This window comes from Strigops habroptila, chromosome 1, assembly GCF_004027225.2.
Source record: "Strigops habroptila isolate Jane chromosome 1, bStrHab1.2.pri, whole genome shotgun sequence".
Classification (NCBI taxonomy): domain Eukaryota; kingdom Metazoa; phylum Chordata; class Aves; order Psittaciformes; family Psittacidae; genus Strigops; species Strigops habroptila.
In genome coordinates, this window is record NC_044277.2 from 21411155 (window position 1) to 21537547 (window position 126393).

The 126393-nt window shown below is 39.8% G+C and overlaps 3 protein-coding genes, 1 long non-coding RNA gene and 1 other non-coding gene across 10 annotated transcripts; 1 reads left to right on the forward strand and 4 right to left on the reverse strand.

The window, feature by feature from the left end:
* Nucleotides 1–13637: 13637 nt before the first annotated feature.
* On the reverse strand, nucleotides 13638–14996 carry LOC115605841. The gene is made up of 2 exons (XR_003990743.1): nucleotides 14794–14996; nucleotides 13638–13822 (listed from the first exon to the last, which is right to left on the reverse strand). It is a non-coding gene; the product is annotated as an uncharacterized LOC115605841 (long non-coding RNA).
* On the forward strand, nucleotides 14718–72459 carry RNF19A (ring finger protein 19A, RBR E3 ubiquitin protein ligase). Of its 2 annotated transcripts, XM_030480861.1 has the most exons (12): nucleotides 14763–14869; nucleotides 17773–17925; nucleotides 37966–38049; nucleotides 50930–51684; nucleotides 56973–57181; nucleotides 59155–59299; nucleotides 59767–59929; nucleotides 64947–65061; nucleotides 67131–67292; nucleotides 68073–68286; nucleotides 69680–69823; nucleotides 70196–72459. In XM_030480861.1, exons 4-12 carry the CDS (start codon nucleotides 51068–51070, stop codon nucleotides 70884–70886), a joined length of 2460 nt encoding a protein of 819 aa, XP_030336721.1. In that variant the 5' UTR covers nucleotides 14763–14869; nucleotides 17773–17925; nucleotides 37966–38049; nucleotides 50930–51067; the 3' UTR covers nucleotides 70887–72459. The 2 variants fall into 2 exon arrangements, with proteins under 2 accessions (XP_030336730.1, XP_030336721.1); XM_030480870.1 differs by lacking the exon at nucleotides 37966–38049 and having other exon boundaries at nucleotides 14718–14869.
* Nucleotides 72460–80245: 7786 nt separating this feature from the next.
* Nucleotides 80246–117665, reverse strand: SPAG1 (sperm associated antigen 1). 3 transcript variants are annotated; one of them, XM_030480890.1, is made up of 19 exons: nucleotides 117572–117659; nucleotides 116035–116176; nucleotides 115340–115499; nucleotides 114858–114980; nucleotides 111191–111258; nucleotides 110681–110799; nucleotides 110065–110170; nucleotides 106450–106580; nucleotides 105702–105808; nucleotides 103307–103466; nucleotides 98651–99079; nucleotides 98171–98270; nucleotides 94880–95032; nucleotides 91539–91714; nucleotides 88163–88304; nucleotides 87179–87305; nucleotides 83993–84157; nucleotides 81658–82032; nucleotides 80246–81504 (listed from the first exon to the last, which is right to left on the reverse strand). In XM_030480890.1, exons 2-19 carry the CDS (start codon nucleotides 116172–116174, stop codon nucleotides 81373–81375), a joined length of 2913 nt encoding a protein of 970 aa, XP_030336750.1. In that variant the 5' UTR covers nucleotides 116175–116176; nucleotides 117572–117659; the 3' UTR covers nucleotides 80246–81372. The 3 variants fall into 3 exon arrangements, with proteins under 3 accessions (XP_030336750.1, XP_030336767.1, XP_030336758.1); XM_030480907.1 differs by lacking the exon at nucleotides 110681–110799 and having other exon boundaries at nucleotides 117572–117665; XM_030480898.1 differs by lacking the exons at nucleotides 110681–110799; nucleotides 114858–114980; nucleotides 115340–115499; nucleotides 116035–116176; nucleotides 117572–117659 and having other exon boundaries at nucleotides 111191–111631.
* Nucleotides 91316–91498, reverse strand: LOC115600745. The gene has a single exon (XR_003989134.1). It is a non-coding gene; the product is annotated as a U2 spliceosomal RNA (small nuclear RNA).
* Nucleotides 117666–118509: 844 nt separating the features above from the next.
* Nucleotides 118510–123056, reverse strand: POLR2K (RNA polymerase II subunit K). 3 transcript variants are annotated; one of them, XM_030504383.1, is made up of 5 exons: nucleotides 122902–122943; nucleotides 122515–122626; nucleotides 120535–120598; nucleotides 119659–119751; nucleotides 118510–119228 (listed from the first exon to the last, which is right to left on the reverse strand). In XM_030504383.1, exons 3-5 carry the CDS (start codon nucleotides 120593–120595, stop codon nucleotides 119206–119208), a joined length of 177 nt encoding a protein of 58 aa, XP_030360243.1. In that variant the 5' UTR covers nucleotides 120596–120598; nucleotides 122515–122626; nucleotides 122902–122943; the 3' UTR covers nucleotides 118510–119205. The 3 variants fall into 3 exon arrangements, with proteins under 3 accessions (XP_030360243.1, XP_030360225.1, XP_030360234.1); XM_030504365.1 differs by lacking the exon at nucleotides 122515–122626 and having other exon boundaries at nucleotides 122902–123056; XM_030504374.2 differs by lacking the exon at nucleotides 122515–122626 and having other exon boundaries at nucleotides 122627–122943.
* Nucleotides 123057–126393: the final 3337 nt, after the last annotated feature.

Here is a 126393-nt window from a genome sequence, read left to right on the forward strand (position 1 = left end):
ACTTCAGTGCTTTTGGATGTCTGGATTATGATGCACCATTTATGAACACACGACAGACTCTGTCTTTAATCTAACCACACGTTTTTATTGGCTTAAAGAAAGAAACTTGTACTGAGCGCAGAACATCTCATAGAAAGATGAAGAAACTCTTGTATAGAGGAAAGTTTGCAAGGTTCTTACTCATTTTTGGCTAATTATGGTCATTTCCACATAAAATTACCCAAATTGCTCTTGCAATCAATGTAATTGTGCTAAGTTGTTTAAAAATCAGCCTCATTAGATTTTGCCTGGTAAAATGTACTGTTTTTCAAAACCTAAATTTTTACCTTACGTTAGCTGCCAACGTGCCTTTAAAAGCAAATAGGTTTTCTTCTGTCTTCCTCCTCCCTTTCTTGTGTGCCGGTGTGAGTTTTTTTACATTCATTACAGCTTAGCAATAGGCAGAAAATTGTCTATGCCTCCTGTAAAAAGCTATTATATGTGTCTGCAAGTTATTGTATAGTTCACTTTCATTTACAAAACTGTAAAATGTCTAGTCTTTATGGCTATGTAATTAAAAGAGTATTTCAAAATGTGAATATTGAATGTTTAGGCCCTGTCTGACCCCCACATCTCTGCCTGGCTATCCACCTTGCTGCTTTCATTTACTTTCCAGCAAGTTCCCTTTCTCTACACAGTCATTTACAAAGAGAAACTATAACTTGACTGTGGCTAGCACTGCTTCATAGGACCTGCCATTCTGTTAGCAAGTATTTGGGCTGGCATCATTAGTATATGATGCTCAGAACTAGCAAAAAGTGGGGCTTGTGCTCCGGGGAGAGAAGGGCACTAGGGTGAGAGGGAAGAGCAGCGCTGTGGAGCTGCCTGAGATGAGGCTGAGGCTGGCCACATCTCTGCTCCAGCGGCGCATCAGAAAGACATTGCCCCTTCAGTGGTACGTTTAACCTCACTGGCACCCTCTGCGGTGGGAGAGCCAGCTCTGTATCAGCTCAGCAGCCCCGAGTTACACCGGGAGGTGATAATTGTTGAAAGAGTAGCAGTAAGTGCCACGCTGAGTGTGAACATCCACTGATATGTCTCCACAATCTTCTGTCTGAAGGATACTTTTTCGCATCATGTTTTCTTTTGGAATAAAACCTATTTGCTCATCAGTAGTAGCCACTTGAGAGTCTCTTCTCTGTTTTCTTTTAGCTAAAATAAATTTCTTGTAGCTCTAAGAACATGCCAAGATCAGGATTTGACCTAGAGAGGAAGGCATGAAACAGGAGAGGAAGACAGGTACAGAGAGAATATAGTTAAATATGACCTTGAATTTAGTATGGGGCACTGGCTGAGTCACATTGAAAGGGATTGTAGCACGAAAGGAGCTCTCCCCAGCTTCAGAGCTCAGAGGTGAGTGGGGTCTCAGGAGGCTGAGCCCCAGGCAGCCCCTTGGTGGGCTGTGTGTGGAGCCAGGCTGAATCCCTCCACTCTTAAGCCTGCAGTGAGGTCCCATGGGTGCGAAGGCAGGATTTGATCCACAACTTCTGAAAACAAAAAAAGTAAATGGCAAGCCTAAGCACAGCTACAACTGATTTTTCTCTTATCTGAAAATGTTACTTTCAATGCCGCCCTTTGATTGTATAAGAGGTGTTAAACTGAAAGAGAGTAGATTTAGAGGAGTTATTAGGAATAAATTCTTCACTATGAGGGTGGTGAGGCTCTGGCACAGGTTGCCCAGAGAAGCTGTGGCTGCCCCATCCCTCGCAGTATTCGAGGCCAGGTTGGACGGGGCCTTGAGCAACCTGGTCCAGTGGAAGGTGTCCCTGCCCATGGCAGGGGGTTGGAACTAGATGATCTTTAAGGTCCCTTCCAACCCAAACCATTCCATGATTCTACATTGATCATCTGTAACAGCTGCATTGTAAAATATCTCAGTCATGGTTTTAAGCAACCCAGAAAGGAAAAAAAAGTTCTTTAAATGAAGATACATGTATTCTTGTGACATTTCCATACAATTGCAATTTTCAAGGGAGTCCAACACTCATTACTATACAGGCTGTCCTTTAGAGGCCAAACCTGACCTTTAGTCAGAGAAAATTCCCATTTAGCTGCGCTTATTCATACAGCCTACAATTTTGTTTGAATTCTGCACCGACTGAGAAAATTTTAAACTAGACTGGGGAAGTAATTAGATTAAGAGTAGGGCTATTAAAAAGTCTCGTATTGGCAGAGAAATGGCCCTGCCTCAGGAGCTAAGGATCTTATTGTACATGTAGTTTCCAGGAATCTAGGTTTAGAGGAAAAGTGCTTTATAACAGTGTATTGCAACTGTAGGGAAGAAGATGAGGTTAAAGAATGGCCCCAGAGAGGCTAATCAAACTTGGACTTAATAAGCCCACTCAAATATCCTGCTTTTCTGTATGGTAGATCACAGGTCAACAAAAAGACTGTCTTGCAAACTCTGTCTCCCCTGCTTTCAGGGTTGTGGAGATCTTTTTTTTCTCCAGTACACATTCACATAATACTCCTGGGGCAGCCATATTCATTACTTCTGTGGAATACCGTTTTTCCCCTGCTTTTATTAGAAGCTAGCAGCTGGAAAAGATGAGGAGCCAGCAACATGTGATCAGAAGAGTCTGTGGGGACCGCCAAGCAGCTCTCCATAGATCGCAGTTGGAAATTTCTAGACAGGTTGAAAAGAATTGGTCTCACTCTTCCTCTGTAGTTGTGCTAGGAAGGATATTTAGTAGAGTATTATATGGGTTAAGTTATGATTTTTCTGAATTTTTCTATTAATAATCTAAAGTCAGGCGCAAAGAGCAGGCAAATGAAAGGTCACAGCATGCAGTATTTCCAAAGCTGTGTTGAAGTCTTGGCCTTTTGGATAAGATGTTAGTAAGCACAATTATTAATTTGAAAAACAAAAAGGGACAGGAAAAACCTGCAAAACACCAAGGGAAAATAATCTCATTAAATTGGAAGGGACATAAGAGTTGGGGAAGTGACCAAGCTTCAGTGAACTGGGGGTGCATGGCAAGGCTGTGCTCTGTCAAACTCTGACCAAGCCAGTTGGAACAGCTCCCTGTATTTCCCAAGGGAAAGTAAATGCCATCAATGCTCTCCTCCAAGCCTATTTGTGTGTATGAAAGAAGGGAAGGAAAGAGTCTTCTTTCCATACAGCTATCTTCAAAATGTCTTTCATTTACCTGGCTCTAAAGAACGGCACTAGGATTAGAAATATACCAATGATCAGTTTTATTTATCGATCAACCCCCCTCTCCTCCCCAGTGTATATTCTAATGTGGAGAGATCCTTGAGCAATAGGGATGAAGGAACTTGGAAATGGAAAATGTCCAGAAGGTACATCTAGGTGCTTTTGTTTAGCAACGGGAGCCAGTTTGGATGCCTAAAGATATGCCTAACTCCTGTTAAAACATTACATATGGTTTTCTTGTTGCCCTGCTACTTCATTCCATACATGAATTATTGTGAATATTTCTTTGACAGTTGGTGTAGAAGTACCATATACTCTGCTAGTGTCCATTTCAGTTTCAGGAAACATAATATTTAGATATTATGGATTATTTTTCTTGCAATTAAACTGGCTCAACGAGTTTAATTGCTCAACTTGTTTAACCTGTCAACTTGCTCAACTCCATCTGTGGTTTAGAATTCCTCTGTTTTCTCCAAAACAGCTCATACTTCAGTGAAGTTCCACTTGCCCTTAATCTCTCCTTTTCTATAGACAACAATCTATTTACTCTAAGCATTTTGCTTAAATTGATATCTCAACTGAATGCAACATTTTGTCATCTTCTTCAGAATTCTGCACTACTACTGAGATGGCCAGAATTGACAGCTTCACTTCTTTTGTTATCTGTATGTGTCTGTGTGTAAAACAGAACAGTGTATCTTGCAACAAAAATATATATTCAAATTACAGGTTTACTGGCATCATGTCTTCATACTGTGCAAAAATAATCTCCAGCATGCTATATTCAGTGTTTCTATTTATGCATCCTGTATTTTGCTTAGCAGTAAGGACTAAAAGCAAGCAGGCCACCATGTGTTATGAGGATGTTAACACTCTCCTCTCTGAGCTCATCCTAACCTATCAGTATTGAGGGTGATTCTTGCTTTTAGCAATATGTTTAGAATTATTCTCTTCTGGCTTCTGTGAGGGGAACATGGGCTTGGACTCAGAAATGCAACGAGGCTCAAGAGCAGATGCTCCAGAGTAGTGTTCTGTCTCCTGTTTTTATACCACTTATTCCCTTGAAGCCCCAGCTGTAACTGAAGGGAGTTGTGGAAAACCTCCTACTGTCAGTTTATTTGCTGCTGAACAGCCTACCACTTCTCCTCAAGGCTGGCTAACAGCTACACAGGCAGAGCCAATGCCTGCGAGCTGTTGGGTCTGGGTGCCTGTGCCAGCTGCATCACACATGCCAGCCCCTTCCCTCTCTCCAGCAGGAGACACAAATGTTCTTCTGGGGAGCCCTATCTCCTTTGGTAAGCTGTATAGCTCAGCCTGGACTTTTCAGCAAAAAGGGACTCTGAAAGGGTAAAAATGACAGTTCAGTATGGTGTAAAGTACCTGTGATCTCATGCTTTCTCCTTCTATTCATTCTAACCCCCCACCCCCCCACCCCCCCCCCCCCCCCGTTAGTCCTGATATGCTTTAATCCCAAACAGGGCACTCTCAATGGCTTTTACTTGGCTATAGTGTCCCTTACATGTCTCTGGTATTGCACAAGCACTAAATCAAGGTTTCATGTGCAATAAAGAGGAATAAAAGCCACCAACTGCCCTGCTCACATCTTTACATCGCAAAAAAAAAGAAATCCTTGAAGAGCCCTCACTGCCTCCCTCCAGTTGCCTGTTGTGATCTGGCTGACAGAATCCTCCAGCTGTGGAAAAATTGGTTTAAGGGTCTCAGAAATGGGATAAGAGTTTATTTGCAAATTAAACTATGTAAGCTATCATCACTGACTAATTACAGCACTTTGCTTTTTAAGTACGAGCATTTATTATACCAAATAACTCTGCAAGAATCACTATCTAGATTTTTAGTAGTGCTGTGGAGGAAGGAAGAAAGGAACATTTGATATCTTTTCTGTCATTTGACTAATTTGAGGACAGAATTCATCTTACCTAACCATAACTGTTCAAATGGTAAGCATGAATCTAAGATCATAATCTGTGCTTTCTCTATGCTGAAAGAAGTAAGACAGACGGAGCCAGAAGGTGATTCATAGACAACTAGTTTACATGAGGGTATAGTATGTCATGGGAAAATGGCATGCCTTCCATATATGATAAAATGTTTATATTAACCTACGACTTCAGTGTCAGAATATAAACTGTTTAAGTATCTCCAGCCTTCAGAACAGCATGGTACATCCTGCATATCCTAATTTCAGGTGCTCAGGCTCCAAGTGTTTTTTCTTACCATGGTAAGTAAAATAATAAATAAATAAAATTAAAACCACCAGTCTTCATGTATTCCTATTACCAGATAATAGGGACACAGTTTGTGAGTTTGAGATTTTTTTCCTGTTTTGTCAACAAAACTAAAATAAACAAGCATCCCTCCATGCTTTGACAACTACCTTAAACTCACTTTTGGGGTGGGGAGGTGTTTCACTGCTGTAAATTGCAACCTAGTGAAATCCTAATGGTGACACTGGACTCTAAATTCTAGCAGCATACAGAAAGAAACTGCAAACTGGGAAGCGATCACATCAGAGCAATAGGAAGTTGCAAAGCAATGAAAAGATTCAGTCCCAAAAAATGTAAAAACTTGCAAAAAGGAAAAACAAAACAAAAAAAACAAAAACCAAAAAGAAAACAGGAAATGGCAAAGAACCTAAAGATTTCATAAAAATAAGTTTATTGTCATTTCTTAGGCAGTGATGTTGTTTTTTCGTGTAACCAAGCTGTATTGCTTGTATTGTTGTCACGAGGCAGGTAGGGAATCAGAAGCAGGAGTGTGTCACGAAATCTCTGCTGTTAAGCTGTAATTCAACACTATAAACAGGATTTACATTGATGGCATTGGAGTATCTGTCATTATGACTAAAGTAATTGCTTCATCAAGACCTGTCTCTAGCAATGGACAATATTAAAGGCTTCAGAGGAACTGCTCTACTATGAAGACTGAATGCACATGTGGAGGCGCGAATTCTTCCCAGGTTGGTGGTTAGTAGATTGCATCATTTGCTTATAGTCTTCTTCATCCCTGCAGTTACATGAATTTCTTATAAATCATAAACTCACCCAGCCTTTTGTAAATGCCAGCTAAGTATCTGGGTATAATACTGAATTCCAGTCACCAATATTCTACATTGCATGGCTTAAAACACATACTTCTGGCATTACAGAAAGACCTCCAATGAGCAGAGATGTGTATTTCCAGTTACTGTTCCAGGAGATAATTTTGTACCAAATCTCATAATCTTTGCTTTGTTCTAACTCAGCATTCCCTATTGAAGTGAGGGAGAAAACAATAATGCAGCAATGGCAAGACTAGGATCTCAAGATCTCAACTGACTCAGTTACTTCAGCATTAATGCTGCAACAGCACAGACCACTTCTCAGCCTGGACGACTGGTGAGCTGTTGTTCATCATTGGGCTCTGTGCTCTGTGGTTGCATGGCTGGCTGAACCCATGTAAGGTTAGCCCAAATGCATCTTCATCCCCTGCATTATAGATAAGCCCACAACAACGTCCAAGAGCCTGCTTGCTGAGCAATATGGCTGCCCTTTTGCGGCTTCAAATAGAAACCTGGACTATCTCAGTGGTTAAACTTAATTGAAACTTGAAACAAAACAAAAAATTGAACAAGTTTCAGTGTCGAGTGTCAGTTCTAACCCTTTAGGGGTAAATGTGGTGCAGGAACACCCTCCAGAAAGCAATGAGTAGCACTGCAGACCTTCCAGGAAGCAACGAGTAGCACTGCAGTCTCCAGAGAGGACCGACTTCTGCAGGTCTTATGGTAGACTGCATGTGCAGTGAGTATAGGATTAGGAATGGTATCTGAAGGAGAAAATGATCTCCCAGAAGGCAGGTGAAACCCTAACCCTTCCTTCTCATCGTCCAGACTTTGTGACTCATTACCCTTGGGTGAGAGGAAATCTCCGTCCGTATTTCTTGGCCAGAACTAGTGTGGGGGGTGAAGAAGGGCAGAGTGAGTGAAGTCTGAGGTGTCATATTTAGCTGATCTAATGCAAAAATAGAAAGGAATCAAGGGGAAAGAAACCCTGTGAACACAAGCCAAGGGGGAAAAAAAAAAAAAAAGGAAGCAACACCAACACAAAGAGCACTTTCTGCAGGACTGGAGGCAGACACAGTCCTCAAAGAACCCAAATCCACTGATTCCTGCCTTGATTACTTTGGGACAGTAGGCAAATTCTAGCATGAAAGAAAGAGGCTAACTCCAGACACCTGGTTCTAGAAATTAACAACTGCAGCCTAAAACATATGTTAAATATGTTTTACATCAATTCACTTTTCTTTTTGAGGAGGACAGGCAAAGTCGGCACACTAACCAAGAGCTGTATCACCCATTTGTAGCATGGCAGAGGCGAAGCTAGGTGGAGGGCCAGCTCCTGGGGACCTTGTTAGACAGCAGGGAGAAGAAAACACACCATGGCATTTTCCTCACTTTGCCGTGAAGGCAATTGCACACTAAGTGTGCAAACTGCACAATATGTTTTCTAGTCCTATAGTTTTGAGCATGATAAGTAGACTGAACTGAACAAGACTTTGTGGTTCAGAGGATTATCCCATAGCTGATCCAGGAGGTTGTTAGCATGGAAGCTGTTATGGATAAAGACCTACTGCCCACTCTCAACAATGCACAGCTCATCTTCTCCCAGATACCATGGTCTGTAGCAAATCTGAGATATGCCCAGGAATGTTCTGCCAACTATGTAGTTATGTGGCTAATGGATAACAAAAGAAGTAGACCTTCTCAATGAACCCAGTAGGATTCACTTCTTGTCTTTCATGGGTCCAGAACCCATGTGTTCTTTTGCTGAGCAAAGGTGGCTGGTTCATCCCTGTGCAGACAAGAAACTGAGCTGTCAAAGGCTTCAAGAATGCAAAGAGGAGCTAGAAAGTAGACAAAAGTACTTCAAATTCTGTAACAAATACTAGTAGGTTTAAAAAAGCTATTTTAAATACCCTTTTATCCATGAAGTAAGTTGGTCTTTAAGCTTGCTTAAAGTTGGTCTTTTAGCTTGCTTAAGCTAAAAGAAAGGACTCCTGTGGCCTTCTCACCCCTCACAAGCCCTCTCAGTCTGCAGGCTGATTGCTATGGACCTAGAAGGAAGAAGCCTGTGGGAAGTGGTCTCTTCATCTCTCTCCAGGCCTGGAGCTCACAGTGGCAGCCATCGAAGTCTCAGAGCAAGCACTTCGTGGACCCTCTGCCAGCTCAGCTTCTTTCCTTGCACACATAGGAGAAAAGATTCCCATGAGGGCTGGATCTGCAGCTGATGGGAATGCTGCTAGAGATAGCTCTGTTGCCACTCCTTTGCTGTGATGTTCTTCAGGCCTCACTGGAACATGGCTCTTGAAGACACCTCTACCCTCAGGGCCAGCACTGCAGCCTTGTGTATGGATGTGGGGACTTGGCTCAACCCTTCGCAGGCTACATCCTGAGAGTGTTATTCGGAGCTAACAGCCCACGTATTTGGAAGAGGTGTCAGGAAGTGGGGCTCAGCCCTAGACAATGCACACTCTGTGAGCACCAGCTTAGACTGCAGGATGAAGAAGCTTGGTATACAAAGCTAACTATTGTATACTAAAGCTATCTCTAGCAAATGTTAGGGGCATTATGTCAGTGGCCTTCACTGATATTTCTCCTTCTCTGTAGCATGGTCTAAGTGGTGACTAGACTGAAAACCTTTGGCTGCTTCAGATACTTCCCTTGCATGTGGAAAAGACATTTGAGACCAGCAGTTATCTTCCAGTCATGTTGCATCATGGCCAAACTAGGCATGTTCTGGTATGCTGCCTACCATGAATCAAAACTATTTAGAACTCTCTGTCAGAGATTTAACTATGTACCGTTCCTGGGTAATCTCACATTGGCATGCACAATTCATTTGCTGGTGCTAGGGAGGACGAGGCTACCTCAGAGTGTCCTGCTCATGTCCTCTGCTCTTGGGCAGCAGCCGGGGCTGCAGGATGCTTTATTGCAAGCAGGAATTGCCAGACAACCTGGTAGAGCTGTGTTTGCAGCTCCCCATGCAGAGCAGGCGACTCTCCCCCAGAATGGCCCATCTGCCCTGGTGAGGCCAGGAAGGGTGATGCAGTTCTGGAAAGCTCTCCCTGTACAGAGGTCCTGTGTCCTACTGCTGCTTGTCTGTTGGCTCTCACAGCCATTGTATCAGAACCACATACCCTCTAAGCTGGGACTAAAGGCAACCACTCCTCACTGACCCCCACCCCTATTCTTTTCCACCACCAATGTGGCTGCACACATCAATGCTCCTGCCAGAGCTCTGCTTGTGTCAGCTCCTCTTGAAGTCAGCAATGGTCAAAGCCATGGGGAGTCTCTCCACTAAGGATGTGATGGGACCCTGAGGGCACCCACAGCCCTGACTGTCCCTGCCCAGGGATCCCACTTCAGCCCCCTGCAGCCATCAGCCCCTGCCCCAGTGATGCTGCAGCAGGGCCACAGCACTGCCCTGCTGGTCCATGGGTCCCACTGAGCCAGGCCCAACTGTGGGCTCACATCCCGCCCTGGCCTTAGCCTGTCCACAGGGAGGTGCCTGATGCCCAGGACTGAGGCTGCCCCCCTGCCTTCCAGCTGCCTGGCTTAGGGCAGTGTGCCACCATGAAAATATGGAGGCAAAGACAAACCTTTGAGACACTGTTTGTGACTGAAAGGACAGCTAAGTCTGAGAATATATTAGCTCCTCAGGGAAAGGGCAAGTCAAGATGTTCTCTGGCTCTGCCAAAGATGGATTCTAGATGCTACCTGAAGGACCCTCTGACTGAGCTGCGACCAACTTTAGAAAAAGTATAGGCCTTTCCTGAGCAGGGTTATTTCCACCATGACTTTAATCTCTTCATATCTATTGATGCTGATGAAGAAGTTATTTAGGAAACCCTCAAGCACTTTTACCTTTACGCAATGTTTCCCCCTAACCCACTGTTTTCACACTTAGAACACCAAAAACATTCTTGCTCAAGCTTTCCAGAAACAGTTTCACCTTTGGGCAGAGACTAAGCACACAAACTCTCAACCCAGAAAACCAGAAGTTTAAGGCTGTTCTGAGTAACAGAGGAGGAAAGCCCAGGGGACTAGAATGGAAAGAGTGTTGTGCAACATAAGTGATAGTCTGCTGCTTTTCACAGTATAACTAACTCTTACTTAATTTTCATTTCTTTTTCTAACAAATAAAGCTACTTCAGGATACAGATAGGGATAGCAACTGACCTTTAAAAAGGGCTGTCTCAAAAAAGATATTTAGGTATCACACGTGCATCTTGCAGCTCCTCACAGTTAGGCATCTGACTTCCAGAATAGTTTCCAGAGTTTAAATATTACATCCAGGAGTGGGGTTTTAGGTGTTAGAGAAATGTTAAGCTCATAAACCAGTCTCTTAGAGCCTTTTGGAGCCTTTCAAGTTAGGTGACAACTGATATGTGTTTAGGAGCAACTTCTTGTATTCAGGCATCCAGATTTCTCTAATTATTTCTATTCTCTCTGTTTGGGGCTGGAAATAAACCTATTTAATTGATTTAAACAGATTTCTTTCTTGCAGTAAACATGTTCTGGAGCCTGTAGTTGTAGAGATCCTAAATTTTCTACCCTTGCTTTTTCTTTATTGACCATGGCAGAAACTGATTGCATCAGATGATGTAACTCTAAGATATCTGAGATGTTTGAAATGGCTATGGAAGCCTTCATCTTTAATGTTTTATGACATGCTGATACTTTGGAAAGTTCTCAGCCTGCACATTGTTTACTGGTATCTTGCCACTTTGTAACTTGGATCAGTGAGGTTGCATCTAAATCAGATAGTTCTATTTGACTCTGATCTATTATCCTAGGCTTGTCATCATGGTACCCCTCTATTTAAATATACTTTCATTTTATCTTCAGGTCAGCAGTGCTTTTTGAGAAAATCCTAATCTAGATTTCTTACAAAGTATGTATTTTTTAATCTACTGTGCTCAATACAATTGATGACAATCAGTGTATGGCAAATAATCTTTCACAGAGGGTAAACAGAAGCCTGACAGAATTCAACACTTGTTACTGTCCATGCAATTTGTATCTTAGCTATACTAATATGTAACAAGACGTTTATCAGTTATGTACTGGTATTTATCAGTATTGCCATTTTTTGCATGCCTGGTCTAAAGATATGTTTTTCTGTTAATGGATATTGCAGATATTTTAGTTTATCAAAGGCTTTTCTCCTTTCTTCTTTAGTTGCAAGTCAAAATGCATTTTCATATTACATTTTCTCCAGTAGCAAAATTGATCTAGACAGTTCTTTTCCTTCCCTATGCCACTTGTTCCTGCTGCCACATCAATCTTCTGCTATGCTTTTTGTGCAAATGCAGCCATCTGTGGGGCAACACTGTAAGACAGATCGCTAAAATCAGGGGTGCTAAAAATAAACTCTCCAGGAAAAAAGAAAACAAATTGGCAAGACAGTTGAGCTGGAAAATGTAGGAGGGTGGTGAATCCCCAAACAAAGGGAGTTCTTCAGAACAAGATGAAAGAAAGGTCAGGGACACAAATGTGTGTGTCAAAAGGGGAAAGGTTGAGGAAGCCTCTTTTTCCCTTAAAAATTATGGACTCGAGACCAGATGATGGCAGAGGCTGCAGGAAATACACAATTATCTATAGAAAAAAGACTTTGTCTTTGCCAATTTTATGTGGAAGATGATGCTTGAATATTCAGATAAAGATTTCTAAGAGAGACTCAGATGTGGGATCAGAGACATGGAAACATCTACCCATCATATTTGATACTCTTCCAAAATAAGTTTAAAGAAAATACCATAAACACACGAAATTCTGGCCCAAGGCACTGGATTTTACAATACCTTTTCATATGAGATAGCAGTGTTTCATATGTAAGTACTGAAACTATAAGAGGCCAGCACTCTATATGAGCAGATATTGAGAGAAGGATATACCAAATTAAGATAAGTTGTCCATATCATACCCTTTCACCACCCTCTACCACTGAGAGAAAAAGCACTTTTTTTTTCTCAGTCCTGTCTGCTCACCTCTCTTGATGCTGATATGGTTTTTGCCCTTCTACGTTTGACCATGTGTTGTGCGCACTTATGTCTCCTTAGAACACACCACATGCGTTGCTTGGAGGGCAGTATTTTTGTATTCTGAGACAATATTTTGTACTTTTGTGCCAGCAGCTGAATTAAATACCAGAACGTTTTAATCCTAGATGTTCTCCAGAAAGTGTTTTGGAAAGACAGGCTTGTTTGCTTTCATAAATCTTGTATGCTTCACAAAATGCAGTGTGCATGAGGTATTTTCCTCTTTGTTAAAGGGTTTGAGCAGCCCCAACTTTTCCTTAATACCTCTTTGTCATCCTGTTCTAGGATAATAAGCAAGCAAGCAAACGTATCTTCTCTAAATATCATAACAAACCACTGTCAGTTTTTGTGTACGGCTTTGTGCAGAAAATATTCTCTTTCCTCCCTGTGCTTTCTGTGTTTTGTTAATTGACTATTTTGAATGCTTCTGATGAAAAGCACCTACTTGGCTGCAGGCTCTCTGCTGCAGAGCTCTCAGGAGGGTGGCTGCTTGAGGGTTTGCTTTGTACCTCATCAGCCTCAAGGAGAAACCATCTGATCACCACTGTGTCTGCTCAATCTCCCAGCGCAGAATTTTAAAACACCTGGGCTTCTAGCATTAGCCAAGAGACTTTAGGATATTTGTGCTGATTTGCTGAATCCCTTTGGACATTTAGAAAGTAATACATTGCTGCATTGCTTTGCATTCCTTGTTGCTGGTTTTTGTTTTATTGGTAGTTGCACATTTGAATTGGTAAAAAGGTTTGCTGTTCCTGCTCCAGTCAAAATGTTCACTGTCCCATCATGCTGTTCTACACACTAATCTTCCTGTTCCCCTCTTCATCTTCTTTCCATCATTTACTTCCACTCTTGCCTCTCCTTTTTCTCCCCTCATTTTATAAACTTCAGTTCTCTAATTCCATTTCTTTGTACCAAATCTCATATGTAAGAAAGTGGCCAAGACGTCACCCTGCGCAAACAGTATATTCTTCTGCATATCTTATCCATCTGAATACAATGGCACCACTTACACGCCTTGAATTACATGTACGTGTTTGCAGTACTGGAGCCTAAGTAACTTACCTAGCTACTGCCTTTTAGCATAAGGGAACTGCTGTGGTTTGTACACAACATACCAAAATTCCAGTATAATCTCATTGCTGTTACCCTCATTTTCCACTTCCCCACCCTGTTTGCTGTAATTGCCTATTCTGTCATTTCAGATTAAGTATCTCACCATGGAATGACTTGTATTCACTCTTAATTTGATGTACTGGAAGTAGTCCTATTGACTTAAATGGAACTATGCACACAAATAAAGGTAGGTATACATGTAAGCCTTTAACAGACTGTACACTGCAAATCGCACAGGAAAAGCAAGGTACATTTTATTCATTTTACAATATTTGCACACGGTAAATGCAGGCTGAGTAATCAATAACTTTTTCCAGAGTGAGCTTTCAGGTTTCATACCAGCTTAGCGGAGGCACCATAGGATAAACTCCAGTTCCAGAGAATTCAGGGATGACATGAGACAGTATGAATGATTAACTAAAGAAAGGGGAAAAAACCCCACATTATTTAAAACCAAGGTGATGTTTTTGTATGCAACTAGCTCTTACAACATGCCAGAGAACAGGCAAGAGGGGTCCGGAGCTGGCCCAGAAGCAGAGGTCAGGAGCAGACTGTGGGAGGGGGCAGCAGCTAAGACAGCTAAGCAGCTAAGGGTTGCGGACACAGGGAATCCCGCTCGAAGGTCGGTAGTAAAAGCAGACGGAAAACCGAGCGCTAGGGTCGGGTGAGCTACACAGCGCGGGGCAGACTGGGACCACAGCGGGGGACCGGCGCCCGGGGGGCCCCCGGGGCTGGCTGCAGCTCACCACGGGGCGCAGGGACATGCCACGGCAGGGAAGTTGGGGGCTGCTGGGCAAAATCCATTCCAAATGTCAAAGAGGGGGGTGAAAAAAGATTTGCCTGCATTTTGTAGCACGGAATCAGCGCGTTGCCGTTTCGGCGAGTGAATCAGCGTCATAACCTTATTGACACGCCTCGATAGGTCACTCCTCGCGGTGCACTTTCACATTTTAACCGGAACGGAGCCCGCGGAACAGTAAATAATTACTCTGCGTTGCCGCTGCTCTTGGCAGCGCTGCGGAGTCCGCGCGCACCGGCCCAGCGACCTGAGCACCACCGGGGAGAGGGGAGCGGACACCGCACGCCCGGGCCGGGCCGGGCCGGGCCGGGCCGGGTCAGACCGAGCCGAGGCGCGGCGGGGAGCTGCGGCAGGGGAAGGCGCCGCCGGCCCCCGCGCCCCGAGGGGAGCGCCCCGCCCTCAACGGCCGCAGGGAGAGGGCGAGGAGGCGGCACCGCCGTGCGCGTGAGCTCAGCGCGTCGCGGAAACCAACCACCCGGGCACCGCCTCCCCGCCGCGGGCAGAGCCGGCCCCGCCCCGCCCGGCCCCGCCCCGCCCGCGCAGCACCGCCCCCTCCGCTCCTCACACACACAGACACACACACACTCACATACACACAGGAGCTTCCTGCGCGGGGCCCGGCCCGGGCGGGAGGAACGGCGCCGCTTCCTCCCGCCGACTCGCAGGTACCGGGGGTGGGCCCGCGGCGGGGCAGCGGGTGCGGAGGGGCCCGGCAGTGGCGCGGGGCGTCCCCCGCCTCGGGCCTCCGCCGGCGGCCGGCAGCCGCCGCCCTGAGCGTGGCGGAGGGTGAGGGGTGGAGCGGAGCCTTTGAGCCGGAGCCGCCTCTGGGCGGGGGCCCGAGCTCGGGTGGGAGAGGGCGCGGGTGGATCTCCTCCGCGTCCGGGGGAGCCGCGGCCCAGGGGTGTCCCGAGGCCCGAGGGGAAGCCGGCGGCGTCCGCCGCTGCTCCTCACATTGCTGGAGGGTGAAGTCATCGCGCCCATTGTCTCCCCTCGGCTCCCCCCGGGCGGAGCGAGGGGGCCGTCCCGCCCCGAGCCGTGGCGGAGGAGGGGGGCACGGCCGGCCCGGGTGGGGCTGGCGTAGCGGGGGAGCCGACGGGTGGGTTTCGTGTGGCCTCGGCGCGGCGGGTGGGGGTGTGCGGGGAGGAGCTGCCGCCCGCCCGGGTGGGCCGCGGCGCCGCGGGGGGCCCTTCGCCGGGCGCCTCGCTCCCGCTGCCCGACAGCGGCCCTGGGGACTCTCGCACTTGAACTTGCAGGGCACGGGGAGAGCAGTGCTCGCCACTCCCGGGCCTTCGGCGCAGAACGGGGCAGGGTTCGCACACTCGCCTCCCAGAGTTTCTAGTTATCTCTCTCTGCTGTGCCGTCCACCCCAGGTCTGGTGAATCGGGGGAGTGGAGGCGTTTCGAGTGGCCGGGGGTATCGCATCTCGGCTGTAAAGGCGCTGGGGACACAAGCAGTTGCGGTAGCCAGTGTCTTGCCGAGTGTTTTCCTTGCCCAGGTCCTTCTGCAGAGCTGGGAGTTTTCCACCTAGCAGTGTACTATTGCAGGCGCATCTTGGAAGGATGGGGAAAAAAGGGTAACAAACAGTTTGAAATCCAGCGTGAGTGTACGTGAGCTGAGGAGGTGACGGTTGGCAAAGGGGAGGCGTCCCTCTGCCTTTCCCCTCCTGCTCCAGTGCTCTCTGACAGAAAGAAATGGGGCTTTGCCAAAGAGAAAGTAGTGAAGCAGAGTTATGGGGATGTGCCAAAGGGACAGCAGTTAGAATGCAGTTATTGCTGAGCACAGAAATCAAAATTTGAAGCCTTCATGCCCTTGTGGTTGCTTACTGGAAATGTGCCTGTGTTTCCCCGTGAGGAGCACAACAAATCTTGTTTCTGTTAAAATACCGTAGTTGGCATTGGTACTGATTAGTGTTTTATCTCAATTGCCATCAAGGACAGCGTTATTTATAAAAAGCAAAGGGCAGTTTGGAAGACGTGTCTTGCACTGTAGACAAAACTACTGATAATTTTTAAAAATATTTTTTTTTCCTTCAAAGTTGTGGGCTGTGGGGTTTTTTTTTTTCTTCTTTTTGTCAGCCAAAGAACCACACTTCAGTATCTGCTGAAATGTTATTTACTAAGTTTATTGGAAAAGAAGGTTTTCAGCTTAATATCCAGGTTAAATTGAAGTATAAATTCTGAATTGCCTAGCTAACAGAATTCACTTGCATGCTTAGAAATGATGGCAGTGTAACATTACCGAAGTTTCCAAAATCTTGCCATTATTTAACTGTAAACGTTTAAATGCTTACACTTAAAGCTTTCAGAGAGCTGAGAGAGCACTTTTTTTTTAATTGCATGTGTACGAGACCTATTTGGGTCAGAAAACGAAAACGAAAGTTTCACTTTTGCATAATGGCAATAATACAACTCTTAAAAATGAGTCCACTAAAAGGCTTCCATATGCATAACTCTGTATGCATATTTCTTGAAGTGTGCCAGAGTTTCGACTGTGTTTTACACAATTCAGCATTTATAAAGTGCTGAATTCTAGCTGTTATGTTGTCAGCTGTTTTTGAGTTTGAGGGCATCAGATCATCGTTTCTGAAAGAGGGAGTTGAAATGTGTATGTGTGGTTTTCTTCTCTTCCCTTTAAATCTATCAGACAAATGACACATTTCTTACGTAGAGCAATCATCAGATTTTGATTAATTATGCTTGCTGAGGCTCAGGAGGAAGGAAGATGCTTGACAGATGTATTTGTTTACCTTTGTAGTGTGTACAAATCCTGGTCTCTCTATTAGTAAATGAATCATTAACACTCCCTCAGCTATGGGATTCACAGCCAGCATTAATATATGCATTAGGAAAACTCGGTTTATGTGAATATTATCAACGTGTGAAAGAACACAAGCCCTTGAATTCTTTTGGCAGTTGGGTAGAGCCTTTTGTGGTGGAAAATGTGTATACTTTTTTTTGCTATTATTAATTACCAGCATTTAGCTGCTACTCTGCCTGACAAAAACTTCAGACTGATTTTGCTCAGTGGGCAGGGGATTCTTCCTAACCAGTCCAGGTTTTGGTTTTTCCTGTTTGCTTGGGCTTTTTTGATCCTTATTTAGTCATGCTACAGTATTTCTCACAAAGTTCCTCCCCCACCCCCCTTTCCAGGGGAACAAAGTAGGATGCCTAAATCTTCTCACAAGACTTCTGAATCCCAGTTTGGAAGTGCTAAGAAAGATTTTTGAACACTGAAATACAACTATACTCATTGTGAGGACAGTTTATTCTGGCCCATAGTCAGACATCGTAATTAGTGTTGTGATTTGTTTTCTGAGTTGTATGTAAACACCACATACGAGCCTAGTAGAATAAATTGTACCACCTGACTAAACCGAGTTGATGGATACATGTTTAGGCTCTACTCTTCTTAGAGTGATTTCTGCCTTGTAGGTGAGTTGCAAGTCAGTCTGGTTCCTTCTTAAGATGAGAGAAGATTCTTTGAAGGACTAGTAAAAATATTAATTCTAACGCTGGCTTATCCATAAAGAAGTTGATTTCAGATTTTTCTCTTTTTGTGTTTGTTTTAGCTCTAAGTTTCCGTTGTCCCTTCCGTGTTAACTGATGGAAGATGTGTAGCTGCATTGGTGGCATTGGTGTCCGAAACACAGCTTGAAGATACTGAGAATGGTGTTGGATCTTACATTGCTAAAAGCACCCGGAGGTAGACTTCCACCAAGAAGGTAAATTGTTACATTGAGCTTTAGAGAACTGGTTGCTGTTAGTAGTATTGCAGTGTATGATCCCCCCCACCATAGGAAGAATATGGAAGAGGGTGTATTAGTACCTCAAAAACATTTATTTTTTAATTTAATGTTCCTAATTTTTTTCCACAAGTGAAAGTTTTATCAGTGATTTAGTCTGTTAGTTCATTTCTAGTAGTTTGTGTTTTAAATCTTCAGTGAAATAATATTTAACGAAAAATTAAAACCTTTTTGTGTTGTGTATAGATTAGTTTTCAGCTATTGTGTGCTCTGCTTTAGCTCAAATAAAAATCCAAATAACTGTGAGTTTTAACTAAAGAGTAGAATTCAGAGTAGAATTTCAGTCTTCCCTTTGAAGGTTACTTCAGAAGATTTCTTCAGGCACTCTTTTTAAATTTTATTTCTTAGTGCTTTGTGATAAGTTATTGTATAAGTAGGTGTTTGGTCTATTGCTGATACTTATGGATTGATGGGTTTCTTCCAAACTTCTGTTAACTAATGTTCACCTCATTATCTCAGATTTTCTTGTAAGTTTATTCTTTAGTTGATGAGAAGAGTCTTTGTGAAGAGACTTCGCTCCTCTGAGTCATAAGGCAGCTTAGTCTTCATTCTTCAGTGATCTCTGCTTGTTTCATGTACATTTCTGGCACTTCTCAGGCACTGCAGAACTGTGCTTTACCTTGGTTTTGATTGCTGGTCCTTCTCTGGTGTGGATTGCTTGTTTTTCTTTCAGTGTGGGTACTCAAGGATCCAAAATAAAGCAGTGGATGTCTAAAAAGAGCTGTGAATGTTATGTGGGACTGGAATATTACAGGGCTGTACTAGAAATTTTCTTCCTATTGTGAATGTGGCTTATACCAGCTTTGGATAGTCTTTTGAGTTCTTCAGAGTAGAATTCAGAGAAGGAAAAAAAGTCATGAGATGTCATTTGTGATGTCACCCTTAGGTCTTTTCACATTAAGGTAGGTTAGAAGGGCCTTGGCTGTGTTTTGCTTCACTTTCATAGAAGTTGTCTCATACTTAACCCTACCTATAGGTTTATCCATGAAATAAGAAAAAGTAGGAGTACTTCAATTTTAGGTTACTTTTTTTTTTTTCCCCAGTGGAAAGCTTGCTGTCGGCTTTTCCACTCTTTAACTGTGGGTTGAAGTCAGTTACCTGCTGGGTGACTTACTAGCATCTTGTTGGACGGGTAGTCAGAACACTGCAGCTGTAATTGCCGTTTACAAGACAAGCAGCTGTAGATTTTCCTTTTTTTTTCTTTTCTAAAGGGTGAGTTTCCAACAGGTTCACTTCACATCTAGATACATTGCACCAATCTGGAAAACTGATATAAGGGTTGCTTTAACTTAAAGCAACTTAGCAAAGAGACCTAATGAAATGAGCTTAAATAAAAGTTACATATACACAGGTGTTTCCTCAGGCATTAAAACTTCCTCTCTTTAGAGGCCAGCATATCCCCTAATGATGTCTTCAGCAAGACATTTGAAGGGCATCTTGCAGAAATAAATGTTTATACCAATTCAGTTTGGTATAGTCACTTGTTTTTGCTTCCTAAGTAGAACACAACTCTTGTTAATGCAAGTATCCTGTTATTGTTCAGCACAAACTGTCATTGTGGGACTGTGTCAGTTCTGTTTCCATTTATAGTTAAGACAAATTACTGTTAAACATTTTTCCATAGGTCCTTTAGCTACTCCCGTAAGGCAGATTAGAGCTCATATTCTAAATTGGAGCCCCTGGCTGTCCCGTTCAGTTGTTCCATTTAGTGAATGAAGAACTGCTTCAGCAAAAAAACTAACTCTGGGGAAGCTGTCTGCAGTAAGAATCATGTTGCTTTGTTCTCATTGTGTTTCACTGATGCTGCATATCCTTAATAAATGAAAGTATCACTTTTAAGTTCCTCAGTTAATGATCAGGTTTTTCACATAAAACCAAACTCCGCAAGCCACAGAGTTAAGCTCTATTTTTATCTGAAAATGCTTAATCTGTAAGACAGTTCCAGCTATACCGTTTAGTGCCCTGTGTTAGATTTCTGGTGAGACAATTACCTTACCTCATCTATATTTTCAAGAAATGGTTTGTAGGGAGTGTGAAGTGGTTCTGCACCTTGGGAGATCTGCTGAACAGCAGATGTTCAGGTGGGACTGAAGATTATAGTTGAGGCATGAAAATTTTGCAATGCTGCCTGGCTAGTGTTTTAGATATGATGACATCACAGCAGTAGTGTTGCTACAGCTTGGTTTTGTTTTTAAATATTTATATAAAATAGCCTTGTTAACTGTCTGCTCTTAGGCAAATAAGAGCCTGCCTTGGCACCATAATGGTTGCATTCCAGAGGAAAAGACTACCGGTGGTGCCATGCCTACATGCGTCATGTTTCCTTTGCTGAAAGTACATGGTGCACAGAACTTGCAGTATGTTTCAGTGAAACTGGACAAGGGGAGGGATGTTCTGGCAGATCTAGTGCGGTATCAATCTGCAGAAGAAACATTTACACCTATTTTAGGAAATAAAAGGCTTTATTCTGTGAATTAGATAGTTGATGAATGCTTTGGGCTTTTTATGACCTGAAAATTGAGGGCCATATGCTCAGTCTATATTTGGTGCTGCAGCTCTTCCTTGTATCAAGCTCTAATTGTACCTTGACAGTATATGTTCTAGTAAGTATTAACTGAACATCTGTAAGGGAATAAATAGTGGCTGTAGTGAGACCACCCAACTGGTAAAGGTGGAGCTTGCTGAGAAACTTTCTTAAGGTCAGCCATGGGGAAGTATCTTACTTCCGGTCTGCCTTTCATATTTTCATAATAAGCATGCTATATTACGTTGATCAATGCAAAGAAATGTGACTGTCAAATGAACTGTGTTCAAGGTTAAGACTTTATTTTTAGACTGTGTACTGGAAAAATAACTTTTATCAAAGATTTCTCCTCTGTGTGTCCTGATGGAGGTGTTCTGACTTTGTGTTCCTCTACCTTAAGTTAAATATAAACAGAATAAAGCCTTTAAAATTTTTTTTTTTTCCTGAATTAAAGACCTTGCTTCAGTTTCCCAAGAAGAGCAGTTGCCTTCTCAGTTTCATTGTACCTGTGAAGCTGTATCTGATACTTACTTTTTGATTGACTTTGCATTTTCAAAAAAAAGAGTCAAGCTTTCCTTTATATGACACAGCTAAAAATACATCTTGGGAGACCAGAAGCCCTTTTACTCAGGGTCAGAGATGGAGGTATCAAACTTCTAGGTCCTTTTTAAGCAAAGGGATTTTCACTGCTTATTGCCTGTGAAGCCAGGCTGTTGCTTTCCTGAAGTGTAGGATTCTGCAGTCGGTGCAGGTTTATCTGTGGGGCAACATAAAGAAGAAATCTGCAAAGAGCTGTTGTGCTCACTGTGGTGTTTGTTTGTTTGTTTGTTTTGTTTGTTTTTAATTTTGCATCACCATAGTTTTAAGCCATCTCCATTTAGATTGAAGAATTTTTGAACTCGTGACCAGAAGTATTTTCCTTGAGTTCCTGCCTAACTAGTTACCTTTTTCCTCCTTTCTTCTGCTTCCTCTTCCTATTTGCTGTTGCTTTTCACTTTTTACCCCTTTACGTGGCAGTTTGCTTTTGTTCAGACTTTGTCTTTGGTAGTGGTGTGTAGCTGCAGAAGAGTAGACTTTGCCTTCTGTGACGTGACACCGGGCAGAAACTCAACCAGGGTAAGAATAGAAGAGAGCCCTGTAAGCTCAACACAGGACTCCCGAGTCTTTCCGTTATTAACAATTAAAGATGATTCCAAGATGAATTAGGTAATGGAGTAACTAACTAATGAAAAGCGAACAAGGATAAACAAAGAGAAAGATCCTGATTATTAGGATTACATGCTACCTGCCTGTCTGAAAAAGGCAGAATAAGCTCTCCTGTTTTCAGTGTTAATTTAGTTAGTAGAGAAGGTATATCTGGCACATACTATACCTTATCTTTTGCTGTTGAATTGAAGCTTTGCAAGGAGGTGGTGTTTACTGGGGAATGGGTTAAGAAATAGAAGCATCCTGTTCAGTCCTGTGCAGCTTTTTCTCTGAAACAGTAAGCAGTGAAAATGGTTTCTTTCCACCTCCTACACCCTGCCCTAATCAATATAATATCGTGGCTGGATTTAGGACAAGAAGTGTTGTCTGAGTAGAATATGAAGACAGTGACATGGTTTTGTTTTCATTGTTGCTTTTTTTTCTGTTGTTTGAGGTGTGAAGTATTGCTGTATTTTTTTATTTAGGGCTTTATAATCATATCCTTCTTCTTATCTCAAAGGTCATACAATATTACCTTTCTGTTTTAAGGATAACAAATAATTTATAAGTCAGTTTCAACCTGAACTATGTCCCGCAAGCTGTGGGGATGTTTGCACTGTATGGATTTTAAAGGCGTTACATGGAAAATGGCATATGCACAATACATGTAGAGCCACAGTATGCTGCATTCATGGGACACATTCTTTTAAACCTTCTGTAAATTTGCCTTTGGTAATCTCTGGTTGAAAGTTTTAAAAAAAAAAAAAAAAAAAAAAAGTATTTTGATATGGTTGGTGTTCCTCCTGAAACACATGAAATGCACCTCTTCAGAGTATGCAGAAGAACAGTTTTATGGGCTAAAAGTCATTCAGTGCAAGAACAAATTAGAACTCTGAAATGAGGGAACTTCCAGTTGGCTGTAGAGTGAGCAAAAATACAACACTTCATGGAAAGCTTCGGTAGATGGATGCTTTCGTCTGTAAAAAAGCAGTGTAGGTACTGAAGCTCTCTGTAAAATGTAGTCCTTTTGAAGTTAGAACTATTCACCTTTGAAGTTCAGCTGAAATGTGTGCTTACTTTGTACAGTATTGCTGTAGACTAGTAGCAGAATATGTCTGGCTTTGCATTATTTGGTAAGGAAAATAAAACCTTGGTTTGATTTGATTCCCTTCAAAAAGGGAGGTTATTAGATGTACCTTCATTATCATATGACTGTCAGGTCATCAAAGGAGTTAACTGCAGTATGGCTCCGAGTAAATATTGTCTAACTGTGTACATACTTGCAGTAATTTTAACTTCTGTAATAGGCATTCTGCAAAATTGCATTGTGAAGGTGAAGAGCAGCTCAGGCTTTAATAGTGTGTAGAATACAAGAACTCTTTCTAGTGTAAAGACAAGGAAGATGTCTTCAGGATGCTGGTAGTTCAACTTTGTTTCTCAGAAACCATGATAGTGAGTGCACTAGAAATGCTAGAAACAGGTGGGTATGGCTTCAGCAGCAATTAGATGGCTTATTTGCCCTGGTTTTGTAATGTGAAGGATTGTACATGTCAATAAAGTGAAACTGATTCTGCCATTGCATGCAGTTTATTGTCGTTTTAAGGTTTCAGGTAAAATTCTCAAATGTTAAGAAATGCCAGAATTAAGGCTGAAAAAGCAACCATAGTTTGCTTACTTTTTGTGCCTGCTTTTATTAAGTTGTAGTCCTTAATTACACAGCTGTGGCTTTCTGGTTTCTTTTTCTTTCCTGCAGAAGCATTCTTTAGAATACATTTGCCCTGTCCACTGGGAAGTCCATCTAGGTTGGGCAGAAATAAACCTAGTCTCTAGGGCAATTTTTTCCTTTGAATAAGTTTGGAGATATAATGAAAATAAAGCAGAAAACTTAGAAGATTTTCTTCATGCCTGATGGAGCTATCTGAGTCCTGGCTATGTATTATCAGTGGTAGTTACTTGTTTGGGGGGGGTGGTGTGTGTGTGTGTGTGTACAGAATTGATACTGCAGGTGTCTTTGAACATATAATTTGCTATGTAATGTAGCCTGAAAGAAATTAAGTTCTTTGGTATCTTGGATCAGGCACCTGAGGTTGGTAAATAAATCCATCCTTAATCATATGCTTTAATATTGTGTCTGTTAATAGGGATAATACCCATGCTACTTCAGTGGGATGAATGTGGTATTTGACTATTTCAGCAGTATTAATCTAACATACCAGTGCTCTGCAGTGGCCCATGAGGAAATCAATTCCTGCTTTCAATGTAGCATTATATGCAGGTTTGTTTTTTATATATCTCTCTCTCTATAGATATGTTGGGGGTATTTATTAGATAGGGGGCATGATGAGTAAGAACAAATAAAATACTGAGTAGTGACCTGATTAAATGTGAACCTGTCAAATATTGTGTAGGGTGAAAGGGGTAAGAGCCATGCAGTTTAACTGTCATAATGTTCTTCAGCATTCATTTCCACACTCCAGGGCTCAATTCTGTTTACTTTATGAAGTTGCTTCTAATGTAGTTTGTGTGCTGTTTCCTAGCTGTTAAAAATAATAATTGCAATCATATCAGCAGGTTTAGAAGCTACTCGCTAGGCAGACTGCTGCTATTTGAGCTAGTGGTATCTAATAATACTCTTTCATGCTTTGTAGGGATCAACCCTAGACAGTATGATCCATGTGCTTATGCAGAGGGTTTTATGGATGTCTTTGGACTGTGGAGGATGAGCACTAGAGGAAGCCATGCTTTGACAGTACAAGCTGCTTTCGCTGCTTTTTTTATTTGTCGCTAGCAGCATACCTTTTACTTTCTGCATACTTCACAGTGTTTTATCCAAATCTTATTCATGTGTAGTCAGTTAGGATTTTTGTTAGGAAGTTATCTTAGCCAATCCAAACTCATATCCTTTTCAATACCTAATCTAATGTCTCTATCTTTCTTGTCATTTGGAGATGCTCCCTCTCTGTTCCCAGTTCAATTGCTCTTTTAGGGTCTCTCTTACCTTTCCTCTGTGCTTGTTAGCTCATTTTCTTCTAGTGTTGTGATCAGCTAGTCTATTCTCCTGCCTCACTGGGTTTTCCATGAAATACGTTGTGTCTTACTTGTGCTAGAGTTCCCACATTACTTCCCTGAACAGCTCCTGTCCCTCTCCTCACTCTGTGATCCGTATTTATTTTTTTTTTAATTTAAATTCTCTCTAGCACTCTGATGGAGTTCAGCCATCCTATTCCTGTTTTGGTGCAGACTTCAGTTGCCCTTCTGGCAGCCACCACTTCCACTGTTGTTAGAATTGCAGCATGGTTTGGGTTGAAAGAGATTTTTGGAACACAGCCCTTGCTCAAAGCAGGGCTACTCCTAGTCAGGTTGCTCAGGATTGTGTCTAAGCAAGTTTGGACTATATCCATTTTTATTTCTATTTACTTATTTCCCCCTGGCCCCTCCTCTCTCCATAAGTTGAATCCTGCTCCGCCCCCCCTGCCCTCCGCTGTTTGATTAGAGTATTTTCTACATTGCTGCTACTTTGTAGTGGGATCTTAGAAAGGATAAGTCAGTTTCCTAGCTTTATGTTCTGGTACTTTGACCCAGCATACTGTATGCCTGGAAGTGGGAGAACCTGTTTGATTCCAGGCTGGATCAAGTTTGGGAGAGATTTTTAGCAGATGAAATACATGCTTTTTGCTGAAAATCATTTATCTTCCTCTCCCATTCCCCAGAACTTGCAATATTTGCTATATTAGCCTTGCTTGGAAGGCTGATAAAATGTACATCCTAGATACATAGGCCAGAATTCAAATTCCAGCTTTGAAGTGTGCTTGTGCTAAACCTTTTCAGAGGAAATATGGAAAGTTTTTTATTTCTTATGTAAGATTTTCGTCATTAAAGTGTTGTGTTTAAGATGTGTGGGGTTTTATTTGTTATTGGCTTAAGTAGTTTGGTTGAAACAAGAGTGCTGAAGAAGATCGTAGTACACAACTTTCAGCCCAGTTTTCCTGAGAAGATTCTGAGCAGCTTTGGAAATAGTGGGAAGCGTCAGTCAGTCATAATGATAGAGTTGCTAGCCTTTCTTTTAACAAGAAATGATTGTCTTTTGAAATAAATGAATGACTTGACTGTAAAAATGAGGTGAGTCACAGTGAATTTAACTTCTTATTACTTTAGCTTTTGTTTTCAGTAGCATGGTTATATTTTCCAATTTGACTTAATCTGACTGTCTGCTTACATTCTCCTCCCCCATAACATCTGCTGTTTAACCATGAAGTGCTATATCCATCCTTGCTTTAAGCCTGCTGCTGCCTTTTGTAGGAGTGCTGCACTCTTTTGTGCTGCTGGTATCTGGCCTGTAGAGTAAGTTCTGGTAAATGATTGCCTTTTGAGAGTTAGTCCCACAGAATAGTGTAGGAAGCTACTTTGGAAGCTTAGGTGCTATCGTAAGGAGATTGTTAATTTAGCAAATAGCCACGGTGGTTTAAAATGTTAAACCTGTTACCACTTCCTATTTATTAATGTCTTCCTCTTGGAATTTACTCACCTGCAGCCATCAATATAATGAAATGAATGCCCCTATTTCCATTAATATGGAGATATAGCTTAAACCTATTTTATAGGCCCTTTAAACTGAACATCTGAAGAGTGCAAGGTGGCCCTGTTCTGAATTTCTGTGGCAGGCATGTTAACCCACAACAGAGACAGCATGCGCAACTACTCGTACTAATTTAAACCTTTTAGGCTAGTTCAGTAGGGCTTCATCTGTAGGACTCTCCAACTACGTAGTGAAGCTTCCTGAGCATATAGCCCCTGTATACCAGAGCATCTTGCTCTGGGCATTGGAGAAGGCTCATTCCCTTTAACATTCAACATTTTAAAATGCAGGAAAATAACTTCTTATCTATCTACATTCCTGTAGAACTTGTCTGCTATGTTTCTGTCCACATCAGGTTGCTTCGTGCGTTGTTGGAGGAAATTATATTAAAATATTAAACCCCTGTAAGTTGCCTGTCTGCACATTAATATAATTTTGTAAATGTATTTTTTTCCCCACTAAAGTATGTTTCTTAAAGTTATATATATCTTAATTAGTCTTAACTCCAGGTGTTACTGTAACTTAAGTGCTAACTGGCTTATACAATAAGTAAGTTTGAACTAAAACTGAGGGCATCTGGAAAACACCATAGTGTCTTATGGAATTCTGCAGTCAAGCTTAAAGGTTTTTGGTTTTGTTTATAACTGTCATATCCCTAGGTATTTTACTATTTAATTGTAGTGATGTTGAGGATTTTCTCCATGTATTTACAACTTGAAGTGGCATTGGTGTTTTCCTGGTACTGTGGTTGTTTAATTTTGTGCTCAGGGCCATAGAGCAGAGTGCTTGCTAGTACTGTGGAATAACTCTGCGGTTGCTTTCCTTTTGTAAAGTAGTAAGATAAATATTAAAGTGTATATTCCAGCAGGTAACTTAAATGTTTGAAAGATCTCCTGTGCTGACATAAAGTTGCTTTTTTTTAAGAAACTTAAATAGCTTTTCAATGAAATTATACACCTGCTTCCTCTAATGTATTTGTGTAACTATTTTCTTTGGAACTGTAAGAGGAAATAAAGGGTTTCAAATAAACAGCAAAGCTCCTGACTTCAAAGAACTTCCTTCAAAAGTGAAATAACTTCACTTTCCTTTCTTAAATGAGTAAAACCCAAACATACTTTACCTTGTTACATGTTTCATTAATGTGTATAAATCTAAAGGTATTTTCATCTTGGGTCTTCTATAGGAAAAGAATTATTAGTATAGGGCACCTTGAGTTAGGTTACATTAAAGATACGGTTTAGGGGTACACTTGGTAGTGTTAGGTTAATGGTTGGACTCAATGATCTTGAGGGTCTTTTCCAACCAAAATGGTTTTGTGAATTAATGTTGGAAAAGATTTACTGAATTTATTCTCATCTGTTGCCTATCTTTATTATGGTGATGTAAAAAGAAAAGTCCTCCTTGGAAATGAGCTCCCTGGATGAGAAGAGGCAATACAGATAATTTTTTCTGCAGTGAGGCTGCAGGGCAGTGTCTCTTCTTCTTCAATGACTCCTTACCTAGAGTATCCCAAAAATAGACTAGATAGCATCTGTTCTCATGCTCTGCTTAACCAGGACATTGCTTGAGGAATATAATTAAAACATAGTTTTTACTGGCAAAGGCTGCTTAATTAGGATGCCTGCAGATATTTGATCTTCAAATAAGCTTATATATACACACAGATCAAATGTTCAGAAGTGTTGAACACCCATTTCTTTTCATTGTTCTTACAATAACTACAGTACTAAATGCTTCTGAAATTCCGTCTTGGTTAGATTTCTTCTGCAAATCTGACCTGTAAGGGCCACTTTCCCCTGTCCCCTTAGGATGCTGAGTGTATGTGCTGTGTTTGTAAGTGTATGTTTAACATTTTCAAAAACTTGATGCTTTTTATTTTTGTTCTGGTCTATTATCCAAACTTTTTATTAAAGTGTGCTCCTTTAATCCTACGCTCTGTAATACAGCGCTTTCATCTCCTGGAAATAATGTAATTTTTAAGATTTCTATCAGTTCAGCTCTACTTCACAGCAGTTTTTTGGTAGATGGGAGAAACATTTTCTGAGTCTATGATGAGTGAAATATTTTATTCTTATTGACAAGCCAGACCAGTTGTAAATTACATACGAATACAAGGACTATGTTTTATATACCAAATACTGGCTCTAGCTCAGTAATTGGTCTGACTTCCTCTTGCTTTTAATCAGGGCATATTATTAAATAACATAAAAATTTTTAAATTATTGGGAAGGAATCCCTGTCACAGCAGATAAAAATGTACTTTGTTACATTAGAATCAAGTCACCTTTTTTTTTTTTCTAAGGAAGCTTTTCTTCATAAGCTTGGTATTGGTTAGAGTAGGTTAGTATGCTTACATTGTAATAAAGTACATTGCTTTCCATCCTGTGTTTGGTGTTTTGGGAAGGGTGTTTTTTAAGAAAACGTTTGTTAGAAAACTGAAATACTAATGTATATTTAGGTGGCCCTAAAATTTTAGCTTCAAGGCTATATGTTTGGTTTAACACTCTTAAGCTTTAAGTTAATAGTTAACTCTGAGTAAGCTCACATTCCTCGCCGAAAATGATATACTAATACTCTCTTTAAAAGGCAGAACTTTGAGTTACTGGAGCATCTGACATCCAAGGCATCAGTTTGAAAAATCTCCCCTCTTGCCAGCTGTGGTTGCAAACTAATTTATAGCTAATTAATATATCTGAGGCATTTAATGATGAAAAAAGGATTTAGAGTAAAAATAATTGTTTTGCATAATAGGGTTGCTATTACAATATTAGATATTTTTCTTTAATTCAGTGATCTTGATAAAAAGTGTGGCCTATTTTAGGTGTTATATGTAATCAGAGGGGAATATGCAAATAGCAGGGAGTTACTTCACCCTGTGCTGTATATGAAAACAAAGGGAATTCACTTCTGAGCCACCTGGTTTGACTGTACATTACCTGCTTAGGTATCTTAAGAAAATTTAGCAATATGCAGAGTATCAGAATACTCTTTTTCTCCTGTAGCTGATACAGTGATTGACAAGAAGTCAAATTTCCCTCTGCCTTTGTAACAAAACAAAACCAAATCCAAGTCCCTTCCCCAGTCCAGACAGGGAGAGGACAGAAGTTAGGCATTGGGCTGGGGAGACACAATGATTTCTGACCCCTGCAGGTGGCCAGTGAAAGCTTTGCAGTCTGGGATTAAATCACTGAATTGGATACCAGTGTCAGCTGAAAGACATCCAGCATGTTCCAGGGGGATTCTATTACAAGCTTAATAATGCTTCACAAAACCCATACCTGCTCAGGATGCAGTTCTGCTTGTTTTTTTCCCCCTTGTACACTAGTTGGATTATGGGGGAAAATTATTTTAGTCCAAAGTTGAAATTCAAGGGATTGGTGTGGTACCTAGTTGTGGTTATAACCTGATTCTGTTCCTCTGTATATGCAGTTAGTCATCTTAAAAGGTACTGTGACATCCTCAGTCAAATAATCCAGCTTTTGGCTGCCATTTTAATTTTTTGTGGAAAGACATTTTCCTGAGAAATTGGCTTTTTTTTTTTTCAATTTTATTTTATTTTTTACAGTTATTTTTTTGCTCCTCTTAAATAAGAAATAGGGCAATCTTGAAGTGGTGCTCAAGGATGACAGGATTTTGCACTTGCATGAGAAAGTGATTTCAGAACTTGAGGTTTATTTCAGTTGTTGGTGTCATCTTATTTCTTAATGAAGTTCATTGAAGGAAGTCTTAGTGGAATGCAAATGCTGTATCAACAGCTTATCTGTAAAACGAAGTCCCGGAGTTCAAAATAGAGCCCGTCGTGCAAAGCTGGAAGGAAAATGAAGGGTTCACTGTAATTCAGCACTCATGTTTATTTGGCAGCCCTCCCGTCTTTTCTTATCTTGGCTGCTATTCCATCAGGCAGTGCACTTATATATGGATCACTTAAGTCCCATTTATTCCACAGCCAGCTGAAAATGTGTCGCATCAGAAAGACTATGGAAGAAACCTGTGATATGCCATAATAAAGAAGAAGACCCAAATTTGTTTTCCTTCTCTGAACAACCCATAGTGACTGTCTGTTAAAACTGTGATTTTTAGATCAATTTGTTGAAGTTCCTGTCACTTTAAAAAAGAATGAATCTTATGTAAGACCAAAAAATTTCATGATGTTTCTTCTCAAGGTTTATTATTGCAGTCTGATTCATTTCCTGTTTTTCTGCTAATGCACTGACAAAAGCAGAAACAAATACCCTTCAATCCTTTGTAAATCTAGAAAATATGTAATTTACTGTATTGCAAGTGGCTGTGTGTAGCTGCAAATGATGCGGAGATTAATACAGTAGTTCCCTCTGTCAGTCTCTAGTCATGCACTTGCTTCCCTGGCTAACCCCGCTGTTCCAAGGTTTCGCATCTCTCTAGGTGACAATTCTGTTCAGGTGTGAGAAGGATGAGGACAAGAAGATGTGCAGTCAGATTAGTAGCAAATTAAGTACCGATTTAAAAGGAGTAATTTTTTTTGAGCTGTGTTTCATTAGGCTGTTGCGCTCATTGCCATAGACTTTCTTGGGGATTCACTGCATTGAGATTTGATACTTATATGGATGGCAATATAGAAAATGCTAGAACATACTGACAGGGAGATAAAATTTTTGGATTTGAAAGCAGTCTGACAGGTTAAGAGTTCATGTTTAGGGCATGAGCCCAATGGGAGATGTCTTTCACCTTTCATCTTCACTGTAGAGTCCTACATGCTCTGGAAACAGGATCCTGTACTTGTGCAACTTGTGCTCTTATGTTCTGGTGACCTTTGAGGGTAGTTGGGAATGTCAGTGATGAATGAAATAAAAGTGTGTTTTTTCTCATAGTTACTGATATCTAGAGTGATGCTAAAATTGTAACATTTTAATAGATTGTAAAATGTGTAGTGTTTGAGTAAAATATAGATATGCAATATATGTTAAAGGTGTATCAAAAGATTGCCTTACATAAAAGCTAAATCCTATCCCTTTCAAGTGAAGGCTGGAAAAAGATAAGCACTTCCAGTAGGATATATATATGATGCTATAGTTCATGCTGTAATTCACAAATTTCTGAATTAGGAGACAGTTGGAAGTTTGCAGTTTCTTCTACAAAACATAATCAAATGAAGTAATTGCTTAAATGACTTTTTAAAATTAAATTCGGGATTACAGTAGCATAGTATTTAAAGCCTTTTTGAATTTGTATTTCAGAATTAGTTTGAGTCATGGTATAGCAGGCTTGGTCTTGTATTTATTTCTCAGGGAAGGCTGCTTCACTTTGGAGAAGCAAAGGCAAGACCTTTAAGCTTTTAGGTTCTTTTTATAGTGAACTTTTATATGTGTAGATGGTTTTATTAGGTGCTTAACTATAAAAAATTTTATCTAAAAGTACTGACCTTTTTCTGTTATGGTTTATGAAGTTAGTATTGGAAATGTCATTAAGTTCTTTGAGATTGCTTTTGTCCTTTTTTTTTATCAAGTATTTGTCTTCCTTCTAGATCAGTGGGTCCTTCAAGGATGAGAAAGAATTTACTCTTGAATGACATCAAATATCTCCAGGCTACCATTACAGACCATGTATTTTGCTGAGCAAAGGAAAATTTAAGGGCTCTTTTTGCAGTGATGTCAGTCATATGGAGGGTATTGTACTGTAAAATGAGCAGTGGATAAAAGGGAGAAACAAAATCTTTTTCTAATGATGTAGTCGATGGATATTTGAGAGAGAGTGTGGGGATATGTATGAGGGAGGAAAAAACATGCTTTATTTGTGCTCCAAATGGTGGTGGGATTTATAAATTACTTTAAGGATAGCCATGGTGATGAGACTGAACTGGTGTGCTATATATTTTACAGTAGAGTCAAATGAGTGCGAGTTGTAAAGTTACTGTGGCTTAATGCTTAGTAACTTGGACATAGGAGGCTGACCGCTCGTGCGATCCCAGGCTGACTGTGAGATAAGGCACATTCTGTCTGCCATCAGGCTGTTCAGTGCGTTGTTTATGTGAGAGCTTGGGAAGTCACATTATCTGTCTGCCTCAACCTCCTACCTGTAAAATAAGAGCGATGCATCCTTTCTCTTTGTGCTTTGTGTTTAGAATTTACACTATATATGAAAAGAAACACACACATGCTAAGTGTATGATGTAGTGGAAATGGTCCTAGTAGGTGTAGGGCTTGCTGTCATCAAGTAAGCAACGTATTCATCAATACAATGTTTGGAACTGACAGTATCTTCTATAAATAAGATTGTTTAAGATTGTTTAATACTTCACATAATGAAACCAGGCATCCAGGTTTTTTATTACATTTCATTCAAAATGTAGTTGGTCTGAAGCATCTATATTTTGTGGCTCAGCTTGGATATTTAAACAAACAAAAGCCTCGCCAAATATTTTTTCTGAGAATGCAGAGAAAAGGTTTTCTTATTGCTTAAAAATATAATCCCTTGCAACTGTTCTGAGAAAGTTATAATATCTGTGTTTGGGAGAAGAGGTGGTTGTCTTTTTATTCTGTTTTCTTTTTTTATTTTTAATTTGCTCCTTAGAGAAGCCTTGTTTTGTGTTTATTCTTTCCTTGTGCAAACTTGGAAAGAATGGCAAATTTTTAGAAAATGGTTTTGAGTACTTTCTTTAAAGACTGGTTGGTGTGCACCTAAATTCCTGAACATTTCACATACAACTGGACTTTTTCAGCTATTGCAGCAATTGGTGAGATACTTAAATTTTGTCTCCCAGCTGCCAGGCATCGAGTCATTAAATAGAGACCCAAGTGAGACAGAGAAATGCTGCTTCTCCCAGGTCAAGAGGCTTAAAGTGGAAGATGCCTACCTCCAGTTCAGAGGAGGTAGGGGAAAAGGTAGTAGGTAGACGCAACAGAGGAGGGAGAAAGAAAAAGGATGTGTAGGCCATGAGGAAGAAAAGGTTGCATGCTGGGATAGAACAACTGTGAAGACTGATAATACTGAAACAGCTGCTTTTAATTTTTTTCAGATCAAATCTCCCTTCTTTTTATGATAGCTTTTCCTATTTGCCATTATTGTTCCCCTCCTGCCCTACATGTATTTCTGTAGCTTTCAAACTTGAGCAAAAGAAAATGATAGAAGAAGGGACTGCTCACAGGTGTTATCTTTAACTCCCGCTAAGTACTGGACAACACCAGGGCCAGCATAGTGTCATTGTGGATTTGGTTCCTAGGGATGGAGGATTGGGAAGGTTAAATGAAGCTTAGCCCTGGATAGCTCTCTAAGCTAACACCCCGGGTCTGCTGTTGCAGGTGCATGGATTTATTTCACAATTTCTTGTATTCCTCCACTGAGATGTATTCCACAGCCCCTAGTTTGAAAACCACTGCAGCAGATTGTAGTCTCCTTGAGGGAAGGCATGCTTCTAGGTTTGTTTTCCTCTTGAAAGGCCTTATGAAACCCATGGGCCAATATTAATCAAATCTGTAATGGGGATAAAAGTTTTAAAGAGAAGGTAATTCTAGCTAATGCTAGCTAACTCTTCTCATTTGGTATCTGCACATTACTAAATTCTACAAAATTTTAAGAGAAATTCTTATGCCGTATCATCAGAACAAAATATTGTTCACATTTAAATCATTATAGACAACAGCCACATTATTTGGATCATGTTTGGGTATAAACTTGGGGTAGGAAATGCTGGAATGAGGAGTCTATGGTAGCCTTAATTGTAGAGTGTTTATGTGGTGTTGGGCAAGGCCCTTATAGAGTAGTTTGGTGTTTGTTTTCCTGTATGCCCGTCTTTAGACATTCAGGTGTTGATCTGTAGGTACCTACTGCTGTCAGTGCTCAGTATAAGTTTTGAACCTACACATTTCTATACGAGAGAAAACAGCCTTACAACTGGGGCAGACTGCAGTACCTTATTTCAGGTGGCAGTTTCAGCCTTGGTGTCTGTTTCCCATTTTGCAGATTTTGAAAAAATAATTCTCCATTGCAGAATTACCATGAAGATTTCACAGGAGTGCTCTCAAGATTGATTCATTAATGGTTTTGAAGCCATTAGTCTGGTAAAAATATCTGTGGACTTGTGTGATATTTGTGAATTCAGTGTTGTATAATGCTGTTGTAAAGCAAAAAAGTGTGCAATGCATAAGGTACGTGACCTTTAATAGGGAAATGAGAAGTGACCTCATTCTGTGGGTGGCTAGCTCCAGAAAAATCAGTATGTCTGTGTGATCCTACAGGAAGTTCAGAAGCCAGACCCAGCCTTTAGGATACTTCCATCTGGCTTCGTGCCCTTCTCCCCAAGACCTGGAACAGGCTGCTAGAGCACTAAGTGGCATCCAAAGAGCAGTAGTCTTCTGTCTTCTCTCACTGGAGTTCACTTGCCTGGTGCTATACTTGCAACTTGTCCCTCTAGTGAACAGCCAGTTGCTCGGGTGGGAAGCAGCCGGCCCTACTTAATCTACACATCTGCCACAGCACCCTGGCAGTTGCATCTCTGTTGAGGACAGGGGAAGAAATGTCCCTGAAAGTGGTGACGAGGATCAGATAGTCCCATCCAGCCATTATGTGCTGATACTAGAACAGCATTTGCATTGTCTTCCAGTGCAGCAACTACACAATCAAGTGGATGGACAGGGGATGCTGAATTTAGTTTTTATGGACAGCTTGCATTCTGGTATCCTTAATTTTTGAGCACTCAAGTGTACCATGTTAAATGTCCAAACAGTTCTTAGTGTAGCTTTGTGTGTTTCTGTTGTCCGTAGAGTATTTGATAATGTTGTATGTCAGAAGCAGATAATGTATTTATTGCGGCAAGGACTTTTGGGGGGGGCAGAAGAAGGATAAGATTGTCTCTCCTGTAACCACATTAGCACTTGCAATGTGATTATGGTAGCCTTGTTATGCAATTCTGGCCAGGTACAGCATGGCTGTTTCGGACTTTATGTAATATAGTTCAGTACACAATGGGAAATACTTGATTCTACATGAAAAACATCATTTTAATATAACAATTTTATTGCCCTGGTTGCTAGAAAAAGATTCGGTATCTCAGCTTTCTTGGTGTATTTTGGTACTCCAGACAAATGTAAAAGGATTAGAAAAAATGTCATTATTAGGATAGAAAGTTAAAGTAGAAACCCTACTTGTCAAAATGCTGAAACACAGGCATGATCCAGGCTTGTATAATTTAACTTTCATCTTTGTCATCAAGCCAAACTTAAGGAGGGAGTAGAAGATGTCACTTAGCCTGGTGTAAAATAATTGTGTAAGAGAGTACCTAATGAAAAAAGGGCAGCTTCTAAAAACCTGTAGTTTTTTTTCTTGCTGTCTTGAGAACAATTCATGTCACATCTTCCCCTCCTTTCCTCTCCTCTCAGTAATATGTATGCCACATCGTTATTGTGAGATGAAATTGATGAACAAATAATGCTGCAGCAGAGTGCCAGTTGTAGAGACTTGTGACTTCTCTGGTAGCTTATCTTTCACTCCACCCATTTTGTATTTCTTCTATCCTTCTTCTCTCTTTTGCCTCTCTCTCCTTCTGTCTTAGGAGCACAATCCTCTCTCTGTAGGTTTGTGATTTAGAGGCGACTATGTGACTGGATGTTTGGAGGACATTAAATGGAAAGGAGAGGGCTTGTATCCAGACAGGGAAAGCTGTTTCGTTTTAATAACTTGCTAGTTGCTTCTGACACAAACTCTTTGCTGTTGCATTGAAAAGCTCCAAATGTAGCTGAAGCTGCTGTAACCTCTCTAATGGGGAAGTGTGGGCAGATGTAAACTACTCCAGTTATATAAAAAATTGAATCTGAACAAAGCGGTATCTTTTTAAATGTAGCTGTTATCTTCTGCTGTACGGAACAATGTCATCCTGACCAGCAGTTATTTATAAAGGCTGCATTTATAAAGTTTGAGTTAAGGCTTCCTAGTATAAGTAAATAATGAAAGTCTTGCATTGCAAGCTGGAACAATTCCTTTTTGGACCTTAGTGTTGTGACATGAGAGTTGACTTGGCAGATTGTTTTTCTTTATTTGCATTTATTATTCACATTCTCTACCTGTTTTGATGTTAGAATCCTTTTGAATGTGTCTTGGCCTTCCTGCTTCCTTAAATTCCATTACACATCTCTCACAGGTATGCAGGTGTGATACTACAAGGTGACGATTTCCTTTTGCTGGGTGGCAACAGTTTTGCTCTTCTAAGGAGGATTCTTTAATAATAATGGCTAAAAGTTTGCAGCAGAGTACTTCTGTAATTGCATGCAATTTAAGAGTGAGGAATCATTTGTGTTCCTTCAATCCAGTATTTGATAGCTTTCAGTCAGTAGAGTGATTTGAGGATGACTGCTGAACAGTGGGATTGCATATTAGAAAGGTAAAAAGTAAGGACAGAAAGGGAACTGGCATTAATACCTTTCTTAATAACGGTATTCTTAAAAGATGTAAGCAGAAAAAAGAGCTGCTAAAACCTCAAAATTAGTTTCTGAATAACATTTCAGTTACAGCTTTTGATTATTTTTTTTTTAGTGCAATGTTGAATAACTGGTTAGAGAACAGTCTATAAACCCTCCTTACTGAAATACTTTAGTATACCAGAAATGTAAAAAATTGACATTCCCTCCCCCCCCCCCCAAGCAAATAAAATTAGTGGAAGTATCTACTATTTCGAATCACAGGCTTGAAGCTTCTAAATAAGTATAAAATCATAAAATTTCCTACTTTAATAACTTGCCTTCGTTAAAGTGATCTGATTAAAATGTCTCACTTTTAGACTACTAGAACTTTTTTTGACATATTGTTTGCCTTTTTGGGGGCAAAATTGTTAAATTTCAAAATCACTTAAAAAGCTAATCCTACAATGGAAACAGTTGTGCAGCTGAGGTTTTTGCAGAGGGCTTTAGTTCCTCAGTAACAGTGATTGGGCCTGTATTATTCTGTTTTGGCACTGGTACAGTGTATGATTCATTTTTGTCTCATGCTAGCAAGGAAACCACATGCATATTGCAGCGTAATAAGGTTAGAGAAGTGTATTTCAAATCAAATATGAAACAGTCATCAAGGATATTTATTAATTCTGTGGAAGTTTTGTCCTGTGTTATAAAGCAGATTTAGGGAGAAAATGAATCTCTTGCACAGAGGTGTTTCACCTTTGCTGTAGGCAGTTCTGTGCTGCCTGAAGAATGGAGCTGGTGATAATAATCCACTCCTGAAACCTCAAATAGTTTTGGAGTTTGTTTACCCTGGCGGTTTCCTCCCCCCTCCCCACTCTCCTGAGAAAACATAACAGTGTTTGTTGAATTTGTTTTGATAGCCAGAGGAAAGGTCTGGGTTGAGACTAGAGCCTGGGATTCATACCTGCGTAGTAGTCCTTACAGCTGAAGGGAAGGAAGCTGTGATAGCTGGACTTTCCAACAAGCAGCTGGCTTCAGGTCCAGGTATTTAGTATTTATCTGGTCTTGGGATTTATCTGGGAGATGGCAAACGCGAGTATAGGTTTGTCCAGATCACAGTCCATTGAGCTGGAACAGTTAACCACTGTTAACTCCAGGTAATGTTTGATAGTGTCACCACGTTATCTAGAGGCAGACGTGGCCCTTTGTGAACATGAAACTTGAAGCTCTTTGGGTTTGTTTTTTGTTCAAATGTCAACAGCATCTCTGGTTTGTCTGGTTTCTCTGTCAGATGCTCATTTTTCTCCCAGGAGCTGATTTTCATTCAAGAACAGAGTGATGTTGTCAGTGGCTGGGGAAGCTGAGTGTCGTTACCCTTGAATGTTCGTGTGCAGGTTTGTAAAATCCATGTTTAAAATCTGTTTCAACTACTGCTGTCTTCTGTGAAGGGTTTGCTCTTTCATGTGGGACTTTTGCAATATGTTAGGCAGAAGCTCTGATAGACGTGAGGAGCCTTTAATTGTAAATGTATAGGGGTAGTTGAGAGGTGTGAAGATGGCTTGCAAGGTCCCAGTGCCATTAGGTGACTGTAAATGTCCTTTTGTGTACAGACTCGAGCTTGAGGATCTGAGACATGAGCAGTCACACTTGTGAATGTGCCTTCGTGTCTGTGTGTGGCTTGCTACGTTTCTGGGTAAAAATTCAGAATGTTGTTGGTGTTGGATTGGTGCAGAGGTGATCCCTGGTAGCTGTGAAAAGCTGAGTGCATAGAGGAGGCTTTTGAGTTAATTTCTGAGATCTTTTTAGTATTATTCCCCAGATAGCCAGTGTGAGGTATTCTGCCACCATCATGGACACAGTGTCTGCAGGCAGTTTCACGAATCCCTTAGTCTTAAGTGATCTGCAGGGTATACAAACTGTTAGCTTTGGCTACCGTTGCTGCTTTTAGAATATTTCACATGTTCTTTCTTGAGGCATCTGCTTTGTTTTTGAAGATGGAAAAGAAGGCAAATGCACTGCTGTCTGCCCTCACTCTGTCTGGGTCAGGCTGTGCGGCCCGAAGGGACAAGGTGTGCTACCTGAGGGCTTGTGCTGGTTCCTGCTGAGCTGCAGCAGTGGGCTGGGAGGACACAAACAGGGCAGCAGGCTGTGCCTCTGCCTTGCCTGCTCTCTGGGCGCTGCTTAGCTGGTTCCTTCAGCTGACCTCTTCAGTTCTTATGGCCGCTGCTTTGTTCTCCCTCTGGCTTTGGTTGATATCGAGAATTTACCTGAAGCCTGGAAAATGAGCCAGTCACATGAAGAGACCATGCCCAATACAGCTGCAGTGTCAGACTGAAAAACTGAATTGTCCTCTCTCACTTCCTGCTCTTCTGCATTTGTTTCCTGATTCAGGAATCTAACCTCCGAGTTACACAGCACAATGGAGGCTTAATGTAACTACTTCAAAAGCATCTGTTGGCAAGAAATCTTTGACGTCAGCAGAGTTAGGGTGAGGTTTGCATTGCGCACATGCAGCCACTCCGGTTGTTGTGGATAATGGCATGTTGGAACTGAAGCAGAGTTTGGAGTGAGGTGGGTGGGGGGGGATCATTGTGAATAGTGTTTGTAGCCTGCGCCTCGGTGTGTTTTGTGGGTAGAAAATGTACTTGACAAACTATATGTTGTCCCATTTGTTTATTACAGACATTTCAGATTATTTTAGAACTTTAAACTGTGATTACAGTGGCAGTTCTTTGCTGGTGTTCTAAGTGAAGGTATTTTTCAGCAGCAAACTACATGTATTGCTAAAGGTGGGGGGTTTTTTAGGTTCCCCCCCCAGTGTTAACACAAGGCGTAGATAAGCAAAAAGAAAATAAATCAGTACTGATCTACTGCAGTTTGAAATTCCTAATGGTTGACTTCCAAGTAGAAAGAAAGCAAAGACTTAACTATGAGTTTATATCTGCCAGAGAAAGCGGTATTTTATTTTTGAACAGAGAATTGACTTTAGTTATTGCTGATTAAACAAATCTCATTGACTTGGAAATAAATATAAAAGCCTATGTGTTATATTCAGTTTAAGATACTTGTTTCATCTTGGATTTATCTGGATGCAAACAGCTCAGGAGAGCTACATTTAAGGCCAGAGCAGAACTGTGGGTGTCACTGTGATGGGATTCAAAGTCCGGCTGGAGGACTGCAGCTGATTTAAAAAAATAAACAAGAAGCTTTTGTAATGCTTACAGATTATTTACTCTGCTTTTGAAAGGGAAAAAATCATCCCAACATTTGAGGGCTATCTCAGGTTTAGGCTAACAAGTACTCTTGGCCAGAGGCAGCATCTTCTGTACTAATTCAGTTTACCAAATGTTGTGTTTCTGTGGTCTGGGAAGCTTTTACATCTGATTTAAGGTGTTGAGGTTTTTTAAAGTTTTGCTAAAAAGGGTATAGTTGAAGGCGTATTACCAGTGTTACTGTTCAAAAACCACAAAGTATGGCTTTACCTCAGAGCCTGAAATAGCACAGGTTTGCTTGGTGGAGACTGTAATTAGAAAGTGTTTAGCTGTTCTCAATAATGGAGAAAAGCACAGTTGCTTTTCTAGGAATTGCCTGATGTTTGATTTATGTGTGGATTTTTTCTTTTGTGCCTGTAATTCCTTGAAATGGATGGTGTGTCACAGTCTGTCACACAAAGGGGGCCTAACTAATGATGATTCCATAATTGTGTAGAAAGAGCTGTTTAAGATGATGCTGTGTGGAAGAAAAGAGTGACATCCAACAAAAGTGTATTTAAAGATGTGTTAGAATATGTGAGCTTGCATCTGTAAATATGGAGGGGGAAAGTATTAGGGAAAAAGGCTCCCTCCTCAACAGCATGAGGGCAGGGGAGTTGTATTTCAGAAATACTCCCTGTGTTATGGGGCCTGGCAGCAGAGATGTAGCCTGCTAATTTAAAAGTCATGGAGTAAGTGGAATAGTGCAAATACATCTTGACCCACACTTACTTTTCTCCTTTCCGGCAGCTGCTCACTGAGTGTGCCAGCAAGCACTGCTGCAGCACTCCTCAACTGGCAGAGCGGAATCACTGCAGGTCCCGTGCGTTTTCTTCCGACTTTGTATTCTGTTGTTAAATGTATTAAGCACAGCAGAGAACCTTGGAATGCTAGGGTTTTTTTACAAGTTTGTTGTGAAGCATTCTGACAATCCAGAATGTCACAGCATTGCCAAGGCTTCATCACCACTGTGTGATGCGGCGTGTCTCCTGACATGCAGGACTGTAAGACATCTGGGTAATGCACAGTGGCTTGCAGAGGATTCATAAACTCGCCTGTGTTGCTTTGTGGTTGGGTGCCATTTACAAGGCAATGAAGACTAAAAAGTTTCACAAGAGTAAGTCTTCAAAGCCAGGAGTGGGTGGTTTTGCACTAAACTTTCTAGCCATTTGATATAGCAGGGTTTTGTGCATAGAGAAACTGCTTACTCCCCAGTCTATGCTGCAGCTACACTGTGTTGCTGTCAGTGAAAAATGTTTGAAAAAACTTGCATCAACCTGGCTAAACTGTGCTGTGTGCTGACATAGCATATTTTTTGGCATCAGAAATGATGTTGTTGTAGGTGGAATAACTGCTGGCAGAATAACTCCTCCTGTTGGCATATATTGTATTCCCAGCATAGGTATAGCATCAGGTATACTTTAAATGATGCTCATTCAGCTTTCTCTCGCTTTGTGCTTTTTAACTACTGTTTACACTATTTATAATGCTAGTGGTGTCTGTCTGTAAAGGCTGCTAGATCATTCCTCTTCTCTTCCTCATTCCTCTTCTCTATGCGGAATGGGTTTTATCTTTTCAGCCTGGTCTTTTTTTATTTTCAGCAGGACTGGAAGAATCCTTTCTACTAACTTATCCCCAAAGAAACGTCAGTAAGATTGAAATTTTATTTGTGCTTGATGGCTAGTCAGTTTGTCTTTACCTTCCTCTTCTAATGTTCTCCTTTTGTTCTACGTTAGGTTTGGCAGTGAGATAAGTTTCGTGGTACTTCTGCCATTTCCTGACGCCAATGGTTTTTCTGGAGGCAGTGAGTGTTTCCTGTCTGGAAGCTAGAGGCAGTGTTCCTGGCAGGATGGAGTATTTTTGTTTCCCTGGCTAGATCTTTCCCTGTCTTTGTTTTTGTCTCTCTCTCTTTCTGTTCTTTTTCATCTTGGTCTGTATTTGAAATTGCACCAGTTTAACCGCAGCTATCATTAAACAAAAAATGGACTTGGTGATTTGAAATACATCCATGCAGAGTTTTTCGGTAACTAACAGAATAAATTCACAGGGCAGGCAGCAGTAGGATTGGGCATATTATACTAGGCTTTGCACTAATCTCATTTCTTGGGTGAGCAGGAGCGGTTAGTTACACTGGTGTACCTTTGTACCTGACCTGGGGGCAGTTGTAGCAGTTATGGCATTAGCCGTAGCAGAGTTCAGAAAGTTCATAGTTCTTGTCTGTACCCTGGACTTGCTGCTGCTAGAGTAGACACACAGTCACTCAAGTCTTTCTGAATATTTCATATTGAATTATATTTACCAGAATTGTTAGTTTCTCTGTAGAGAGACATCAACCAAGATCAATACACAGTGGCTGTTCAGTTCTCAAGGGCTGAGATACTGTCAGTCTACAGTGGTTTAGTAAATTGCTGTAAGTCATCACAGTGGCTTTCAGAAACTGTGACCAAGTTCTTATCCCAGCCCATGGTAAGGTAACACAGCCAAACTTGATCTCACTGGAAGAATTCAAAACTCTTACTAACTTGCTCCTTTTTAGCTGCTTTAGTTAGTTTACTTCATGAGTTTTATCCAAAGTATATCTGTATATCTGTTTTGTTAATGAAACTGGGAAAATAGCACCAGAGGATTAAAAAGTAATCCATTAATAGTTTCCAGCACTCCTTATGTTGAGGCAAAGCTATTTCAAGATCAGTGGGGGGGGAGTGGTTTGCTTGTGGAGGGTTTAATTTTTTTATTTTTTTTTTTTCTTTTTCTCCCCCACCCTGAAAATAGAGGTTAGTTATGCCAGAGGAAAAACAGAGCTGGAAGGTGCTGCCGGTCAGCTGGTCAGGAATATCTTTCTTCAGTTCAAGACAAACTTCTGGCTATTGCTGAATTTAAAAATCAATAGGGGCCAGGAACTGAGATCTGTTACCTCTTATACATCCCTCCAGACTGCCGTCTCTCTGGTATACTGTTCGGATTCTCTGTGTGCTGTCTGCAGGAATTCTGTTCTTGATTTCCCATCCCTCTACTACAATATATGTCTTACATCTTGATACACTTCATTTGGTTTGTTTTTCTAGTAGGACAAACTTTAAAGGCTGCTTGAAAACAAAAGCTTGTCAGAATTCAGTATGTAGCCATTACTGTTTGATTGGGCAAAATTACAGACCTGAAATGACATTTGGGAGTGCTTTTTCTGTTGGAACGATCTCTGCATTCGGGAGTGTTGCAGTGTTTTCTACTTGCAGTATTGGTGACACTGCTGGAAACAAAACTTTCTGAAGTTGTTTCACTGGTGTGTATATTTACTCCAATTATTTTGCAATGTATAGTTTAGAATAAAAAGCAGCTGCAGGAAATTTCAAGGTATCATTCAGGAGTAGTAAAGAGTAAAACCTGAAGTGGTGAATACTTGCTTTCAACTAGAATAAATATAGAGCTGCAAACCTGAACACTTGCTTTGGAATTATTTTGCTGTAGTAGTTGCCAGATAACGTGCTTTGTTTTATTTGTACTTTCAGACTGCATTGATGAATCAATCTGTTCATACGCTATAAGCATTCTCAGAAGACACAATTCAGAATTAATTCCTTAGTTCTTTTATATTGACTGCTCTTAGAGATGATTAGGATTTTAAAAGCAGAATTTACAGTATATTTTCACTTTAGGGGTGGGGAAGACTTGGCGTTTGAATTTGTATTTGTCTCGGGCAGATCAAACAGTCAGTTGTCAGTCTTTTGAATGATGTGTTCATACCTGCTAATTTTCAGCTGATGGTCATAATGCTTACTTTAAATGAAAGCATTAATACAATTAGATTAAAACTTTTTTTGGTGCATAGGCAGCTTGTGCAGTTTTTAATCCTGTAGTGCTGCTTCCACTTTCCAAACCTCTAGCTATATTGTGGAATTGTCAGATATTTTGGAACATTGCTTCAGTGTATATATAAAAAAATAAATCTCCCCACAATATGTAGAAATGAAAGTACATGCCCAGCATTGCACAGAGAATATATTCCCATCACTTAGGCAAGAAAGAATTTGTGCTAGTGTGAGGATTTTAATGATAACAGGATTAACATAGTTAAAGGTTCTGTCAATGTTTTGTTTTCCTTCCTTCCTCTCCCTGTGTTTCCAAGACTTTGTTTTCTGTTGGTTGAGTTTGGTGTACATTTGCTTACAGTAATGTACCACAGTGCGTAGGATAAGCTTTTTGACACAGCGAGCGAGTGCATGGTTGAACTAAGACTGCTCTGCTGAGTTAGATAAGGGAAAATTGATCCTGTTAGTCTTATTTGAAAAAGATGTAGGCCTGAAGATTCACAAAGAGGAGGCATCTCTCCAGTGAGTTCTTAGCTTTGGTCAACCGTTGCACTCAATATACCCAGATTTAATGCTGCTGGTTTGGAAAATTAATGTTTTTACAATTTGAGGGATTCTTGCCTGTTTGCCACCAGACTGAGGGGAGGTGCTTGAAGTGAACTCTCTACAAGCATTATGTGCATGAGGAACAGTTTTGCTGGAGTTCGCGATCCGTCATTCAGAGACTTTCAGAATGAGCTGAGCAGCTTGCAAGACTTCCTTTCCTAATAGCAGCCGTCATGGACACATGATACAGGATGTATTGCACAGAAATTTCTAAGGAAGAAGCATAACTTTTTTTTTTATTAATAAGCTGTTGATTTTTCTAGCTTTGGGATTGGTTTGTCATATCACTGTGACTTTTAAAATAGAACATTGTATATCAATTAACTTTTGGCAGTTCTGCAGTGTGTACTCTGCAGGCCTCTGTGTATTTTAAATATGGTCAATCTTTTGACTTCAGTGCCCGGTCGGTCTGGCTGTGTCTCAAGCTTTGAACCCAAATGGGTTCATAGTCTGTCTATTTGCTTCATTGTTTTACAAACAATATTGTTTTGTTCTGTAAGTGAAAATAGAATTTCCAGATAATTGACACAGGACTTTAAGGAAAAATAGCAGAAAAATAAAACTGGGACATGGTAACAGCGCAGTATTGCACAGATTATCAGCTGAAAAGAAAAGCTGGCTTGTGATAAGGGAATTGCTCCAACCTTTTGCCTGTTTTTGGTATCTAGTGATAGTCTTTTGTTTAATTTTTACAAGGCATTACATAGTGTCACTGAACTTATTCCAGTTATTAGAAGACTTCCCAAAAGTAACGTAGAGTCAGTTTATAGAAACTCCAAAGCAAGTCCTTTTGCTCCTGGAAGATCTCTTGATTCTCACTCAGCACTGGTCTAGTGGTCTCAGTGTGTCAAACTGGCCTGTCCCAGAGTGTTTAACTTCTTTTCAGTTTAGGGATATGGGCCCTACTCTCTTCGGCTTGTCAGTTCTGTGCGGATATGGGTATGTCCTAGATCTTGTCAGCACCTTTGCTGAGCCTGCTGCAAACTCTAGTGTGAAATTGGTGAGTGAATGCTTGGTACAGTAAGTGTGGGCAACTTAACTCCCAGTGTTTGGAATTTGCATAAATTAAAAAAGTAAAATTATTTCACTGAACCTGTTCTTCTGTTGTTTGAAGATATGTAAAGTTTGAGACTTGACATGGCAGATTTCTAAAAGGCTTTCAGAAACTTATCTTTGATCATGGGAGTCCTGTTTTTTAAATAATGGTCCCTGTGCAGCTATCAGTAGTCTGTAGTAAGCGTAAAGAAATGAGAGCCTAATTAAATGAGCAAGTAATTCTGAAAAAGATTTACTAGAAGTAGAAGCAACTCTGGTAACTTTCATAACGAATGATCTTCATGCTTTAAGAGAAGCATTCGCATGTGTGGCTCCTGGAACAAAGCAGGGCAGGAGAGTAAAGGTACCTTCCTGAAAAAGTGAGAGATGAAAATTACTTTTTACTTAGATAAACTTCATAAAATGTGAACTACCATACCAGTGCCCTCTTTTCAAAAGAGGAAAACCATAATGAAGTGAAATTTACGTGAGTATATTTTTAAAGTAGTTTTACACAGCTCGGTTTGAGTTAAATGGCTTATTTAAGTCACTTCAGCTTTATATTTTTGCATCCTGGCATACCCTAACAAGTCAATGTAAATGGTTGATAAGTATCTGTAGGTTTGAGTTTGGTTTAAAAGCTTGAGAAATTTGCTGATACAAATTTTTTAACTTTGTTTTATAGAATAGACTTTTCAGTTTAATTCAAATATTATCAACACTTTCATTTCACCTTTTATTAGAAATCAAACTTAGAAGACATCCAAAAAAGCCACAGAAATGAAACATGTTTAGAAGTCAGTCTTCTAAAGATGTAGTGGAAAATGTTGCTATTTTTACTTTCAGTTTTTGAAGGGGAAATACATCGAAGGAGTCACAATTAGCAGAAGGCACTTACTGCAATCAAGCATTTCACTTATACTGTGTTATGTTACCATTGAAGGATTTTGTTTTTCAACTTGGTGTGTATAAAAGCTCTGCCAGAACCTTTGTTGTTTCCACATAATTTGCATTTGTTTACTTCCAAGTTGCAAAGTGTTGGTTCTGCTTGTACTAAATCATCTGTGATTAAACCACGTAACAGCCCTCGCATGCTCTGACAACGTGTGCATTGACGTGAGTATGGTGGGGCTTTTCAGCAGGACAGAGTGCTACAGAAGCACATAGCTGTCAAATTTGTTAAGCTCTTTCAGACTGTTCCTCACTGTTTTAACTCTTAGTGATGCCAGATTTTTAGTCGACCCTGAGGCATATGTGGAGTGAGTAGGGCTATGTTCTTTTAGAAATGCTCAGGCAAGTGTTTGTTTTCCCCCAATGCATTGGCATTTAATTTAGTAGTTTAAGCTTTTGCATATTTTCTACATTTCATTCCACTATTTTTACAGTTTTTGCACCATGGAGTAAATAAGAAGCAAAATGTGGTTTCGATGCCTCTTTTTAGATGCTTAAAGATAACCTGTATGTTAACATCGTAGCTTAGAAATGCCAGGATACTATGTGATTGACGGGAGACGCTCCTAGGAAGAGGGAGGCAGAAATGTATTTTAGATCTGTGATGCTTTGTCAGTGGATGAACTTCGAGCTCTGGGGTTTTTTTTCATCTCTCTTTAAGCTGGAGCAGTTTAAGCATCTTTAAGTTTAAGCATCTCTTTAAGCATCTCAGAAAGCAGGTACAGAGCATAGATGTTAGGAATTACAGATGTAGGAGAAGGAAGCTGGTAGTAGTCAGTTTTAATCAAGCAGTAGCTTCCAGTATGCTAACACAAAGTTGGTACTTGGTTAAATTACCAGGAGGAGCAAATGCCTAAAATGAAGAATGGGTTTTGGGGTGTTTTTTTGCAATACAGAAAGTCTTCCTTTGCCATTTAAGCACCAGTGACATGAGGAAATGTTTAAGGATTTTAGCAAGGATGTAGCTATATCTATGTTAATGGTGATTTTTCTCCTTTCCTATACAAATGTTTAAGCCTGCCTTCATTTTGTAAATGTGTGTGAAGCTGCTTGGCCTGATGGCAGACTCTGACATTTGTTGCTCCAGTACACTAGGTTGAAGGTGTAATGGAAGAGCAGGCAGCACATGGAGCTTGTGCCTCTGGTGTGTTTGGAGGACAGTTAGGAGCACGAGGGAGTTTGTCTTCCCCAGCAGCTGGCTTACAGAAATAGGGCTTTACCCCACTCTTTCTTGCAAAATCAGTAGAGTTGTACTTGGCTGCCCTAGTGCATTTCCAAAGAGTTTGGAAGTTTGTAAGATGAGACAAGGAAAAGTTCTGTTGTGGAGAGCCATAGCAGAAGATATTTTTCACCCCAGTCATTTTGTGAGTTGAAAATTTGCAAGCTTATTCTGATTTTCCTTTCCTTCCCCCTCCATTATATGGTCAGCAACAGCACATACTGAAAGCAGCATGCTCAAGAAGAATTCTAGAAGGAAATTAACTGGATGTTAGTTAGGTTTCCCCAGCAAACAGTTTAGGAAGGATTTCTGAAGGAACAGATAGCAGTTAAGTACTGAGCTTTACAAGAGTTACATCTTTAAACATCATTTTGTGCTTTTGGAACTCTTCAAATGACAAGGTGTGTTTGTGCTGTGACAACTGGTGTTTTGTGGTAGTCTGTGGCATGAGCAGAATGCAAAGCATGGCTGGAATTTGGATTTGTGGTAGGGCTTTAGGGATGGCAGAAAGCCAGAAACATGGTTTTTCTGTAGTCAGTAAGTGCTTTTGAGGAAATGTTGAGGACAGTGGTGAACTTACATTTTTAGGAGTTATACTCTGTGTGTGGTTTTTCTATCCCTTTGCTGTTGCCCATGTTAGTTTCCTCTGTACGTTGACAGAGTTTATACTAGTCAGATGGGGCAGAACTTGCAGAATGTTGCTGCTCAAAATCAGACTGTTTGTTATTATTACCATAATTGTGTGTCTCAGCTTGTTTCAAGACTTGATTGAGAGCTTCATTTTTCACACAGCATATCTCCATGTGGACTCACTGTTACTGGAATAATACAGGCACTGTGTTCTCTGGCTGTGCAGAAACAGATCATTTTTTTTCCTCCTTTTTGTCAGCAAAATCATGCAGATGCTGTGTTGGGTTGGGCAACATGAGAACTGGCCACTGCTCCAGATCGTGATAGTAAGGCTTTTATGATTTTTAGCATTGTAACATTTGTCTTCATTTTTTTCCTGTAATAAATCATCTGCTGAATCTTTTCACTTCAGCAAAGTCATCTTTGAATGTCACTAAAATGGCAATCCCAAATTACTATATAAGGAAGAGTATGGCTTTTAAAACCAGCTTTATGCATTTAAATCTAGAGAGCATAATTGGTGATTGTCTGAAATAATTGGCAACTTTCCTATTCAAAATCCTGACAAAGTTTTAACCATTTTCTTTACAAGAGCAATCTGCTGTTCCTGAAAGACTGCTTATCAGATCCCATTACACAGAGAGAACTATAGGGCTGGGCTAATGGTCCCTTTCTTTAGAACATGGGAGAATCTTTGTTTTTTAAAAAGAAAAAAAAAAGTACAACTGGTTCATCACCAGAGCTGCTATTTCTTGATTTTGTACATCTGTTGGAACTGGCAAAAATGCTGTAATACGCATTCTTTCCTCTCCAGAGAAAGGGAGGAGGGGAAGGCTTGTGGTCATAGGCTTGGCTTTGTTTTTGTTTCCTACTTTTTTCTATTACTTAAGAAAAACCCCACAAACAAACAACAAAACACTGTGTTGCCTGAAATGAATGCTTGGGGCAGATGGCATTTTCCACTGTCCTGGTAGTATCTGTGTGAACATACAGATGTTAGTAAGTATGTAGCTATAATAATGTTTTCGAGGTTATTCTTGCACTTCTATGACATACAGACTTAATTTATCACCAGCCATAGGCTATACGATTTGTGTATTGGACACCGTCCACCAACTACATGTATCTATAACATCACGTCAAAGTCCAAGAGAGAAGGATGTTCCTTTCTGTCATCATTGTTGAGCAGTTTTATTTGTTTCACCTTTTCTCTTTAGATAAGAGAGTACTTTAGTTCAGTTAATGAGAACCAGCGGCTGTGAAACTATAAAATTTGTTTTGGGAACAGAAGCAGGTAAAGCATTCCAAGATTCCTTTTGACTGGATTTTAGGCTGAAAATGTTCCCTTAGGAGGGAAGGAAGAGTATGTTATGTTCTTGAAATACGCTTTAATAAAATCAGATTTTTTGGATAGTGTTCCACAGAGGTAAGATTTTTCCTTTGGGGGAAGGAGGGAGGTAATACTAATTCAGCATTTGAAAAAATAGACTATAGTGGCTTTTAAACTTTCTTAAAAACCAAACAAAAAGTCTAGTGGCCTAAAAGATATGACGTCTGTTTCACAAATCAGATGTGAGGGGGGTGTAGGTGTTATTTTTTTGTGGGTGGGTTTCTTTTTTTGTTTAGGTTTGGGTGCTTTTTTTTGTTTGTTTAGTTTTGGGTTTTTTCCTTTTAAATTCTTACACTTGAGGAAGGAAGTATTCTGGTAGGGTACTACTGTACTGGATGATAGTATAAATAGAGTAGTGTTGACTCGGCTACCTGCTGATATGTATATAATATCAAGCTACAGTAGTCTGCAGAGGGCCCAGCAATGGGTTTGCTGCACACATTGATCTGGTGAGCTGGACAGCCCATGGGCTATTTCTGTGTTTCCTCTTCGGAGAGGGATTTGTGTTCCTGCTGCTGGTCAGCCTTCCTCTGAAAATTCCTAGTCTTGGCCCAGTCATCTCAGTGATCCTGACCTGGAGACAGGAAATAGTTGGAAATAGTTGAAGCTTTATATGTGATGAGAATCTGGGTTTTGGGGCGCCTTTTCTTTTTTTCTTGTAATAGTATAATGAGAAATTCAAATGTTGTCACCTCAACTATTGATTGCTTGAATAGCAATATGGAAATTGAAGGGCAAGACTGCATTGGCTGTCACTCACTATGTAACTCTGCTTCCTGAAATATTCAGGTGCCTTACATGATAAAAATGCATCTGGATACTTCCCTGAAAACCCTTACGTTTTGGGAATATCTTGAGTTGTTTAGCCACAGTGATTCAATTCCTGCTGGCAGTCTAAATGGATTCCAAATACACACATCTTTCTTTTAATTAACTATATAGGGTTTGTACATGACCTTATTGTATGTGTGGAAAGTGTAAGGCAGAGAAAACAGAAAGTTTCCAATGATGTAAGCCTGTAACTAGGCTTTATAGAAGAACTTGTTATACACTTACTTTAGTTGTCACCTTGGGTTATGGTAATTCCTACACACGCACACACACCATCTCCCTTAGGGAACAGGGAAGTGAAGATGCCGTTCTCAGCACTTGCTTAAGTGTAACAAAGATATTCCTTGACCACAGGGAAATTTCAGGCTTGTTAAGATGAGAAGGATGTAAAGGATAGAACAAGCTGACAGAAAAAGTATCATTTCAGATGGTGAGAGGATGGTAGTAATATGAATAACAAGTCATTAGAGTGCTGTGGCCTTTCAGAACTAAAAGTGATGGATGTGAGTCTAATCTGTTTTTTTGTTTGTTTTTTCATCTTTCCTCCTAATACAGGGAATTCCTCTGAAGAATATGCTGGAAGCAGATACATGTGAATTTTCTGCATGAAGACTCTCAAACTGGATTACATAATAATATGCCTGTATTCTCTGACTCTCTTATTTTGATCCTTAAAAATGATTAGCGTTGTATATGAAATTTAACCCATTTCTGATGAGCGACCTAGACATGAGTTTACATCGGCAAATGGGTTCTGATCGGGACCTCCAGTCTTCTGCCTCCTCCGTGAGCTTGCCATCAGTTAAAAAGGCACCAAAGAAAAGAAGAATTTCATTGGGCTCTCTTTTTCGGAGAAAAAAAGACACAAAACGCAAGTCTAGGGATTTAAATGGAGGTGTTGATGGAATTGCAAGTATTGAAAGTATTCATTCAGAAATGTGTACAGACAAGAACTCTATTTTCTCCACGTGTACCTCTTCTGATAACGGAACAACCTCTAGCAGCAAACCAAGTGGAGACTTCATGGAATGCCCCTTGTGCCTTTTGCGGCACTCCAAGGACAGGTTCCCGGAGATAATGACTTGTCACCATAGATCGTGTGTGGATTGTTTGCGTCAGTATCTCCGGATAGAAATCTCTGAGAGCAGAGTTAATATTAGCTGTCCAGAATGCTCAGAACGGTTTAATCCTCATGATATTCGTTTGATACTAAATGATGACATCTTGATGGAAAAATACGAAGAGTTTATGCTTAGGCGCTGGCTGGTTGCGGATCCTGATTGTAGGTGGTGCCCAGCTCCGGATTGTGGGTATGTACTTTGTTCCCCAGTATCTGCAAAAAGGTGATAGCATAAATAATGTTCATAGCATTATGTTTTTCAAAAAGTTAATTGCTTTGCTTTAGCATTCTGCTATGTGTTGTGTAGGTAGGTGGTAGACATAATTCTCTTAAAACCCAAAACAACACAACAAAACAAATGAAAACCGAAACAACAAAAAAACCCTCCTTAAGCCCCAGTCCACTTTCCAAAATCCATCCTCAAGTAGGATTTTTTCCTAAACAGAGGGAATTACAGCAATGTCGTGAAGCTTATTGGTAGGTAGTTGCTATGTATCTACATCAGGCAAAAAACTTGAGATGTTGCACTGCCAAGGCAACAGTGCAAACCTCCAACTAAAGAGAATTGAAAATTTGGAGGCTGTCCTTTTAACTTAGTCCGTTTGTTAAAGCACAGTGGGTATTTTGGTGGGTTTTAACTATGAAAAATGATTGAAGATTTTTTTTTTGATAAAAAAGCCTTTCCAGCCTCAGATATCATCCATCTTGTGACTGGTTGAGACACTGCTTGTTGCCTGTCAACAGGATTCTGATGTAAGATAATAATCAGCTTGTTCCTGCTTATTATCTGAGGAACATAGTGTTTTAACATTGCTTTAATACTTCAATGGTTCTGAAACCATTCTGAATTCTGACGTGAGTAGGCTGAATACTACTGAGCAGCTCATCACACTTTTCTGCTGTTGGTGTCTCATAATGCCCTTCAAATTGCTATTTTAGAGATTGTGTGTGGTGTTATAATGTCGAAAGGTTATAGCCATGACTACAATCCGGATGTGCAGTGCACACAACAAACGAAGAAGATGACATCTCTGTTTCAAAGCCTCACAGATGAGCAATAAGTAGAAAGAAGAAAAGGAAGAATGTTGGAAGATAAAACGCAAAATAGTGATTATAGATTGTAGACTGTTAGGTAGATTAAATATTCATATACTAATGTTTAGGCATCTAATGTTTAGGAGGCTTTCGAATTTAACCTGAATGTTAAGAAACTTACTTGAAATGCGATTTTGCTTTCATGCTTTAAATGAAACAGAATTTGCTAATTTGGGTTGAAAGCAGGGGCTTCAAAGGTGTTAGTTCCTTATGTCCTCTGGTCCAAAGTGGATGGCATTCCTGTGGTATAGTTTGAGAAGGAAAATTACTTCAGAGATGGATTGGTTGCCTGAGCATTTAACAGTCATGTGGGCAGAACCAGTATAGCTTGCCTGTAATATTTCGATACTGCAAAAGAAAAAAACAACCATTAGAAGGCTTTATTAGGTAGGCAGAGGTATGCTTTGCTCAAGTTTCCCTGAGCTTTTGTGTTTTGGACAAGCTGTTGTTACTCAAGGTAATGGGAAGTATGTAAGAACTGTTAAACCATGTTTTGGTGATTCAGATACTGATTTAGTGCTTCAGTAAGTAGACTAAGTCAGATTTGTTTAATAGAGACTCTTCACCTTCCTTATTTATTGTGCATAAGTTATCTCATCTGTTAAAAAAAATAAATCCTAAGTATCCTTAAATGGTCAGAAGCTGTAATGATAAGTGCAGTCATGTGTGACCACAGCAAATATTTAAATCGTTGCTCCAGAACTGCCTCCTGCATGCTCCTTACTCAGAGAGTGAATCCTGCAGAAAGCACCTTATACTGCCAGGCAGCTAAACTATGCCAGTGTTTGTGTGAAGGGAGTTCTCATTACTAGTTTAAAGTTGGATGAAGTTGGTTACTTGGATACTTCTCAGCAAGATCATTCATTATAGTTGTCATCCTGAAGAAACAAGAGCTTGTGTGATCATGTTTTGTCTTTTTTCCATCCTTACCCTGATCACTTTTGAAACCTTTAGCACCTTCAAATATGTTGGCCAGAGTGGGGTGAGCATTCAGCATGAGTTAATCTAAGAAGTTTTGGGGAAAAAAAAACATTACTTGAGCAAAAGAGAGGCCATCAGTAATACCTCCAAGCAAAAGAAATACCTGCATGTGAATCCTCCAGTGACCTTTTTAAATTTGGCCTTTCAGGCAGCCACTGCAGCACTGTCTGCAAGCTGGTATGTGCCTGGCTGGGAGCCTGCTGCAGCACTGGTCTCTCACCTCACCATCAGCCAGGGAGATCAGAGAAAGCACCCAGGGAGCTGGGGAGGAGAAGTGGCAGTGGTATAGAGTGTAGTAACAGGGACTTAATGTTCTTGTGGAGCGTAGGAGGGGGACGAAGGAATAGTATAGGTGTGAGGATTAGGGATGCAAGCGCTATTCAGACTCCACTGAACAGCCTATGCCAACATTGTTTAAAAATGAGGTATCACGCACAGTACACACAAGCTTCAGATCGGCAGACATTCACTTGAAGTTATGTGGTACAACAGTAGTTCAGTTTCTCATTGCTTTGGCAACTGTAATCAACTTGTACAATATGCAGTTAAAACTGAGGGCTTTTTTTTTCCTGAACAGTTTTTGATACGTAGTGCTGGCAGAATGCATTAGGGTTATGATGGTAGCTGAACCAGTTTTAGCATGGATCAAATATTTCATGAAGGAGCTGGATGGAATGCATTTACCGAATTTGCAATTAATCCCAGAGTAGGAGAGGTGCAATAACTTTAGGGGGTAGCATTGTTTCCTAAGGTTGTCTTTAAAATTAAAAATAAGTACCCTAATAAATAGGGAATAGGTGGAAAGTAGAGCATCTCAGTAATGCAAATAGGTAAAAGAAGGAATTGAGTGGTTAGTGCATACACAAATAGGTAAAAGAAGGAATTGAGTGGATAGAGCATGGCAGTGCTTAGGCTCTCCTCAGCATTGATGAAACATCCCATGTAATACTATATCAGGGTTTGGGCATCATACTTGGACAAAGATCTGGACCAGATAAAGAGAAAATAATTCTAAAAACTTTGATCCCTGATGGGGAAAAAAAATCAAGGGGGAGGGGGGGTAAGGAGGCTGGTATAATCTTTCAGGTGTCTTTCATTCTATTTGGGGTAAAAATAGGTCCTAGAGATGTTGAAACTGGAACCAAACAGATCTTGAAATGAAGTAGTAAGCGTATTGCTACTAATTCTGTCCCAGTGGAGAATCTCGTCTCTTCCCGAGAAAGAAGCTAGAGATTTGTTTGGAGGAGAACCTCTGTTGTGGTAGTTACGTCCTCAGTGAGCTGCTTTAGAGCTATGGGGTCTCTTTACTAAAGCAGTTTAATGCCACGAATGGTCCATACTGGTGGCACCACGGCCTTTCTGACCCTGGGCTACTTCGTCCTTAGTTTTTGTTGCAAGCTCAAACGCATCCTGGATGTTGTTGGTACCTGAAATATTGTAAAAGTCCGGACCTGCTGCAGCTTACCTGTAGTGGCTGGGTAGGGGACAGTGGTCCTTCCCTGGGGAAGCAGCATGGATAAGGAAACCTTTTGGGCTTTGTTCCAGACCACATTTTTGAGATTCTGTTTCTTCAGATCAGTTTTCCCATGTCATTTTAACAAGCCTTAGTAAATCACTATTCCAAATGTGCTCTGTCATTTTTCCTGTCTGAATTATTTAATGGTTTTGCTCTGAGGTTGTATTGCTGACAGTATTAGAAGGGAGCAGCAATTCCTATAGTTTATCTTTGTCAAGCAAAAAGCAGATTGGGCAAAAAAGTACAAATACCTTCATTCCTCTTCTCACTGTACATCCTTTCTTCACTTAATTGCTCTTTGCCTCTGTTTTTCATTTTACTCGTTATTACTTTGCATTTGGTGGTTTGTCCCTTCTCTCAGCCTGACAAGAACTTTTGGCTTTCATGTCACCTATAAAATGAATGCAGAATGTTGAAATTAAATCTGTAATTTTGTACAGTTTGAACTGAGATTTGCTCTAGTGTAAAAAGTGACTTTCTAAAGGTATGCTAATACATCATATACAGTCCCAAATGGGGAGGGCTTTCAGGGATGTGCCCATTCTTTGTTAGCAATGGGAGGCAGGATATAAATTGATACTTTATTCTGTGGTCTACACTTGAGATTCTTTGATACAACATTAGTGAGTTCTGGATGTATCCCTGTATACTGAGGAAGCATTTGGATCAGTGTCTCTTTGTGTACACACAAAGCAATTATCTTCTCAGTTGCAGTAAGTGGGGATAATAGAGCTGATTAACTTGGCAACAATATAGAAGAGTCTAGCAATTACTGAAACAAATTTTTACTTGGAAAGTAAGAAATATTTGAAAACAGGCAAGCACAGATCTCATTTTTATTTGTCACTGCATTATCTGTAAATTAAAGGTTGAAAACTCCTATTTGTTTGCAGAACGTCTGGGGGGAGGGAACCTCAAACACGCTGTTTTAAAACACCAACAAGAGGGGTAGGATTTGCATTAACTTCAGAGCTTCAGATGTAGCTGCTCTAAAAAAAATAACAGCTAAATGTGCAGATACATGTGAGTGGGGATAATCTTAGTATCATAACTGATAAAATACTTTGAGTTAATTTATGCAACTGCTATAAATTGGACAGAGGGTAGAAAAAAAAAAATTTAGTCTTTTGAAATGAAAATGCCTTCATTTGAATAGCCATAAATTTAAGCCCTGCTGCATTTATAAATCTGTTGAAGTCTATTCAGGGGGACTGTTCATGTGAAAAGTTTTAAGTGTTCACACCAGTGGACCTAGTTTATTTTCTCTTTAAAAGAAAGCTATTGCATAAAATAATTGAAAAAATTACAATGGGTAGGAATTCAGGCATGTGTGTTTATGTGTGTGTGTGTATATATTTAGTATTAACTGTAATACACATTGTATTTTCATCCTGTAAACTTTAAAATGCAAACCTGGCGGAGGAATTTATTTGCGACAGATCACTTAGCAGGGATCCTCACAGATATAAAAAGGGTCAAGCTTAGACATGCTCATAGTGACTGGGACACTTTTGAAACTATAACGTTTTCTATTTGCTTAAATACCTTTTCTGATTTTATTGTCCCATTCTTCTAAACTGTGGTTCTTTGTGACTGTGAAGCTTACAGTGGTACATTCAGCCTTAAACACAGTGTATTTTAGTACTGATTCAAGTTATTAAGATGGGGAAGAGCAAAGTGTTGCACTGGTTGTAATATTTCTGTACAGCCACTGTCTAATATGATAGTTGTGGAAATAAGTGGTAAGGAACCTAATGTCAACTCCTGATGTGCACTGCCTGTGTATCTGCTTCAGGTGCTCTGGCAGCCGTCTTGTCTGCTTTGGTCTATAAGGTAGAATTGGTTTTATTAACAAAATCCTCTCTTGCCCCTCTTGATCATTCAAGATATGCTGTGATCGCTTTTGGATGCGCCAGCTGTCCCAAGCTTACGTGTGGACGAGAAGGCTGTGGAACCGAGTTTTGCTACCACTGTAAGCAGATCTGGCATCCCAACCAGACCTGCGATGCTGCTCGCCAGGAGAGAGCTCAAAGTCTGCGTCTGAGAACAATTCGTTCTTCATCTATTAGCTACAGCCAGGAATCTGGAGCAGCAGGTATTTATGATTAAGATACTGTGTCTGTAAAATACTTTTTTTGTACATTTGCACAATTAACCCTAAAAAGCAAAGAAGGAAATAGTAGCATGGTAGATACTAGCTGCTTTGTCTTTATATTTCAGAAACATAAAAGTACTATTTTAAGCTTGAATTCAAATCTTAAAAGTTATAATTTGAAGTACTCTGTGACCAGAACACCTGACTTCACTCTTAAAGGCATTTTAAATTCTTACTTCATAGCTGAAAAATACAAAGTCAAAGGAACTTTTTTCAAAGCATTCTGTGTTTGGCACACTGACTTTGTTAGTCACTGGGAATGCTTATTTTCTCCGCTGTAGGTGAAATTTCACAGGGCTGCCAGTAATAAAAGCTGTTAAAAAACCTCAAAACTGCCTATTTTCTGCTTTCAAAATAGACTGTTAATCTGATGCCAGCTCTGATGTTTGATGTCTGTGTGTGTTAGTACTAATTTCTGTTTTTTGGTAAAATGCTTATATCTCATCTACTAGAAAGCAAACTGTTCTGTATCTTAAAATTGAGCTTGTTTGTAACTCCCCCCAAAAAGAGGATAAACTATTTAAAGTAGTATTTTCCAGAGCAAGAGTCCAGTTTGCTATTGATAAGAATTGGCTCCTTTTACACCAAACTGATTTATTTGGCAGCTTTGTGCCTGCCTGATCAATCAGGGTAGATATCTGGGGGGAAAGTCTCTCTTGTGCCTAGAGTCTCTCTTGCACCTAGAATGAAGCTGTTGTTCTCCAACCCAGCCCTAGACTTCAGAGTCTCTGATTTGTTTTTTCTGCTGGCTTATTTTAACAAGGCACCCCATCTTGTCTTAAAAATTGGCATCCTGCTCTAGTTATCAAATAAATATAAAAATAAACTTTAAATAAATCAGCACGCCAGCTCCTTTCCTTGCCCTTTCAGTCCCTCCCAGCATGCGCAGCAGCAGCCCTGCCATACCTGTGCTGCAAGAACTTGCTCAGTTTAGTAACTGCCCTATAGGTTGTGCATTTGTTCTCATCTGGGAATAGCTGTTGTATTCTTTCAGCTGCTCACTGTCTGTCCCTGTGCACTGGAGTTGGTAGAGGTGCTGTTTTGTGCTGGTTCTATGCCTCTTTGGATATTCTTTATACCAAGTATATCCCCTCTTTTCCCTTTGTCTTGCCTAGTAGCACAGGGCAGTACACTTGGACTTCTGCACTAGGTGCTGCAAGGTGTTTCTGCTGCTGTGAGTAAATAGCTTGTCCCAAAGCGCAGGTGCTAACCAGTAATGTGAAGATGACAACTGTGGCTGCGTCAGTATACAAGTATTTCACTGTTCCTCAATGACCCCTTGTTTGTTAATAATAGAGCTAATCCCCTATCCATATTTTTTGGTATTTGATTTGGGAACAAAGAGAACTTCCAGAACTTTCTTCTTGCTACAATATTTTTTTTGCAGAGAGTAAGTAACTGTTAAGTAGGGCTGTGAAAAGGACTCAAGAGGAGGTTTGTGATACCAGAGAAACATACTTGATGTGGAAGGGGAGGTAGATCTAAGATAAGAAGAAATAAGAATTGAGACTGAATATTCAAGTAAAAGATTCATAACAGCCTAAAATGTAAAGTAGGATTAAATTTAAAGAGACCATATTATCAGTCCTGTATTAACATATATATTTAATGTCTGACTCTAATATACGTTGCATTAAGCTTAGAAAATCCTTGAACTGAGTGTATGCATTAACTATTCAATTACTTGAATGTGAGGTAATATGCCTAGTTTTCATTCGTTCTACTCAGTCCAAGGTTTACAAATACAAAAAGCTATCAAGTCATTGCCAAATCAGGATGTGTAAAGCAAACTTACAATAAACTTCTTCCACTTTTCAGGTAATGGTTCAGTCAGTTTTCTCAAACAACTGTCTATTTTGATTAAATCTGCTTGTTTAAGAACTGATGCAATCTTAATATTCATTTTTAAACAGCTGATGACATAAAGCCATGCCCCCGCTGTGCTGCTTATATAATAAAAATGAATGATGGAAGCTGCAATCATATGACTTGTGCTGTCTGTGGCTGTGAATTCTGTTGGCTGTGTATGAAAGAGATCTCAGATTTACATTATTTAAGGTACAGTTAAGAAAAAAAAGATCTGTGTGGTTGGTAATGTGTTTTGCAGAATACTTAAAAGTACATTCCTAGGTGCTGTTAGTCTGACTTTCTTCCTGTTGGAGAATCACAGTTGAAGTATCCATATCTGAGAATTAATTTAGTTTTCAATGCATATAGTTAAATTAGTGCTTTGATATTTTTATCTTAAAATACCTAAGTTTCATGCATGCAACATGTACTTAGTACAACAAATGAAGTTTTAGATTAACGTACCTACTATTTTCACTGATGTTTTTATATACTGCTGTATTGTCTTCATAGTGATACAAAAACTCTGCTTATATAAGCTATCACAGATTGGCATGTAGTAATACACAAAATACATCTGTAATTTCAACCTAATAATAATTTCGTAACTAGAGAACAGCAGTGTATACTTAGTTGATCTGTTTACAATTTCTTTACAGTTTTCTTCTTTCTATTAGCCCTTCAGGTTGCACATTTTGGGGAAAGAAACCATGGAGCCGTAAGAAGAAAATACTGTGGCAGCTAGGGACACTTGTTGGAGCTCCTGTAGGAATTGCCTTAATAGCTGGCATTGCTATTCCTGCTATGATTATTGGAATCCCTGTGTACGTGGGACGTAAGGTAAAATGTGCTACAACTCCTAACATGCTTCAGGTTTTACCTTCTGCTTTGTATGACTTGGGCAATCTTCACCAGTGTTTAAAAAAACCCTGAAAACAGAAACAAACCAACCCCCCAGAAGACAAACCAATCGACTTCTAAATTGTTCAACTTGTACAGTTTATTTCAATTGTACAGGAAGAAGCAGCGTGTTTAAGAATGCAGTTCCTCTTAAAACAGGCAGAGCAAAACACTGAACAACTTCCAATTTCTGCATCTTGCCATGGAAGTTCTTGCATGCTTCTTTCTCAAAATTGCTATGTTTTTCATCTCTGGTTTCCCTTGTGCCTGTAAGAATTAAACAGTAGAGGAGAAGGAAGGCAAAAAGGAAATCCTTATTTTTCTTAAAGGCAGGTAGTTACGAGTATTTTAGTATAAAATTCTGCTAGTATAGGTGTTTGCATGCACACATTTAAGCATTTATACTCAGCAGCTCCTTGGTTGCCTTGGGCTAGTCCACCATATGGAGCAGTGTTCCATGCAGGTAGCTAGGCTGCATCTATCTTCATTTTAGTGTTTGTGGGAATCAGCTAGGAATGACCATGTTAATCAGAAGGTAATTGATGTATTTCCCCTCAAAAATATAACAGCTTTTAGTATAAAGTAAATGACAGATTGCAAAGAAAAGAAAGATAATCGCATCTCCTATTTAAGATAAAGTAGTAAGTTATTCAACTCTTTTGGAAATGGACTTTTAGAAATGAGGACTTGGTTTGGTAGGCACTAAGTGTTCAGTTACATGTCCTGGATGGCATAATCAGATCAGTGTTTCTGCTTGTATCGGCATGGATTCTCACACTGACTGGCACAGGCACATAATTCTACTTTTATTTGGGGTGGAGGGGTGGTGTTTCTCTCTCACATGAGCTGTTGCTGCCAGACAGAAAGTCCAGGGATGCAGCTTTTCCATTGTATTCTTTTTATCTTTTACTTTCAGGCAAGTACTCCTACCTTCTGCTGCAGTTATTTTTTTGACCCTTTTATTCTGTTTTATCTTAGCCACATGCAGTCATTAGAACTGTATAAAGGGTAAGAGGAATAAGGCAGCAGTTACCTGTTTCAAATTACTGTTGCATGTTCTGCACTTTCTCATTAGATTTTGGGATAGGTCTAACATTGTCTTCCTACATGAAATTCTTACTGTCCTATCTTCAGCTGACATAAAGAATCCTTTTGGTTTGCAATATCCCATTACATATTTGATGATTTTTTTAAGTCCACTTTTATTCTTATCTCTAAACAAACAGCACTTTCAGTTTTTCTTGACCAACTCTCAAGAAAACACGTAGATCGAGACCTCTGATTCTCATCTTCTTTTCTGGGTTTCCTTCCAGTTGTTCATACCACCTTTGTTTTTGTCCAGTTTGAATACAGCAGTGAAGCTGAAGCATTACTACTGCTGAGTGAAATGAAAGGGTGATCCTCTGCATGTGTGCGCTTGCAGCCCAGAAAGCCAACCGCATCCTGGGCCGCATCAAAAGAAGCGTGACCAGCAGGTCGAAGGAGGTGATCCTGCCCCTCTACTCTGCTCTCGTGAGACCTCACTTGGAGTACTGCGTACAGTTCTGGTGTCCTCAACATAAAAAGGACATGGAGCTGTTGGAGTGAGTCCAGAGGAGGGCCACGAGGATGATAAGAGGGCTGGAGCACCTCCCATATGAAGACAGGCTGAGAGAGTTGGGGCTGTTCAGCCTGGAGAAGAGAAGGCTGCATGGTGACCTCATAGCAGCCTTCCAGTATCTGAAGGGGGTCTATAAGGATGCTGGGGAGGGACTCTTCCTTAGGGACTGTAGTGGTAGGACAAGGGGTAATGGGTTCAAACTTAAACAGGGGAAGTTTAGACTAGATATAAGGAAGAAGTTCTTTACAGTGAGGGTGGTGAAGCACTGGAATGGGTTGCCCAGGGAGGTTGTGGATGCTCCATCCCTGGCGGTGTTCAAGGCCAGGTTGGACAGAGCCTTGAGCCACATGGTTTAGGGCAAGGTGTCCCTGCCCATGGCAGGGGGGTTGGAACTAGATGATCTTAAGGTCCTTTCCAACCCTTACAATTCTATGATTCTATGATTCTATGATTCTATGTAACTGCCAGTTACCTCCTTCTCAACAACATGCTATTTTCATTTTGTGTACTCTAAAACACATACCCTTCCCCACCATACTGGTAATTTAGGCTGTTGGTTTCTTCTTAAGGGTAGTCTTGAGCTCACTACCATTGTGCTGCATCTTAGTAATTTTTCAGCTTCTCAAGACTAGTATGAACTCTAGCATTCTTGCAACCTTGCCAGATTGTATTTACCTGAAATTCAACACACATGTTCTTCTCCTTCCATCTTCCTGGTTAATGAAAATGTTGAATGCTCTTGGATCCAGGGCATATCTCTTGGGGAAAAAAAGAAACCAGAGTGAATAGTTTCAATTTGGGGAATGAAGAAAACTAATCACAACTCAGATGTTTTCTGTTGATTTTCCTTGAAGCTAATAGATTTCTCTAATCCATTTTTCAGTCTGGACTATTATAACCTGTTTGAGTGTCGTACAAGAAAATGTCAAAATTTTGTTCAAGTGAGTGCATGACATCTGTTTCTCCCCATCCTCAAGGCTGCTTGTCACAGAAGAAAATTAAATCAACATGATTTCTACTTGAAAAAAATAATCAGTGTGGCCTCTTTGTTCCTGTATTTGCTTTGGTGTCTACAAGTTCTCAGTTTTTAGGAAATTAAAGTTGAGTTCACTGGTCTTTAATTCCCCAGCCTCTTGTTTTACACTTTTTTAAAGATTCATTGCAGTTTAACTGATTTTTGTTTTGGTTTTTTTTTTTTTTTTCCTTTTGGACATCTTCTATGGATAATAATTCCAGAAAATTATTATTGGGGGCTCTGAAATTGGGCCCACTGAGTTGTTTTTCAGATCAGCTTGTGTATGTACGCTCTAACCTGCTGTTTTTCTACAGATCTTACTCCTTTGTCCCCAGTCACCTGGCTCACAGTTGATCTTTAGTGACAGCTAAAGGGGAAAAAAATTGAACAGGGCTCCAGTTTCATCTGCTGGCTGTCTTTCCTTTTTGTTAAACGGCAAATTGATCCATTTTGGTCTTCCTCTGACTAGCAGTGTACTTGCAGAATAATTTCTTGTTGACTTTGATGTCCCTTTTTGTCTCCTGTATTTTAACCTTTCTGATTTTGTCCTGACACCTTCATGCTGTTCCTTTATATCCATTCATAGTAATCTGACCTACTTTCTATTTTCTTAATGCTGCTGCTGCTTTGGTAAAGGAAGCTTCCTTGTTCTTTTAAAACATTCTGTCTGTCCTTTGCATTGGAAGAGTTTGTGCTTGTGCTTTGATGGAGCTTCGTTAAGGAAGTGCTAGTGCTTGCTTTTTATAGATATAAGTCTTGTAACCTACCAGTTTTCTGCGTTTATTGAAAATCCCTCTTCTTCAGGCCCAGTTTTTTTATTTGAATAAAAGTCAAAAAGTCTGAAGCCTTATTCCATGGTCATTCCTACCCAGGTAACCTTATATCTTGATATTTTCAATCAGTTTCTTCTCTGCAACCTCTCCCTTCCATTCCTTCTTATTGCTTTACATTTAAGGAATCCAGTAGCCTTTATACATCTGTTGTATGCCTTTTGTTTTGGTACTTAAAACTCTACCTAACAGTAAAATTCAGTGCCTGAGGTGATCCTGCTAATTGCTCAGAGCCCCATGAAACCTGATTTCCCGGGGTTTGAAACTCTTACACACTCATACTGTGAGAGTGTTTATGTTCAGTTTCTCCTTTTTAATCCACAGTTAGCGATGTTCCATGTTCAGTCTGTGTAATGTACCTCAGCGCGAATCAGTGCATCTCTTTATATGAAATGCAGTGTCTTCTCTGCCCTTTCTTTCCCTGTCTTGCCTGAACAAATACAAATACTTTGTTTATTCCAAAATGAGGACTATGCTACCACATCTCTAATTAAAATTATAATTTAGAAAGCACAACACTTAAGACTTCCACTCATTTTTTGTCATTCTTTTTGCAGTAGCATATTGATACAAAAATACTGTACTTATGCTCTCTATTTTTTTTATGTTCCTCCTGAGATGTGGTGAGGATTAACTTAGCCTTATGACAACCATTAAGATAGCGACCTATTGTTTGTTTGTAATTATGTCTTAACCAAGAATGATGACAGATGAAGCGCATATCCCTGAAAAGCCGCATTCTCGGAGAGAGTAAATGAAACTCGCAAAAAGTGGGAAATTCCTGTAAAACAGTGATATTTGAAGGCCTTTCAGGTTCATGTGGGATTTGTGGCAGATAAGTTTGAGGCAGTCACATTGCAGAGTTACTGTAGACTTGAGCCATCAGTAAGGATACTGCTTAGCAGATTTCTTGGTGAATAGTAGCACAGCAAAGACACAGGTTTACTGAAATATTTCTTGTGTCAACAGATTGTCATGAGGGGTGCCATAGCAATGGAGTGCTTGCCCTCCCCTCCTCCTGGGCTATGTTTGGTGAAGGATGCCTTGCTACAAGGTTTTCATAGCTCTTGTTATGTCAACCTCTGTTTTCATAGATCTAAGTAACCTGTAAAAGTTTGTATTGTTCAGAGGAAAGATGGCTGGGAATAAGAAGTGTCAATGTGATCAGACGTGGTAATTCTTTGATCCTGAAAATAGCCTGCTTTTCTCTACCATGTAAGCTGGAGTAATAATGAAACAAACAAAAACAGCCGTTCAGTGATTTAGCTCTTCTAACTTGAGGCTGAAAGTAAATGCTTAGTTGCTGGATGGGAGAACTTCTAGCTTTTAAGAAGTTGCCTAAAATGAAGACATTTTCTTTTCTTTGAGATAAAGAATAGTGACATAGAATGTGATCTCTCTGAAAGAGAGCAGGGTACAGGTTCCAGACTGTGTCAGTTCTTCCATCCCTGCAACAATGTATTATTGATGATGATAATACTCTAAAACCTCTTTCTCATTTCTTCTTTCAAGATTCACAATCGATATGAAGGTAAAGACATTTCAAAGCACAAGCGAAACCTGGCTATCGCGGGTGGTGTAACCTTATCTGTAATTGTTTCTCCAGTTGTAGCTGCAGTAACTGTAGGTAAGCAAATATTATTTTGTGTATTGGTAGCACCTTGCAACCAGAACTCTATAAGCACTTTTGAATAAAACAGCTGAGAAGTCCTATAGTTTCCTTTTATAGGTGAAGGAACCAAGAGAACGACGAGTCTGAGGCTATACATTTATTAAGGCAAAAAGGAGGATTCAGTACTTAATTTGAATGCAGCATTTCCTGGAGAAAAGTAATATTATGCTAAACAGAACTTTTATCTTGCAAATTGAAGTTTCCACATTGTCATATCTGGCTTTTAAAACTGAAGTATTTAAAGCTTTTTAAAATGACTCACCAAGAAAAAAAACTGTTGCCCCAGAGTCTGTTTGTATTTGAATAACTTCATGTCAAACTTTTCTCAACACAGGAGACAAATACACTCTCTTACACTTAATATTACAGTAATTGACAAACTATTTGTTACGCTCTAGGAGTCAGTTTGAATTCTATCACACTTTTTCTCATAGGTATTGTCGAGGATAGCATTTGAGGAAAATCTGGCTGTATGTTACAAAACACCTGTCTCATCTTACCATGTAATTTCAAGATCACTGTAAACAAGCCCTGATTTTTTTTGAGAGGCATGGACTTGCTCAGCACTGCCTTGCTCCTCCTTTGTTGCAGCACAGGCTTCTTTACAGTTGCACAGTAAGCTGCCGTGGAGAACTGATTCATATTAACATCCACCATTTAGTTCCAAGCTGGCTCAGTCCCCTGATCCAGTTCATCATAGGGTTGTGTATGCAGTGTTCCCCCTTGTGTCAGAAGTAATGCTCAGAGAGGAATGAGTGGCCTCAGGAAGACAGGGCTGCTTTTAGCAAGTGATGGTTTAAATTGCCCATGAAGCTGTGGCTTTAACTGCTTGTTAACAATGGTGGACCACTGTGCAAACGCAGATGTGCTAGTCAAAACTGCCTTTGGTGTTTGTGTTGCATTCTTGTCACGTAGCTGTGGTGTCAGATCCCTGCTAAGCAGGTAGTGGGACAAAGTCTCACAGATGTATTTATGGCTCTGCTTTGCCTCATGCTTTCAAGCTGTTTCTTATTCCTGACCAGAAGTCCTTTTAGGGAAAGCAGTTGGGTTTTATTTTGTGAAGTTTTTCCTCCTGCCCCATTGCCATTAACATGTGTCTTCCAGTCTCAGGGCATTATATGACTTCTAAAATAATGGCCTTGAGAACATGGATTTCCTCCTTGAATGCTGAGGAATTTCTAGTGAAAGGGATTTCCTATAATTGGAACCCTTCTTTTAGGTTAGACTGCAGACCCTTTGCATTGGGTCTGCCTCTGCCCTGGTGTCTCAGTCTACCATTTTTCCATACCTTCTATGTACTTCCATCAGCGAAACCATAGAATGCTTTAATTCATATGCCAAAGGAGTAACTTTGACAGTCCACTAGCAGTGGTGGGATGGATGTGCGTGTATACAGTGTGCGCTTTAGCCCACAGTTGCTTTCACTGGTTTCCCTTAACTCTTGCCATCTTGCTCCACAGAATCGTTTTCTTTTAAGGAAAACTTGCATAATTAGAATTTTAAAATTGAATCAGTCTGAGACTGTGGGATCTTTCATATTTATTGTAATATTAATGTTAAGTCCTAGTAAATTGATAGCAAAGCCCTGTCTGACTTGAGTGGATGCAAAATCAAGCCCCTTATTTTAAATTAGTAGAGGTACTAATATTTTTAGTTGAATAACATTTGTAATAGATCTCTGCTATTTCTGCTTCTCAGGTGGCACATTATTACAGTCCCCAATGGAGCTTATATAAACCTTTAAAGTACTCTTATTTTGTTTGTAAAAGATGTTACGGATGTACTGGCAGTATTAATTCATCAAGCATTAAGCTTCTCTACTTGACAATGCTGATAGAGGGCATTCTGCCTACTGCAAGTACTTTCCTGTCATGTCACCTTGGTGATTTACCAGTGTATCTTAATTTTGCTCCCTCCTGATGTCTTTCAAGTGTGAAATATTAAGTAATCATGGAAAATGAAATTGCTTTTATGAAAGGCTCTAAAATTTCACATTTAATGAAAGACTCTATTTTCCTCTGTAGGTATTGGTGTTCCTATTATGCTGGCTTATGTGTATGGAGTGGTTCCAATTTCCCTGTGCCGAAGTGGAGGCTGTGGTGTGTCAGCAGGCAATGGAAAAGGTGTCAGGATAGAATTTGATGATGAAAATGATATAAATGTTGGTGGAACAAACGCAGCTGTAGGTAAGAAAATTCAGTGTTTCATTTTCTATAAATATGGATTTTGACTTATATTTGGCCTTAGATACTAGAGCACTTCTTTGCAGTTAGGACTACTACTTCTCATTGCTGAAAGACTATCTCTCAGATGAGGGTAGCTTCTCTGCGTTCACAGAATCATAGAATAGTTGGAAGGGACCTTCAAATGTCATCCAGTCCAACTCCCCTGCAATGAGCAAGGACATCTCCAACTAGATCAGGTTGCCCAGAACCACATCCAGCCTGGCCTTGAATGTCTCCGGGGATGCTGTGCTGTAATACAAGCATCATGAATTTTCTTGCCTATTTTAATCAAAGCCAGGCTCAAGTCTTTTCCACAGGCAAATTTTAAGGTAAAATTAACGCTGTTTTTTTTCAGTATCCTGGTTTTGTGGAAGCTGGCTGTCTTTTTTAGCTGTGATAGAGGGAACTGGGGAACTCAATCATGATCTGATAGTTTATTTTCTAATTATATGGCAATATCCTTTGTGATAGGGTGTCTCTGTGTTCCTTTACTGCATGTTACCTTTCATATCCCTGGTTAACGTTTTGGTATTTGGAATCTTAAGTATGTGATGGTCTCTTTTACTTCTCTCTCTCTCCCCACCCCTCCTCCCCTTCCTTGGACAAAGCTATTCTTTCATGACAGTATGTTTAATAAATCCTTTCTGTCAGCATAATTTCAGGAATGCTTTCCATGGTCACATTCTAGAAACTACTATGTTCTACTTCCATAACTGAGAAGCCTTCTTTATTTCTGTCTAGATACCACTTCAGTAGCAGAGGCACGTCACAACCCCAGTATAGGTGAAGGAAGCGTTGGAGGCCTGACTGGCAGCTTGAGCGCCAGTGGTAGCCACATGGATAGAATCGGGGCCATTCGAGACAATCTAAGTGAAACTGCTAGTACCATGGCCCTGGCTGGGGCCAGTATAACTGGGAGTCTCTCGGGAAGTGCAATGGTTAACTGCTTTAACAGGTAAGAGGCATGCTTTTTACTGTACAGTATCCTGCTCTACATGTAAGCAGACAAAGTGGTATCACTAGGCATTTTGGTTTTATTGTTTTAAATTGATTCCTATTAAAAGGAACTGTGTCTGGGAGGTAGAGACAGTTCATCTCTGATGAAGTTGCTGGTTTCCAGGAGATCCTGCCAGGCCACAATGCTCAAAAGAGAGTTTGCATTTTTTTCAGGGTGAATGGGGTGTGAGATCTTGTTCCTGCTTCCCAGGAGAGCAGCCTCTACCCAGGAGGCAGAGGACGGCACCTCATGTCTAACACAGTTGTATTCTCTGGTCTGTCTCACCCTGAAGTCAGAACTGCTGACTTGTTCAGTAGTCTACAAGAACTAAGCTGTGCCTTCAGAACACCTGGGTGGAGCGTGGATTCACAATGGACTTGGGCAGGGGCAGAGGCAGTTAGGAACTTGGCCTTGCTGAGGTGGCAGCTTCTTGTCACTTACGTGCCCAATGCCTCCTGTGAATTGGGGCCTTGCTGTTTGTTGGCTGTCCTGCACAAAAAGGATTGTTAAAATTTGTGGTTCAGGGTGGATTTTGTTCCTTAAATCAGATGCTAACAGTGCTGATTTTTTTTGAGTAATTTGGAAATCCAGGCACGCTCAGGCTTGCAGGATAGCATCAAGAGATCCTTTATGCTGGGACAAGTGTTCTAAGCTATGACTGCTGAGTGAGGTATACCTGTCCTTTTCTTTAAAGAGCTGAGAGTAGAAAACAAAACAAAAGCTTACTTCCAGTTCACTGTCAGAACACAGATAAACAAGGCATTTGGAAAAAAGCTTGTGATTAGATTTCTGGCTTATCTGCTCAGCCCAATTTAAGATTGCTCAGGTTTCTACTATTCCTGTTGCAGTTGATAATAGTACAGTATAAAGCAGAGTACAGAACATAGTTCTCTGTTGTTTGATTAATAATAATTTTGCAGCTGGAGAAACATGGGCGATATCATTTCTTGAACTTAAACCCTTCTGATTTGGTTTTTTCCATCTTTAAAGTACAGGCCACTTAACTGATTTGTAAAAGAATTGTAGCTAAGCCTGGAAGTTGTTCATGTAAATCTTGGGGAGGAAGGAATCCAGGACCTCTGGTTAACACGCAGTATTTTGCTTTTTGGGAAATTAATCTGGTTTTACTTTGAGCTGGTTTAGTTTGTTTGTCTCTTAGTCAAAAACCAGTCATTTTTGAGGGCGGGAAGAGAAAACCTGTTTCAGTAAGGTAAATATGCGCATCTGTACTGGACTAACTAAAACTCTTACTACTGAATGGTGGAGAAACTCTACCAGTTAACACTAATTTTCACCTAGTGTGCTTTAACTGCAGTAATAGTATACACAACTCTTCTTCTTTCTCTCCCAGACTGGAAGTACAAGCAGATGTGCAGAAAGAACGATACAGTCTGAGTGGAGAATCTGGCACTGTTAGCTTGGGAACAGTTAGTGACAATGCCAGTACCAAAGCAATGGCAGGATCCATTCTGAACTCTTACATCCCTTTGGACAGGTAAAAGAAATGTGGTGAAAATAGCAGATTAATAAGCCTTGCTTATTAAAGGATACTCCAAGCATGACTCAGCTGCTCTGCTTTAATGATGACCCTTTGAAAGTGAATTACATGTGACTGCTTACATTTTGCCAAGGTTACTTCCAGAGAGGAACGCTATCACGGCAGCACAGTGAAGTGTTTGGTCTTCAGACTTCATGTTTTTCTTTGGGCTATTTATTTGGTTAAACATTTCACTTCTCGAAAATAAGTTAACATCCCTCTAACTTTTTTTTTGCTGTGCATCTTGGAAAGCAGTGAGAGTTTGTTCTGCTATGTTAACTGGGTTATTTTAGATTAACACTTAAACTCACAGAGTCTGTCTTATTCTAGGGAAGGCAACAGTATGGAAGTGCAAGTGGACATTGAATCAAAGCCAGCCAAATTCAGACACAACAGTGGCAGCAGTAGTGTTGACGACGGCAGTGCTGCAGGTCGTAGTAATGCCGGTTGCTCATCCGCCTGCTTGCCAGAAAGTAAATCTAGTGCCACCAAGTGGTCCAAAGAAACAACAGCAGGGAAAAAGTGTAAAGGTAAGCTGAGAAAGAAGAGTAGCATGAAGATAAATGAGACAAGAGAGGACATGGATGCTCAGCTGTTGGAACAGCAAAGCACAAACTCCAGTGAATTTGACTCTCCCTCTCTTAGCGATAGTATTCCATCTGTAGCAGATTCTCACTCGAGTCATTTTTCTGAGTTTAGTTGCTCAGATATGGAAAGTATGAAAACTTCCTGTAGCCATGGTTCCAGTGACTATCACACTCGCTTTACCACAGTCAGTGTTCTCCCAGAGGTGGAAAATGATCGCTTGGAAAACTCTCCACAGCCAAGTGGAATCCCCGTGCCTGTTCCAACAGCCCCAAGCACTGATGTTCCACAACTGAGTTACATTGCTGAGGAAGGCATTAACAATGGATCTTCAACAGATGTAGGTTTAGGTGTTGGTGAAACACTGAAAGAAACAAACAACAACCATTCACAACATGCTGTGGAATTAAGCACTGCTATTCAGACTGAAATTTAAGTCTGTAAGTGCTGCAAATATATACTTACCACTAAAGAACCCTGTCTGAAAGCTGGTTGAATTACATGCAACTTCTGTAAGCTTCAGGTGACCAGCAGAAGCGAGGTTTTGATACAACTGCATTTTATATATACTTGTCTGATAAGGCAGAATACTTCATATGGATCTTAGACCTGTGTGAAGAGACATGAAGGCTTTAACCAAGTGCATTACAGCAGTACAAATACGTCCATGTTTTGTATTTTTGCCACAACTTTGCTTGAAAGCATATACTTGGTGTATTTAGACAAAAATTGGTAAATTCTTAATATGTTATATGCTGAAATGAATAATATGTCCTGCACCGTTCACTTGGAAAATATGGGGTTTGGGATAAATGGGTGTTAGCTGAGCGTTAGTGACTTAAAACCATTCTTGTGTGAACTCTATTTAAGGGAAGCAAAGGTTCTGCAGAGAGCTAGACAAACATATTTCTACAGTGAATACTTGTAACGACAATTTTGTTTCATAACTGGACACACTATTTAGAATGCATGTAGAACGAACCGCGTCTCTTCAGATGGATGTAGCCTGTGTCAGAAGCGTTTGTGTGTGTGTACATTTTGAGCAAGGTTATGGCATTTTACATAATTTTGAACCAGAAGAAATTGGTACTTAAACATGTGGTGAAATGGAGACATCACCTGTGAAGAACAGTGGGGTTATTTATTCATGCAACCAACCACGCAGCAGGTAAGGACTACTATATAGTGTATAAAAACTGCAAAATACCAATCCAGTGATTTCTTAGCATTGCAGAGAAGCAGGTGCAGTCACCTTTCATTAGGGGGGAAAAACGGTGCCCCATCCACTCTTGGTGCCTTTGGAAAAGACTGGGTTTGAAGTGCCTGGTCGTTTGAGGATGTTACTGTATTGTTTTCCAGAATGTCCTCTCTGGCAACCTTGGATCTCAAAAGAAAATTCTAGTGAATAAAATGACTGTGGTAGATAAATGTATAATAATACTGAAGTATTAGCCTACCAAAGACTCACTCAGGCTTTAGTGGACATGCCATGTCTTTGCAAGACGTGTACCTTCAGTCCCAGCATCAAAGTGCAGTGCGATGACTGCCCGAGTGCAAAGATGGGTTCCAAATATGCTGGCTTTTTTCTTTTCCTTTTGCATTTGGAAGCTGTACAGCTGAACACAGGCCGAAGTTGTCCAAAGCACCCGCACTGTTAACGTTGGTTTTGCTGTGTAATTCACTAAGATGGAGGAAAAAAAAGAGGAAAAAAAAAAAAAAAAAAAAGAAAAACCCTTGTGAATATCGGAATAACAGTTAACAATGTTCTGTCTTGTGTTTCATGTATTGCCATTATGGTGCTACTGGAAGTTTGGTTGGATAAAAAGAACATGCCATGAGCTGCAGTCCTTTTCCATGACTTATCCTCACCAGTTCAGTAATATGCTTATAACACTAGTGCCAGTTCTGTTATTTGGTAATGCTTGTTACAGTATTTGTATATTTGCAATTCAGTTTCCTCAATAATATGCGTGTAAACTGCATATCTGAAATAAATGTCTAAATACTGACTTCTAGTGGTCCTTTGCGTGGTGTGCTGATGAGCCGTATGAAAATGTGTCTGTTCCCAGAAGGAGCTGTGAGGTTTTCCCTTTCCTGTAAGTGCCGACTGCTGACATCTCTTGCTGCCTTTAAGCATTTTTAGTTTGTTAGGTGTCCTCTGGCAGATGAATGCTCTGATACCTTGAAATACAAGATTTAAAGTTGCATTTTGTAGAAGACCTTAACCTGATTGCTGTTCTGTAAGATGAAAAGAAATCTTAGCAGCCTCTGTGGCAGGCAGGATGGTGAATGGCTTTCTGAGAGGCGTTAGTATATTACTCTTCAAACAAAACTGCACTCTCTTGGTACAAGTGGACAGGCTACGGTGAGATTGTGGAACTAAACTCACACTCTTTCTGTATCTAAAGTGATGCTCTTCTCAGTTCCTACAGTCTATATGAAGTTAAACGTGAACCTCTGCAGGCTGGCCGGAGTTTCTGGGTGACAACTGGTAGTTCTTCCTTGGCTGAACAGCCTGTTATTCATTAGTCTCATTTTCTTACCTGCATCATGACAGGCTTGGGAAGTAAGAAACTAAAACTGGTTGGGATGTGTTACAGAATACACAGCTGAATCTACCTCATCCCAAACCCATACGTAAGACATAGGTATATCAAGAGTGAATAACAAGAGGATAACTGTTATGCTGGGTTAAGTCTAAAGCTGCAATTGCAGCATTATCTATTCCATTTCCAAAGGCAGATGCTCAAAGAGAGAATAAGGAATAGGATGAGTGAAACAGCATACCCTAGAAATGGTAGCAACACACATGGGCAGTTTTTGCCACGTCATCAGGCACCCTGAATTGGAAGCGAATGCAAATTTTATATTTTGTGGAGAGGTTTGTGTTAACAGCTTCTTTTTGTGCTTTGTTCTTGACTGATATCCCCCACCTGAACACTTTTAAAAAATGCAGTTACTGAAGAGCAACTGTGTTAAGATCAGCATTCACTGAATGAAGCATTTGCTGTTCATTGTCTTGCAGCACCAGTATGTGAATTCCATTATTACTTTTCAGGCCTGTGCAAAAATGTCTCTGTTGGTCATGAACTGGAGTATAAACTGATTCTCTAGGCAGAGGTCAGAGAATGGAGAGAAATGTGACTTGGTGAGCCAGTCATGCTTCTGTCTCTGCACAGTGACAGGCACTCCAGCTGCCCAATGTCCTGCAAGTCCTCCTGTTCCTAAACATCCGAGTAACTTCTGTGCAGACTCATACAACCACCTTCAGGTGATCCTCTTAAGCCAGACATTACTTGCTCCATGCCATGCAGCAGAAGGTGAGCTTCCCCTTTGGCTTTTATTTTCGGTTTATATTTGAATCTGATGTCTCATGCAATAGCAATAAAAGGTACTGCTCATGACTCAGGCTTTGAAAATGTGTGATTTGGCTTTATGCAGAATGCCTATAAAATAATGAAAGCACATCAGTTTGTAGCAATGCAGTCTTTCACATCAGCAGGGAATTGGGAAGTGAAGACCTGTTTCTGTGAGTTTAAACCTGACCCTTAATTTTTCAGGGCCTCAATGTTGCTCTGTAGGAAACTGGAAATGCAGTTTACACTTGTAAGTAAACTTTATCAAATGATAGTGTTATTTTCAGTGACCCTGAAATCTTTGATAATTTCATATACCACATTAAGAGGCAACATGTTGAAATACAGGTAAGTTTTTCTGTTTACTTTGGTTTTAGTTTTCAGCAGAAAACTTTTGCTGATTCATTTTGTAACTTTCATTTAGAGGTAATCCTATTTCATGCGTGAGGCAGCATAAATGGCACTGAAATTTAGTGCAGCACTGAGTTTTGTTCTGGGTCTGTAAAAAAGTGAAAGATTCAACTCTTCCATTAATGCACTAGTACAGAAGATGCTCTTTTTTACAGAGGTACCAGTGTAAGAATTCAATAAAGGAAAGTTTTCACTGAAACAAACGACAGGGAAGATCAAGTTTACACCTGGCCTCCCAACAGGGTGGTTCTTTGTCAGAAAATAGTTCCTGGCCAGTTTGGCTAATTTATGTCAAATTGTGAATCTTAAGAGGAAATTCATTTTGCCACCTGCTGTACCGGGGAATACTGGAGGTCATTACAACTTTAAAAAGATAGAAACTGTCAGAGAAGCTTCTCCTTCTACCTGCTGCTTTGGGTAGTAAAGCATCTGGAGTTTTACATCCCTTCTTTTCATTGAATCAGTATCACAAACTTTTGCATGAATGAGCTGATACCCTTTTACTGACATGAAAACATTTTTTGCCTGACTTACATCTCTTCCAGTCATTTTGATCTGCAAATCCAAATTATCTTTAAATAGTTGCCTATTTAGTGATGGCATCACTCCTGTGGGTAACAATGCTTTATAAGGGCAACCGACCAGATGGCTGAAAAATACAAGCTGAATTAATGAACTTAAATGTAATTTCCTAACAAAAGTTTGCTTGATTTAGGTGTTTAGGGGAGATATTTTAGTTGTATCACTGAAAAACAAATATAAGACCCAAACCCAAAATACCAGGTCATATAGTATGAAATTGTCTAGTTAAAATTTATTCAGTTATATTTAAGGCAAATCATACCGGGAAGGGGGCAAAAAGGGTGCTGAGCAGAAAATGAGACAGATAAAATACCCTGTCCTGTGTCGGTGTTCAGTAGGGAAAGCCTGGGGTTTGGGCCACACAGCTGTGGCACTGGTGAGATGAGCCCAGCCAAGGGACTGTGCGATGCCCCCATAGCCGTAGCCTTTGGTGTCTCTGTGCTCTGTGCAGGCTGGGCCAGGGCTCCCGGCCTCCACTGCACTGCGGGCGGGAAGGTGCCAAAGCCTGGGAGTGAGGCAGGAGGTGACCGTGCACAGAGCACTCATCCAGCGCTGATGGGTGCTGGGCATGGGGTGGGGCCGAGCACTGCTCCCGTGTCAGCACTACTTCAATGGCACATAGAGGGCCCAAAGCGAGTGGGCCAGCACAGCCAAGGAAACCCATCCAACTGCTCCTCAGTCGTGTCCTACACAGCAGTGTGCCAGAGGGCGAGCGGACTGAGTTGTGCAGACAGACAGAGAGACCGATCTATGTGTGAAGCTCCTGCAAACACTCCTGCCCCATCAGCAGCTCCCAGCTGTGCTGCTTAACTGCGTGCTCCATGGGAACTTTGGGGAGGTGAAGTGCCTGGGAGCACAGCAGGGTAAGAGCATCCCCTTGCCAACCTCTGGGCTGATGCCTGCAACGTGATCAAACTGCTGCACTCGGCTTCCCCTGAGACATTCTGGGTTTGGATGAGGCAGCAGAGGGGATGGGTACCCTCCTGGCACAAAATCTAGCCTCCTTGCTGCAGCTGGAAGCTCAAGCACAAACATAAAGCTGCTGTCGCACCTCACTCATGTGCCAGACTGGGCCAGCGTGTATCCTCAGCACCTGCTTGCACACCAGGTACCAGCAGCAACCACCTTGGTGGGCAAAGCCATCCAGCTGACCAGACACAGCTCTCCTGTCACCAGATCCTGGTGAGTGTGCTTGACAAAAGGACTATTACTGCCTGCCACAATAAGGACATTAAACTTCACAACAGCCTAAATTAGAGCGTTTGAGTTTACGCACCAGACCAGTGCTGATGGGGTTTATGTGAGTCAAGCTCCCCTTTCCTCACAGACTCTGTGCTCAAGTTGTTTCTGAACCCACCAGTCTGGGCCAAGCACTTTATCCCCCTATAATCCCTCTCGCTTACTAGCAAAACCACTTTCATGTTGCTGAATTTATTTACAAGTGTGGCATTTAGCAAGCAGCAACTGAGAAATAGCAGTGAAATGACACGGGTGCCCTGCACTGCTGCAGCTGGAGGCTGCACCTTGCACTGGGACGTGGGTAGGAAAATGGCATCGCATGGGCAGAGCCCCAGTGAGCGAGGGAGCGCTCATGGAGAAGTGATGTTTAATGCTCCTTCAGCCAGGCATCAGGATTTGAACCTGCTCCGTGCTGCCTGCCCTTCGTCCTTGGATAGCTGCGGCTCGCAGGCAGTGAGCAGTTACACTGGCTCAGGTCATACATCTCCGTTTACAAGCGGGGAAGGAGTCTTGTTCCCGGCTGTTCACGAATATTTATTTTGTTTATTGTAATGAACAAGTACAAATACTTCATTTTGCGCGCCTCTGGCAGCCACGGGGAGTAGCTCTGCAGTTGTGCAACTGCGTTACATAAAGTACAGCAGGTTCTGGTGCGTGGAAAAAGACTTCCCACGTAAGAGCAAAGTGTGTGGTTTGCAGTAACTGGGCTCTCACAGGCTTCTGCTGCCCGCCCTGCTGTGTGGGAAGAGTGGAAGGGAGCGGTGGTGAGGGCTCTGATGTAAACCAGCTTTTTGGCCAGTGACACAACTGTGCTGTGATGATGCTCATCCCCCATAGCACCTCTTTGGGTGACAGCAGCGGTTCCACCTAGCTGCTCCTCTGTGGATTTCAGAAATATCTTGAAGGGATCAAAACAGCAGCAGGGAAACCCCGGTTCCCTGGCAGGCCACCAGCCGTCTCTCCAGTGGTTACAGAAACTCCCCGCCTCCTCTTGTGTTAAAAACAGGGTTTGTATCCATGTGCAAACCCATCACTGTGAGCCTGGTTAGCTTGCCCATGCAGGACATCTTTACTCTGCTACTTGCTGTGTTGGGGCTGGTGGCTTGTCACTGTGGTACCACGCTTCACTGGCCTGTTCCCATCACCTGAAAACCCAGTGTTCTCCTGAGGCAGGTTTTTGTATTGTTGGCTTTGCTGGTTGGTTGGTTTTGGGTTTTTTTAGAGGTGGAGTGAGTGAGGTTGCTGAGGGGTGAGTGACAAGCTGCAATTTGGGTTTCCCCATCACAAAGCCAGGTATTTAGATTCTCTTGTTCTCTTTTGAAGAGAAAATGCTTTATTCTTAGGATGTAAATCCCAATACCAATAAAACAAAACAGATTCTCCCCCCACCCCCACCATGCCCTCTCTCCGCCCAGTGCTGTTTTGTTCACTCTGTAGTTTCTGAGCCCCTGTGTACCCTGAAACCAGACAGCAAGCCACCCGACACAGTGCGGAGGCAGAGCACAGCCATGGTCATACTTGTGCCTGGCAGAGCAGCTCAACCCAGCAAGCCAGCAGGAGACATGCTGCTTATGGAGGGCAGAGGGAGATGAAAGAGGGTAAGTAACTGCTGAGGGCAGAGTGGAGACACCCAGGTTTAGAAGACAGGAGTGTTTCAAAACAGGTGTCAGCTATTCACGGCTGCAGCAATTCCTCCCTCTGGCCCTGAGGAGGTTTCCCCAGATTAAACCAGAAGGGAGACATTTAGTCAGCCCTTACCTGCCAAATCAGTGGTTTTAGGACATCAACACCTGAAAGTATTCCTCTCCACCACCTGTGTCCCCCAAATTGCTTCTAGCAGTCTAATGCTGCCCTATGGAAGAGGCAGGTTTTAAAGCCTGGTGGTCTCAGCTTGATCTCTTCAGGCTGAATCTGCAGTACAGACTCTAACAAGATGTTGGAGTTGACTTTTTGGTAAGTTCTATGTCTCTAGAAATCATTCTGCCTGTCAGTCGGGCCCTCCTGGTCCCTCTCTGAACCAAGCAGCCTATCTCCATGAAATCTGAATGAGGTAGCATCATCAACAAAATGACTGCAACCACAGCTAGCCCACTGGTGGTGTTACAGACAAACAGCTCATCTGACAAACTGGGCCATTTTTCTTACATTTGAGAGTTGCTAACTTATTTAAGAAATATATATTTGACTTAGTCTTTCAGCTATTAAACCAAGAAATGTTTCAGTTTCTTCTTCATTCCCTTGTAGTTTATGTATTTCTTTAACTTTGGAAGCTGAGACCGAAAGTTGCTAGTTGAGACAGGCATGAGGAACATCAGACACAAAACGCAGCTAATACAGCTCACCTGATACTTGAAGAATAGATGTAGTAAAGGTTTAGCAGAGCTAAAACTTTTAAGTGTCTACTACTCATAGTGCAGGGCATTCATAATTACTGCATCAAGGGCTGTTCAATGTCTTCTGTGTCAGAGGTTCACTGTGGAGTGAGGCACGGAATAAGGCGCTGGAGGAAATTCAGACACCTCCCAATGCTGCGGCTGGTGCCCAGGATCTGCTGAGAGCGTGTGCCCGGCCTGGTGGCAGCTTCAAGAACTCATGACTTCCAGAACGTGTCTTCTCCCTTCAGGATCAAGGACTGGAAGGAGCTTAAGAAAGATTTTAAAAAGCAGCTCCTGGTATGAAACAAAGTCTGGGAACATACTGGAATGTTGGATGAGATCAGTGTCAAGCTCTAGTAGAGGGGATAGGTTGGGATAGGTTGAGAGTTGTCTAAATACTCAACCAGACAAAGCTTATGGTCTGCCTCAGACTGAGGAGATCAGGCTTAATCACACACAGAAAGTGAAAACCTACCCATCTTGTTAGGGCCAAGTTTAAGCTTTCTAGGAAATCCTGCCCTCTTGTTACTGTGAAGACGGTCACCCTCCTGATCAGCTCTTTGCTGTAGAAGATGGGTGACTTCACAACAACGTGCTGATTTTTTGGATCCGGGGATGTTTGGTATTTAATCTCTTGCTGACCACATCCGACACACGTGGGTATGGAGCCCTGCCTGCAGTTGGCAATGCCTCCCTCCCACCAGCACTGCCACAGTTCTTCATTTAGAACTTCTTAACACGGGGTAATTTTAGCTTCCTGATCTGCTCATCTCCGTCATTTTTACCTCAAACCCATTTACCCTCTGGTTCAGCTGACATTCAAGAGGAAGGTATTACACAAAAAGGTATCTTCCTGGACTTTTGGGCTACTTTTCCCTGAATTACTTTTAGGTTTCTAGTTTAATCGCTAGGGATTGACTAAAGCTTTACTGTGATACCGTATACCCATCTGTGAAAACACATTTGTCTTTTTCTTCTTGGATAAAAGATTCATCAAGAACACTCTATTTAAAAATCTTTTGTCTTATTAATAATGTCTGTTTGTCTCCTAGATTTGCTAAATTATTTATTATGATTTACTGCTGCAAAGATTCTGATGTTTGTCTTCAGCATCAAAATGAACTATACATATGAGATACCACCTTCAGCAGTCAGGAGTGCTTCTTAGAAGGTATCTGAAAAGGTTTTAATACTTGGGGGTTTGGGAGGCATGAAAAAATACTTAACTTCATCATGAGCTTTGCTGATGTGGCTTTTGACACTGGCTCTTATTCAACTACAGTTTCCAAGCAACTAAAACGATATTAAAACTACACAGCTGGTTTTTTATGCTTTGTTTTAGGCAAAGTAACGTTTTCCTAATCTGTGTATTATTAATACAATCCTCCAACTTATTACTTACTGTTATTAAAACCACTCTGAACTCTACTAAATGAAAATGGATTAAGTTTTCTAAACCATGTCAGTAAGCTGCACACATACAATGAATCTTCTCTGAACATACCAAACTGCAATGGAAAAAATAAAAAGATTGAAATCACTAACACAGAAATTAGTGAAGGTGAGTACCTTGCCACCATGACTGAAGAATGAAACTGGCCCTTTGCTGGTTAAATACAACTGGTTACATATAGATGAGATGAGTGATTGATCTCTCCTGAACACATTCCAACCTCATAAAAAGAGGACATTTAAAAAGAAGAAACATCAGTTATACTGACAGTACTATAGGAAGTAAAAGCCTTGTTCTTGGCACTCTACTTTTGCCATACTCCACATGGCAGAATTACAAGCCTAAGGAGTGTAGAACCAGAAAAGAGAATCCAGAATTATACTTTTCAAGAAAAAACACCTTTATTTTTTTTAGTTAATCTACACCTGAGAAATATTTTCATTAGAACAACATTCTTACTGGTATCTCTGCAGTGCCAGTGAGTTTGACATTTATATCACATGTGCAAAGAAGGCATTGGGGTATTTTAAAAAATTTAGAAGCTTCATCTTGAAAAAAGGAGCTTTGTCAGGTTCAAATATAAAACATAAAAGTACTGCCTGAAATTAAAAAAAATAAGTGTCATACTGGTCCACAAAATGGTTTTACTTTTGGCTTTATAAATGTCTGTAAACAGAAAGAGCTGGTGGTTGAAATAATCTGATTACGGAACTCAGAGTTAAATATTATTATTGCTAAGTGCAGCCGCTGTTCTCCTGCGTACCACTGCCACCTCAAAAGCCACATGAGCCAGTGGTCCTTCCACACACAGAGAAAAAGCAGAATTCTCTGTGCACTGAAAATTAGTCGCTTGTCAAAAAACACACCTATTTAATAATTATTTAATAATTGCTGTGATTCAAAGTGTTCCATGACAAGCTAATGTATTATTCATTCACCTTTGCTGCTAAGCTGTATTACACAAAAAAACATTTAAATCTGTTTTGTATAGACTGGGGACAGTGAAGAAACAGGCAGCTTGTAGTAATTTATCTGAAAAATGTTAATACTTTTTGTAAACTCATTTTAGCAAAGCTATTGCTAACTGACCCGTTTAGCTTGAAGACACTTCTTCATCACAAGAACATATAACTCCCAAAATGATACAACAACTGATGACTAACAGTGTGTTCTCTATAGTACCATCAAAATATTTCACATCATATATCTAATGTAAAATACATTTTTATATATATAATTAAATCAGTCTAAATAAAATCAGTATGCCAAATAACATGAACTCTGTTACTAAACATAAAGATAGGCATTAAATTCTGGAGATTAAAAATGTATACAACTACAAGAAAAAAAAGAGCAGCAAGTTTTAAATGTGCATATGCTGTCATAACAAAATAGAATTCAAACAGCCTGGGTAAAGACCCACTTCAACCCATGCAAGTCTGCAGAGTTCAAACATCCATCTTATAAACACCAACTATATGCATGCAACCAATAAATTTTAATTTTTTAAAGTTCATAAACCTTTTTAAGGCTCTTGAGATCTTCTGAAGAGTACTGATTATTCTGGTTTTCTGAAAGTAAATCAAACAGCTGCTGAACCTGTTCTTTCTCATTTTTGCTAAGAAGGGCCAGCACCACCTGAAAAAGCAGATTATTTCATAATTAGCACAGGTTGGTTGAAAATCATAGTATCTGACAAAGACAAAATCTGTGCACTGTTTCCTTTTAAGATACGAAAACTTCCTTTAGGTTTCAGTGCAACTTAAGTACACATTCAGTCTAGGTTCTTACCTTAAATCTTTCTGCTTTGCTCAAGTAGAATAGGTGCTGATACACAAGACCAGGATCTTTTCCAACTACATAATATTCTAATGACTGGATAAAAACCAGAAAGATTTCTCCTTCGAGTTTGTTACTCAGCAGCTCTGGCAGTTTTTTGGGATCAGTAACTGTTAAAAGATCTGCACAAGCAGCTTTATCCTTATTGGTATTCACTGCATTTATAATCTGACCGAAGTCGTAAGCATTAGTTGGTTCAGAAATGTGCAGTTTCTCAGAAGTCTTCAGTGGCACACTCTCCTGAACTGCTTCCTTAGAAGCAACGCCATCAGTCACATCTTCTGATGTCGCAAACTGTCCCTCCTCCTCTTCATCAGACCCAGTCACCTTCACAAAGAAAATGGCAACAAATCATTTTATTGTGCACATACAGACAACCTGAAGCTTCATAAACTATATGCATATAATCCATCAATAATATCACCAAATTAAAGTTTGCATTTTACTCTTCATAAGAGAAAGGCACCTATGTTCTTTTATGTTCTATTTCCCCCTAGAATAGTACCTAACTCATCTTTAAGGGTTTGTAGTCAAAAGTGTGTATTTTACATTTCCTTTCACTGCTTGGCACTCCACTGTAGAAAGACAACTGAAGACCACAGGGAGAAATCTAAGGAGGACTCTATACATATATTTAATATGCAGTTGCAGAAGACAAGCAGAACTGAAATCAAGTCACCAGACACCAATGTTCCACTTCACTGCTGTGTCTTCCGAATAGCACAGGTATATATGGCAGCTACATCAGGTTGCTGGTGGAGTCTAGCTGTGGAAGGAGAAAGCTCAGCACAGTCTGACTGCGTGAATACCCGCTTAACTTCTCCTGAGTGTGCAGCCTACATCGAGTTTCATGAATCAGTCACTAGAAAATTAACCATGGGTCCAACTACATTTTCTAAAATCTATCTCAAGCTACCAAGAGTCATGGAATTTGTATAAACTGACTGAAACTCATTGAACAGGGTCGCTTCAAAGGAGGCCAAGTATTTTGGAAAGTCTAAGGCACTGTATTGCACAGCACAGGGGGGCTAGATTAGTCTTTTTGGGAAATACTGCAGTGGGCTTACAGACATTTTGTTCTATTTTTCAACAATCCTTACTATCAAGAGAGAAATCTTGACTGTCTCATATATTTATAGCTTGATTAAAATGGAATAATAATTATAAATCCCAGTTTCTAACTTTCTCTACTTTGCAGCCTGTTTTCATGGAACTACCTTTTACTATAGCGGATGAGCCAGGGAAGGCTCTCTAAGAGGGCAGCTGTAATTATGACAGCAAACATGAATGGTTCCTGCCCCACCCCTGGAAAAATTACCATTTCCAGTAATGTAGTTAGGTGGTCTCTGAACAATATGGTCACTTCCCAAACCTCCTGTGAACATTCTCCAGGACCCTTTGTTTGTCACAACTGAGCGCTTAACTAACATTACACCCAGCTTACACCAGTTACATAAAATCCCATGAACTCGTGACAATGTGAAGTGTTTCAATAAAACCATTTTTTCCTATATTAATAACTGAGGTTTCCAATACACCAGCATTTTGAAATTATGTTATCAAATTACAGTATCACCATGCAGACTGGTAACTATGTATTTTAACTATTTTAAAACAAAAGGGGAAAAAAAAACCCAAACCCAAAAACATTCTTAAAGGACTAGCAAAGCTACAATCCAAAAATATCAGATGACTGAGAAAATCCTTTCATCGCCTAATTCTACCCAGAACTCTGCAATGCTAACATTATGATCCAGTACAGAACATTGTATCATGTATTTAAGATCCTACAGATGTTTTACCCATACTTTTGCTCTTTAAGGTAGGATTTCATTCTTCAGAAACTTTACTACTAGCACAAGATCAGCCAGCATGCTTGCTGACAATGAACCTCTGCCAGCACAGCCCCTGAGGCTTCCTGAGTAGTGCAGAGCTTAAAAGCGCAACTGCTGTTTGCCAGTCGCATTCTGTAGAACGGATATTCTAAGTCTAAGCAGTTTTTGTTTACAAGGAGCATACCCTCAAGTTTCATGGCGTCTAAATGTACTTTCTCCATTCCAGCTGTGGTTCTGAATACACTTCAAAGCAGTGCAAGCACTACTGTGGAATATAAGAGATACTCAATACATATGCAAGAATCCTCCAATAGGCCCTCAAAATAACATGAAAAATACAATCCCAGCACCCAGAAAAGCTAGAGCTAAGAAGTGCAAACCAAAAGATTTAATATTATCTCTTCAAATGCGTAGCTTCTATACTGCCTGCTTTTAAAAATGAACACATATACCTCTTGTATGGTTATTCTCTTCCTTTGCTTTTCTTGACTGCCAGCTCCAGCACTGCTGTCAACGTTAAGCAGGTGGGTTACCTCCTCTAGTTCCTTTTTTGCTTCAAGAATGTTTGGATCTATTAGAAGTACTCTGTTCAAATCATCGACGCTAGCTTGATAATCCTGTAAGCAGATGAGAAAATATTTTTTTCGTAAGCACACCACCAGAAAAACACATGTGAACTACCATAACTTCCTTTACAATTAAGGGGAATAAAAATACTGGGATCTCAACATTAAGCAGACAAAAATAATCTAAATACAGACAGTGTAATTTCATTACAGTTTCAGAGGAAATTCCCTGTATGAGAGAACACATTATTGAAAATTGCTGCTTTTAGGCATAATTGCTTACAGTGTAACACTGTAAATTTTTGGTAATACTTGAAAAGACTGGGATGATGTTATGAACTCTGAGATAAACAGGTTCAGGAGGACAAACACAGCAACAGAGTGGCATTAGGACACAGTCTTGTCGTGTTTAATGTTTTTATTTCAAATTTTAACATTAGAAACTACAGGGGTTTAGACTAAATTTTCTGGAGAGACAAAGTTAACAGCATCGATTCGGTGGAAGATTAGAATATCACATAGAGAACTCAAGTCACCTCAATGGCTGGAATACCAAAAATAAGGATGCAGTGTAGGAGTAAATAGTAAAAGACCATTCACACAGTAAAAGATCAACATAATTTCTTTGCGTGAGGGACCTCATACTTCTTCTGTTCCTGAGCAGTATCATCAGGTTACTAAAAGTAATTTATATTATCATGAAAAAATCCTCATGTACCAGCTGAGGTATTTCCTCAGCATCTCAACTGAAATAAAAGCACTAGTGTACAAGTCACTCATTTTCTCTTTCCTAAATGGAGCATTTTGTTCAATACTGATGACAGTAAGTCTGTAAGCAAACTGAAGTCTGCTATAGCATGAACGAAGAGTAAGAGAACTAGAATTATTTAGCCTTAGCAAATGAATACAGAAAAGGGGTAGATTGCTGTACTCAGGAAACAGCTACTAATTAAGCTAAACCATTTGAATTACAGGTATGAGCATTCACAACTACAGAGAAATGAGGTTCTGGAACAGTCTTCTGGAAATGATCACAAGGGTCAGCAAACAACCAACCCTCCTGGATTTAAAAATGCAGCCTGTCTGACTTCTCAACAAAAATCATGTAAGATGGTTGTACTCAAAGCAAGAGACTGAACTATAAGCTGGACTATAAGGACACGCAGACCAGGGTCCTGTGTCCTATGCTACAGGCCTAATTCATCACACAAGCAGGATTTCTTCATGATCTTCTCTTAAATACATCTCAGTAAATCTATTAAAAAAATCTCATTTACTACATTAAATTCCACTGCAGCTTTTGTGGTTAAATATCTGGATATTTATATAGGAAAAACGGTTCCCAGCATAGTTAGGTCTTTGCCAAACTACATGCTTTTAGCTCTTAAAATTCTTCATTACAGAGTCATTAGTCAACCTCAAATCACTTTTGTTACTTTCTCTGGCTTTACGAATTACTCACATCCCTAGAATTAGCAATAATGAAAGCATTAAACCCAACCACAACAGAGTATTTTGGGAGTCCTCAGCACAGACTGTTCTGAAGGAATCCATGAGCAGTGTGTTTCATGTTATGTCTTCAATAATACAAAACCAGCATTTTTTTTCTAGGATATTCAAAAAAGCATAAGTTATCTCTCTAATTCTTGACATCCTTCGCTACCGTGTAATTCCCTTTATTTTGACTGGTAGAATCACTATCTGCCTTTGCTCATATTTATACTTATTTTTTATCAACTTCAACAGCATAAGGTGATTACAGATGATTAATACCAGGCAGCTTGGTATAATTACAGGAAAGATTTTACAGAAAATTAAGACTTTTCACCACCTTTGAAAATCAAAGGAAACTTTCAAAATTTCATAGCTATTGTAACAAGGGAACAAATTTATCACAAACAAAAGATCTCATGGTTTCTATGACTTGCGTTTGGAATTGTAACATGGGACAAGAATGGCAGAGTATAATGCTAAGCACAAACAGGTTGTCCTCAGGTGATTCGAGGGCTGAGAGATCATCAGGTAATTGTTAAGGCATTAAACATAATAGAGGTCTGAGGTAAGTATTCACTTGATGGACACTGCCAAACCTTGGTGGGTGCTTGGAGTGATCACTTCCAGTTGTAAAGAACAGCATGGGAGAAAGCTCATAAGATGCTTGTTTGAAGACACTTGTAAAATTTCATACAAAGTAGATGATGCTAGCTGCCATCATGAGCCAACGGAAGTGAGAAGCTGATAACTCAATACCAGGTAAGTGCTGACAGGTAGGGTAAGGATTGCTAGGAAAGAACTATGAAGTGTAGGGGCTAATTAAGATCACTGAAGAAAGAGAACCAACAGGGACAAAAGGAATGAAATCATTCAAGTGACAGAACACAAGATTTGCAGTCACATTCAGAATGGATATGAGCAATGTAAGCCTGCATTTATGACGATCAAGTAAAAGGATACTCAAAAAACTGTAAGATGAGCACAGTATGGACACCACCACCAATGTGTGTACAGAAAAGAAAAGGTTGAGTACCAACACCGTCCACAAAGTGAGAATGTAGATTACTAACAAAGGTTCAAAATGTGCTTGGGGAAGAAGAGAGAGAAAACTGAGGTAATTAAAACCCTGGTTTAATAATGATAAGCACTCAAATATGAGCAGATGCCAAAAGAAAGACATCTTGAGATTTCAGTTTGGACAGTGGAAGGCAGACTTGGAGAGAATCCATTTGTCATCAGCAAAAATATAGTAAACACCTTGACAGAAAAAACAGACTGGGATACCCAGAAGAGTATTAGAGCATTAGAACAGAGTTGAAACTTGCATAAGCAATCTCCAGTCAAACCTCATGTATTCCAATATTCTTGTAATAAAGTCAACATGCAGGTTTTTATGTTGCAAAAATATTTATATAAATTTTTATGTATGCCTAATGCTCTAGAAAGTAACAAATCATCAGCAATGCGTACTTTTGTACGTTTGTATTCACCCACTGACTGCAACTACCTGATTGCCTTTGAAGAGGATAAGCAAGTTTAGAAGTGCTTACGAATACCTGCCATGTTCTTTTTCCTCACCTGTAATCCTTTGGACGCTAGTGCTCTTCTATAAAAAGCTTTAATATTAGAATCTTCTATCTGAAGAACATGATCACAATCCTGTTTAGCCTCTTCATATTTACACAGTTTCAAGTAACAGAGAGCTCTAAGACAGAAAAACAGAATACACTGCAATGTAAGTAAATTCTACAGTGCTGTACTGCCAACAGTATCTGACTCATAAATATTCATTACTGTATTTCTCATAATTCACTCTCAATCTGGTATTTTTTAAAGTACATAAAACCCAGTAAGTAGTAATGACATCACTGGCTAGATTTAGAGAAGGCCAATTCCTGCAATAAAAGTCAAAATTCAAGTACGACTAATGCTTGAAGTTAGGCAGACACTTAAGTATTTTAAAGGCAGAGCCTAGGTTAGTAGAATATCATACAGTACAGTAGCTGATAGAAGTGTTCTAGATTAAATAAACAATACTGCTTTCTGCACATAATTATTACTTGGAAGTCTCTTCTTCAAGTAGCCTTATCAAATCCTTCTTAGTTTGTGAAAGTTGATAAGATTACATCATAAAGAATTATGCTGCATAATTAGGTCAACCTTTAAAATAATGCTGTTGTATGGCCATGTTCCTATTTCTATTTTCTAAAAATGTACATTTTCTCTGAATTATTACTCTTCCTATCTGAGATACTGCTAATGCATGTTAGTTTTTAATTAAAATCATACCACTATTCTCAAAAAATGCTGCAAAATGCTACACTTACTATAACTTTTACTATTGCATACTCTATTTATATAAACATATGCGTCAATGGCATTATTACTTGCTCCCCTTGGAGAATAATGCGGTTTACAAAAAAATTAGTTGGAAACACTCATCAAGTGGTGAAAAAAAATTCTTCTTTTTACAACAGTGACTGAAGGGATGCAAAATCTCTATTTCAAGTGAGAAAATATAACTATTATCCCTAAAAGTGGGTTTATATTTTGGATCTTTACCTGTTAGTGTAGATCGTACATTCCTTGGTATTTAACTCCATGCATTCGCTGTATTTGTTTACAGCTTCTTCATATTTACCCTTTTTTACAAAATCATTCCCTTCAGTTTTTAAAGTCTTGAACTTCTCCTCAGCTTCCTCACCTACATTACAAAACAGTCACAGCGTTACATAAGGTCAGTTCATGAAGGGTGGCTGAATAATCTACTCACTAAGAATAAATGCCTGGCAACTGGAGTGTCTATTGGTCTGCACATTGCCATTTCTGTCCCAGATCTCCAGATCCAAGAAAGGCATGAACTACCACGTCTGTATTTGGCACAACATGTATTTCCCCATCCACCAGTGTAACTATTTCGCTGAAAATAATGGGAATGCAACAGATGATAGCTCTATGCTTTCACCTCCCTCTGTCTACACTTTCTGTGTGGTAGAGAGGGACTATGTATCTCCCCACTGGGATACCAGTTTTATTTACAATGGTGGAGATTTAATCAGCAAGATTAAAAGCCTTCTAAATCTCCACCATCACACCAAAGCGGCCATAATTTGAATTAATGTTCTTTCTGCAAGCAACTACCTATCACAATTACTATGCTAAACTGACAAATGACAAACAAATCATCACATCAGCAAGGGTTAGTGATATATCAGTAATATTAATAACTATTTATAAAACATGCTTTGAGGAACCTCAAAACATCTAACTAGGGGGTTTTTTATTAATATTATGTTCTTTCATAATTGTCTTTCCTTTGAAACTCCCCATCATTTCTTGCATATGTTTCTGGGTTGGTTAGACTAGAACTTTTAGCTGTCTGCAGTGGAAAACCAATCCTGACTGCAGTTTCATGTCTCTGTTGTGAGCAAACAGTAATTAGTAATATAGCTCTAAGTAAATCATAAAGAAAAAATCTACTTTATGTACCTTGCTAAAGAATATGAACCCCTTCCCAAGCATCAGGTTTTAAACACTGGATATAACCAGTTATTTTTAACCAATAACTGAACTCAGTGAGTTCTTTCATAAAAATATAGCAGTCTCCTATGGCAGAAAACTACATGGGTGCTTGGGATAAAAATTAAGTACCAACAAGAAACCAGAATAAACTTATGCAACAAACACAACTAAATTGTAACTCAAGTTGTAAAACAGAAAAAACAACAGACAACTTGCCAAAAAAAAGTGTCATGCAACAGTAAGACTTACTTACTAATTTAATTAAATTCATGACAAATTTTTAACTACTGACTGAACATTATTGCTGGCATGCTTCTGCCACCAGCTATCACTGTCAGGTCCCACTGATTTAGTACAGGCCCAAGCAGGCAACCACAACCTTGGGGTCAGCCTTCAGGGAAGAAAATGGTTACAGTTTTCATTCAGTACTTCTAAATCCAAAGCGTGACCAAAGCCCCACTCTATTTGAAATAGACTGAGGCATGTTTTGCATCAAAATGCTGCACTTCATGAAGACACTGATGGCCAGTTTTGTTAACTTTCGTAACAGGCTAAACACGACCACCACTGTTCTGAGGGGCCACTCATCTGTATACCTTTCACTACAAGGATCTTCAAATTCTTTCTCGATAAAATTACACAAGGTTATACAGATCCAAACTTACCACTTAAAAGGTTTAAGAGGGTTGGTTATACATTGAAATAAAAATCCAAAAAGTCATATTCTTTAATAACAGAAAAAGCCTGGAGTACAATCAGCAAGTACAACAAAGAGCACTTTTCAAGCTAAGCATTTACGTTTACTAGCAACAATTGTGCAAGGTATCAGTTTTCTATTTCATTAAAATAATCTAAGTGTTAAACCCAATTGCTGCCTATTCCTAAGAGTCATGAATCAGTAACAACACGTAGTGGCAACTGTAATGAAAATACTTGACACTGGACAACTTAAAAAGTAGAGTAAAATTTTTATCAGTTTAATTGAGCTTAAATTATACAGCATCATGCCTCATGTTTCTTTACTGAAAAACAATTTTCTGTAGCATTACTGAAGCTTAGTACACACTACTATTCAAATCATATATTAACCACGCTACTACAAGTTTCTAGAACTACATCTTATTCTTGAGAAAAACATCCAGTTCTCATAAACACATGTATGTAAGTTGTCTGTTGTTTTACATCAGGTACAAATAAATTCAATGCTATCTGAAAGATCATTTTAAAGTAATTAAATTTGTAGTGCCCAAAAGCACAGATTATTTGAGAACATGCGTTATTGCAGTAATGCATTATGGATAACCCGATCACTGCTACTTATTTAGCCAGCAACCCAGTAGTTATGCATTGCAGCCTCTCCTGTTAATCAAGGGGACATTATCTTCAACACTACTTTTCTTTATATTGAAATAAACCCAAAGGGGAACCTACTAATAATAGTTGACTAAAAAAATCATAGTCAAGGCCTTTGCAAAAAGAATGTTCCATTTCAGTAAAAACTGAATCAGAAAGGTTCCTTCACCTGATTTACGGGAGGAGAAAAACGTAAACTGCAATGAATGGAAAAAAATCAGGACGAAGGAAGTGGCCTGAAGGAGTCAAGCACACAGTGCCTATATGCAAACAAATCCAGAATTCACATCTTTGAAAGGTGACTACTGGCCACTGTCAAAGTTAGAATCCATTGGGAAAAAAAAAAAAAAAGTAAAACTCAGAAGTGTTTTTCTATAGCCCATGTCACTAACTACTGTCATCTACACATCTACTCTTTCTATACTGAAGAGCTGAGTAATGCTTTCATGAAGAATTAAATGACCACTACAGATTATGCAGCTGATTATGTTACTGAGTGATTGTTTGGGTGGTGGTTTTTGGGGATAAAACTGTCTTGTAACTGTAGTATGATATCAGGGAAACCACTTGTGAGAAGACTTAATATACTGATGATGAGTATTTCTGCTGTATTTTCTTCTATTTTGTGTAACTTCAGAAATTACATACTGCAACTACACCACTTGGCTTAAAAAAAATAAAAATAAATCATACTTGTGGCTCCCTGAAGCACATGAAATCGAATCATGTAAATGACGATCACCTAACTTGGTTCTTCACAAAGGTCTCTGGTAAATATTTTCTAAAGCAGTTTCTTTGACATTATTAAATCTTATTCCATTTTACAATTAGGATCACAGAATCAACTAGGCTGCAAAAGACCTTTAAGATCATCAAATCCAAAAAAAGGGAGCAAGCTCTGGCTCCAACTCCCAGTGCCAAAAATCCATTTAATATAAAGTTCTCTCACTGAGGACATATCAGATATTAAACTGGTAAGAACAGATACTACACTTGATCTCAGCCAAAAGGCCGAGAAGCCATTTTCCTTTTTCGTATACATATCTGCATTCGCTATACGTACAATTCATCGGCAACTGTTCTTCTCTGTTGCTCTCTATAGTACTTCTTGGCTTATTTTCTGAAGTAAAGTTTCCTCCATCCCACCTGTGTAGCTGAGCAGCAACTGGGACAACTGGAATTGGTGGCAGTTTCTCCCTCCAACTGGGACCATCCTGATCTATTAATGTCTTTGTTATTCTGAAAGAGAAAAGTCCCACCAACGTGACTTTTCAGAGATTTAACTCATGCTCTAGTAACTTACACCCAAATTAAATAATGCAATGTTCCAGCTTTGCAAAAACCAACCAAGCAGTTATCCTGAAGCATAATTTTAAAGACAACTGTCACAGCAGCCAATGGTATTGCACTCATTTAAGATTTATACTTTTTCTGCTTTTTAGAGCATTTATGTTAGCATTTAGAAGACAAGAAGCCGACTTCAGCATGATCTGTAAATATTTAGGCAAATGATTTTGCAACTAAGCTTGAAATGCTGCCTCCCACATGCTATAAATAAATAGGAAAAAAGATTTGTTTACTTTTCTCAGCTGTTCATAGCGGTTATTTGTAACAAGTGTAGATTACAATACCCTCAAAGTGTGATACCTAAATTTGTCGATACCAGATGAAATCTCTTACACAAGAGTTTTCTAAATAACCAATGCAGGTCACAAAGTAGGTATTAAGTTGCATTTTGAAGAACAGTCAGAAATTTGTCAATCAATCATTGTTTATCCCCATTTGAAAATGCAAATAAAATATATAAAAACTGTTTACAACACATTTATATATATGATATATATTATGTATTCTATATTCTATGTTATATGTTATATACTATATATTATACATTTTATATATAATTTTTAATATATATATGTCAACTATTTCTATAGATGAGAAGTTCAATCCAAAATCCATTCAAGTGGGAGTTACCCATTGCTGTGATATATTTTGGAGAAAGTCCTAAGTAAATATAATGATTAAAGCCATACAAGATCTCACGGTTCCATTACAACTTTTGTAGTGTTTAAGAAAAACCCCAAACCAACAGAAAACCCAAAACATATTAATCAATTATGAGAATAATAGTGAGGTAAATGTCTTCTATTCTCAAAATGATCTTAAGAGTCGAGTTCAACTGGGAAAAAGTCTAATATCTCCTTTAACAAAGGAAAATTCTGAATTAAGTTTCCAGGCAAGTCACATGATATTACAGCAAATAAACCTGAAATTTGTGTAGTAGGTGCATTTCCATCTAACACATATATAAAAAGCACTATATGAATACACATCCCCCCCCAAAAGAACTAACCTTGAATATGACATGAAGAATGAACTAGAATGAGTATAAATTACCCAATCCAGTTTTCTTGCTTAGTTTTCTTTTAGTTATTTCCCACAAAGTAAAACAATAACTCCACAGTAAACGACGGTCCCATTGGCTTCCTGTTTAATTTTTCTCCATTTAACATAATGGGTTTAAAAAGTTTGAGAAAAAACCTGATCTAATTCGTCAACAGAAAGAATCCTGCAGTATTTGATTATCAATCATTCTTCATTATTTCCTTTTGATTGCAAAATGATCAGGTAAAGGCTTTATATTAAAAATTCTATTTGTCTTTTATGTGAGAATTATTAAAACTATCAGACTGAACACCCATTCCATTCTCAGATTTCTGGAAAGCCTGCTTAGTTAGGCAAGTACAGAAAGACAAGCCTTTACTTAATTTACCAAACCCACCCTCAGACACAAGAGAGTTTTAACTCTCCTTCCTACAGCATCATCACCCAATTTCCTACAGAAAATTAAAAACAAAGAAATTCTCCAATAAAGGCAGGTTGTTAAGACCTGACATTCCTAAAATAATTAAGAAAAAAAAAAAATTAAATTACATTTTAGGGTTGTCCCTGTAAGTTAAAAGGCAGTAGAGAAAATAAATAGCATTTTTTGTTAACATTTATTTTTAAAAGGGTCCGTTTTACTTTGGAAATGAAAATAATGCTTTGGTAAACAATTTCAGCTTAATTCATAAATATTAAAAAAGAAATTATAGCAAAAGTTCAATTATGCAGGAGGTTTATGCTTTAGAAACTAAGAATTTGCAAGCAAAAATGAATTACCAGCAGAAGAGAAGGAAGAAGCAGCTGAAATAAGGTGATGGGTTGCCAGGGAGGAAAGAGTAATGAGCAGTGAAGCTAAAAACGTAAGGAAGGCCTAGAGAGGAGAAAAGGAAGAGTGTTAGGGGAAATAAAGGGAAATAAGCTTATTACTAAGCAAGTTACAAGTCAAGGAGAAATATGAAGAGAGTATATAGAGATAAAATAAGCCACGAAGATTAAAAAAAAGAAAGTATAATAATCACACAGATACCAGGACAAGCAGTTAATGCATCCCACCAATCCAAGTGCTCCATTATTGGGGCAGATATAGGAGATCAGTAATAAGTAGTTGCTATCAAAGTAAGATTTCTAAGAGGAGATGATGAAGTGTCATCATGTCCACCTCTGGTCAAATAAGCAGAATTTAAAGATATTATGGAGTTTTTAATGAAGCAATAAGGTAAGTGCTCATGGCTTTGTCTTAAAAAGAAAAAAGGTACCAAATTCCATTGTTAAAAGTTGCATGCATGTGGGTTCCTGCTCAACGATTAATGGCTGTTATGCTTTCACAAATACTTTTTTTTGCCCATTAAAGAAAAAAGGAAAGAAAAGGTATTGGAAAAACCTATCATTCAGGCACTTAAATATTTACTATGTGTTAATGAGAACACAGTTAATATAGTGTGTATACACTGATTTTACATTATTAAAATATAATTATAAAAATTGAGACGTCTCTCTTGGCAGCAAGAATTCATGTTGGAAGTATTAACACTTCAGTTTAAAATAATATTCAGTTATCATTTTTACACCTTTAAGTTTTGTAGCCAACCACTGTATCAAGCTCCTTCAGTGTTTCCACAACTGCAGCATGCTGAAGGATTCACACTTAACATAAATCTCCAGCTGCCACAGGAAGACTGCTAATATTAAAAGGAAATAGAAATGTCAGATAAAAGGTATGGACCTTAAAGAACTACTTTACATGGTATCAAATAAAAGTTAAGAAAGAAAACATGTTGAAGTGCCAGAAAAAAGCCTTTAAAACATATTTTTAAAACAGAAAGCTATCTACTGCTGGCAGAGGAAAACTGAAACTATAGGAAAACAAACGAGACAGCCAGTCCTCTAGTTATAACACACTGTTTGTGAGGATCCTGACTCTGAAGGATACAGAACTAAGGATGCATGTAAAACAAACAACACTGAATTCTACTTTTCTATTTGGACTGATATGAGAAATTTTTTAAGTGGAATTACCTATTAGCACTATCATTTGCTGCTTGGATGCTGCTGTCTATTTGTAGGACTGTTTTATAATCAATGTATGCCTGTCGATATCGCTCCATACACTCATTTGCCATTGCTCGTCGTAGAAGAGGCTTAAGGGAAAATGGCTGAAGCTCCAGAGCTCTGGAGGAAAAAAAGAAAAGTGTAGGACTGAAACAGAGTAACTGAAATAATATTAGTAAAATTATTTTATGATATACACAACAACTGCTATTTCAGATGGGCCTTACAGTAACACAAGCAAGGAAAATGGCACTAAGTGGCTTACATTAATACCCCAACTGACACACAGTTCTGAAATTTTTAGTGCTTTTACTACAACTTACTCTTCTCAAATCCCCATCTTCCATCTGGAAAACTGCTTTTAGCACCGAGAAAAGATTAATGTAATGGCAGCTGTTCAAGAGCAAAAGCTATCTTTCTTAAGTCATACCAAAACGTATGGGGATTTCAAGTATATGGTGCTTTTGCCTACATGATTTTCTGTTCTTCTTCCTTACGTGGAAGTACGCACGTAAAAAACACATTTATTAAGACATGAATATGCACCTGTCTATTTCTGGCTTTTAGATTTTTGCCTGTCTTTTGCCTTTCTACTCTTCTGATTGTGTGCCTCGTCAACACTGAGCTCAACCCCTGACACTGTGCAATCACAACTTCCAAATACCATGTGCTTTTCCAGCAATATGAAGCAGCAGTCCACAAAGGCTTTATTTATTAAAGACTACCTTTTATAAATCAATGATTCTTTCTACAGAGAAAGACAAATTTTGAAATACTGAAATTAAGATGCATCTAGCCAATTAGATTTTATGGAATCAAAAAGTAATTCAGGCTGAGAGATCCCTAGTCTACCCCTAGTCTATTCCCATCTGCTATCGGTGGGGTCAGCTCTGAGATCAGACAAGGTAGCTCAAGGCCTTACCCAGTTGGGCCTGGAAAACATTCAAGGGAATCTCTCCACACCTCTGGGAAACCTGCTGCTATACCCCTCACTGTTCAAGGGGAAAAGGTCTCTCCTGAAACACAGTCAGAACCTTGTGTGCTTCAGTTTTTGCCTGTTGTCTCTTGTCCTCCCACTGCCAGAGCAAGTCAGTATCCATCCTCTAGATAACCTCCTCACAGGTACTGTCAGGCTGCTGTTAGAACCACTGGAAGCCATTCTCTAAGCTGAAGAAACCCAGCTCCCTCAGACTCTCCTCTCCAGGCAAGTGCTCCAGAGTTCACAACCACCTCAGTGACACTTCACTGAACTCACTCCAGTTGACCACTGTCTTTCTTGTACTGGGGAATACACAGTTATCATACATGTTGTCTAACAAGTGCCGAGTACAAGGGGATAATCACTTCCCTCAATCCACTGGCTGTCCTCCTGTTCATATGAAACCTAGGAGGCTGCTGGCTGCCCTTTGCTGTGAACTGGCTTTGCACCATTACTCCTCCTAAAGCTAGAGAAAACAATGATTTCTAGAAGAAACATTTCCAATTTCCATTTCATAAATATCACCAACATTCCATTTCTTTTTATGCTGAATGCATTTGAAAAATACAACAGCACACAATATCATAGCCTCTACAAACCCCTGCAAAAATGCTGGACATTCGGTAACTCAGAAGAGTATTAATGCGATTTCAGGTTCCTAACATCAAGAATTAAGAAAAAAATAACCAACTATAAATAAATTTGGAGGAAGCCACTGCCTGAAGAATAGCATCAGTGGGAATGGGAAAGCATAATTCCAGAGTAGAATGCAACTATACAGCTAGGGACCAAACCACATTACAGTACTAAATAAATTAACATTAGTGCATAGGAGCTCTATTTCACTCTCTGTAATAAGAATCAAAGGCACTCCAAATCAAAAGTCTTGAGACAGAGAGAAATCCAACAGAGGGGGTTTTATACACTTCTAAGCCCTAAATAGCAAAAACTTAGTAAAAGAGAAATGTTCAATACTTATTTTTATGTCATGAATATAAGCACTACACCACTTTTTACTTTGAAATCGAGTAAGCTATTCATAGATCATTCTTTGTGTTGTGTTGCCTAGAGAAAATTTAATTGACATTTTTTTAATTGACATTTAATTGCCCAATTCCTGTGTATTTGCAGTTTTGCAGTTCTGATTCCCAGTCTAAATTACTTCTACCTCTGTTGTGTTCACTAAGCATCATGGCTCCTTCTGTATATGATGTAAAATATGCATGACATTAAGGACACTAACATTAGGCAGTAAGAAAATAAGCTTCCAACTGGTAAGAATACAAAACCCCCAGTTGTATTACTGATTTCAAGTGAAGTCTTACATACTTCGAACCTCCTGAAGAGAAAAATGTGATGGCTGTTAAGTATGCTATCTTGTTTTATCAGCCAGCTGTGTATGGTCCTGCATATATTTTAACAAAATGTTATTAACAAGTTGGAGGTTTTTTTTTCAGATTACATTTTCAGAAAACTTTTCTGTCAGGCAGAATATATACAGCAAGTCAAATATTTAATTAATACAAAGGTACTTTATTTTTAGTTTGGGATTTGTAACAGTTGGGTTATGCTGTAAAAAAAATGATTAATTAGTATGATTTCTAACTGCCTTAGGATCCTTTTTTGCACCTTAAGCGTCAGTCTTACTAAGCTTAACTATGAAAATATAAAAAAAGACATCTAGAAATACGCTAATAATTTAGTGGAAGGCAGTGTTTCAAAGTTATTGAAGGTGTCTAATCTTCTCTAACTCTGGTATCCTTAAAAGCCACAGTAAGCAAAAAGGATTTTAGCTCAATTCCTGAACAGCTGTAATTACTGTTTACAACTATGCCAAGTATGTATTAAATAAAAACCCAAACCAAAACAACAAACACGGAGAATGCACACATGTACACCATGCACATGCTTGAAAGCAACTTCCAACACTGTGATAACCACCTGGCTTAACAAAGCTTTTACATGTAAGTTGTTACAGAGCATCACTGAAGTAAACCTGTGTTTGTCTTGGAAGTTTTAATCCTGCTATGCATTTCTGTGTACACAAGAAGCCTAACAACTGCACTCACACAGTAAGACAGTAAGTTAAAAGCTACTCCATCCCTAGGTTCCATGTGATTGTTTACATAACTGACAAAGATCTCTTATTTAGAGAGATCAGATTTAGGGAATCAGTCTTTATTGACTGGTCTAAGTCAAACTACAATAACAATATATCAGCCAAAATGTTTACTCATCATCAGGAATGTTGTTGCCCTACATGGGAGGTTGCAATTTACCTGTTACAATCCTGAATGCAGTCACTGCAGTTCCCTTCTTTGAGGTAACATGCTGCTCTGTTTGAGTACAAGATACTTAAATCATCTGGACTTTGTTCTCCTGAAAGAAGTTACAATTAAAATCAAAGATGGTTACTAAAATGACATTCAAAAATTAAAGACTTGCATACTGTGACTGCAGTGATGCAGTTCGCTGACAATGCAAAGCTGTAAGCAGCTTTCCTTTATCATGTCACTTACAATACGTAATTGTTCAAATACATAAATAAATACAAACAGCTCTGCCCTAGGAAGTTAAAGTACTGTTTCAGACATCATCTTCTATTTTGTGCCACGTAAATTGTCCTCTACTGAAATGACAAAGAATTTACTGCACAGTAACTCCTGCCAAAAATCCAGGGATAGGCTAGGTTAGCTCATTTGTATTTCCTTTAAATAATCTAAACAACCCTAGATTTAAGTATAAGGTGTTATACTCACCTAGACCAGTGACATACTCAATTGCTTCCGAGTATTTGAACACAGCTTCTCCAAACTGTCCACTCTTAAATAACTCGTTTCCTTCACTTTTTAGTTTTGCTGCAGCAGGAGGAAGTGAAGCGGAATTGCCACCACCAGCCGACTGAGACCCTGCTTCAAGGGCTCCGGAAACCTCCTCAGTTTCAGGGCTTTCATTTTTTTGATCACTGTGTAAATAGCCATTAACTTCACCTTCACAGTCTGACAACTGCTTTTGCGTATTTTTCTCTGATGTGTCTTTTTTTAATCCGCTCTCAGTGGATTCCTTCTGCTTCTGTGTCTCCCTGTCCTCCGCCTTACTGCCTCCTCCTTTACTATGAAACTTTCTCTGTGCATTGCCCATTGCAGCCTCTCCCGCAGCCGCCTCTCCTCCGACTGGCACGCCAATTCCTACAAGGAAGTTAATGAGCTGAGTTAGAGCTTGCATCATCAGGAGAAACTATCGTCCCGGCAAAAGAGGGGTGTACAGCCAAAGAATACTAACAAATCCTTCACGCATCCTAGTGTTATGAAGATTTATTTGCCCTAGAAAACACTTCCAAGAACACAGGTAAATTTCCTACTTACAACTTACTTGCAATTATTACTGAGAAGGTCCTACTTTGAAATGTAATTTCTCCTTGCCAGGCACACTATGAACCCCTGTTCTGAGGTGTGAGAATGGTACAGAGTTCACCTTGAAATTAACCCTTTACATACTGACTATTACAGCATTGGTCTTTGATTTTCCATGACCAGATCAAAATGTTTGCATGTTAAAATTAAAACACACTGCTGAGAAACTAGTAATGTTGCACGCTTCAAAACTCTCAAATAAAACATAGGAGGGATAACAGCTTATAAATCATTCTCAAAGAGGTTTCATTTAAACATGATGTTAAAAAGCTTTTTATAAATAATCCTGATGATTCAACTTTCACTATTCTTTATTACTAATTCAGAAAAATCATACAATAAGGGTATCACATATTAACATATTCTTTCTTCACCTGAATTCCTACCAGATTGCCACCACAGTATTCAAATAGAGATTTCTGCAGAAAGCCTGACTCTTGATAATACCTGTCATACAAAGGCAACTCTGTGTTTGGTACTGTAAGGTGCTGGGATTTCACCCTCCCTTAATTGATGTGTTCATCTGTCCAACAGCATTTTTTCATGCCTTCATCTATCAGAGTGACACTTCCAATTGACTTAAACTAAACCTACGAAGTCGATTGAATATGGATGCACTCCACGTTGTTCCAAATTACAGAATTACTGTTTTTTTAATGCACAAAATGCTACTGAAATCAAACTGAACAGGGTGGCAAAGCATATGATGTTTAAAAACAATAGATTCTCTTGTGCCTAATAGACAAAAGCTCCAACTGTCCCCTTCCTAGCTGTGGTCTCTGCCTTGAAATACCATGTTTAATAATAAGTTCATACCACACAGCCGGAACAGTGATAGGATCCAACTATTCTACTCACACAGACTCTTTTATAAAACTTAAAGTAAATTATTTCTATTTGAGATATCTATCCATCCATGCAATTTGGCAGTGCCAAATATGCCAAAAAGGTTTAAAGTCTATTTGGTTGAAAGGATGAGGGAGAAAAGCTAGCTGGGCAGATGAGTGAAGACAGTGATCGTATAATAGTTATTTCCTTAGGATACATGCTAAAATACTTTTCATTTTACATCCACCAAAAAAGACAATACTCTGTACACCTTCTAGTAAAATGAAGGAAAAAAAATACAACCCAACATTTTAAATGTCACAGACAGATAGGTGATTTGATGAGATTTTAGAAAACACAGTGAAACACTCTAGAAGCAGAGCCCAACTTACTCAGCCACAGAAAAAGCAAGGAAAGGAGATAATATGTGAATAATGATAGATAATGACGTGAATGTCATTAATGTGAACATCACTTTCTGAACACAGGAGAAAATTTCCTGACGATAAAGTTCACAGAACTGATCCTGGACTGACAGGAAACATTTATAGCCTTTGGGTCCCCCCAATAATACGAGTAGTAATAGTTAACTGGTTTAGCTGTCAGGTTCTGCTAACTGCCTCAGTATTTCTGAATTGAGTAAACACCATGCATAAAATTGCACAGATATATTTCTCAAATCTAATTCTCACTGTTATTTCACTTTTAGTCTTAATAACATGAACACTACTCCTGTATTGGTCCCTGCAGAGAAATATATTAATGAAAGCAGTATTCTGGAATTGTCCTCAAAAAAAAAAAAAAAAAAAAAAAAAAAAATCAGCACTTTTATGAACTTTTCTTAAAAAAAAACCCCAAAATTCCAAAGAAAAGTCAAAGAAAGGTACTGAAAAGCGTGGGCAGGATTTTGACTAGAATGACAGCAAATACAAACTAGCAAGAATTTTAATTCATGTTACTATTAAAATAACAAACTTAAATTGGAAGGAATGTCATAAACCAAAAGCTACTGAATATGCCAAAAGGAATATTTATTTGGGGTTTTTTTAATGGATGACATTGACTTTCATTTAAAATTAGTTTCCAGCTATACAAAGTATTTATCCTCCAGAAGCATGGCACAAAAATAATGGTGGCAGAATGAAAAGCAACTTATCTAAGTTCAGTTCACAGTTAATTCACCTCTTATGAAGCCAGAAACCATTTCCGAGTCTTTTATGCACACTGGACTAGCTATATATGAAGGTAACTGGAATGGTCCAAATCTCCACAGATTAATTTTTAAGATTTTTTTTTTTTTTTAAACTTTTTTTGCCATATATGGTCAGTGATTTTTTTATGAATTAAAAGGGCTATTTAAAATATATTTATCTTTAAACCATATTTATCACTTCAGATTATGACTTCTATAAACATGTCAAAATATCAGGCACTTCATCAAATACATAAACGATTTTTAGTTTTTACAGTGCCTGAATACTAGTTTTTACAGTCTTTAGGACATAAGCAATTTTCCATTTCTATTGTACAAAAAGGATTTTATTTACTTTCTCAGTTGCATAGAAAATGAAGAGTGACTACGCTCTTCGTTTATACTGTTTTGTCTGAGAAATCAACTCTTCAGAACTAAAGAAAACAAAAACATTTTGCTGTTTTTCTTCCAATCTCCATGTTATAAGTTTAGTAAGAATGCACATGGCTTACCAACTGGAATGTGAAATCAATGTGACTACATGACTGGACTGCATGCACTACTGGACTGACTGTGACTACATGACTAGATGTATAGAAAAGACATATAAAATGTTTAGTCTATTTATTGCTGTTAGATTCATGGAACATACCAAATTTATTCAATAACTGAACTGAGTTTGTATTTGCTTTCAGCTGTACTTGAAAATAGAGTAATCTATAAAGGTGCTTGTCTCCTAAATCTCAGAAATACTTACATGAACATATGCGACATTGACGTCAGCTGATATCTTCTGTTTAAAAGCCTAACCTTTCATCAACAGAATGGGAGTCTTCCTATGGAGCTAGAAGGCACTTAGTCATCTGAATGCTCCCAATGAAAGCAGCCCCAAGTTAACTAGCATTTAAGACTAAGGACGTGATCCGCCCTTTCTTCCAGGGTTTTAGCTGAGGTGACTTAGTAGATACCTACTGATTTTGAAAAATATATTTTCCTTAAATTTCTTTGCAAATAATGCATTATTAACTCACACGTGTACAGTTTAATATTTACAATTAATCTGTAAAACCCACACACTGATTTAATTTCAAGATAAAGAACTACAGAGGTAACAGAAATCACAAAAGTCACAGCTGTCATGCCACATTACCTTGAACCAACAGAAAGGAGAAAGGGTGGGAATCAGCCTAGGGATGTCACTCTGTTGGAGGCTGGAGCCTAGACATGCAGCTGAATCTAAAAACAACCTGCTAGTGCAAGCCTCAGTAGCCCCTACTGCTTCCCTTCCTCCTGCAAATCATGGATTCTGATTATACCAGTAGTTCATCTCAGCAGTCTTGCAGTTATTCACACACTAATCCAGGAACAGGAGCTGCACTTCAGCTGCTTGTAAACTATATACAGTACACGAATTACACATTGTTTGCCTCTAATACATACTTGCAGACCAGATGATGTCTTAGGTTAAAAAACAAAAAAAAAAAGGTTGATAGATTTCAAAACAAACAACAGCAAAATAACCAAATTACATGCCACTTGGTTATTTTTATACCCTCTGATCCAGTTACGGGAAGAAACATGCAGAAGAATGCAATGATGGGAAGGCAGGAGACCTATGTGAGAGAAAGAGCTAAGCAACACACAATGTTCTCTAACACCAGAGAACATTCTCAACTGGGTCCACACCAAAGGATAGGTGTAAGATTACACAGGGCACAGGGAAGTAGGTGATTTATAGCAACATTTTCCATCTGTCTCTGTTATAGCCCTTCTAGAAATAATTCCAAAGATTAACAAAATAGTGTAATAAAACTGGATTCTAGATTTCACTCAAATTTACTTTAAGTAGTGAATGTAATTTTAGTCTTTAAACAAGCAAAATTCTTTGCAAGCAAATATGGATGAACTGTGTGAATAAAGATGGCAACAACAAAGGCAAAGATTTCTTCCTCAGATTAAAATTAAATAGGAAATGACATTACTTTTATTTCCACTGCTTCTTTCACATTCTGTATTTTCCCCTCTTCCTTCATCACTTTCTGAATTCTCTATGTCTTGAATAAGTATTCTTTTTCCTTTGCCTTGATTCTCAGATACAGGTTTTAAACCTTTCAGTTTCTTTTCAATCTCTAGCAGATTTTTCTGCAACATAAAAACACAGGAAAAATAACATGATGTCACTTTTCCAAGAGTCAGTATCAAAACCAAGATTATCACTCAATTTCTGTCTTTTGGAAACTCAGAAGATATCACACAAGTAGTTTTCTTGAATTAACTGTTTAAGGAAGAGGAAAAAAAAAACAACCCAACCAACAAAACACAACCAGCCAAAACCCAGAAATTAAAAAAAGCCAATTGCATTATTGCAATATCTGGCATGGTCTACTCAGAAGAGTAAGAAAACAGATTATTTCCAGTGGAAAAGAGATTACTTCCAGAATCTCCAAAAAAGTCTAAAATCAGTTTACCAAAATTTATGCTATGGTTTCTAGCAGTTAGCAGGAGGACACTGTTGAAAAATGAAAAGGTTTGCTCCTCTTGTAAGAACTGCAAATTAGATGACCAAACAGCCTCTCATTCCATAAACATTCTTGATTACTCAAGAAAAAATACTCCAACTGCACTTTACACTTCCAGAGCAGAGACCCAACATTATGCACTATTCTGAATTTAATTCAGTGCTGTAAGAGGAAATGCCATTTCAGTACTCGCTTCCTCAAGGAAAAGATAAAACAAGGACAGGAACAAGCAATGATTCATGTGAACAAAGTATATTGAAGAATTCCAGTTAGTGACAACCAATTTACCTTTATATTAGTAACTCTGTACATAAACATTAACTCTACGTGTTCAATACATTCATATTTATCTCAAGAGGGGTTTGAGGATCCTCCAAGCAAAGAGCAACTGAAAAAATTCACTGCCAAGCACTTGTCACTTCTAGATGTCTCAGCCAAGGCATAATAGCTGGCACAGATAAGAACAGACATCTGTTTTTAGCTACAGAAGCATTGCTCAGCAAAGCTACTAATGTATTTACATCTCTGGAAGGGTAGTTAAAATGAGTACCTTATGTCTGATATTATAACAAGTCTCAGAACAGCCGATTTGATAATCTTTTCACAAAGACTGTTGTGGAGTTTGTCAACACAGACTCACAAGCTATTTTGTGGTTCAGTCTTGTAGACTGAAAAAAAAAAATCTCAAAAGCCCTTTTAGAATTCAAATCTAGAGACAGGTGTTTAAAAATAAAGAAGGGGGGGAAGTCAGGCAGGATGATTCCTTGGTTGATGTGAAATTCAGGAACTATTCTGGACAGGAATTCAGCTCCCAGGATGCTCTAAAAGGGATGAATGCTGTATGTGGTGAATTTGACCTAACAGGCTTGGACCTCCCTCACTGGTGCAAGCCATAGCAGTGATCAAATAATGCCAGGGAAAGAAGCTGCAATCAGCAAGCTGCTAGCAGCTCAAAATGTGCCAACAAGAGCTGAACTGAATTCAGGTGATGAGGCAATTGCACAGCATCCCGAAGTCATATGTAAAGAAAAAAAATAAATGGTAGGGTAGCAGTTTGTTGGATTCCTAATTAACAAAGAGACATTTAGTATCAGAACTGCCTAGTACTGAAGATTCTCAGGACACACAGAGTCCAAATGCAAGGCTTAGGTTCTAATCCACAAAACACCCCTAAGAAGATACCAATGAAAGGACAAAAACAATCCTCTCCTAAACAGCTGAAGTAATAGTAGTACAAGGACCACATCCTGACCTTGAGTTTCCAAAGAAAGCTTTTGGCTTTCTTAGATCCAAAACTGGGTAAGGAGGGTCCAGGTTCATCAGAAGTTATGAAAGGTTTTTCATTCTAGCCTGGAGGTGAGAAATGAGGATTTATAACATCATGCTGAACTAAGGACAGAACCCGGGTACTCTCCTTTTGGGTTAACTTCACCACTACAACAATAAAAGCCTAGCATCTCTTTTTCTTGTGAATTACGTGTCAAAATTAAATATACCTATCCCAGTAGATCTTTTTGAGCCAAATGTCCAAATAACTTTGATCAGCTAATACACTAATACTGTAATCATGTTCATCAGCAAAAATTCAGGCACCTAAAATACATTAGTAGAGAAGACTTGAATGCCTACAAGTTCTCACAATTAAGCAGTGAAGGTACTTCAGTAGGCTGAAGCTCTGGTCACATTCAAGTACCTAATTTCCACCACAGGTACCTATGTGGTCTTGAGAAACTGACTCTTGTCACAGTAGAGCACGTCCTCAAAACTCATATTCAAATCAAACAATATAAGCTGTACACACTTCATCTACAACTGCATACAACCTCTTGCTAGTCATAGTCAACTCATTTGTCTTTACCTTAGCTATAGCATTTTCTGGTTCAACACATAATACTCTGTTCAGATCCTCTATAGCTGCCTGGTAATTCTGCAGCTGCCTCTGTACAGTAGCACGACGCATCAGAGCTACAAAGGAACAAAGTGTATTATTTATGTATTTGAAGCATAAAGTGGATAAAAATACACTTTTTTCTAGACAAGTGTAAACCAGTTTTTAAAATTCTGCATTTACTTCATAGTGACTGTATTAGTAATACAGTCTCTGTTCTCTTGATCATTTTTAATGATGCAATTTCACATGACACCTTTTGAGATACCAATCATGAACTGTGAAGAATCTTTTTATATTTTTCCAACTCTTCCCCTCAGCCCATGCATATATAGACATTTCCTTCAGAAAAGATTAAATCAGCAACTTTCATTGTTTTCATGTTGCTTTTAAAGTAATTGAAACTTCAGTGTGAGTATTACAGAAACAATGCATTGCGTGAATTGTAGAGGGCTTGAGTCATCATATGAAAAACGAGTTAGCCCCATGCTACCACATAAGAATACCCATTACAGATCAACAGGATGAACTGCATAAAACTTCCCTGACCTCGGAAATACTGTTAAAATTACTTTGGGGAGCTACTCTGTTTCCTTCTTCATACTTGGACCTGATCTAAAGCTCAGTTAAGTCAACTAACAACATGAATAGACATGTACCATTTTATTTGCTAGACATAAAATAACACATAGAATGGCAAGTTTATGTTCTCCGTTACCTTTTATGTTGCCAGGTTCCATATCTAGTACCTTCTCACAATCCTGCAAAGCACTGTCCCAGTCCTGAAGTTTGATTTCTGCTTGAGCTTTGTTATTATATGCAGCTGCAGTGGGTATTACTGATATACTTCTGAAAGAAGGGAATATTGACCATGGTAGGCTCATAGCTAGAAAGCCTGAATGTAGAAACACTTCACTATTAGAAGCTGAAAACAGTATTATAACAATATTAATACTGATATTCTAACCACAATAGTGGTTAGAAACTCCCTCCTGTGAGACCAGAGGCAACCATCCACCAACTAGATTTACCATCTTCAGAGGTCTGTTGCCAGGGCTTAGATCTGAGAAGTTGCAGAAAAGATGCCATGGCTCACCTATCACTTAAACTGTTACCTCTTGCTACCATCCATGTAGTCTTGAATAAACTGTCAAATGAAACCTTTGAGAGTATCAAGCATAACTACAGAGCTTTGGAAGTTATGATGGAGGGAGAGAAGGGGGCATATGGGCTTCTCCTTGATCTTGCTTGTAAAAGGGAAAGACTCAGGTAGCAATGGATGAATTTTCCAGGTTTGGCTATGTGGCTGGTATTGTAAGCAGAGCTCGTTTCTATAACAGGATCATCTCTGAGGAACAAGGACAACTGGGATGCATAAAACAAAGTAGTACATGAGAATCTTAGCCCACACCCTTGCTAACCTAGCAAGAAGGACTCTGTTCACTGTGAAGAGGGGGCAAAAGGGAAGTGCTGGGGTGACAGCATACTGCAAGAGATATAAGGAAGACATTCTTCACTGTGAGGGTGGTGAGGCACTCGCAAAGGTTGCTCAGAGAAGCCGTGGCTGCTCCATCCCTGGAAGTGTTCAAGGCCAGGTTGGATGGGGCTTTAAGCAACCTGGTCTAATGGGAGGTGCCCCTGCCTGTAGCAGGGGGTTGGAACTAGATGATCTTTAAGGTCCCTTCCAACCCAAACTGTTCTGTGATTCTATTAATAGAAGGCACCCCCAGGAAGTCTGTCAATGATACAAAGCTTGGAGGGAACGGTCCATAATACACCGGACTGGAGAACTCCAGTCAAAGGGACCTTAACAGGCCAGAGGAATGGGCTGGCAGACTTCTCAGGAAGTTCAAAAAGGCAATCAAAAAATCCTGCACGTGAAACAGCAGCAACAGTACAGGCAGGTGCCAACTAGCTAGAAAGCAGTTTTGCAGGAACAATTTTCAGTTACTTAATGGGAAGATATGTAGAAGACAGAGCCATGTCTTTCTCAGAAGTGCATGCTGATAGGACAAAAGGCAACTGACATAAGTTGCAAAAAGGGAATTCCTGATAAAATTTTAGGGAAAAAAACTACTCTAAAGGTAGTTAACCTCTGCAACAGGCTGCCCAGAGAGGTTGTGAAATCTCCAACCTTGAGATATTAAGAACTTACTTTAACAAAGCCATGAGTAACCTGATCTAACTTGGCCCTGCTTTGAGAGACAATGTGCCCCAAATATTATTTAGAGTTTGCTCCAACTTAGATTATTCTGTAATTCTGCAGTATAACTAAAATTACTAAACAGAGTGATTTCACTAGAGGTATGCAGAAAAATAGGCAAGATCCATTTATTTTAAAATCAGATCAGCACAATAGAATTATGTCAGAGCACGTCCTCTGCAAAAGTTTTGACTCTCTTCAGAAATCAGAGAGGTTTGTTTTTTGTAAAATAGGGAGTAGTCTCTCTGTTCAGCTTAGAATTGTAGGCCGCATTACCAGACAAACAGAATGAATAACCATACCCTGATTATTTTATATAGAACTCTACTCTTTTTCCATTTTAGCCATATACAAGTAACCCCTTCAGACTATTATCAATTCACTCCAAAATGTTTTATTTAAATATTTCTAAATGTAAGACAATAGGAATTTTCACATGGTATTAGAAAAGCGCCCAGTTATTAACAGCATGCAGTGCCAACGTCATGTATTTCAGAAGGTGTACAATGCGCCATGGGCATTGAATATGGAAAGACTCTCCATTAGGAAGGATTCTGCCCCTCCTTACTCATAAAGACCTTGTTTATGCCCCAAAAGCCAAGATTTTAACTTGTTTTTATATTGTGAATTTGTATGCTATTTATTGTATATGAAATACAGCTATGGATTTTATATTCATGTTCATGTATTAACAAAAAAAAGAGAAAAACATATTAAGGCTGCAAGTCAAGAACAAAAATACATCAAATGCCTCAGTTTAAACAATGTCTGTGCACTATGAATATCAGTACCTTTGTGCATATATATACACATCAAAAATCGCCAGGTAAATTTTCGTAAGCTGTTCTATAAAACCCTGCCTCCTTCAGTGACAGTATGAATGGTGCTTCCTAAACATAAATCTGTTTAATATTTTGTTGCTGCTGCACACAATTTATTCCTATTCATTATCTTCTCCATAGTTGTCTGTACTGACCTCAGATGCATTAACTTCCTCATAAACGGTTTTTAAGGATGCCCCACTATAATATCATAGCCCATGAATTATCTTAACACTTCATCTCACAGTAGTGTCACATCATAACCTCAGTCTACACTGGTAATTAATACCCCAAGATTCCCACATGCTCTCAATTTCTAAGCAGCAACTTTGACAGTTCTAGGATTTGTGGGTTTTTTAAAGTTCTTATCATATCAAAGCACAGAGTTAAACACAAAATTGAGTTTCCTTTTATGTTAGTTTAATGTGTGAGCAGTCAGTATTTTTGCAAGTCAGACCTCTGGTGCCTCAAAATGGGCAATCTGCAAATGATAAACAAATGTTGGTCTCGTGAAAATCCTGGTTTGTATAAAGAGCTTTGAACACTGTGAAAGAGGTAGAGAAAAAATCTACCTCCATTCAAATATCTTAACTGAAAAACACTATCCTTCTCTTCCTGTCATTCTCTGTTCTGTCAATCTTGAACTTTTCTTCTTTTGAAACAAATACAATAGAGGTCCTTGTAGCAACAACCTCTATTTATATGAAGCCAAAGCCTGAATGTAGTCCACTGAGCGTCCACTCATTCCATTTAGTGGAATGAGTTCACTAAATAAGGTAAGTAACCTGAAAGAGTCTCATTTTTTTTAATCCTGTGTTTATATATTCTTTGCCTGGACTGCTGCTAATAACAGACAGTATCATGGTGAAGCTGTACATAGCGATTTTTCTTTCTCCTAAGAAGAGGTTATTAAATCAATTTTAGTTACTACCAGTTGAGGCAATCCTACCAATATGGTTTATTACAATTAATTTGTAATGAATTTAGTTTCTCAGCACACTGCTTATCCTTTTATTTTTGTAAACTTGCCTTTGAACCTCACAGGGTTTGAAAAATCTGAAGAAGTTTGTGACACCTGCAAATTACATCCCATCACTATTTAACTATTTCTCTTCCTGATAAATAAAAACTAATATCAGGATGCAACAGTGCTTTAAGGATTCTTCTGTCAAACCTTTTTGCCCTTTTATAAAATAATCTAATTGCCACTATTTGCTTCAGTAAGAAGTTGCTTTAATTACATTGCTCTAAAAATAATATTCACAAGTAACAGCCATTAAAGTGAAAGAACGCAACAGTATTTACTCACCGAGTGTAATATGTCACTGCTTCCACATAATCACCACTGGCAAAGGCTTCATTGCCCTTTTCTTTTTCACGAGTAGCAATAAAAATCTTCTCTTTCTTTGTCATGCCTAGAAAAATATTTATACATAACAACAACTAACAACTGGCACAGATGCAATCAAAACACCATCAGCTAAAATACTCTGAATGCCATAATCTTAATTATTTTTTGAAAGAACATGACTTACTAAAAGACAAATTTGTATTTTATTTTCTAGAATAAAAATTATTCTAAATGATTCTAAAAATAAATTCTTCCAAGGAGCAGAGTGCAAGATGAAAGCACTCAGCTAACCTCTACCATTGGTTTGTAATAGCAGATGTATGCTCTACTTCTTTACCTAGCACTCTCAACCTAAACACAACGTAAATATTTAACTGATTATTAACACCAAGACTAGATTTTTTTCAAATATGGCTTCAAGTTCAGTTGAGCTCCTGACAACTTTTAGCATCTCTAGGGGCTAAGAAACAGATAAAGACACCTTTAACTCTATAATATGCTTCTTTGATTTGTATTCACACTCTACAACACAGTATTAGAATTAAAGAAAAATTTTATGTTTCTAAGACATTACCACTTGTGTCTATTTTCTTTTTGATTATAGGTAGACTTGGCCTGCTAAATAATCTTGCTTTTGAGTTACTTTCTTCGCAGCCTTCATCAATTTTAGAACACTCCTTTTCCACATCGAACCTTAAATTAATAAAAATAACAGATTTAATAATGCTGCATAGCAAGACTCCTCTACTAATAGAAAGGCTTACTATATTTCCATTATAAACCAAAGGAAAAGAGAGTTAAAGGCTGTGTTCAGTTATCCATGACTACTTAGGAAAAAGACGTTTAATCTCATCTCCTTTCCTTGTGTTGGTTTCTTTTGTGTGTGTATGCTTCTCCTGCTTATACATTACCTCCTCTCTCCCTCATCCCTTCTGGTTAAAACCAACCAAACCAAGAAAAATGTCTGTCTCATCTCCTTGCCATCGCCCCAAAAAAGACAGGTAAGACTGTTAATTGGAACAACCAATATTCCATTTAACAAATAAATAAGATTAAAAATATATATATAAAGGATTTAACATACTTGTCCCATTCAGTGTAATCCCGTGGTGTGTTTTTCTTGTTTCTTTCTTTGTTTTGTAAATTTTTGTTCTGAAAGAGAAACAGCCAGCCTGTAAAACAAGTTTTTGAAGTGGAAATTCACAGCCTTTTGCTTTGTTTCTGCAATACATGTTCCTAGTAACTGACACTATTCATGACTCTTCTCAGCATAGTCTTGAAAACTTTGTCTTGCTTTAAAGAAAATCTTCACATATTTCACATATCCTGGTAATCTGAGGAGCTCTTCAGCCTCACACTTACCTCCACTGGCCGGTTACATGTCAAAGAGGAATCGGATAAAACTTTCAGATAGGGGACTGCTCTTCCTAATTAGTATCTTGTGCTGCCACCTTGCAAACCATCCTTTCAACACAGCAAGGGAAAACTCAGTGTTGGGAAAACTCAGTGTTGGGAAAACAGCCTTGTGGTGAGGTGTTTGGCACTGAGATTGAAACAATAACCTTGTTTTAGATCATGCAATGCACAGATTACGATTGTCCCTGGAACCCTCACAACAAATTTACAATGTTTTGACTTCAAAATAGTGTCTGGACTTCTTTTGACTATCACACTCCACTGAAGCTAATTCCCAAAATAATTTACACTCATTCTAGTTTTTAGACAAGCTCCATCATTGAGGTTTGCCTTACCTAAAATTTACCCTTAGGACCTTCCTGCAACAATCAGTCCCAATAACAGATTCAAGTGGCTTGTATCACAACCCATCTCCTACACTAATGACACCTCTTTCCATAGCTGGCACCTTTGTCACCTCTTCTACCTCTGTCCTGAGACTGTATTTCTGCTATGTCCCTCCCTTCTTGTTGACTTCAACAACACTTAATAGCAAGGTGTGGTTCCAAACAGGTATTCCACAGTAGAACACTCAGTTCAAAATATTCCCATCTACTCTGTCCTGGCCGTTCAGCCCTCCTCTTACCTTGCAATCAAACATTCACTGAGCTGCAGTGTAATTGTTTGCAGAGTTGCAGATTTACAATTATCTGGGATCAAATAAACAATTTGATAGAAATTGCAGCACAATGCCCAAATATCTGTACCAGTTCAGCTGAGCACATGATAAACTGGACCAAAGAAACAAGCAGCAACCTCTTAAACTAGCTTTACCAGTGGTGACACTGTAACAAGGAAATACCTCTGCAGTTGGAAGTAAACACCACAATTTATATAATGCAAATGTGGCCCTTCCTGTAAACGCTTCTGACTATAATGTTAGGTTACACAAACTTTTACAGTATGTAACTTCAGAATTACTCTTTAATGTTCTCAGTCTTTCAAGAAGATTCCAGGCCAGGTTGGACAGAGCCTTGGGCAACATGGTCTAGTGTGAGGCATCCCTGCCCATGGCAGGAGGGTTGGAACTAGATGATCTTAGGATCCTTTCCAACCCAAACCATTCTGTGATTCTATGATAAGCTAGACAAAATGAGAAATACATTCTGTCTAAATGTGTGTTTGGAAGAGGTAACTCCTAAATATGGCTTCCCGAAACATGAATTATCATTCTACATCCTGGTTTATATTACAAACTTAGTAATTTAATAAATATGAAATTTTTCAAACCATAAGCCTTTATCTTAAATGAACACAAAAATAGTGAAACTCTCTGAAGAAAACTCATTTAAGCTATTTACTAATGCAACTTTAATTTAGAGAGAAAACTACAGCGTGTGAACGCTTCATCCCTGGCAGTGTTCAAGGCCAGGCTGGATGGGGCTTGGAGCAACCTGGTGTAGTGGAAGGTGTCCCTGCCTGTGGCAGGGGAGTTGGAACTAGATGATCTCAAGGTGCTTTTCAACTCAAATCATTCTATGATTTTATGTTTCTATGTTCTTTTAAGGAGTAAGGCAGAAGAGTTTACTGAAAAATTAAAATTTTATCAATCTTTAAAGTTCTAGGTCTCATTCTTGGGACCACTGTAACCAAGCTGTGGCTCCAGGAGAGCCAGGAATTTCTCAATCAGTAATATTTCAGAGCATCTCATCCAAAAGGCTTTGATGAAAAACGTTCATTTGCATGCTATGGAACTGAAAAGAAAAATCTCTGCCCTTGTCCTTTTTCTTGCCACAAGTCACAATGCATTGATCACACAAGGTTTGAAGCCCAATGAACAATTTCTGGACCAAATATCAAAGCATAGACTGGCTTCAGTTCAGATGACACAGAATTAGGCCTTGATTCTCCTCTGGGCTCTGTGTTATGGCGTAAGACATTAGTATTTGGTGTCAGCTAACCAGTATTCCTTTTTAGTTCAGAGGATCCAAAATAATATGAAGGCTCTACAGATACTATCACTGGATTTCTGTAACATAAAACTTGGGCTTTAGCGTGAGGAGGTATCTGAGGACAGAAATCTTTCTGGTACAGTATTAGGAACAACGTTTGGTAAAGGAATCCCCAAGTCTGCTGAAATCCCATCAACAGTCTTTTGGAAATGAGTATCTTTAAACCAATGCTTTAGTTCTGTCCTGGAAAAAGTAAGGCAGCAAAAATAATAGTTAAGCAAGGAAATCTGGTTACAGGCACAAGCTGCTTTCATTTACCAAACTTGCACTTATTGGTACGATCTACTGTTTTAGGGTTAATAAGGATTTCCAGAATTGGCTTCATTGAAGATACTGAACATTTTATGCATCAGATCAGCTGAACAGCCTCCAATCAAATACCAACATAAAATTATAGAAGAGTTTGTGGATTTCTTTCTAGCAGAGTAGAAATTTATCATCCCAACTTTGATACCAGATTCCAAAATTATGTGATGCCAGTGTAAATAACAATTACAGTCCTGACTAGCAAAAACTGTTTAGAATTTGTAAGATTACACACAGCTTTATCAGCAAGAAAGAAAAGAAATAAAATCTATATTTACAGGTATAAATTTAGTGCATACTATAGAAACAGTTTCTTTTTATTCAGTATTGATCTAGTAGTGGTATAACTGCACTGCTGTATTAAAAGACTGAATTCTGAAACACTTCCAGGACAGGTTACAATTACTTCAAAAGCCATCTGCTTGGACAAAAGGAATGGAAATCATATATCACAGATACAGCTTTATGCCTTATCTAGGTTTTCTGGGTAATAATGCTAACACGTCAACCTTGTATGGAAAACAAAAGTTATAATAATACATAATTATTCCACTAAATTTTGTCAAATTATTAGTTAATAAAAAATATCACGTGACCTGTAAGGATCCTTTTATAAAATTTCTCACTTCCAAACTTCAAAATAAAAAGGGTATTTATTTTGGACTAGCTACTGTCTGGTCTCATGGAACACAAGCCTACTAGCAGCTGGAGAAAATTCTGTGGCATCGTTTCCTCTGAAAAGAACCTAGTTCATATGCTTAAACACCACTTTGAAATGTGAATCAAAGAACATAAAAGGGTACTTAAGGAGATTTGCTCCAGAGTAAATTCTTCATCAGAATTAAAACATTATTACAAGACACATGCTAGTACTAGGGCGGCACATTAGTCTTTTGCAGAGGAACTTAGAAGGTTTTTATTTCCTGGTTAACCAAATAAAACTAGTAAGAAAGGCTCAATGCCTGGAAGTCTGTAGAGATAAAATTTCCAGATTTTTGAAAGACATATGATTAACGCACATTAGAAAACTAGAGATACCTGATTAGCAGGAAAATAACTGGAACAACGAATAGGAGGCAAATTATCTTGTCTTTCATGCAGTGTATCTGTTCTCAGGAATTGTGGTTTCTTATCATCTTCATTCATTTCTGTCACCCAGCTCTGAAAAGAAATAAATATCTGTACCTTAAGGCAGTAAAGCAGATATACTTCATAGCCTACAATGACACTAATAACTATCCTTATAACACACTGCTCTTAATGGGGAAAAGCAATTAAGACAAAAAACAATCGTGCTTTTTTGAATAAAAAGAATCTACCAAAAAAAATCTGTAGAGATAAAAAGGGGATTAAAGATTCAATGGCACTGACTCAAGAAAATAATAAAGCCCCCACTATAATCTTTTGATCACTTCCTCATGTACTCAAACAATTACATTCTACTTATGCACAAGAAGAGGAAGATTGATACATCAATGAGATTGTATTACTGACCATTATAAATTAGAGATATACTGTACCATCAGTTCACCGTTAATTGTTTCCCATTCTTCAGCTGTGAAATCAGAAGCTGTGGCTGCAGGCTTATCTTTTCTCAGAGCTCTGCTCCTTGGATCTAAGTGCTCAATACGCTTTTCACAAAACAATGTAAGTTCAGGATAACATCCCTCCTCACCAGACCTTTAAAATACGAAGATATAAAAGTTACAAAAAATAACTGAACTGCACTGCATTTTCCATATTTCTCTTCATGTATAGTCATCAGAGAGACTGCAAAGGACTATTTTCCTGTTACAGCTGAATTCTACTATACTCAGTAAATTCCAGCCAGTTAGGCTTCAACCACTTTCCAATGCACATACATACATAGTTCAAAATCATCATCACAGTGCTCATAAAAAAATGATTGTGTTATTTTCTGCAGAAGTTAAACAGGAATGGCATCTGAAATGACCACGCTCAGGCAAGATGGCAGTATTTGAGAAAAACTGGCATTGGGTTACTCAAATCTCTTGGATGGTTAAAACAAGACTTGGATTTCTAGCATTATCATTTGGACACTTTTAACATAATTATTTTAATTTTGTATTTTAATTTTTAAATTAGAAAGTCACAAAAAGGTTCAAGACAAATAGAGTATTCAGGTACAGGTTCTGTTGAATTTTACAGAACATGAATATAATTAGTAATGAAGCTAAAAAAAGATACAGTTTACCTTAATATCCTGAGAATCTTTTCCAGGTGTTTAACATCTGTGCATTTTTCAATGAACTTGTAGTCCAGGTGACCAATGGGTATTTGAAATGTTTTAGTGGTTCCTTGGTCCAGAAAAAATGGTAGTGACTCATCACCCATAACTAAATATTAAAAGGGAACAAATGTAGTGATTCTGTAGGCACTTAGTTATATTTTAAAGCAATGCTAATTTAAGGAATAACCCTACTCATGCTCGGAAGTACTAGTCTGTTATGCAAGCAGACCTATTGCCACAACAGAAAAAATTCAAATTTTAAGACCTGACCACACAAACTGGTTTTGACAGAGGTTTGCTTACAGAACTACAGTTATGTATGAGATATGCTTTGGAAAAAGAATATGTACAAGTTGACTGATTCTGCAAGGCAGAACATGTCAGAAAGAGTACTTAATGAAAAAATGCCAATTTTTGCCTACCACATTCTCTATTATTCTGTAAACACAATATGGTATTATCTATTTTAAACAAGTGTGGTGGGGATGGTGCAGGACCCTGTACTTTTTTTCAGAGGCAAGATGTTAACCAACTCGGTGCATCTAATGCAATGATAATTTTTGCCTTCTCTTTAGCCAAAATAAAACCAATTGTCTTTCTTCACTAACTGCATTTTCTGGACCTCTGATTATCTTAATGTACTAATCTGAATTTTTTCCAATAAGTCTGCAACTGATGAAACGAGGTTTTCAAATGGGACACTTCCTGTCTCCCTGTACCTTTGAACTGTTTATCCGCATCTTCTCTTTTGATTCCAAGCTCTGTGGAGCAGACATTCTTCTTTTTTTATCTCCCCATGTTATATAGTGCTTAAAGTGATGTTATTTTTAACAAGGGCAGCTAGCTAGTATGCAATAATAACAATGTATGGATATAAACTCAATTAAAGTAACGATTACACACATTAATTTTCAGTTGTACAAAAAAAGGTTTATTATATAAGTGATGCTGAATTGTAACTGGTCATAATTAGGTATTGCATAAAGACAGGATTCTGCCCTGAGAATATGCAGTTTCAGTAGAGGAGAGACAGAGCAATAGAGGAAACAATGACTATTAAACAGCAAGAGGGGCACCATCACAGCCTGCAGCACTTTCTCCCGTGTCAGTATTGCCGTAGCTGTCAGGGAGCTGCCCGGAGCAGCTCTCGGGCCAGGCGGTGACGCGGACCCCGGTCGCACGGCACCGCCGCAGCCCAGCGCGCTCCTCTCCTGCGGGCAGCTCCCCGCCGCCGCAGCGCCGAGCCCTGCTGCGCGGCTCCGCCAGCGCCGCTTTCACCCCGGAGTCAGGAATTTACTTTAAAACCGACACCGCCGGCTCCCCTCGCACCACAGCGCGGCCAGCTTGTCCCTAGCAACTGTTGCTACCTACAACATGGCGGCCGGCGGCGCGCACGGACGGGCGCAGGGGGGCGGTGGGGCTGCCCTCCTCGGCGACCGCCTTGCGAGGCTCCTGCACAGCCCCGCTGAGCTCCTCCGGCGCGGCGGACACCCGCACTCACCTGCCTGGTGCGCCACTGCCTCCGGGAGACGAACGCAACCTGGACCGCCTCTCAGCCGGGCGACGCTCGCCTCTCGCCCGCCGCCGCGCATGCGCTGTCGGGCCGTGTGTGGCGGAGGCTGCGGGGCGGGAGCGAAGCGTTAGGGCTGAGGAGAGAGGCGTCGGGAGCTGACGGGGCGCTCCCCGCTCTCCACCGCATGCTGGGGGGGGGGGGGGGGGGGGGAGGGTGTCACGACACAGAAACACAGCACTTAGGTTATATTTTATTAAAGCTACAGCCCCGCTGTTTTCAATGTAGTATTTAACTTAGAACAACTAGTCCCCTCCCAGCGCTGTTGCCTACAGCGGTGGTGCCCGTGAGCCGTGCAGCCTCCGGCACTGCTCTCTGAAGCAGGTCCGCACCCCGTCGTGATGGCAGCAGACGCTCATCTCTGCCTTTGCCTGGCAGAACGAGGCGCGTAACCGGCCCACAGCCCCGCAGAGCCCGTCCCTTCGTTCCACGGCGCCGCTTGCAGCGCTAGCATTGCCCTCAGCTCAGCGGGCAGCTCTCAGGAGCAGCCGAGCCCTCGATGCTGTTGTGCAGGCACACGGTGCACGCTGCGTGTGCCACTGGGGAGAACAAACCGATAGCAACAGTGTGGTAAAAATGTCATATTCTTATGCACTTACACTGAAGTGTATCTGGCTTCCAAGGAAGAAACGAGATAAGAAATGTCTTTATAGCTAAGATAAGATACCCAAGACAGTCTTTACTAAACAGCTCCAAAATAAAATCTCAAGAATGCTTTTTTATTGCCTGAAATGACCCACTGCATTTCTTTTATGAGCCAGTACACGGTCATGCAGTCTGGAAAAAGGGTACCTTACTGTACTGGTAAGAGATAAACTATCTCAATGCACATTCCAAACAGTCAGATGAAAAAAATTCTGGCTCATCAATACAAACCCACTTTGATCTTTTTATTACAGACCCCTGAGAAGCAAAACAAGATGCTATTTTTGTTCTGGGACACTACCCAAATTACCTTTATAGCACGGATCTAATTCTTTCCTTGAGTACAACCAAGACAAGAAGCACGCTGGGAATTCCTGTTTACACACTGTTTCTAATATTTACCTTTCCTCCCCTCTTCTTTTCTGAGAGATTATTTTTTTGACATGTCCTTTACAAACAGGTGCCTGAATTGGCTGCTGTTGAGTCCTTTGAGATTTGCTCTTTTGAAATGCAGATTTGCATTTCAGACCTGGCCTATGTAACTTACTTATTTTTGGTGGAATTTATTCAAACCACGGTTATTTTATGGAGTCCACAGGAGTCCAGAGAATATGTAACAGAAGTTAAAATGCAAATAAAGTTTAGATGAGAGTAATGTAAACAAGGTTAACTCAAAAAGAACACGATACCACTGAACTTAAAAAGACTACCGCATACTCCAACTACAATTTAAAGGACAGCTTTAGAAATCTATTGCTGGAAGACAATATAGACAAAATTTAGTATCACAGTAAACTTTAATATTTCAATCTCTTAAAACACAAATAAGTGTGCATTTGTACATGAATAAATTTACAGAGCAAAGTTAAGATTAAGAAAGATTAAACTGCATCATGAAGTCACTGTATCTTCAGCAGACATCATCGGGCATCAAAAACCACCACTGGAATAGTGCAGTTAAAGAAAAAAAATGTGGTTGAAAAAAGATGGGGGGGAAGAGAGACTGTCTAAATCTAAAGTCACAACTAACTATATAAAAGCATTTCAAAACTCATCTTTAATTAACTCCACAGCATCTTTCTTTTCTTAAAAGGCTGAATAATATCAACAGTTCATAGCATGTCACCCAGCAGACTATCATAGCTTATTATATTTTGCATAGAAAATGTGAAAAAGAGACAGTGCCAGGAAAAAGTACAATGTGCCCAATCACACTGCAGAGATTTCCCTGTAGTACTTTGCTCTACTATACTGATTTCTGGCCTTGAAAGATTCTTACATCATTACTCTAATCTTCCATTCTATTTCCCTTATATAGCTTGTCTTCATCCACACCTTCCCAAATACTGTCAAGTGCATGTGTAAAAGGATACATCTTTTTGTCCTTTTCTTGTACATTATTCTGTAGCCACATTCTCTGCATCTGATGGGATCTCTTGCCTTTATTTCATTTTCCGTATGACATTCTGATGTGATGAAGATAAAGGGTGTGAGTAAACAAAACCAACTTTGTTAATGTGTAGATAACTTTCAAAAGTCATAACAGTCAAATTCCTATTTGTGGCAAACAAACATAACAAAAGACAACTGTAGTGAATTTGTAGCAAGAGCTGAATGGTATCAAGATACTGTGCAAAAAAAGAAATTAACAATCTTCAATAATATTAAGATCAAAGAGGATCTTGCTAAAAATCACCAGATTATTACTGTACAAAATATATTCTGCTCTTTATACAACTAGACTGCCTACTAATTAAATCTTAAGCTCATTCTCCCAAACCCCCAAGTTTATTTTCTTAAAAGACAAAATATTTCAGATATTCCCAGAGTGATGCCTCAAAATCATCAATTCTTCAGTTGTTGTCTTATGTGTAGATGACAGAGAATTCGACTACTGCACTTCAAGAAAAGCTGAGTAACCATTTAGCATTTTCAAAAAACTCTGAGATGCACTAAATAGAAGTCCACTATCTGCACCACAAGCAGACCCTTGGAGAAAGCACCCTCTGGAGGTGAGGGACCTCCACACAGTAACCTCCACAAGCTCTCATGAATTACTTCCACATCGCTATCCAAATACACCCCATGTATGTGGCACCATCAGTGTGTAAAGCTTTAAAGAACATTAGGATCCACGCTACAACTATTTGTATTTACGTACTCTTCAGTAGAATGGTTATGCAGTTTTCATTATTAAAACACCAAATCTCCAGTAGCAACTAAAAAATTCACTGATGTCTTTTCTTTACCTCCACAAATGTAAATCATTGGCTGCTGCTTTGGAGGCTGAACATCCTTCTGAGAATCCATGCTCTAAACAAAACACACATGCACATCAAGTATTTTTTTTAGTTACTTTTTCAAGGCATACATAATGTTTCAATATCTCAATCTAACGCTCAGCTTCTCAAAACCAAAGTAACATCAGGTTTCTCAGAGCTTTACCAATCTGGTATAGAAAACCTCCAAAGATCATAGAATCATACAATAGTTTGGTTGTAAGGGCCCTCCACAGGTCATCCAGTCCAACCCCCCCTACAATAAGCAGGGACATCTCCAATTAGATCAAGTTGTCCAGAACCACATCCAGCCTGGCCTTGAATGTCTCCGGGGATGGTGCATCCACCACCCCTCTGGGCAACCTGTGCCAGTATTTTGCCACCCTCATTGTAAAAATTTTTCTTCACATCCAGCCTGAATCTTCTCTCTTTTAGTTTAGAACCATTACCCCTCATCCTATCGCAATAGGCCCTGCTAAAATGTCTCATCTTTTTTATAGGCCCCTTTTAAGTACTGAAAGGCTGCAATAAGGTCTCCCCGGTCTTCTCTTCTCCAGGCTGAACAAGCACAACTCTCTCAGCCTTTCCTCATAGCAGAGGTGCTCCATCCCCCTGATCACTTTTGTGGCCTCCTCTGGACCGTCTCCAACAGGCCCATGTCTTTCCTGTACTGAGGACTCCAGAGCAGACAGCACAACATTTTCTATTTAACAGGATTTTAAACATTAAAGCCCAATTTATAATATTTTCTTTCCTACCTCCTGCCAATGCCCTACTGGAAACATAAAAAGAAATTATTTCTTATGTATCACTATTATCAACAGTGCTATCATAAAACAAGATAAGCCTTGTTGTATTTCCCCCCCTCTGATACAACACTACCTAACTAATCTACCTTTTCATTGATCTAAGGAATTATAAAACCTGGGAACAGACTGTAGGTAGAAGAGTAAGAGGAATAAAAAAAAAAAAAAGGGAGGGGGAGGGGCAGAGACAAGAAATTCCACCCTCAGAATCCTAACATAGGTTTGCACGATTACCAAACTGATCAAGAATTTGGTAACTCAGTGCTACTTTTCAGGCACTTCTTAATGCCCTATGACGTTTTTGATTGTTTGGATTTAAAGACAAGCATTCCTTCACAGTATCAGACTAAATAGTTACATATCCTCCACTAACATGCTATCCAGCTTTAAGTAATCCTATTCTAACACATAAATATGGCTGCAACCATAAGTTTCAAGGTTGCTACTGTAACCACTAGAGAGATAATCACCACTTTTTCCCACACAATTCAAGTCTAGACTAGGATGTGAATATCTCCTTGTACATGTTTTTATAATCTTCTGAGGTAGCCATTTTCTATGTCACTGTTCTGCCTGACAGAGGAGATAAAGATTTCTAACCCTTATGCCAGTGAATAGCATTCATGATGCTTCCTTATAAGCATGACTCTTGGATGCTTTTGCTTAATATTACAGTAAGGATTATTTCCCTATATTCCCAGTTTTTTTGAGCTACGGTCTTGAAAATAGGACAGGCTTGACAGAAGCAGTTCATCCTTTGTTTAAGAGTCTGATCAGTACCTAACAAACCACCTTGTTAAAATTCCATTATGCCACTCCATTTGAGAGAACTGGAGATAATTCATTAAACTCTACAGCTTTCAAGTAACATTTTTCTCTACCTTAACCACAGTGGCATCTTGATCCACATGTGTTATAACCTTTTTGTGTCATTACATTATAGTAAGATATACTATAGTAATTCATTAGCACTTGAAAAGAGCATCTTCCAAAACAGAGCTGAACTATGGGAGGACCACAACTGCAGTGGCACACTGAGTCAGTGCTGCTCATGCAGCAAAAGAATACTGCTACCAAAGACAGCCGTGACGTGCAGCTGTGTATTTTGCAGCGAGGCGCCATGGGTTGGCCGGCCTCCACGTACCCTGCAACTGCAAGTACTGCCGAGGTGCCACAGCCGAAAGGCACAGCGATGCACCCGGGTGCAGCCGCCATCTACCGCCAAGACGCGGGGCGCCGGCAGCGTTATCACGTACCTGTGAGAGGCAAACCCGCTGCTTCACGTCCCGCAGCGCCCACGGAGGAGGACGGCCAGCCGGCCTTCCTCAGCCGCAGGCACTCCGGCCCGCCCCAATCCCGCACCGGGGCCTCCCCTACCCTCCCGCGGGGCTTTAACGCAGGAGGGAAGGCCGAGGCTAGGCCAGGCCTTTCCCTACTTGCCACGTCCCCGCTCCCGCTCCCGCTCCGAAAGGGACCACCGGCTCCGACGGGATGATCCCAAAACCCCCAGGCAGCCCCGACCGCCACTCGCCTCCACAGCAACTCCACCCGCCTCGCTGTGCTCTCGGCGCCGGCTGATGACGACACAGCGCGCGCCGGTGCCGCCCCGCACACCGGGGCGTGCCGCTCTGGTGCCGGCCAGCAGAGCAGCGGGGACGCGAGAGCCGCGGCCCGGCCGGCTGGTCCCGGCAGCTCCAGGCTCCTTTCCGCTGGGTAGTGAGGCCGAGAAAGTAACAAATGCTTTTATAACGGCCGTGCGCGTTAACCGCTTTGAGGGAAAGCAGAGAATATTCGGTGGCATTTCTTAAATGTTTAAGCTTTCGGCTGAACCGCATCGCCGGTGTGCGAAGAAGACAGCGGGCGGTGCAGAGAGACAAGATCCAGCGCACCCGGCGTTTCTGTGTGTCGGCGCCCCACCGGCTGTGCGTGCGCGGGCCAGGCAGCCGCGGGGCTTTAACACGCCCGGGCGCTCCCCTCCGGGTCCTCTGTTCTCGGAAGCATTTTACCCAAGACCCTTGGACAAAACCAGCATCTTGGTATTCACAGAATCACGGAATGGTTGGGGTTGGAGGGGACTTTAAAGATCATCCAGTTCCAACCCTCTGCCATGGGCAGGGACACCTTCCACTAGACCAGATTGCTCCAAGTCCCGTCCAACCTGGCCTTGAACACTGCCAGGGATGGGGCAGGCACAGCTTCTCTGGGCAACCTGTGCCAGAGTCTCACCACCCTCACAGTAAATAATTTCTTCCCAACGTCTAATCTACATCTTACGCTATTATAGATTACAGCCATTTCCCCTCGTCCTATCACTACATGCCCTTGTAAAAGTATTTTAAGCTTGTGGACGGTATCATATGTACCCGTATTAATCCAAACTTACAAACTGCGATACAACACATTTTAAGTGAGTTACTATGAAAGAAGCTCAAACGTCGGTGATTCCCGAACTGGAATAGCAGTTCTATTCTATTCTAACTGACGAGACTCGGAACGACACCGGCTGCACTCTCAGTCCCTGGCTCAACCTCACCGGCGCTGCAGATTTGGAATTCTCGCCGGGCGTTTTGCAGAATTACCCATATTTGCTTTATTCCTGGAAAAAATGCTTAACAAATACTGTTTTGAGAATATGCCAATTTAAATGACTTCATCGTTTAAAAGGTTCCCTAATTTAAGGAAAGGTATTTCTTTTTCTGAATACTGAATATAAAATGTTCCCTAAGCACCCAAATGCGTGGATGTGTATGAGGTTTTACCAATTGTAATTTATTGATACTGTTCTCATAGTAGCAAATCACCTTCACATATTACCTACATTTATCTAAAATAAACTCGGCGAATAAGAAATAGTTGCAGTTTTCCTAATTTTGTATTTAAGTTAAACGTAGTGAAAACACAGTAGTGGTTTCAGGCAGCTCTGAATAAATATATAGAATAAAGGGAATGTGAAGCAGAGACGGGGAGAAGCCTGAACCTTGCCTTTCATGGTAAATGCATGCGAAGTAATTACCATCTCATAAACAAACAAATAAAAACCGACTTATTTCCTCACGCCCGTTTTGTGTTTTAAAACGCGTTTGTCAAACCGGTAATTTTAAAAGGACTTGTTAATAACGCCACCATGAAAAAGTCAGTTGAAGTTAATTCTGTGAAACTGCCTCCGCTATTAGGGAAGAAATCGCATAATTGCTTGATTATTGGCATCTTTTAACTGTTCCCTTGGAAAAACAGGATGTTTTACCAGATCTTAAAGGTTCGGTTCCTCCAGTCGTTTCTGAAACAGCCCGCTTCCCCCAGAGGAGCGCTTTAACAGCTGCCCGCGGAATGACGGGCATATAAACCTTCGCCCTAAGGACGCTCCTTGGATTTGGAGGAGTAGAAAGTGTTGGGGGCTGTGTGGGAGACCTCCACTGTCCCAGAGACAGCCCTTGGGGAATTGGTAGGAAAGCGTAAGGAAAGGCTTGTCGGGCGAGGCGGGGAGGTACAGGGTGCTTCTAGATGGTAAGCAAACGCGGTCAGAGCCGAGCGCAGCGTGTATTGCAGACTCTTACCTCGCTTTGTTTGTTTAGAAGCAATGTTCTCAGGTTTGGGAGGTTTGGGTTTGTAGTGTGGTTTGTTTGGATTTTTTTGGTTGGTTGGTTGGTGGGTGTGTGACGCTTTTTGTTAAATCACGCTTTTTTTGCAGTGCGATGTCTCTGTGTATTGCATTAAATGCTGCACTTACAAATTGTTATATCTCTTGGGTATTTTTGGGGGTCTATCCGGGTTTGAGTAACAAGAGACAGAACTTGCAGCTACCGTGTCCCGCTTTAAGGAGCTAGCAAGCTGCCAATTTCACAGGAAAAGATTATTTATTTTATAAATAAATACAACTCTTTGAAAAATATTTTCCTCTAATATATGTGAAATAGACGACACTACAGAAAGCACTTTCGGAAAACTTGTGTTACATTCCGGAAAGTTTCTAACGATTTGTCCTTCTAAAAAGGAAAGGGGAGATACCCCGACTTTTAAGCCCGTGTTTCCGGAGGCCACTCTGAGCCTGCCTGGCGGGTCGGCTGTCAGAGGCTGGAGGCTGCCAGAGGGGAACGCTGCAAACTTGGGGATGACACTACTTAATTTCGGCGTTTCTTTGGAAAGCCTCTACTTTGCTTCTTTAGATGTAGGCTTTGCTTTTAGAGTCGCACACGACGATTTCATATCTCTCCTTCATTGTTCTGGTGGAGGGAGAAAACTGTGAACAGAGAAAGAAGCAAAAAAATTAGAGATAACCCGGGGTTATATTAGCGAGGTGAAGTGGAATAATAACCAGCAGGTGAATACGATGATGATTTATTTGGTTTTTCTTTATGTCCCTGTGTGACAAGCGCCTGCTTCCCCCCCCGGTGTAGCCCCACGTTATCCTTACCGAGCTCACAAAAAACAGGCACCCAAGTATTCGTGGGTTTGGTTTTCTTTTTTCATTTTTTATTTTTAATATATAGATTAACTAAAACCACGCAAACCCTAGGCGGCTTCTCACTATCTTCCACCCGACTGACAGTTTATTTAGATGGCGCTAGACAAACGCTCGGTGATTGCTTTGTTCCTGGGCTGTCGGGTACAAATGTGCTAATTTACTCGCATTAATTAGCACCCTTATAATTCAACCTTAAAGGTTGTGGTGCGGGTAAGGTTCGTTTTGTGTGAAAGTCTGTGGCCGGCTGAGGTCAAGCAGCGCCTCTGCAGCCCCCCCCCCCAGCCGTGGCTGCCCCGGCAGGGAGCTGAGGGGCTCCCATTGAGGCGGGAAAACCGCGCCTTCCCCAGGCACCTGAGAAGCAGGGCGCGGGGAGGAACGACTCATGGGCGCCTTTAATGGTGGGCTGGGTGCGGCGGGTGCCGCAGGGCTCAAGTATAAAGTGTAAGGAGAAGGGTGAGCCTTCTCATATCCCGGAGGAGGGGGCTCTGGTGTTCGGCGGAGCCTTTCTCCCCAGGCTCGGGCCCTCAGCCCGCCGCCCTGCGCTGCCTGTCCCGAGGGCCG

What these genes read in the sequence shown, in the direction of transcription:
- RNF19A (XM_030480870.1), top strand. Translation starts at nt 51,068, where the DNA reads ATGAAATTTAACCCATTTCTGATGAGCGACCTAGACATGAGTTTACAT. An exon ending in TCAGATTTACATTATTTAAG is followed by an intron (nt 59,300 to 59,766) that starts GTACAGTTAAGA and finishes TCTTTCTATTAG; the next exon opens with CCCTTCAGGTTGCACATTTT. An exon ending in TGGAACAAACGCAGCTGTAG is followed by an intron (nt 67,293 to 68,072) that starts GTAAGAAAATTC and finishes ATTTCTGTCTAG; the next exon opens with ATACCACTTCAGTAGCAGAG.
- SPAG1 (XM_030480890.1), bottom strand. Translation starts at nt 116,174, where the DNA reads ATGGGTGATGAGTCACTACCATTTTTTCTGGACCAAGGAACCACTAAA. An exon ending in AGAACAGTTGCCGATGAATT is followed by an intron (nt 88,305 to 91,538) that starts GTACGTATAGCG and finishes TTTGTAATGTAG; the next exon opens with GTGAGGAAGCTGAGGAGAAG. An exon ending in TGTACGATCTACACTAACAG is followed by an intron (nt 87,306 to 88,162) that starts GTAAAGATCCAA and finishes TTTCTGTCTTAG; the next exon opens with AGCTCTCTGTTACTTGAAAC.
- POLR2K (XM_030504365.1), bottom strand. Translation starts at nt 120,595, where the DNA reads ATGGATTCTCAGAAGGATGTTCAGCCTCCAAAGCAGCAGCCAATGATT. An exon ending in AATGATTTACATTTGTGGAG is followed by an intron (nt 119,752 to 120,534) that starts GTAAAGAAAAGA and finishes TCATCACATCAG; the next exon opens with AATGTCATACGGAAAATGAA. An exon ending in CAAGAAAAGGACAAAAAGAT is followed by an intron (nt 119,229 to 119,658) that starts GTATCCTTTTAC and finishes GCACTATTCCAG; the next exon opens with TGGTGGTTTTTGATGCCCGA.